The sequence below is a fragment of the Camelus bactrianus genome, chromosome 22 (assembly GCF_048773025.1).
Source record: "Camelus bactrianus isolate YW-2024 breed Bactrian camel chromosome 22, ASM4877302v1, whole genome shotgun sequence".
NCBI classification, from domain to species: Eukaryota; Metazoa; Chordata; class Mammalia; order Artiodactyla; family Camelidae; genus Camelus; species Camelus bactrianus.
In genome coordinates this window covers 20215513-20351270 of record NC_133560.1, presented here as the reverse complement: position 1 = coordinate 20351270, position 135758 = coordinate 20215513, and the positions used below count along the sequence as shown (strand labels likewise).

General features: G+C 52.9%; 7 protein-coding genes and 1 long non-coding RNA gene across 14 annotated transcripts; 3 read left to right on the top strand and 5 right to left on the bottom strand.

Moving 5' to 3' along the window:
* Positions 1–1350: 1350 nt before the first annotated feature.
* Positions 1351–8860, bottom strand: COMP (cartilage oligomeric matrix protein). The gene is made up of 19 exons (XM_010972174.3): positions 8745–8860; positions 8410–8495; positions 7937–7988; positions 7316–7485; positions 6503–6640; positions 6179–6253; positions 5925–6083; positions 5733–5837; positions 5536–5643; positions 5173–5332; positions 4528–4646; positions 4269–4321; positions 3994–4175; positions 3606–3784; positions 3438–3486; positions 3023–3219; positions 2217–2389; positions 1618–1757; positions 1351–1524 (listed from the first exon to the last, which is right to left on the bottom strand). The coding sequence occupies exons 1-19, from the start codon at positions 8821–8823 to the stop codon at positions 1478–1480; spliced, it is 2271 nt and encodes a 756-aa protein (XP_010970476.1). The 5' UTR covers positions 8824–8860; the 3' UTR covers positions 1351–1477.
* A 35418-nt stretch (positions 8861–44278) lies between these two features.
* Positions 44279–76418, top strand: UPF1 (UPF1 RNA helicase and ATPase). 2 transcript variants are annotated; one of them, XM_074350369.1, is made up of 24 exons: positions 44279–44790; positions 56199–56341; positions 57959–58048; positions 60371–60538; positions 60965–61145; positions 62282–62443; positions 63072–63156; positions 63339–63437; positions 63997–64105; positions 64254–64413; positions 64517–64635; positions 65104–65268; positions 65351–65465; positions 66032–66175; positions 66597–66810; positions 69672–69789; positions 70176–70332; positions 70555–70697; positions 70960–71134; positions 71604–71685; positions 72849–73010; positions 73145–73362; positions 73716–73838; positions 74570–76418. In XM_074350369.1, the coding sequence occupies exons 1-23, from the start codon at positions 44569–44571 to the stop codon at positions 73833–73835; spliced, it is 3351 nt and encodes a 1116-aa protein (XP_074206470.1). In that variant the 5' UTR covers positions 44279–44568; the 3' UTR covers positions 73836–73838; positions 74570–76418. The 2 variants fall into 2 exon arrangements, with proteins under 2 accessions (XP_074206470.1, XP_074206469.1); XM_074350368.1 differs by having other exon boundaries at positions 63072–63189.
* A 357-nt stretch (positions 76419–76775) lies between these two features.
* On the bottom strand, positions 76776–78499 carry GDF1 (growth differentiation factor 1). Its single transcript, XM_074350370.1, has 2 exons — positions 78178–78499; positions 76776–77602 (listed from the first exon to the last, which is right to left on the bottom strand). Exons 1-2 carry the CDS (start codon positions 78497–78499, stop codon positions 76827–76829), a joined length of 1098 nt encoding a protein of 365 aa, XP_074206471.1. The 3' UTR covers positions 76776–76826.
* Positions 78500–78720: 221 nt separating this feature from the next.
* On the bottom strand, positions 78721–95645 carry CERS1 (ceramide synthase 1). Its single transcript, XM_074350375.1, has 7 exons — positions 95309–95645; positions 92815–92974; positions 88923–89103; positions 87002–87163; positions 86543–86690; positions 86220–86329; positions 78721–78860 (listed from the first exon to the last, which is right to left on the bottom strand). Exons 1-7 carry the CDS (start codon positions 95555–95557, stop codon positions 78818–78820), a joined length of 1053 nt encoding a protein of 350 aa, XP_074206476.1. The 5' UTR covers positions 95558–95645; the 3' UTR covers positions 78721–78817.
* Positions 95646–98609: 2964 nt separating this feature from the next.
* Positions 98610–115988, bottom strand: COPE (COPI coat complex subunit epsilon). Of its 2 annotated transcripts, XM_074350376.1 has the most exons (10): positions 115803–115985; positions 108893–108955; positions 107463–107563; positions 104539–104691; positions 103263–103316; positions 102674–102755; positions 101409–101564; positions 100040–100108; positions 98951–99025; positions 98610–98813 (listed from the first exon to the last, which is right to left on the bottom strand). In XM_074350376.1, the coding sequence occupies exons 1-10, from the start codon at positions 115926–115928 to the stop codon at positions 98766–98768; spliced, it is 927 nt and encodes a 308-aa protein (XP_074206477.1). In that variant the 5' UTR covers positions 115929–115985; the 3' UTR covers positions 98610–98765. The 2 variants fall into 2 exon arrangements, with proteins under 2 accessions (XP_074206477.1, XP_074206478.1); XM_074350377.1 differs by lacking the exon at positions 103263–103316 and having other exon boundaries at positions 115803–115988.
* Positions 115989–116266: 278 nt separating this feature from the next.
* On the top strand, positions 116267–123626 carry DDX49 (DEAD-box helicase 49). 2 transcript variants are annotated; one of them, XM_010972178.3, is made up of 13 exons: positions 116267–116424; positions 117282–117405; positions 118407–118492; positions 118581–118702; positions 119054–119241; positions 119385–119525; positions 120276–120351; positions 120590–120666; positions 120841–120938; positions 122029–122103; positions 122737–122825; positions 122931–123002; positions 123089–123626. In XM_010972178.3, exons 1-13 carry the CDS (start codon positions 116292–116294, stop codon positions 123275–123277), a joined length of 1470 nt encoding a protein of 489 aa, XP_010970480.1. In that variant the 5' UTR covers positions 116267–116291; the 3' UTR covers positions 123278–123626. The 2 variants fall into 2 exon arrangements, with proteins under 2 accessions (XP_010970480.1, XP_010970481.1); XM_010972179.3 differs by lacking the exon at positions 122029–122103.
* Positions 123627–124213: 587 nt separating this feature from the next.
* Positions 124214–133285, bottom strand: HOMER3 (homer scaffold protein 3). Of its 4 annotated transcripts, none has more exons than XM_074350373.1 (10): positions 133215–133285; positions 130214–130295; positions 129973–130129; positions 129593–129724; positions 127753–127860; positions 126798–126919; positions 126163–126319; positions 125715–125825; positions 125521–125607; positions 124214–124675 (listed from the first exon to the last, which is right to left on the bottom strand). In XM_074350373.1, the coding sequence occupies exons 2-10, from the start codon at positions 130225–130227 to the stop codon at positions 124484–124486; spliced, it is 1080 nt and encodes a 359-aa protein (XP_074206474.1). In that variant the 5' UTR covers positions 130228–130295; positions 133215–133285; the 3' UTR covers positions 124214–124483. The 4 variants fall into 4 exon arrangements, with proteins under 4 accessions (XP_074206474.1, XP_074206473.1, XP_074206472.1 ...); XM_074350372.1 differs by lacking the exon at positions 133215–133285 and adding an exon at positions 131899–132112; XM_074350371.1 differs by lacking the exon at positions 133215–133285 and adding an exon at positions 131904–132111.
* On the top strand, positions 131381–134888 carry LOC141574651 (uncharacterized). Its single transcript, XR_012501604.1, has 2 exons — positions 131381–131515; positions 133361–134888. It is a non-coding gene; the product is annotated as an uncharacterized LOC141574651 (long non-coding RNA).
* The last annotated feature ends 870 nt before the right edge of the window (positions 134889–135758 follow it).

Genomic DNA, 135758 nt, shown 5'->3' with positions numbered 1-135758 from the left:
CTGGGCCCCCATCCTCTGGGGGGTTTCACAGCGTGTGATGGGGGTCCCTGGGGCATTCCTTTGTCAGGCCTTGCCTGGCCAGGTTGGCCTGAGCCAACTCTGTTTCTGGTTTCCCTCAGTCTTTGGAGGTCCTGGCTGCATGGGGCTCAGGCACCTCTCATAACCTTTAATGTGCCACAGGTGACTGGGCACAGATGAGTTCTCCCCCAGCAGAGATGGGGTGACCTGCACCACCAGGCCTGGGCAATGGGGTACTTCTGAAGGCACCGGGGAGCAGACAAGAGGCTTGTGACCCAGGCCTCTGTTCCTGCTTGTCACTAGCTAAGGCCCACAGATCTTCGGGCCCCAGGCTTATCCCAGGCAGGATGGGGAGCAGGGGCTGGACATCAGGGTGATGCTGGTTCCAGACAGCTCCCTCCATCTTCCTCCCTCCTTGCCAGCACCCAAAACCCCATCCCAAGGAGCTAGTGACACGTGGGTTGCCCCTATCTCGCAGGGTTGTGGAATTTAGGGGCAGTTGATGCCTGATCTGTCACTTCTGACCTCCTGCCCACTGGGGACAAGGGGACACAGCTGTAGCACTTGCCACCAGACCCCAGGAGGGAGGGCTTTGGCAGCCAAGGCCCACTGGCTCTGCCATGCCCCTCTGTAGGAAACTGCCCCCTCCCAGGGGCTGGGTGGTACCACTGATATATGCAAACTTGCCAGTCCAAGCCCTGCCCCACCTGTGTCCCTCTTCCCCAGGCTGGCTCTGCCCCCCACACCCCCCAGCATGTACATTGTGCTATAGATGTCCCGTGGGCCGCACGCGTGGGTGCCCATGGTGGGCAGGGGCGGGCGCTCAGGGCGCACTTGGCCAGCCCCTGCCCATCCTCTCTGGCGTGGACGCTATCGTCTTTGTACCTTTGCATCCTTTGTAATGAAACGTAATAAAAATCCAATGTTTTCGTCTCTGCTTCCTCCCCTTTTTTCCTGCCCTCTTCTCTCCCTTCAAGGATGAACTGTGGGTGTTGCAGGTGCACCAGGCAGGAACCACACAGAGGCCACATACACACACATACAGGTACACTTGACCTTGGACAGGCAGATGTGAGCCCCTCACACACACACCCCAGGATCCTGGGGCAGACGTTCCAGGGGAGTGGGTGGGATGCAGCAGCAGGCCTGGGGCTTCCCAGTCACAGCTGGACATTCCTTGTCATTGCTGCTAGGGCCCCAGCCAGTCAGGGGGTAGTCAGCAGCAGGCCCCCAGTGTCCCAAGGCCTGGGTCTGGGGTCCCTGGCCCAGCCTTCCCTCAGAGCTCGACCCCACTATCTCCCTGCAGTAGAGACCACAGCTGGCCGCTCCGCCACACACATGCTTTATTTTGTCCTCTCTGAGCTCCTCTCCCTCCACCCCCGGCCGGTGCTGATGGCCTGCCACAGTGAGGGCAGCTGTGAGGGTGGCTGTCATCCAGGGGCGGGTTCCCACCCCTTCCCTAGGCCTGCAGCAGCCGCTGGACCTCGTAGTCCTCGGGGATGGTGTCTGCGGAGAGAGGGTGAGCAAGTGAGGTGGGGCGGGGCAGGGCTGGGCGGTGCAGACTCCCCACCTGCCCCTACAGGGCCCCCTCCCCCTTACCGTTGCAGCGGTAGCGCAGGTTGGCCCAGATGATGTTCTCCTGGGAGAAGCAGAAGACTCCCAAGCGGCCGCCACGCATGGTCGTGTCCAAAACCACATTACTGTCTGCCACCAGCTCTGGGCCCTCATAGAAACGCACTCTGCGGGGTAGGAGGGGACTGTGATTCGGGCCCTCCCCTCTCAGAGCTTCAGTACTACTGTCCCAGAAGCTAGGCCCCCTCCTCTGTAGGAGTAGGGGCCATGTGTCCCCCTGCTGGGGCCACACTCAGGGTAGAGGGGGTTCCTGACCTGAGCCTCAGTTTCCTTGTATGAGAGGATGGACATCTAGGATCCTGCAGACAGTAGGTGCTTAGCATAGCACCTGGACTTCCTGGCAGCACAGAGTGGGGATTGACAAAACGGGAATGGATAAGAAAGACCCCAACTTCCACTGTGTGCCGGGTCCTGGGAGGGGTGTCATGCCGCAGTGCCAAACAGTTCATTCAAACTGCATCATTTCCATTTTACAGATAAGGGGGCCAGGGTCCCCTGAAGCACTTCCCTCAAGAACCAGGATAGAGCAGGGACACCTGGCCCCCTGGCAGAGGGCGGGCTCTCACCTGATGTAGCCCACTTGGGGCCGGTGCTGCAGGAACCAGCGGTAGGATGTCTTGTCCTTCCAGCCCACGTTGCGGGGGTCCTTCCACAGCAGCCGCACTTGTGATGCTGTGTCCCCTGTGTGCCACAGTGCATTCCGAAGCTGCTCCCCAGGGCCTGTGGAGGACTTCACAGCCTGCCGTGCCCGGGAACAGAGGAAGGGGGTCAGAGACCACACAGGCCATCAGATCCCCGAAACAGGCAAGGAGCTGCAGGTCATAGAGGAGTGGGAGGGCAGGTATGCCTGGATGGGAGACCCACAAAGAAGCCTTCTTGGAGGCTACATGGAGGTTTCCAGGTAGGTGTGTGTGGGGTGTGTCCAGCAATGGTCTGGAGGCTCATGGAGAGAATTTGGGAGTCTGGGGACAGGTCTCAGGTCTGGGAGTATATGGGGGATCTGCAGGAGGGTTTAGTGAATTGTGGAAAGTTTGAGGTGTCCATGGGATAAACTGGGGTCTAGAGGACTTGGGGGAATTTTAGGGTTTCAGTAAAATACTGGAGTCTAGGGGGTCTGCAGGAGGATTTGAAAAGGGAGGGGAATTTAGGGGTCTGTGAGAAGGTTTTGGGGCCCAAAGGAAGATTGGGGGACCCCAGGGAGTATTTGAGGGCCTGTGAGAGGAACCGGGAGGATTTGGATGGAAGGATTTTGAAGTCCATAGAATGATCAGGGCTGGGCGGGTGTGGGTATTGTAAGACTTTGGGGATGTATGGAAGGATTTGGGGCCTCCACGATGTCATTGAGACCAGGAGTTCACATAGGGCCCAGCACCTTGAGCTGGATGCCAGGCTCTGCCACCGCACGGAAAGGGTTTGCCTGCCAATAAGTCTGCTCCATCTGCTTCCACATGACCACGTAGAAGCTGGAGCTGTCCTGGTAGCCAAAGATGAAACCGGCGTAGTCATCATCCGTGACCGTGTTCACGTGGAATGTGCCTTCAAAATCCACGCCATTGAAGGCGGTATAACCTGGGGAGAGGAAGGGACGCTAGCCTCTGCCCCATTGGGGCCCAGATCCGTCCCAGACCCCGCCGCGCCTCCAGAGTCCAGAACCACCTACCAGGAGCCTAAACCACCCAACCTGGCCCCGCCTTTCCTGAGTCCAGGCCGGCCCCTACCCCGCCTCTCCTCTGGCCCTGCCCCCCAGAACAGCTCTCTGCAGGGCCTAGCTCCTCCCCGAGTCTCACCCACAGCCAGGCCAGGGTCGCTGTTCATCGTCTGCACGATCTCCATCCCCTGGTGGGTTCAAAGGAGGAGGGGCCTCAGGCCAACCGTTTGGGCCCTTGGCTCCCCGCACACAGCTTGGGACCTGCTGTAGAGGTCCTGGGCTCCTTCCGCCTGAGCCCTGCCCCTACCTGGTTGAGCACCACCCAGTTGGGGTCTATCTGCGCGTCGCCCTCGGGGTCCAGCACGACCGTCTGGAAGGCCCGGAAGTCGGTGAGAGTGACCTCAGCGTTCTCCGGACACACATCGATCTTGTCCACCACCTTGTCTGCATCGAAGTCTCCCTGGCACGCATCGCCCACGCCGTCCCCTGAAAGGAAGTGGAAGACCCCCCCACACGGTAGTCGAATCAGCACCAGGCCCTGTTCTAGGCCTGGTCACGCCCATGCAAGTTACTGGCCCTGCCCTCACCATGCCTCCTGCTGCGCTCACACATGCCCCTGGCCCCACCAAGCCCACCCCAAACCTCATCCTAGTGGCTCCACACTGTCCCACCGCAGGCCCTGCCCGCTGCCTTACGGTCCACGTCTTCCTGGCCTGGGTTGGGCACCAGGCGGCAGTTGTCCCGACTGTCGGGGACCCCGTCGTTGTCATCATCATCATCACAGGCATCACCCTGGCCATCGTGGTCTGAGTCCTGCTGGGCACTGTTGGGCACTGTGGGGCAGTTGTCCCGAGAGTCCTGGTGCCCATCCCCATCCCTAAGTAGGGCAGAGAGACAATGAGACCCCAGAAAGCCGGGTCAGGAGCTGCCCACCCTGAACCCCCATCTCAGCCCCAGATTGCCTCCTTACTGGTCTTGGTCGCTGTCACAAGCGTCTCCCACAAAGTCGTGGTCCACATCCCTCTGGAGGGGGAAGGATGTAGGCGCCCACGATCAGAGCAGAGGAATTCAGAAGCCTCCCACTCACCCCCAGTTCCAGAGCCAAAGTATTCTTGACCCCAGTGAACACTGCCCCACCCCCAAGGCTGATTAGACTGGGCTGGAGGCTTGTTAACCAGCCTGGGGATCATCCCAGGGGTCTGACCCAGCTGGGGTCTGGACGACGTCACCTGGTCTGCGTTGCTCTTCTGAGGACAGTTGTCACAGGCATCCCCTATACCATCGCCATCACTGTCCTTCTGGTCTGAGTTGGGCACCCTGGGGCAGTTGTCCACTGTGTTGCGGATCCCTGAAGGAAGCAGGGGGACAGAACAGGACCCCAAGATGGGGACAGGGCCAGGCTGACTTCAGCAGGGCAGGTCCAGGCCTGGGGCTAGTCTAAGACTACCCCATCTTTGGCTCCCAGTAGCTGCAAAGTTAAATAAAGTATTCGTGCCCAGTCCCCAGACTACATGAAAGGATAGCGGTGAGGGGACTGGTTCTGTGAATGCACCACCTTGAGTCTCTGCCCAGGTGTAAAAATGGTACCTCCCTGGCCTTAAACCCCAGGCTCATGTCTTTGTCCTCTTACTTCCTTCCTGCAGCATCTAACACAGGTATCACCTTCCCATCCGCCAAAAGTTCCTTCCTGTTTACCAAGGCCTCGTATCCCAGCTTGCATTTTCCTGCCTGCCTGAAAATGGTCCGTGGTCCTTGGAGCCCTAGGCGAGCTCACCCTCTCGGGCTTTCAAAACCGGCCAAGCCCCGCCCCCAGCCAAACCCCGCCCCTCGGTGCTCGCCCTTCCCTCTCCTCTCCGCCCTGCTGCAAAACTCACGGTCGCCGTCGATGTCGTCGTCGCAGACGTCGCCTTTGCCATCCTGATCTGTGTCCTTCTGGTCGTCGTTCTTCTGGGACCGGCAGTTGTCGCAAGCATCTCCCCACTTGTCGCCATCCGTATTGCGCTGGTCTGGGTTCCTTACCAGCGGGCAGTTGTCCTAGAGATCAGGGCCAACTGAGGGGGTGATCAGGCCTGGAGAGGCAAAGGTCACTGCCCAGACCAGTCCATCTCCGAGGCCCCGCCTCTTCGGCTAGGACCCCCTCAGCCCTCTGGTACTCGCAAGATCAGCCTCTGAGGCCACGCCCCTCACCCAAGCAGAGCCCCCATCCAGTCTCCCCTGGGCCCCCGCTTTTGCCTCACCTCCTCGTTAAGGACGCCGTCCCCGTCGGCATCCGAATCGCAGGCGTCTCCGATGCCATCGCGATCCACGTCCTCCTGCCCTGAGTTGGGCACCGTCAAGCAGTTGTCCTAAGGGTGAGCATGGCAGGCATGAGGGGCGTGGCCTGGGAGCCCCGCCTACCCTCCTACCAAGCCACGCCCCTCCAGACCCCGCCCACCTTGCGGCATTGGCGCTCGGAGCAGCGGAGCTTCTCGTCAGGGAAACCATCCAAGTCTGTGTCGCGGCCGCAGAGAAGCCCGTTGCCCGCCCAGCCGACGGCGCACTGCGGGTGGGGAAGTGAGTGGGTGCTCCGGCGTGGTCTCACCCCCGATCCCCCATCCCACGCCCCACCCAGCCTGCTCGCACTCACTACGCACGATCGCGACCCATCACGCTCCAGGACGCAGTCAGCCTTCTCGTGGCAGGGGCTGGGCGTGCCGTCTGGGCAGAAGCGCTGTGGGCGCCGACGGCAGCCTGATGCCTGGTCGCCCACGAAGCCGGGCTGGCACGGGCCGCACTGGAAGGAGCCCTGTGCCCAGGCCACAGGAGGTCAGCCCCAGCCTCCTGGAACTTCGTGCCTCACCCTCCATCTCTCAGTCCTTCCCTACTCCTCCCAGGCCTTACCGGAGTATTGACGCACACAGAGTTGGGGACGCAGTTATGCTGCCCGGTCTCACACTCGTTAATGTCCGTGCAAACCTGGGTGGGAGGGAGGCAGAGGTCACCACTCCCACGCAGATACCCCCAGACCTCCCACCCAGATCACGCCTCCTCTGAATCCTACCTCTCCCCTACATCTTGCCCCTGACCCCGACCCAAGTCCCTATTCCCTCCCGCTGGGGCGAGGCAGGAAAAAGGCCGTGAGGCTGGAGATCGAGTTGACTCAAAGAAATTGCCCCCAACTCTGGCTCTTCCTGGCTACCCGCTCCAACCCCCCACGGCTCTCACCTGCTTGTTGGCCTTGGCGAAGGCCAGTCCTACGCCCTCGTGGGTGGGGCCGCTGTACCCTGGCGGGCAAGCCTCGCAGCGGAAGCCGGGACTGGTATTGATGCAGCGGACGCGGGGGAAACAAGGATGGGCGCTGCACTGGGAGAGGAAGAGCCCCGGAGGGGCAGAGGACGTGGAGCTAGGCGTCCCCGAGAGCGGTGCCTCAGGGCATATTGGGCTTGTACTTGGAAAGTTCAAGGGCCATCAGCTAGCACTTGGAGAGGGGTACCATTGTCCAAGGGGTCACACACGGCTTTGCCTTGATAGGGGAAGGGACAAGACCAGGAAGGGACAGGGGACCGCCTGGAGGGGGCTGTTCCTGGGACCCGGAGGGCTGGGTGCTCATGGGCGGGGGAAGAAATTTTGAGGGCGGGCGTCCCCAGAGGAGGGGGGAAGTGGTCGTCGGGGCGTGCGTGCCCGGCGGCAAGGAGGTCGTCGGGGCGGGAGCCTCCCAGTGGTGGAAGGGTCGCCGGGGCTGGTGAACCCTGGCGGTGAGGGGGGTCGTTGAGACGGACCACTCTCCGCGGTAGGGGAGTCGTCGGGGTGGACGTCACTGATTATGGAGGAAGTTGTCGGGACTGGTGTCCCAGGTGGAGGGGGGGGTGGTAGGGGTGGGTGTCCCCCGGCTGTAGGGAGGTCGTCTGGATGTGCGCCCCTGGAGGTGAGGGGATCCTCCGAGAGAGCACCCCCAGCGGAGGAGGAAGTCATCGGGGCGGTGGGGAGTTGTAGGAGCAGGCGTTGGAGGATCGTCGGGGCGGTAGGGGGCGGACGCACCTCGTTGACGTCGGCGCAATGTGAGCCGTTGCCGGTGAAGCCTGCGGGGCAGGGTCCGCAGCGCGCGCCGCTTGCCGTCTCGGTACAAGCCACGCCGGGGAAGCAGAAGCCAGGCGAGCACTGGCTTAGGGGCCTCACGGTTAGTCTAGGGGTGCGAGCGGGTTGCATCCCTGCGGGGGTCGGGGCGGGGTTGGTCAGGGCCACGCCCAGGGGCGGAGCCCATCGGGACCAAGTTCCAATCCTGGGGATGGCCTCTGGGGGCGTGGCGAGATCCAGTGGCTCTGCGACCCTGCCTCGTACTGCGAACTTTGCCCGCCAAGGTCTCTCCAGTCTCTGGATTTCTGCGCCATTCCGTTTTTTTGCTTCTCCCTCTGTAACTCTCCACCTCTCAACATCTCTCGGACGGTTTCTGGCTCTTTTTGGGTCTCCCCCTCCAGTAATCTCTGTCTCCCCTTCCTGTTCCTCTCGTTCCATCCCTCATCCAATCTCTCCATCTCTGTCAGCCTCCGTCTTTTCCTCTGTCTCTTTTCCTCTAGGTCTGTCCTCTCTCTGTCCGTCTTTCTCTTCCCATCTCTTCTCGCTCTCCCGCCGCCCCATCTCTATAGCCCCAGCTGCGCTCACCGCACGCGTCACACTCCATCACAGTGTTTTTCAGGAACGTGATCTCCTTGACCTTTGGTACAAGGGGGATGGGGTGTGGTCAGCGGGGCTCCATTCCTCTCCTCCTGGCTCAGGTCTCCCTTCTCCCTCTCTCAGGCTCCCTTCCCACAGACCCACCCACTCCGCCGGAACCCTCTCCCCAGGGACTCCCTACCCTCAGATCCTTACTCTCCCAGCCCCTCTCCTCCTTCCCTGGAATTTCCCTCCCCCCTCACGGATTCCTACCCTCTCCCGCGGAACCCCCTATCCTTGGGACCCCCTTTGCCCCTTTTCTTTTTCCATAACCCCGGACCCTCTCTACCTCCACCGGAACACCCTTTTCCCGTCCTCCTCCCCTTCACCTACACTCCTCTTCTTCCGAGACCCCCTTCCCCTCCTCTGAGCATCTCCCCCCACACCTCCCCACCCCCTGTCTTCCCAACTCTGGCCAGCACCTGCTGCCGCAACAGCTCCCGCACATCCTGCAGCGCCGCGTTGGTCTCCTGCAGTTCGCGCAGCATCTGCGGACCCACGTCTGCACCTGTGCTGACAGGGGGCGCTGGTGGGGCGTCGGGGCCCGGGGACCCCATCACCAATCCTCACCCCGTCACCGCAGGGACCCCTAACGCCCACCCCATTTCTTGAGCCTCTGCCCCGCTGCGTGATTTCTATGCCCCGCACGACCCGGCGAAAAGTCCCCGAGCCCTAAGAAGCCGCGACCCCGGGCCTCCTGCGAGTCCCCCTGCCCGTTTGGGGGTTAGGGGCACGGCATGGGGGAGGGGCAGCTTACCCAGCGGGATCTGGCCCTGTCCAGAAGCGCCGAGGGCGGCCAGGGTGAGCAAGAGAACGCAGGCAGCGGTGAAAACCATGACGGCAGCGGGGAGCTGGATGGCGGCTCACTCTGTCGCCCACGAGGCCCGCTCGGTCTATTTATCCCCGCGGCGTGGCCGGCCCCGGGGACGGCCCACCACGGCCCTGCCCAGCGTCCAGCCGCAAGGTAAACAGCCGGCGCTGGCCTTCGGGTTCAAGGCCCCGCCCAGCAAGGCTGAATCCAGAAGAGGGGGAAACTGAGTCACAAGGGGCCTGTGCAGGGGTCCATGGAGCGGAGAATCAGGTGGGACCAACCTCCAGCCCTCTCATTCCTGTATTTGAGTGCCTGTTGCATGCCAAGACTGGGGCATAGCTGGGAACGAAGCGATCCCCTCAGCTCATACTTGGGGAAACTGAGTCAAGAGTGGCTAAAGGTTAGGACTCATCTCCTCCTGACACCTCTTTCTAGTCTTCTCTCTCTATGGTTCTCTGGCTGGTGGGTAGGTGGCAGAGGCAGCCTGGTCGCCCAGGGGCCAGAAGCCCACCCAGTCTCCCAATCTGTGCGCTGGGCAGCACATGTCCCTCCCCAACAGGAGGGTGAGCAAATTAAAAAGCTCCAGTTGGAGGAGGTCTGAGAGGGGCCCAGTGCTTCTGTTTGTCAAGATTTTGCCATACCTTCCGAGCTCCACTCCAGCTTCTGTGGGAACAGCCTGTAATAAAAATAGAAATTACTGCTAATCAGGAAAATCCTCCCAGCCCAGCCATGCTCTTAAGCTACAAAACACCTCTGTTTTCTGGAGTTAACCCTCTCCACCCCTACCCTCTAGGGTTTGTAGCCTCTATTCTAACGACAGGGAAACTGAGACTCAGAGAGGGGAAGTGACTAGCCTAAGGCCACTGCAAAGGTCAGGGATGAAGCCAAGTAGACTCACTGCCAGATCTGTTCTCCTGGGAGGCTGCAGAGAAGTCACTGAGGGCTTCCTGGAGGAGATGGCAAGGAAGCTTAAAGGAAAGGAGAACTCAGATCAGCAGAAGAAGAAAAGATGAGGATGGCTCTGGCAGAGGGAAGCATGTGGAGCTTGGAAGTAGAGAAATTTCAGGCACATTCATTTATTCTGCAAACATGCATTGAGCACTTACTGTGTGTCATGTCTTGTGCAGGGCACTGGGAACAGAGTGATCAAGCCAGATTGGGCCCCTCCTTCAAAGGTAGCCCAGGTTGGTGGGGAGGAATCTACATAATCATCCCAAGGGGCCACGACTGTGGTGGGGGATGCACAGGCAGTAGTGGGAGCTCCAAGAAGATCCCTGACTCAGCTTGGGGTTGCAGGGGGAGTCCAGGCAGTCTTCTTAGAGGAGGAGGGAACATCGAACTAGGACCAGGAAAGTGAGGAAGCCATGGCCAGATAAAGGGACTATGGTGGGGGGTGTAGTTCAGTGGTAGAGTGCATGCCTAACATGCAAGAGGTCCTAGGTTCAATCCGCAGTACCTCCATTAAAAAACAGAGAGAAATGGTAGAAAGGCATTCCAAGTAGAGGAACAGCGTATGCAAAGATCCTGAGGCAAAAATGAACTTGGTCTGCTGGACAGACTGATCTCAGGGTAGAGAGATCTTGGGGCTCAGGAGAAGTAGTACCATTGGTGCGAGGCTTGTGCTGTCTTCTGAGGGCAACGGGGAGCCACAGAGGGTGAGTGAGGAGGGGTGGGTCTGTGGGGGAGACTGGGTGAGAACAGCCAATCACAGCCTGATGTTTCCAGTGAAGCCTGTGCCCTGATGCCTGTGGTGGGGCCATGAGCTCACCTCCTGTTTTCCTTGGCGTCCAGCACATCTGGGGGCCACTCCCGGCTGGTGCTGGCATTCTTGGGAAAACCACGGCTCCAGTGGGGCCTGTGTGCTTGTGTGTACCTCATGCAACTGGGACAAGGGCACATGGAAGCCAGGCCCCTGCCACAGGCTGGGGCTTGGACACATGTGGCCTTGTTCATGGTTGGGCCACAAGGAGATGTGGGGAAGAACATTCTAGGCAGAGGGAATGGCAAAGGCAGAGGCTCTGAGGATGCCCCAGTCTCTGATCAGACAACAGAGGTCTGGAAATGAGCAGTGTTGTTTCAAGCTCCTGCCTCCTGGATCCCATTGGCCCTGAAATCCCCCTTTCAGGCAGCAGCCCCCTCCTCCCATGCACACCTCAGCAGCCTCACATTACACAGTAACTCACTCTGGGTGTCTTTATGGCCTTTGTACTGGCTGTTCCCAACATCCCAAATACCTTCCTCCATCCTCCAAGGTCTCCCTCTCACGCCCCCTCTCCTTCAGGAAGCCCGCCTTGTTTTCCTGGCTGGGGCTTAGGGGCTGGTGCCTGTGTAACATTCTCCTAGGAACCCTGACAGAGTATTTCTGGCAGAGAAGGTTGGGATGGCCTCACCCAGGGGACTGGGAGTGTCTGTGTTTTGTTCTGCTCCTCACAGCCTGGGGACCCCCTGAGGCCCACAGAGAGCACCTGCTTCAAATAGTATAACATTTTTGTTATTCCTTATAATTAACGTAACATAATTACTGTTAATAGTAACCCCTACTACCACTGTACTTTAGCACAGATTCAGGAGCCACATGCCCTACATTCAAATGTCAGTCGGGCATAGTCTTGCTGTGTGACCTAGGGCAAGTTGCTTGACCTCTCTGTGCCTGTTTCCTCACCTGGAATGTCTGGGTGATCATTGCTGAGAGAATTGAATGAGCTAACCCATGCCCAGTGTCTGGCTCCAGTGTTAGCCTCGTTATACAATGTGGGACTTAAACACTGTGTCAATTATGTCTCAGATCATTCTTATTCACATTTTCCTCAGAGAGGGCACGAGGCAGCCCAAGGTCACACAGTTGGAATTAGAACTGGGAAGGCAGGACCCCGAAGGCCTTCACACCACCCCCGTCTCTCCCCTTGGCCACAGATTCCAGATGAGGAAAGCTAGCACAGGCCCCTTATTAGCTGTGACGACTCTGCTGCCTCGGACCTCCTGGCCTGAGCCGTTGGCTGGCACCCCAGCCAGCCCCCCTTTCCCACCACGCTAGACCCAGCAGTTCCGGGAGCCTGGCCAGCCCGGGGCAGAGGGGCTGATGCCTGTGTGATGGGGCCCCTGAGCCCTTCCTGGCAGACTCCTGCTGGGCCAGGAGACATGTGGGCGCCCCTAGCTTGCCCAGCCGCCTCTCCTGTGAATCCAGAAGGAAAGTATGTCGGGAAGGCAGCTGCCCTGCCTTGGGCGGGCCCGGCCACAGGCCCAGGGTCTGGGGAATTCATTAGAGCAGCGAGGGAGGCCACTTAGCCACTGCTGCATCCGTAGCTGAGGAGCCTGACCCAGTCTGCCTTGGATGGCCCCACTGGACCCGTCTCCAGAAGCACCAAGTGGTGAGCTGAGGGGCAGGGGGACAGACAGGGTGTCATCTGGGCATTGGAGTCCGGCAGACCCACTTAGAATTGCTCTGTGAAATTCATCAAGCTCTGCCGCCCCTCCCACCCTCCTTCCCTCCTCCCCAAGACCCTATGGACATTCTGCCCCAGGCTCTCTGAAAGGTATGATAAAGAAAGAAGAAAATAACAATAAATATAGTGGCTACAATTTTTTTTGAGTAAGTTCCAAATGCTCGACACCTTGCTACATCATTTTTGTGGGTTTTCTATCTCCTTTCCCTGCAGTCTCAGAAGGCAGGAACCCATCATCATGGGAGGCAGCAGATGCGGCCATGAAGGTCTTGGTCTCTGGCACCAGGGCCCTGAGCTTCATAACCCAGCTCTGCTGTGCAACATGAGACAAGTTGCTTAACATCTCTGTGCCTCAGCATTTTTTCTTTCTTTCTTCTTTTTTTTTTTTTTTTTCCTGGTGGGGGTTGAGGCACCTTCCATAGTTTATTTTAATGTAGATACTTACTTCTCAAGTTTATAGAATGGACTGCAGAGTTGCCTCAGGGGAGAAAGGACTTCACCAGGAACCAACTGGAACTTAATGATGCGCCATTTGATGGGCACTGATTTCTGGGAATGAATTTACACAGCTGTTATCTTCATAATTTTCCAGGAGTAGCTATAGCAGGACAAATGACCACCCTGATCTTTTATTCCCTTTTCTCTCACATTTAGTGAGAGTTTTGTAGGTAACAGCAGAACAAATCTGTATCTGTGTTATTAGGAGAGAGACTGCCTGTGGGGCTCGCTATAGAAGTTTCCTTTTCTTTCAGTCTGTCTGTCTGTCTCACTGTCTAATGAAGTGAAAATGGAAATGCCTCAAGTTTTTTGCACCATAATAGCAGCACGAGAAACCAAGGTGAAATGGGGGCAAGGAGCCCCAACCTCTTAGAGTCATCACAAGACCTGAATAAGTTAGTCTGTGAAAAATGCTCTCAACACTTTCCCACGTTGGTCGTTGTTAACGTCCCCACGCTACAGATGTGCAAACTGAGGCTCAGCATGGCAGGCTCGTCATGTCTCCCTGATTTTGGCACTGGATGCTGAGTGAGGGAAAGCACACAGCCTTGCTGCAGGGAGAGGGTCCCCCACCCAGGTTTCTGTGGGTGGTTGGGCAGCAGAGAGCCCAGGAACCAGAGCCCTGCCTCCAGTTTCTCCTCCCCTACTCTGACCCCCACTCCAGCTCATTAACAGGAGGCCCTTGTTCAGGCCAGTGAAAGTCCTGGCGGGTGGGAGGCCGAGGGCGGGGCGTGTTTACCTGGTGGCCTCCTGGCAAGCAGAGATCCAGGCCATGCACGGGCCAGTCTGGGAAGGAGGCTACCAGGAAAGGAGGAGCCCCAATCCCTAAGTGGGAAGACTGAACACAGTAGGTGCCAAATAAATGATTAACAATCAATAGGATGAAATTAAATAACTTCATCTGCTGCATAAACATTAACCCCTTGCTGCACAGCCAGTGGGTCAGAGGTGGTCTCGGCCTCTCAGCCCTCCCTGCCTTGAAGGTGGCCAAGGGCACACAAACTGCATGGAACACTTGCTGCATAGAGCTAGGGGCTGGCTGGGCTGTAGGAAACAGAGCCCAAGTGTCAAGGAGGCCACTCTGTTGGGGGGTGTTGTTATCCAGACCCAAACAGGCACGTTCCAGGTGATGAGGGATGTCCCAGGCAGAGGTCACAGCCAGGCTGAGGGCCTGAGGGTGGGTTGTGCCTGATACCTTGGAGGTTCAGCAAGGAGGCAGATGTGGCTGGAGCAGAGGGGTGGGGGGCAATGGAGAGGGAGAGGGCTGGAGCACAGGTGATGTGGTAATGGAAGCCCTGCTCAGGGTCAGAGCCCTGAGCCATGTCTGGGCTCCAAGGGCCTCTCTAGCCCCATCTATTTCTGTCCCCTGGGTCTTTACTTGGACTGTGACTGCTTTCTGGTGCACCGTCCCCTTTAACATTGCTCACTCCTCCTCATCCCAGCTGGGTTAGTAGCCTCCTCTGACCTCCAAAGTGCCCTGAGTGTCCTCAGCCACAGCTCTGACCACACTGCATGGGCATAGATGGATAACATGGCTATGTGGCTGCATCTTCCATCACATTGAGCCCCACTATGTCTCCAGCATCATGCACATGTTAAAATAAATGAATGATGGATGGATGGATGGTGGATGGATAGATAACGGGTGGGTAGATGGACAGGTAGATGAGTGAGTGGACAGGTGGGTGGGTGGATGGATGAATGGGTGGGGGATGGATGGACACACAGATAGGTAGGCAGATGGATGGATGGTTGGATAGATGATGGCTGGCTGGTTGGATCAGGATGTGGATGGATGGTTGGAAGGGTGAACAGGTGGATGGACAAGCAGGTGGATAGCTGGGTGGTTAGATGGATAGATGCTGGATGGATGGATAGATGGGATGGCTGGGTGGGTAAACAGATAAACAGGCAGATGAGTGGGCAGATGGATGGATGGGTGGGTGGGTGGATGAATGGATGGATGCCCCCTAGGAGCATCTCTAGCTATGTGTCAACCCCATTCAGAGGTCACTGGTCACTATGAGGAGTCAATAAGAGTCTGAGGGGGAGGATATAGCTCAGTGGTAGAGTGCTGTGCTTAGCATGCACAGGTCCTGGGTTCAATCCCCAGTACCTCCATTAAAACTGAATAAATAAACCTAATTACCCCCAAAAAATTTTGAAAAGAGAATAAAGGTGAAGCACATAGCAGGTGATTTTGTCCATTCTGTCTCCTTTGCCCTACATGAGACAGAGAAGGTGAACTGGCCTGGCTCACTCCAGCCACGCTGGCTGCCTCTCTCTGTGCCTCCTACTCTCAGGCTTCTCCCCCCTCTCAGGACCTTTGCACATGCTGTGCCCTTCCACCTGAAGCACTCTTTTTCCTGCTCTTTACCTGGTTGACCCCTACTTACCCTAACTTAAAGGTTCCTCCTTCGGGTTGAACCAGGCTTGCTGGCCCATGTGTCCCTATTCCCACCCCACAGAGGGAGACTGAGGTGTTTAATCAAACCCTCCCAGGTATGGCCAAACCACAGCAGCTAATGGGGCAGTCTGTGAGAGAGCTATGGGACAATGACAGGCACGTGGAGCTCTCTGGAAAAGGGGTGATAACACTATTGTTGTTGGCCCACATGGTCCTGGGGGGAGTTCACTGGAACACCCACCCCATGAGTTTTCCTGACTCTGTTTCCCACTGGGTTGAATGATTTACCCTTTTTTAGAGCCAGGAAGTTCCAAAACACCTAAGAATTAAGGAATTACAGAGTCATAACATCATCTGTTAATAGAGCCATGGGACCATAGCATGCTAAAGCCATGGACCTGCGGGGTCCTAGGATCACAGGACCACAGAGTGCTAAAAGCCACAGCCCCAGAGTGATGTGGCCACCAGTCAACAGAAGCACAGGACCGTGGGTTGGTGGAAACCACAGGAGTCCAGGGGGCCTGAGACCCAGCACTGGGCAATCCCACATATGAGATGCCACAGGATGAAGTGTCAGAGATGACCCCATCAGAGTCACCCTCTTGGCCTCAGCCTCAACCTGTCGGCTGTCGGAAGAGGCTCCCAGAGGCCACAGGAGCTATGAGGTGCTCTCCCCCAGTCTCTGGGGGGCAGCCACAGGAGAGAAGGACCACGCATCGCCAACGCCTGGAGCCAACCAGCCTCCAAACACTCAGTGAGTCCCTTTAGTCAGGGCCAAGTCAGGCTGTCCAGGTGCCGGGAAGCAGTGCCAGCCTCTGGCCAGGCGCGCCGGGACGCCGAGTGCTCAGCGGCAAGTGGAAAAAGAATCAACGAGGTCCTTCTACATCCATAACTTCATAAAAGCCAACAGCAACACGGCATGGGGGGGGAGGCTGTACACTGGCTGCGTCGCCTCCGGGTGGCGGTAAACTGGGAAGCTCCCCCTCCTCCCCCGAGCCCCAGCGCCAGCCTCTGCCCACGCGGGGAGTCACAGCCCAGCTCGGATTCCACCAGACATCCATGTAGTAATGAGTTCTCCGGGACCGCAACTGTTCATCCAGCAAACCCGGCCCAGAATAACCAGTCTGCTTTGGAGAGGGGACACTGAGGCCCAAGGGTCACAAAGGGCCAGAGCTGAGACTCAAACCCAGACCTGCTGGATGCTAAGTGCGAGCTCGTCACCACCCAGCCGGGCTTCCTCTCTGGGGCCCCAGTTGTTTGCTTCCAGATGTGACCCAGCGTGGAAGGCAGGAGCCTGGGCCTTGTCAGCATCTTCCCCTTGTTGACCTCAAAACATCTTGCTCACAGGGCTGCCGTGGGGATGAAACATGAAAATAGTGAGTGTACACTGGGACCTGGTATTGCTGGCGAGGAAAGACTTTGCCCTCCTCCCATCTTATGGATGGGAAAGCAGAGACCCAGAGGGGACAGGGGGTTCCACCCCTCCTGAGGACTCTGGCACCTTCAGTGAAGGTTTTTCTCAACATGATGAGGCCATGGGCATGAAACAACACAGCTGATTTTATGAAACACCAAGTTACAGGGAGAGAAAGCCCATTCCTCGCTGCCTTACCATAGCATCAGGGTTGCCTTCAGGCATGGCTGGATCCAGAGCCCAAACGAGGCCTTCAGGATCTGTCTCTCTGTCATCTGTCTTCTTCCTTAAAAAAAAAAAAAAAGCTGTGATAGAGAAAGATAAATATCATATGATGTTGCTTATATGTGGAATCTAAAAAAAATACAAATTGTATTTACAAACTAGAAATAGATTCATGGACATAGAAAACAAACTGTGGTTACCAGGGGGGAAAGGGTGGAGGAGGAATAGATTAGGAGTTTGGGATTAATAGATACATATACCGTATATAAAATAGGTAAACAACAAGGACCTACTATGTAGTACAGGCAATTATATTCAATTTCTTGTAATGAGCTACAGTGGGAAAGAATCTGAAAAAAAACATATGTATATGTATAACTGAATCACTTTGCTGTATACATTAAACTAATGTAAATCAACTACACTTCAATAAAAAATAAGAATTAACAAAAACTGGGATAAAATACACACGACATAAAATTGATCATTTCAACAATTTTAAAGTGTACAATTCAGTAGTTTGGGGTACATTTGTGATGTCATGCAACCATCACCTCTGTCTAGTTCCATTTTTATCACCCAGAAGAAACCCTGTCCCCAGTATCAGTCACTCCCATCCCCCCCAGCAACCACTGATCTGCTTTCTTTCTCTATGGATTTTCCTGTTCTAGACATTTCATAGAAATGGAATCTTGCATGTGACCTTTTGTGTCTGCCTTCTCTCACTATGCATGTCTTCAAGGTTCATCCACGTTTTAGCGGGTATCAGAGCTTCCTTTCTTTTGATGTCTGAATAGCATTCCATTGTACACATGGACCACATTTTGTTTATCTGTTCACCAGTTGATGGACATTTGGGTTGTTTCCACCTTTTAGCTATTGTGAATAACAAATGCTATGAACACATGTGTGCAAGTTTTAGTTTGAACACCTGTTTTCAATGCTCTTGGGTATATACCTGCAAATGAAACCCCTGGATCATATGATCATATGATGAATTACGTTTTACTTTCTGAGGAACCACCACACTGTTTCCCACAGCGGCTGCAACATTTGACACTCCCACAAGCAATGCACAAGGGTTTCAGTTTCTCCACAACCTTGCCAACACTTGGTTTTTCGATCTTTTTTGATTATAGCCATCCTAGTGGGTGTCAGAGGATGTCTCTTTGTGGTTATGCTTTGCATCTCCCTGATCAGCTCTCTTCCTGCTCCTTGAAGTGGCAAAGACTGGCCAGGCTTAAATTTCTCCAGCCCCATGGTCCAGAGGAAACAGAACACCTTTCCCCTGCAAGGCTCAGCAGCAATCTCAGAGCTGAAGATCATTGGCCCAGCTCAAGTTCCATGCCCTTCCTGAACCAATCACTGTGATCTGTAGATGGAGGGCTTTGATTGGTCAGACCAGGGGCTTAAGTCATTCTCTTGAGGTGGGGAAGGGGATTGGCCCCTCCTGGATGCCACAATATGCAAACAATGGAAACTGCCTCCTGTCTTAGTGGATTTTCTGGATTACAGGCTGTTGGACACAACCTGATTTAATGGGGGTGACCCTGGCCGTGTGCCAAGTCTCCATCCTCTGCCTCCATCTCCAAATGTTATGTTCAAGGCTCCTCTTGTCCCCCTCTGCCTGCAGGAAGGGTGGCTGTCTCAGCTCTGGCCCAGACTTCCAGGGAAAGCTGCCACCGGGGGCAGCTCCAGGCCCTTCTTAACTCTGCTGGCCTCTTGACCTCCCCCTGGGTACCAGGCAACCTTGAACATCACAAGGAAACAGGCTTCACCCAGAACGGCTGCCACCGCCAGCCTGTTATTTCCAAATAGCTGGCTGGTGGCCAAGGAGACCACACTCACTAGTTCCTCGCCCCATCACTCATTGCAAGACTGCTCAGCTGATGTTCGTCTCCCTCGACCCCAGCCCCACATCAAGCCCCCAAAGATTGAAACTGGGGAAATGTAGAATCACAGGGAATCATCAAGATCAGGGTTGAGACTCTGACCCAAAACTGAAAGGGAGGGAGGCAGGGGACAAACAGAAGCCCAGAGAGGGCAAGACATTTGCTCAAGGCCACATAGCAAATGAGAGGCAGATCTGATTTCAATCGTCACCTTTTTTAAAACGTATGTTTTATGGTAGTAAAAACATACAACATACAACTTACCGACTTCATCAGTGTACAGTTTGGTGTGCAGCCAGTCCCATCCATCTCCAGGACACTTTCAGTTTGAAAAACTGAAACCCTGTCCCCGTCCCTCCCCCTGCCCCTGCCACCAATTCCCAGTCCTTAAGCCACACTGGAACCACTTCCTCCTAGTGACTGGGATCGGAAGCCCTGAAAACGATTCAACCCGGTTCCGACCTCCACCTGATTTTAAGCCGCTGACTTGCGCCCCTGGCCTGGAAGACTGGGGGCCACCAGGGTCTTGCCCATGGTGCCCCAGGCTGGGTCATGGATGGTTCGACAAAGACAAGTTGTCATGGGGATAATGCAGACTCCCTGAGGTGGGGGCTGTTTTTCTCCCCATTGTAGAGATGGAAAACTGAGGCCCAGGGATGTGGCAGCATCCAGGGAATCCTGCACCCTGTCCTGTCGGCCTGGGAGGCTTGTCTGAGGAGTTGGTCACTAGAGCATGGCCCTCTGGTGGGCGCGCGGCTGGTGCTTTGGGAGACCTTGAATGTGGATGCGATCCCAGAGCGATGCCCCCTGTTCCAAATAGGAAACTGAGTCACCTTTCATAAACCAGAGAAATGTTGGGACCCAGCTTCTTGCCCTCCTGACCCCCACCCCTGCTCCTAAACAGGCCCCTGGGCGGGTCTCAGACCTGTGGGTTGGCGGGGGTCCCAGGACCTGTTTTTCCACCCGGCGCTAGGGTTGACACCAGGAGGGGTGAGGCCTCGGTGCTGGTGGTTATTTTTTTAACCTTTGCAGTTGCCTCCTGAGACTCAAAGTTGAAACCATCCTGCCCCCCCACACCCGGCCGTGCCGTGGCCAGTGAGGCCACATGGAGGCCTGACCCTCTGGACGCCTGGATGCCAGACCTCCCCAAACCGCACGGTCATGGGGCTGCAGCCAACTCCACATCTGGACTTCTCGACTTGGTCCTGATTTCCAGCTGGGACAAAAGGACCCAGATGGGGAATATAGGGGCCCTGCCCGCTTGCACAAAGGCTGGGGGTTAAGGGCTTGGCCCAGACCCCTGCTTGCCTCTCCCCAGTGGACCCCATCCAGGCCTGGACGTCAAAGGCCACTCTTGGCCCACAAGGTCCACGGTTTCATCTGGAGCCTGGCCGGCCTGGCCCAGACGTGTGGTTCCAACCAGACACCTTGACCACACAGCCAAGGCATGGCTGTTGGTCCCCTGATGTCATCTCTCTAAGGCTTCCTGTCTCAGGCAATGCCCCACCATCCACTCCGTGCTGGCCCTGAGACCTGGGCAGCGTCTGAGGCTCCTCCCTCCACCCCCCACCATGTTCAGTTTGTCAGCAGCCCTTGTCCCCTCAGCCTCCAAAACATACAAATCCAAACACTTTACCCCTCCCTGCAGCCTTGCTGTAGTCTCCACCCTGCTGATTCCTGCCTGGACACTGCCCTTCCTCTTCCCCTCAGCAGCCACAGAGGATGTCTCAAAATCATAAATCAGATCATGTTTCTCTCTGGCTCACACAGCCTCCATGGCTCCCCATTACTCTCAGAATAAATTCCACCTCTTCTCTGTGTCTGCAATGCCCCACATGATCTGACTTTGGCCTATCCCTCTGGCCCATCTCCTCACTCTGCTCCAGTGACACTGGCCTCCTCACTATTCTGCCAACAGCCACGCCCTTTCCCACCCCAGGGCCTTTGCACGAGCCATCCTTTCTGTCTGAAATTCTCATTCTCCATATTTACACAGTACTTTCCTATCTTTGAGGTCTCAGCTTAAATATCACCAAACTTAGGAGGCCTTCTACCCTGAGCAAAGATACTTTCACCCAATTTTCTTCCAAATACTCTCACACTCTGAAATTATCTTCTTTGTGTGTATGTTCATACAAATCCAAACCATGCTTTACCCTCAGCATGTACCACTGTGTGCAGGGGGTAAAGTATAGTTAGTACAGTTAGTACCTACATAGTAGGTGGGGTTCTGTCTTCTTGTGGACAAAACGACATACCAGCCTCAGTGACGAGGTTTGAGTAACTTCTACCCGCCTGAGGCTCCGTGACCTCCCCCAGCAATGCCCCAGGATTTATAACCAAGAATTTCAACCTCAATACATGCCAAGGTGGCTGGTGATGTGATGGAAGGTGCACAGGCAGCAATGGGGGGCAAGGAGGAGGGACCTCTAAGCTCCAACTGAAGGAGGGACGAGAATAAGCCAGGTCAGAGTCCACAAAGAGTGCTCAGGGTGTGGGGGACCAGTGTGGGCAAAGACCTGGAGGTGATGGAGAACAAGACAGCATTACTAGACCTGGGTGTGGTGGGGCCTAGCTCATATGGGGTGAGGGGAGAGAGGGCAATAAAGCTAGACAGGCCAGACGATGAGGTCTAGACTCCATCCTTGGGTAATAGGGACCCATGGGAGGTGGACCCCATTGCCCTGGGCACTGGGAGGCTCCTTCCTCAGACGTCAGCACTCTGTGGGCTCAACACGCTCCTGCTTGCTGGGAACATCTCAAAGCAGCTTTATATGAATTCCTGTGGAGAACTGTCTCCAACTGGTGGGGCCACCCGCTGTCCCCCGCCACCACAGGACTCAAGGAGATCTGTTGGTCAGCAGAAGCCTCCCAAACCCAAAAAACATGCTGACAGTCACCTGGCCCTGCTGGGGCCCCTTGGTCTCCCCCCAGCAAAGCTGGGTACCCCCAAGGCCCTAGGTCTAGCTACCCCCTCTAGGCCCTCAGTGGATGCCAAAGACCTCTCTCCCTATTCGCCTGGAATTTTCCTCGCAGGTCTTGCCAACGCCTCCAGGAATATATTAAAAGAAAATGTTTCCAGTCCGAGCAGAGCTGTTTTATGGCTCTCGGGGCTGGGAGTCTGACCACAGAGTGGAAAGGCCTCGTCACGCCGCTGTTCCTTCTGCAGGGCGGCTCGGACCCAGCTTGCCCTAGAGGCCTGGGTTCTGCAGGGGTTTCCTAGCCAAGTAAAATCCCCCATGGCCCCCATCTTCCTGGAGTGGGGAGAAATATCCCAGAAAGAGAGAGGCTCCGGATAAAGCCTGGAACTCATGCATTTTCCCAACATTTATTCATTCAAAAAACGCTTGCTGCACTCCTACTGTGTGCTGGTCTCTGTCGGATGCTAGAGACCCAGCGGGAAAAAGTGAGACCTGTCTTGCCCTCTGGTAGGGATTGAGATCAGATGGGAAAGGGCGCTAGAGTACCCCAGGTCACAGGACTATAAAGGAGACCAGGGAAGGTGGCAGCTTGCCCAAGAGGATTCAGGGAGTAAGCGAAGGGGCAGAGCCCAACACAGGCAGAGCAGTTCCAAAGCCGCCTTTCTTTTGTCTAATTGAGGTGAAATTGCCATAACGTAGAAATCACCATTTTAAAGTGAACAATTCGGTGGCATTTAGGACATTCACAGTGTTGTGCAACCATCACCCCTGCCTCATTCCAGAACTTTTTAATCATCCTAAAAAGAAATCTTGTACCCATTAACTATCACTTTCCATCCCCTACCTCCTTCACCCCTGGGAACCACTAATCCGCTTTCCCATTGCTATGGATTTGCCTGTTTGGACATTTCACGTAAATGGAGTCATACAATACGTGGCCTTTTGTGTCTGGCTTCTTTCACTAGGGGTGATGGTTTCGAGATTCATCCATGATGATGTAGAGTTTCAGCGCTTCGCTCGCTCTTATAGCTGTGTAATGTTCCACTGGATGATTGGACACATTTTGTTCATGGACATTTGGGTCACTTCCACTTTTGGTAACTGACTCGTGCTGCACACACGTGTAAGTTTTGGTTTGAACACCTGTTTTCATTTCTCTTGGGAGTGAAATTGCTGGGTCGTGGGGGAATTCCACATCGAACTGTTTGAGAAACCTCAAACCTGTTTTCCGCAGCAAAGCTGGCTTCCTTGTGCCGAGTTTGGTAAACCAGGAATACACCAACCCTTCTTTGGACAGTCTAGACCGAAAAAGGCACCTTGCCCCAAGCAGAACCGGTTGGGGCAAGGAAATTGGCTGGGGCAGGATGTGCCCAGGATGTGTCCGCAGTAATTCCCTCTGCACCTCAGCAAACGTTCCTGGGAAACCCCACTGGCACAGGGAGGTCTCAGGCCTGGGTGATCGCTGACCCAGATCCTACTGATTGTGGAGTCTGGGTCCCGGCCCGGAAAGGCTGTGGGGAAAGTCAGATCCGTGCTCAGCCAGGGGCCTGCAGTCAACCAAACCTGAGGTCTAGAGTGAGCCCTGGGTTCACCTCCCACCTGGACACCTCGCTGAGGGGGCTGGCCACTGAGGTCTTGCTCCAGAAGGACAGGTGTGAACCTCTGGTTCAATAAATCCCATCCCCTCCATGAAATACTCCCTTCATTCATTATAAAAATTTTCAAACATACCGTCAAATGGAGAGAATCACACATTACCCTCACCATGGACCCATTTAACAGACTCTAAATTATCAAACGTTGGTCTCACTTTACTATCATCATTATTTTTTAATTGGGGTATAGTTGATTTATAATGTTGTGTTCATTTATGGTGTACAGCATAGTGACTCAGTTATACACATATCTGTATTCCTTTTCATATTCTTTTTCATTATAGCCTATTATAAGGAATTGAATATAATTCCCTGTGCTATTCAGTAGGACCGTGTTTATCTATTTTATATGTAGTAGTCAGTATCTGCAAATCCCAAACTCCCAATTTATCCCTCCCCATCCCCTTCCCCCCTTGGTAATCACAAGTTTGTTTTCTATGTCTGTGAGTCCATTTCTGTTTTGTAAATAAGTTCATTTATCTCATTGTTTTAGATTCCACATATAAGTGAAAGCATATAGTATCTCTCTTTCTCTTTCTGGCTTACTTCACTTAGCATGACAATCTCTAGGTCCATCCATGTTTATTGGCATTGTTTTATTCTTGTTAATGGCTGAGTAGTATTCCATCATATATATACATATGTGATATATATATATATATACATACACACACACACATACACCACAAATTCTTTATCCAGTCATCTGTCAATGGACATTTAGGTTGCTTCCATGTCTTAGCAATTGTAAACAGTGCTGCTATGAAATTGGGGTTTTCAAACTAGAGGTTTCATCTTTTCTGGATATATGCCCAGGGATCGCTGGATCATATGGTAAGTCTATTTTTAGTTTTTTAAGGAACCTCCGTGCTGTTTTCCATAATAGTTGCACCAAACTACATTCCCACCAGCAGTTTAGGAGCGTTCCCTTTTCCCCACACCCTCTCCACCATTTATCATTTGTGGACTTTTTAATCATGGCCATTCTGACTGGTGTGAGGTGATACCCCATTGTAGTTTTGATTTGCATTTCTCTGATAGTTAGTGATACTTAGTATGTTTTCATGTGCCTGTTGGCCATTTGTATATTTCCATTGAAGAAATGTCTGTTTAGGTTTTCTGCCCACTATCATCATTATTTTTAAACAGTTTTCTTGAGATGGAGCTCACACACTCTACAATGCATGATTTTAGAGTGTACGATTCAGTGGTTTTTAGCATATTCACAGCGTTATGCAGCCACCACCCCTATCTAATCCCAGAGCCTTCCCATCACCCCAAAGGAAACCCCGTCCCCATTTGCAGACCCTCTCCACCCCCCTCCCCCAGCCCCTGACACTACCGATCTGCTTTCTGTCTCTGTGGATTTGCCTGTTCTGGGCATTTCACATAAATGGGATCATACATTATGTGGGGTTTGTGATTTCTTCCACTCAGCATGTTGTTTTCAGGGTTACTCCCCCTTTTTTTTCAATTTATTTTTACTTTACTTTGCTGAACTATTTTAAAGTATTTCTGAGCCTCCAGTCATTTTCTGTTTCTCTGCCGCTTAGCGCCCCTAAAACCACAGGGATTTTCATGAGCATCCACGATGCATCACCCATCTACCAATTTCCCCAGCTGTCTCCAAAGATGACTTTTTACAGTTCATGTGTTACAGTCAGGTTCCAAATGAAATCTGTCTCTGGTGGTCATCTCCTTGAAGTTTCTCTTTATTCCCTCTCTTTTCAAAAAATTGTGATAAAATAACATAAAATTTACCAACTTCACTATTTTTAAGTGTCCATTTCTGGTGGGGTAAGTCCATTCATATTGTGGTGCCCATGGAACCATCCACTCATGGAACTTTTTTCACCTTGCAAAACAGAAACTGTCCCCATTAAAGGCTAACTCCCCATTCCCCCTTCCCCCCACCCCCTGACAACCACAATTCTGTTTTCTCTCTCTATGGATCTGACTACTCTAGGGACCTCATATAAATAGAATCATACAGTATTGCCTTTCTGTGACCAGCTTATTTCACTCAGTATCATGTCCTCAAGGTTCAACCATGTTGTAGCATGTGTCAGAATTTCCTTCCTTTTTAAGGCTGAATAATATTCCATTGCATGTATGAACCATTTTGCTTATCCATTCATCCATTGATGGATGTTTGGGTTGTTTCTACTTTTGGCTGCTATGAATAATGCTGCTATGAACATGGATGTGCAAACATCTGTTCAAGTCACTGCTTTCACTTCTTTTTTTAGCCCCATAACAGAGGCACTGGGGATTGAACCCAGGACCTCATGCACACCAAGCACACACTGTACCACTCAGCTATATCCTCCCCACTTCGTTTTGAAGGTGTTTGATCTGGGCACCAGAATGTAAGACCAGAGGAGCTGGAGCGCATTGACTCAGGGGGCACATTCTTGGGACACGGGATTTAACCTCCTGGCAGGGACCCAGGGCATGATGGGGCAGGTAGTTGCTGAACTGACACTTAGAAGCCTGGAGAAAGTGCTGGCTCAGGCTGAGAGGAGTGGAAATATCTGGGTGAGCTGTGCAGACAAAGGCCAAGGGCAGCGGACATACTGGGGTACATGGAGAAGCATCCTGTTGGATGATGTCCTGTGGGGGAGGTGGAGCCCAGAGGACACGCTATCTCCCAAGGCTGTCATAGACAAGGGCAACCCTGTGGGGGAGCTGGGTGGTGGCCTCCTCTGCAGGTGGTCACAGAGCCATGGGTGTGATGCCCCCAAGTACATGGCTAGGTGGGCACTTTACCACCAGGAGCCAGAACCCTCAATTATCCTGAGACAGTACGATGGTTAGTTCCACATGTCAGCCTGGCTAGGCATTAGTGCCTAGTCATCCTTTAAGCCCCAGTCCAGGTGTTGCTTTGGAGTATTTCGTGGATGTGGTTAACATCCGGAACCAACTGACCAACTGCCCAGGTGGGGTGGGCCTCATCCAATCAGCTGAGAGGATTCAGGAACAAAACTGAGGTTTCCCCAAGGAGGGAGAAACTCCACTTTGTCAAAGATAAATGAAGCTGGTGGGGAGGGTAATTGCTCAGTGGTAGAGCACATGTTTAGCCTGCACGAGGTCCTGGGTTCAATCTCCAGTACCTCCATTAAAAAAACTTCAAAAAACGAACAAGTAAATAAATAAACCTAGTTACACCCCCTCCCCCCCAAAAGCTTAACTTTTAAAAATAAATAAATAAAAATTATTTTTAAAAAAAGATAAATGAAGCTGGACACCAGTTGAAGCAATTAGGACAAACTTATGGTTACCAAAGGGGAGAGGGAAGGGGGGAGGAACAAATTAGTGCTATGGGATTGACAGATACAGACTACTATACATAAAATAGATAAGCAAGAAGGATTTATTTTATAGCACAAGGAATTATACCCAATATCTTTCAATAAACTGTAATGGAATATACTCTGCAAAAAAAACCAAAAGCAAAAAACCTGAATCACTCTGCTGTGGGGGCTCTGTAGGATCAGAGACGTGAAAAGTACAAAAAGCAGGAAGGAGGAGTTGGTTCAGGTGAAACCCATCTGGGTTTGCCAACTAATGCTTCTCGAAGTTTGGCTCCTACCCTCCCGCCAAGGCCGGGAGACAAGGGACCTCAGCCTCAGGAGTTGGCTGGAACAAGTGGTCAATTCTTTCAGAAGCCCTGAGTTTTCTCGGACAGGCACTATAAGAGGGGCTGGGGTCATCCTAGGGATGTGGCCTTGAGCTGTCGAATACCGTGTTAGTGTTACTATGGATACCATGTTAGTGTTACTATGGATATCATGTTAGTGTTACTATGGATATCATGTTAGTGTTACCATGTTAGTTTTGTGCAAGTATTTATAGGCCAAGGTTGGGGCCTAGTTGAGAAGACAGCTTACAGGAGTTTGCTTTGAGTTTGGTCAAGGAGAGAATCTCTTTTTTGGAGGGGGGTGTGGAGGTAATTAGGTTTATTTATTTATGTTAATGGAGGTCCTGGGGATTGAACCCAGGACCTCATGCATGCTAGACATGCACTCTACCACTGAGCTATACCTTCCCCCTTACTGAGCTATACCTTCCCCTCTAATGAGCTATACCCTCCCCCTCAGACTCTTCTGATTAAGTATGCTCTGCGCGCGTAGCTCCTGGTGTTTTCCATATGACAGTAAAAATCCTAGTACCTTGTCCTGTGGGTACCCATGTGAGTTCATCTGAGTAAATTCCTGGATGTGCAAACCCTCAGCCAAACAGTTTGTACATTTTTGAGTCCTTTTTCCCAAACTGCCCATGCCCCCCACCATTCACATCCGCAGGGTCCTGCATCCTCACCCACCCAGCGCTGTCCCCCACCCTTGGGCCTGGGCTGATGTGAGGGTCAGTCGTGGCCTCTTACTGTCCTTTCAATCTGTGTGCTTTTTTATTTTGCTTGAGAGCTCAGCCTTTTTTCATTATTGTTGTCCTAAGTTTTCCGATGAGATGCTGAGTCATAGTCTTTCCTGGTTTAGGGGGTAGTTTTGGCCTTCTAGGAATACTTTAGATGTTCCTGAAACTCACTCAGGCTGGGAAGCGAGCAGACTTCAAGTTTTACACATGAACTAATCTCCCAGGCTGTGTCCTGAGGTCTAGTGGAAACTTGGAATTGAGTCTCAATATAATATCATTTACTTGTCCAACCAACATTCAATGAGCATAACTACGTGGTAGACATTGTTATGGGTTGAATTTGGCCCCCAAGGTGATAAGCTGAAGTTCTAACTCCTGGTACCTGTGAATGTGACTTATTTGGAAATAGGGTCTTTGCAGATGTCATCAAGATGAGGTCATACTAGGGGAAGGTATAACTTAAGTGGTAGAGTGCATGCTTAGCATGTACGAGGTCCTGGGTTCAATCCCCAGTACCTCCATTAAAAGAAGTGAGTAAGAAACCTAATTACCTCCCCGCCACACAGACACACAAAATAATTTAAAAAAAAAAAGATGAGGTCATACTAGAGCAGAGGGGACCTTAATCCAATAACTGCTGTTCTTCTAAGAGGAGGAGAGGGCACAGATACAGGGAAGAAGTTTGTGAGAAGATGGAGACAGAGACTGCAGTGATGTGGCCACAAGCCAAGGGATGCGGGTACCCCCAGAAGCTGGAAGAGGCAAAAAAAGTATCCTCCTCTAGAACCTTCAAAGGGAACCACCGCCCTGCTGATACATTGATTTTAGACTTCTGGCCTCCAAAACTGTGAGAGAACAAATTCCTTTTCTTGTAAGCTGCCATGTGTGGCCATTTATGTGGCAACCTCAAGAAATTCATATAGACCTCATGTCAGATCTTCACAAGGCTTCACAGGGGGAGGGAGAGAAATACAGATAAACACATCAAGTGAAGTTACATCTGGGAGAAGAGGGAATAAGGCCATGACAGGCACAGTGGTTTGATCATCTTGGGAAAGCTAGAGAAGGCTTCCCTAAAACCTGACATCTGAGCCAAGATCTGAAGGTGTTAGCAGCTCAGGGGTGTGGGAAACACCATTCCAAGCAGAGGGAACAGCCTATGCAATGGCCCTGAGGCCAGAATGGGCTGTGTGCTTTTGAAGAACAGAAAGAAGGTCTTCTGGGGAAAGGAAAAGAGAGCTGGTGACCAAACTTTCCATGAGGCATTTGACAAGCATGAAATTTCTGGAAGCTAAAAACATCCTTCAATCCAACAGATCTGCACTGATTTCCCAGCTCAGCCCCTCCCTGGCTGTGCAGCCTCAGGTAAGTGACTTTGCCTCTCTGTACAATGGTGATCATGCCAGTCCCTGCCTGGTCAAGAAGAGTGAATGAAATGGTCCATGTGACATGCTTAGGACAGAAGAATAATAACCTCTCAATTGACAGTCACTGTAATTAACGAAAGAACTTGTATGTGTGATATCAGGAGCTCGCAGTATCTCTTCTAGCTCTTGATGGTTAATTACGAGTGTCAACCTGGCTGGGCTAAGGAGTCCCCAGAGAGCTGGTAAAACATTATTTCTAGCTGCATCTGCGAGGGTGTTTCCAAAGGGCTTAGCATCTGAATCAGAGGACTGAGTAAGGAAGTTCACCCTCATCAATATGAGTGGGCATCTAACACTCCACTGAGGACCAGAATAAAACAAAAAAGTGGAGCAAGGGTGAATGTGCTCTTTCTTGCCAAGCTGGGCTCTCCACCTTCTCCTGCCCTCAGACATAGGTGCTTTGGTCTTTGATCTTTGGGACTCAGCTGGGACTTCCACTGTCATCTCCCTGGGTGTCTGGGTTTGGACTGAACTACACCATTGACTCTCCTGGGCTCCAGGTTGCTGATGGCAGATTGTGGGACTTCTCAGCTTCCAGAATCATGTAAGACAATCCCTCACAATGGATCTCTTTTTGTATGTCTATATATAACTGATTGGTTCTGTTTCCCTGGGGAATCTTGACTTATACAGGAAGGATTTGATTTTGCTCCATTTGATGGGTGAGGCTTGGGTCCTGACTAAGTCAGGAGGAGACTGGGACAGGTTCCTTTCTTTTCTTTTTTCCTTTTTTGTGGTAAAATACATACAACACGGAACTTACCATTTTGACCACTTTAAAGTGACAATTCAGTGCCCTTAAGTACATTCACTTCATGTGTAACCATCACCTCTGTCTAGTTCCAGAATACTTTCAAAAGGAAACCCTGTCCCCACTAAGCAGTCACTTCCCATCCTCTCTCCCCCAGCCTCTATAATCACTAATCTGCTTTCTGTCTCTGTGTACTTGCCTTTTTGGACATTTCATAGAAATGGGACCATATGCTGTGTGGCCTTCCCTGTCTGGATTCTTTCCCTGGACGTGATGTTTTCAAGGTTCATCATGTTGTAGCATGTGTCAGAGCTTCATTCTTCTTCATGGCCGAGTAACATTCCACCACAAGGAGGCACTTCCTTCTGTTTATTCGTTCATCATCTGATGGACACTTGGGTTGTTTCCACCTCTTGGCGATGGTGACTAGTGCTGCTGTGGACACGGATACACACACCTCTTTGAGACACTGCTTTCCGTTCTGGATGGTGGCCCTACTGGTGTGTGTGATGTGGTCCGTTCTCCTTTTTATCGTTTTGTCACCTTTGAACCCACCACCCCAGTTACTAATTTCTGATGACTTTTGCTTATTGGCCATCTCCCTGCTGCAAGAGGCCACATAGCTCTCTGTGAAGTGGGGAGAGTGACTTGGGTCGGGGCTCACCGGGAGGTATTATTCAGTTTCCCATCCCAACACCTTCTGAAACAGCTGCAGTGAAATTCCACCCGAAATATAGCCCAGCGTGCAGCCTGGTATGGGAATAGAAGGGGGTCCCTTGGGATTGACTTCTTCCCCGGAGCCTTGCCTCTCACAATAGCGGCCTTGAGTCTCTTTGGGAACCGGAGCTTTGAGGCCAGACCAAAACCCACCTCTCCAGACACCCCACAGCATATCCCCCAAAAAAGCAACCTGTGGTTGAATTAGAATCAAGGTAGCTGCCCGCTGTCCCCCCAACCCAAGGCCTGCTGTGACCCATCATCACCTTCAAAGAGGCCGTTCAGAGAGTGGAGGAAGGCTATAAAACATACACACACGCCTATTTTTCTTTCCCCACCAGCATCGCTGGGGCTTTGGCCACACATCCATGTCCCACAAGGGGCCCCTTTGAAGCAAGAATCAGACCACGAGGGGGGCCCCTAGAAACCCACAAGCACCCACTGTTCCTGGAGGGAGCCCCAAATGGGGTCCACAGTCAGCCTGGGCTGGCCACATCTCAGCAAGGGCATGGCTGGCGAGGGCCACTTCTGTGGGAGCCGGGAGCCCGACAGATGGGATTTCAAAGCGACTGGGCTGGGGAAAAGCTAAGATTCTAAATATCCTTTTTTCCAAAGTCATGGAATTTCCCTACAGCAGCCATGGCTGCTGCTTACCCTCGAGGGACCTCTCTTGGTACGAGAGAAGAATTCCGTTTTCCTGGACTTGGAGGCTGGCATGGAACTCAAGGAAGGACTGGACTAGGATGTGGGGGCAGAGTTGTGGATTCAGGACTGGTGGGTGAATTCAGGGGTGCAAGCCAGGCTGAGTTAAGTCACTGAGGGGGACAGGACTGGGATTGGCAGAGATCTGCCTGGGACCCAGACTAGGCTGAGAGAGAGACATGTGCCTGTGGTGGAGGCCCCGAGGGGACTTTGGCATGGTCTGAAATAATTTTTTGTTTTGTTTTTTTAAATGCCAATAGTGAATTGTTAAAATGTAGACAAAGTAAAGAACATTGAGCATCTATAAAGAGCTGACTTGATAATTGCTGGCTGGCTACTGCCCTATGCCTGCCAAGTAAGACACTATGGGGTGTTGGGGCCACTAGAATTCCATTTCACAGATGAGGCACAGAGAGGCCAAGACATTTGAGAGAGGTCACACAGCAATCAGATAGCAGGGTGGGAATGTAAATCCAGACCTGCTTTCATTACCACAAACCCATCAACAGTCTATCCTTCATGGTTAGAACACAGCCATGCGTTGTATTTTTCTTTTTAATTGAATTTTATCCTTTTAGATATTTTTTGGTGGAAAAATATATGTAACATAAAATCTGCCATTTTATCTGTACCATTCAGTGGCATTAAGGACATTAATGAAATGTTGTGTAACCATCATCACCGTTATTACTTTTAATATTTTTTTTGAAATATAGTCAGTTTACAGTGTGTCAGTTTCTGGTGTACAGCACAATGTTTCAGTCCTATAGGAACATACATATATTCATTTTCATATTCTTTTCACCATAAGTTAATACAACATATTGAATATAGTTCCCTGTACCATACAGTATAAACTTCTTGTTTCTCTATTTTTATATATAGTAGTTGGTATCTGAAAATCTCAGACTCCTAATTTATCCATTCCCACCCCCTCCCCCACCACCTCTGGTAACCATAAGTTTATTTTCTATGTCTATGAGTCTGTTTTTGTTTTGTAAATAATTTTGTTTGGTTTTTTATAATTCCACATATAAGTGATATCATATGGTATTTTTCTTTCTCTTTCTGGCTTACTTCACTGGGTCCATCCATGTTGCTGCAAATGGCATTATTTTGTTCTTTTTTATGGCTGAGTAGTATTCCATTGTATATATATACCACAACTTCTTTATCCAGTCATCTGTTGGTGGACATTTAGGTTGCTTCCATGTCTTGGCTAATGTAAATAGTGCTGCTACGAGCATTGCAGTACATGTCCATGTATCTCTTTTCTTGGGAAAACAACAGGAATTTATTCTCTCACAGTTCTGGGGGCCAGAAGTCCAGGATCAAGTTCTTGGCAGAGCTGTGCTCCCTCTGGAGGTTCTAGGGAAGGATCTTTCTTTCCCTCTTTCAGCTTCTGGGGGCTCCAGACATTTCTTGGCTTGTGGTTGCATCATTCTGATCTCTGCCTCCATCATTACACGGTCTCCTCTATGTTTCTCATCTTCTGTGTCCTATAGGACACCTGTCATTGGATTTAGCACTCACCCTAAATCCATAATGATGTCATCTTGAGATCTTTTATTTAATTACATCGGCAAGGATCCTTTTTCCAAATGAGATCACATTCATAGGTTCTGGAGGTTGGGACTTGGACATATCTTTTGGAGGAACACCATTCAACCCACTAGAGAGGGTGAATGTTAATGACTGCTTGGTAGGTTTTAAAAAATGACTAACAACCAAGTAAACAAAAGTGACTCCGGACCCTCCAGTGATGAGACTGTGGCCAGACCAAGCATTGTTTTATTTCTCATCCTCTCCACGTGACATCCTAAAGAAGCCCCTGGAGTAGTGTTAAGGTGCAAATGCCTTAACATTTTCTCAGACTAAGTTTTTGGCAGGGGTGGAGGGTGGGATCCGTGGAGATTGATCTGAGATGCCTACATCCATAGTGGGTAGCCCAGGTCCCTTTCACAAGCCCCTTTCTCTCTTCTGGGACAAATTCTCCTGGATGATTTTTAAAAAGAATCTAAGTGAATTCCACTCCCACTGCCCCCCGAGTTTGCCTTACCTGCTCTGAGCTTCAGTTTCCACTCCTGGAAAATGGGCTGATGTCACCTACTCTCAGAGTTGCTGGGGTGCTGGTTGTCAAGTGATGCTATCCTTGTGTTTATTTCACACCAGGATTTCTCAGCCTCAGTACGATTGACATTTTGGGTAAAACTTCGTTTTCAGGAGGGCTGTCCTGAGCGTCATACGAAGTTTAGTAGCATCCCTAGTCTCTACCCACTAGATGCCAGTATAGAGTTGCCAGATTCAGCAAATACAAATGCGGGACACCCAGGTAAACTCGAATTTCAGATAAACATATGAAAATGTTTTACCCTAAGTTTGTCCCAAATATTGCACGGCACATACACATACTAAAAAAAGCATTTACAAGGGTGTCAAGACAATTCAGTGGGAAAGAACAGTCTTTTCAACAAATGGTGCTGGGACAACTGGATATCTACATGTGAAAGAATGAAGTTGGACCCCTACCATATACAGGAATCAATCTGCGACCTTAGAATAGACAACGGTTACTTAGCAATGACGGCAAAAGCACAGGCAACTAAAGGAAAAACAGATGATTTAGACTTCATCATAATGAAAAACTTCTGTGCCCCAAATGATAACATCAAGAAAGTGAAAAAGACAACCTGCAGAATGGGAGAAAACACGTGCAAATCATCTATCTGATAAGGGACTTGTATCCAGAATATAAAAAGAACTCTTACAACTTAACAGTAAAAATATATAAATAACTCAATTTAAAAAGAGCAAAGAACTTGAACAGACATTTCTCCCCCAAAACAAGCTTGAAAAAGAAGAACAGAGTTGGAAGACCACCCTTTCTGATTTTGAAAATTAATCCAAAGCCACAGTAATCAAGACAGCATGGTACTAGCATAAGGATAGACAAATATATCTACGGAATAGAATTGGGAATCCAGAAATAAAGCCTTACATTCATAATCAATTGATTTTTAACGAGGGCGCTCTCTTAGTCTGCTTGGGTGGCTGTAACAAAATTCCACACATTGAGTGGTTCATACAACAGACATTTATTTTTCACAGTTCTGGAAGTCCAAGATCAAGATGCCAGCCAATTCGGTTCCTGGTGAGAGCTCTCTTCCTGGCCTGTAAAGGGCTGCCTTCTTGCTGTGTCCTCACATGGCAGAAAGACCGAGAGAGACAAAGAAAGAGAGAGAATTATAAGGGTACTAATCTCATTATTAGGACCCCATCCTCATGAGCTCATTAAACTCTAATCGCCTCCCAAAGGTCCCACTTCCTAATACCATCACATTGTGGGTTAGGACTTCAACATATGAATCTAGTGGGGACATAAACATTCAGTTCACCATAGGTGCCATGACCATTCAATGGGGAAGGAATAGTCTCTTTAGCAAAAGGTACTAGAATAATTGGATATCCACATGCAAACAAATGAAGTTGGACCCTTACCTCATACCATACACAAAAATTAACTCAAAATGGATCAAACACCTAAGCATAAGAGCTAAAATCATACTACTTTTAGAAGAAAACTTGGGGGTTAATCTCCATGACCTTGTATTAACAATGGTTTCTTGGGAATAACACCAAAAACACAAGCAACAAAGGAAGCAAATAGATCAACGTGCCTTCTTTTCTGACAAGTCCTTGGCCTCCATATGCTCAAAGCACATGAAAGTGTTGATGGATCTTGAGTTTGCAGGAGGAATGTAGTAAAGATGACTGGGGATGGAAGATTTTGACAAAATGTGGTGATACTTTTTGGTCAGCCTCTCTTATGAACATGGGTAATAGAACTCCTCCACATTCTCCCCAGATAGTAATGTGGGCTTATGACTTGGCCACAGAAACATTTATTGAGCAACTACTGTGTGCCCAGCATTGCACCAGATCCAGTTCCGACCTTCAGAGAGCTGACTTCTACCCTGGCTTGGTTGGGTTCTCTAGAAGCCTGAGATGGGGGTAAAAGTTGTGTGAGTCTGGGGGAAACTTGTGAGGGAGTGAGGGATGCAGGACCAGTTAGGGAAGGAGCAGGCAAGGAAGTGGGCTCACCTGGAATCAAGCCTCCATTGCTCTGGGTAGGGGGACCCAGCATCAGAGTTGGTCCCATTTTGATGCCAGGGGTTCAGCCTCTGGTTTCCCATGCCAATCCATTTTTGGTATGGACCTCTCTAAGGTCTGTTTGTGCTGGGGGGCATAACCACCCTGGTGAGGCAGTTTGGATGAGGGAAATTCACCAGGGGTGGCTGTGAGCCATTAGCAGACAATAGTTGCAGCAGCTGGGGGTACAAGTGCACCAGGCAGTAAAGGAGATCCGGGAAGGGTGCCCACAGCATCCTCTACACAAAATGATGTACATTAGACAAAGAATCACATGGGCGATAATTTAATCACAGTTATGAGCAATGCTGGCCATGAAGAAGACTCTATCAGAGGAAGGGAAAGGAAGTTCTTGGGGTGACAGGGAAAAGAAAGATAAGGCATGTGTGTGGAATTCTGGCTCCTGTGTCTTTAGCAAAGCTGGAGAACTGACGTGCACTAGGAGGGCCTGGGGCTCAGCTGCTCCAGACCACGTTCTGAGGCTGGGCTTCCTCCTGAGGCATCTCAACCAGAATATCTCCCAGCCCATGATAGTTGAGGTTGCCCTGCCGTTAGGGGTGTGACAACCCAATCTGAGGTTGGGACAAGTCATTTCCTACTAATGCAGGGCACCTAAGTTGTTTTGAATCTTTTGTTCTTAGCAACTACCCTGCAATTAAACATCTTGTATGTTTGTATCAGTTATCCATTGATGTGTAACAAATTATACCCACAATTAGTTTAAGAAGCTGTAGTGTATTTATACAATGGAATACTACTCAGCCATAAAAAAGAATAAAATAGTGCCACTTGCAACAACTTGGATAGGCCTGGAGATTGTCATTTTACGTGAAGTAAGCCAGAAAAAGAAAGAAAAATACCATATGATATCACTCACATGTGGAATCTAAAAAAAAGAAAAAAAGAAGACACTAATGACCTCACCTACAAAACAGAAACAGACTCACAGATGTCATAAACAATCTTATGATTACAGGGAGGTTGGGGAAGGGAGTGGGAAAGTGTAAACTGGGAGTTTGAGATTTGCAAGTATCAACTACTATATATAAAATAGATTTAAAGCCCCCAGATTTCTTCTGTATAGCACAGGGAACTATATTCAATATCTTGTAGTAACCTGTAATGAAAAAGAATATGAAAACAAATATATGTAGGTATATGTATAACTGAAACATTATGCTGTACAACAAAAATTGGCACATTGTAAACTGACTATGCTTCAATTACAAAAAAGTCAGTAGTTTAAAACAATAAACCCTTGTTATCTCATAGTTTCTGTAGGTCAGGAATTAGGGAGTGGCTTGGCCATGTGGATCTGACTCAGGGTCTCTCAGGAGGTTGTGGTCAAGATGTTGGCTAGAGCTGGAGGTAGTGGAAATTCTTCTAGAGCTGCAGGGTCCACAGTCAAGGTGGCTCACACGTGAGTGGCAGCAGGTGCTGGCTGATGGTGAGAGGTCTTAGTTCCTTTCTCTGGAGGCTTCCCCGTAACAATGTTTGAGTGTCCTCCTGACATGGTAGCTTGTGTCCCCTTGAGTGAGTGACCAGGAGAGGGCAAGGCAGAAGCCCGCATTCCTCTAGTGTCGTGCAGTTACTTCTATCACCTTCTGTTTCACCTTCTGTTCATTAGCTGCAGGTCACAAAGTCCAGTTACACTCAAGGGGAGGGCAATCAGAAAAAAGTGTCAAAGGATTTGAGGATGTATTTTAAACTTCCAAAATATTGATTTGGAGGGGCAACTTTTAAATCGAGATGAAACCCCATGACATAAAATTCATCCTTTTATTTTATGTTTTGTTTTTGATTTTGGTGAGGGAAGGTAATTAGGTTTGTTTGTTTATTTATTCTTAGAGGAGGTCCTGGGGATTGAACCCAGAACCATATGCATGCTAAGCACATGCTCTACCACTTGACCTATACTCTACCCCCAAAATTCATCTTTTTAAAATAGACAATGCACTGATTTTTAGTACATTCACAATGTTGTGCAACCATCACCACTATCTCATTCCAGAACATTTCCATTATCCCCGAAAGAAACCCCATACCTGTCACAATTCCTCTCCTCCATACCCTGGCCACTACCATTCTATTTCCTGTCTTTCTGAATTTGCCCACTTGGTACCTCATATGAGTGGAATCATGTAGTATTTGTCCTTCTTGGCCTGACTTATTTAAATGTTAATCTCATCTTAAAAACACCTTCATAGAAACATCTAGAAAAATGTTTGGCCAAATATTGGGTACCATGGCCTAGTGAAGTTGATACCCCAAATTAACAATCACAAGTCCACCCCAGGTCAACTTGGCAATCATACACATCTCCTTCAACCACACTTAATTTCCCAATAAAGACACTAAGCAGGTGATAACCGTGCCTCAGATGATACAACTTTCCTGTGTACAATGAACATGTACTAACCCTTTCTCCAGAGGAGAATGCAAAGTCTTTGGGTGATGTTTGCTTTTGTCCTTGATTTATCCTGTAAGTTAAATACTTGAATGATGCTAATGATACTAAAATACTGCGCTGTAAAGTCAATACATCTGACATTACATGATACGAGAAGGAAGAAAACAAAGATATCGGCTATTTAGGTCTTACATACAAATTCATAGTGAAAAAAAGAGAAAGAAATACTCATGAGTGTTTCAGTCCTCACTTCTGTATCTGGTCATGAGGTCATAGCTGGTATTAACTGCCTTCTTCTACCACTGGTTCCATATTCTCTTTGCTCTCAGCAAGCACCCAAGTGGTCATAGTTCTTTACTTGATAGGATGATGCAAAACTTCATTCCTTTTTTTAGGGGGGAGAGAGGTAATTAGATTTATTTAGTTATTTACTTACTTATTATTTTGATGGAGGTCTTGGGGATTGAACCCATGACCGGATGCATGCTAAGCACATGCTCTACCACTGAGCTCTACCCTCTCCCACCAAACCTTCATTCCTGAAGGGTCTGGGCCATTAGTAAGTCCTGACTGAACAGTTTCCCATGGACCTTAATCACAGGTCCATTGTAATACTAAGAGATGCCTTCAGGGATCTCCTGTGGTTCAGACATGCTCTTTCTTACCTCCATTGTGGAATAGCAGTCCAACTTCCCCCTTGATCATCAGGATCCATCACCTCAGCCAGCACAGTAACTCCCTTCTTTGCCTGTTGATTCAGAGGCACGAAGAACCCAAAGAGGCCAGGTGGCTGTCTTAACGGCCAGTTCAAGGGAATCACTGTTGTCTTTCCTCGTCTAAGCAGTCCTCCCTTTGTGATGAAGACCTCTAGGTCAGTAGAACATAAGGTCATGGGGGCAGGGAGCAAAAATTTTGCTAGGGGTTGCTAATGGTAACAGTGAAAGGTGCCACTCCCATATCACCTTGATTCCTAGATTCATAAATCCTGGCTATTGGAGAAACAGCACCATGTATCAGATTCAGAGCATATGCAGTCTCCTGGAGAGCCATGCCTCAGCCATGCAAGGTACTGCCACCTTGCCTGCACTGTAACTGAGTCTTCAAATGGCCATTCGTTGCTTTTTCAAAGCAGCTGCTTTAGGATGATGGAGAACGTGGTAAGACCAGCGAATTCATTGCCATATTTCATTTGCAGTGAAAGGAGTTCCTTGATCATAAGAATGCTGTGTGGAGTACCATGATGGTGACTAGGGCATTCTGTAAGTCCACATGGCAGTTTAGGTAGAAGTGTTACGGGCAGAGAAGGCAATTCCACATCCAGAGTAAGTGTCTATTCCAGTGAGAACAAAATGCTGCTTCTTCCATGATGTAGGTGGTCCAAAGTAATCAACCTGCCATCAGGTAGCTGGCTGATCACCCCAGGGAATGGTGCCATATTGGGGCTCAGTGTTGATCTCTGTTGTCAGTAGATTGGCCAGCAGTGGTCATAGCCAGGCTGGCCTTAGTGAATGGAAGTCCATGTTGCTGAACCCATCATAATCTCCATTTCTGCCACCATGGCCACTTGTTCGTGCGTGGTCTGTTGGGTGGTGACAGGAGTGTCTGGGGAAAGAGGTTGACTGGTGTTCACAGAATGTGTCATCTTGTCCACTTGAGTATTAAAATCCTCCTCTGTTGAGTTCACCCTTTGGTGAATATTCACCTGGGACACAAATATCTTCACATTTCCCCCCCATTCACAGAGGTCTATCCACATACCTCTTCCCCAGACTTCCTTGTCCCTAATTTTCCAATCATGTTCCTTCCAAGTCCCTGACCATCCAACCAAACTATTGGCCACAGCCCAGGAATCGGTGTATAATCACATATTTGGCCATTTCTCCTTCCAAGCAAAATGAACAACTAAGTGTGCCAGTTGAAGTTCTGTCCTTGGGGAGGACTTCTCTTCACTGCTGCCCTTCAGGGCTGTCACAGAGAGCAGCTGTAGCTTTGCAGCCATCTACTCTTTGTGGTGCCTGCATATCATGCAGAACCACCTGTAATCCAGGCCCAAGATTACTTTTCCTCTGGAAACTGATCATAGGAAATGCCACATGAGGCCATAGGCACAGGCTGGGAGAGAGAAGACAGTGTAACAGAAGTGGGGTCTGTGGGCATTTGGAGCACTTTTTCAGGTAACTTACTTGTGCCTTCAGGGTCTGCTTGGACTTGATCATCATCCCCCCCTCCCCCTCCCCTTCCTTCTTCTCCTTCTTCTCCCCCTCCTCTTCCTCCTTCTCCTCCTCCTCCTTCTTCTTCTCCTTTTCCTCCTTCTCTTCCTCCTCCTCCTCCCTCTCCCTCTCCTTCTTCTCCTTCTCCTTCTTCTCTTAGTTGGGCCTGATCTTGTAGATATACCCCTTCCATTTGATGATGGAGTACTGCTGTCACATCCACTTTTATGGGTTGATGGGTCAGACAATACCCAGTTCATGATGGGCAGCTCAGATCCCATGGTAACTTGGTGACTCATGGTGAAGCGTTCAGTTTCTACTAAAGCCCGGGAGCAGGATGTGCTGAAGCTGTTTCTCAAAAGGAGAGGATTTGCCTGCAGAGAATGGCAGGGCTTTGCTCCAAAATCCTAAGGGCTTGTGCTGCAGATTCACCTATCTGGGCTGCTAAAGACTCCAGACAGCATCTCTATCTGTCACTGACACTCCGAGCACCATTGGATCTGCTGGATCATATGGCCCAAGTGGCAGAACAGCTTGCATGGCAGCCTGGATCTGTTATAGAGCCTTCTCTTGTTCTGGGTCCCACTCAAACAGAGCAATTTTTCAGGTCACTGGGTAAACACCCAGATAAGGACTGTGTTGCCTCCAAAATCCAAAGAGGCCCACGAGGCATTGTGCCTCTTTCTTTGTTGCAGATGGGGCCAGATGCAACAATTTAGCCACCTCAGAAGGGATACCTCGGCATGCCCCACATCTCTGGACCCCTAGAAATTTCACTGAGCTAGAAGGCCCTCGAATTTTTGTTGGATTCATTTTCTACTCTCTGACATGCAAATACCTTAGCATTTAGTCCATACTGGTTACTACTCCTTATTCACTAGGCCCCATCAGCATAATGTCACCAATATAATGGACCAATGTGACATCTTGGGAAAGGGAAAGGTGATCAAGATTCCTTCCAACTAAATTATGACAAAGAAATGGGGAGTTGATGGAGCCCTGAGGTAGGGCATTGAGGGTATATTGCTGGCCTTGTCAGCTGAAAGCAAACTACTTCTGATGCGTCTTGGCCAAGAATGGAGAAAAAGGCCTTCACCAATCTGCCAACTACATACCAGGTACTGAGAATGTGTTTGTTTGCTCAAGAAATAAAACCACAGCTGGTAGGGTAGCTGCAAATGGAGTTACCACCTGGTTAAACTTGTGATAATCCATTGTCATTCTCCAAGCTCCATCTGTCCTCTGCACAGGCCAAATGGCAGAGATAAATAAAGATACACATTCAACTGCATCTTTCGGGTCCTTGATGGTGGCACCAATCTCTGCAGTCCCTCCTTTATGGTGGTACTCATGTCTGCAGTCCCTCCAGGAATCCAGTCTTGGTTTTGGTTTACCATTTTCTTAGGTAGAGATAGTTCTAGTGGCTTTCACTTGACCTCTCCCACCATAAGAGCCCTCACTCCACAGTTCAGGGAATAAATATGAGGATTCTGCCAGCTGCTAAGTGCATCTATTCCAAGTATGCATTCCAGAACTGGGGAAATAACCACAGGATGGGTTCAGGGACCCACTGGACCCATTGTGAGATGGACCAAATAAAACTCCATTGACAACTTGAGCTCCATAAGCCTCTATTCTGACTGATGGACCAAAGTGATGTTTTGGGTCTCTTGGAATTAGTGTTGCTACAAAGCCAGTGTCCAGTAATCCCTGAAAGGCCTAATTATTTCTTTTTCCCCAGTACACAGTCACCTTGGTAAAGGACAAAGATTCCATTGGGGAAGATTGGGGAAATATTAACATATAAAGTTTTGGTAGTGTAGCGGGGTCCTTCTTCATGGGGACCCAGCTTCCTCTTCATTAGAATTTCCGGGTTTGTGACCTGGATCAAGTCTGAGAATTGACTGAGGGGCCATGACTCTATTTTTATGGTTCAAGTTAGACTTTCCTTCACTTGACCTAGAACTTTTCTGCTTAAACAGATCACATAAGAATTTAGTAGGCTTCCCATCTATTTCACTTCTAGGAACACCACAATCAACTAGCCAATGCCATAGGTCTCTGTGGGTCTATTCTGATTGCTGCTTTGACTCTGCTGTCCACTACAATAACCACACTCACCTTGCCTTTGATGGTTGAGGGCTACCACTTGGCCTGGGCCACCCCATGATTCAATTACTCTCATTGCATTTAGGTTTCACAATTCAGTGGCAGTAGTTACTGCTCTAAGTTCTGGTCTACAGAGAAGAGAGATCATAGAGCTTTTCCAGGATGCTGGGGTTCCCTTCACAAATTTATTTCTCACAGTTATGATGAAAGTTGTGTCCTTTGGACCCTCCCAGGGTAGGTGTGTAGGCCTTAAATGACAAATCCACTCTTACATTTCAATCTCCCTAAGCCTTTGACTCCTTTCCTCTCTAGTAAACCATAATTGCTGTTGAATTGTTTATTTCTCCTTTTAATTTCTCACATTTTCCTTCATGTATTTTGGGGCTTTGTTGTTAGGTGATTTCATGTTTATAATTATTTCTTCCTGCTAGATTGAAAATTTTATCATTATATAATATTCTTTGTCCTGAGTAACAATTTTAGTCTTAACATCTATTTTATATGTTAGTAAAGTCAATCTAGTTCTCTTTCAGATATATTTGCATGGAATATCTTTTTCTATCCATTTACTTTCAACCTATTTGTCTTTGAATCTAAAGTGAGTCTCTTGTAGACAGAGAATTTTGTTGGATCAAGATTTTTAAAGAAAAATCAATTCTGGCAATCTCTGCCTTTCAAGTGTAGAGTTTAATCCTTTTACTTTAAATGTACTTACTGATAAGGATTTATTTCTGCCATTTTACTGTTTGTTTTTTATATGTCTTGACTTTTTTTTTCAATTCCTCCATTACCGACTTCTTTTGTGTTAAATAGATATGTTTTAGTGTATCGTCCACAATGTCATTTTGCAAATATGAGCATATGTAGGAAATAAGAGGAGATCCTTAAAAGTAGAATCACCAGGTCAAAAGGGGGGTGGCAAGGCAATTTAAAACTCTGGTAAGTTTTACCAGATCAGTCTTAAATGTTTCTACCAATTCAATTGGATGTTTTCCATAGAGGGCTTTGCATTTTATTGAAACCATCTGTTGCCTTATTGGGATTCTCCATTAAACTGTGTCTTCCTGGAGAAGGGGACCTAATTATTCATTTTTTATATTCCCACATTTTAGTTCACAAGAGGCCAAAAAGGATGTGAAGGAAAAAGGAACCTCCTACCATGTTGTGACAGGAATACTAGAAAATGAAGAACCATGCAGCATCAGGAGCTTTCAGCACAATCCTGCAAACCAGGAGCCCTATGAGCTGACTTCAAGTACTTAAAATCCCCAGATCTTGGGGCAGAAAGGGAAGTGGGGGGTTCTCCAAGACACTTTACAAAAGAGGAAGCTGAGGCTTAGAGTTAAGAGATTAAGGCTCATAAACTAGTAGCTGAATTTTTACTGAGCACCTCCTATGTGGGCATTATTCTCTCCATGAGGATGATCATGTGATAAACAAAGCCAACCTATGAGGAACTTTTTTTTTATAAACACTTAAAGCAGTAAACAGTATTTCATTTATTCCTCATCCCATCATAATGGTTATTATTTCCCTTTCCCAGCTGAGGAAACCCTAGGCTCAGAGATATCATTTGTACAAAGTCACACAGCCACTAGGTGGCCAGGGGTGGATTTCAGAAACCCAGAGCAAGTGCTCCCAATAGCTTTGTTACACGCCTCTGAATGTTGTCCGGAGCAGCATAAACCACCATTTCCGCGTGCTAAGCTCTGTGCTAAGAACTGTCCCCATTCGTTTACTTAACCAATGCACACTGAGCAGCTACTATGTGCCAGGCACCCCCATATTAGAGATGGGGAAACAGGCCCAAGGAGCTTCTTCGAGAGATGGGGACCCATAGTCCTCGCCAAGTCTCCCGAGTGTTCGTTCCACCTATGTAAGGCATTCAGTTGGCGCTCAATTAACCCAAGACACTGTCGCCGACCCTAAGGGCACAGATGACCACTGCCGCACCACTCATTACATGGGCGCCACACAGTAGCGGTTGGGGCGGGACCACGTCCTCGAGTTGCCCCCGCGACGGCTGTTGGAAGCCCCGCCTGCCCACGCGTGCGCGCTGCGCGTCCCGTCGGCCCGCTCATCTCCCGGAGTCCGGGCGCGGTTGGAGGCGTCCTCGAGGAGCGCGCGCGCCTGCGCCGGCGTCGGGCTCGCGCACGCGCACCTGCGCCGGCGTCGGGCTCGCGCACGCGCACGTCGGCGGCAGCGGCAGCGGCGGCGGTTCCTGCCGGGGGCTGTGAGGGCGGGCGGCTCCGAAGGAAGCGGCGACGCTGAGGGGCTCAGCGGTAGCAGCGGCGGCTCGACGCGCGTGGCTCTCGACCCGGCTCGCTCTACGGCGGGCATTTTGATCCGGTTTAGGGGTACGGGCGCGGCGGCGGCGGCGGCCCGAGGCCTGCGGCCTAGGCCTTAGTGCGGCGGCGGACTCGAGTGCGGCGCGGGGCCGGCCCGAGGGTCCTATACGGCGGCACCATGAGCGTGGAGGCGTACGGGCCCAGCTCGCAGACGCTCACCTTCCTGGACACCGAGGAGGCCGAGCTGCTCGGCGCCGACACACAGGGCTCCGAGTTCGAGTTTACCGACTTCACCCTCCCCAGCCAGACCCAGACCCCCCCCGGCGGCCCCGGAGGTGGCGGCGCGGGGGCCCCGGTCGGCGCGGGCCCGGGCGCTGTGGCCGGACAGCTCGATGCGCAGGTGAGCGGCACATGGCGGCGCCGGAAGCCGGGGCCGGGCCTCGGCGGTCGGGGACCTGCCCCGGCTTCCCCTCCGGCTGGGCCTGGGCTGATCTGCTCGGGTCCCGCACTCCGACCCAGTCCGGAGTAACCTGGCCCGGGATCTCCCACTTAGGACGTGCCCGGAGTAATCTGCCCCGGTTCCCGCTCTCCAGTTGAACTCGGGCAGACCTGCTTCAAGTCCCACTCAGGTTGCGTCCGGGTGATCTCAGGATCTAGCTCAGGCTGGGTCTTAGGTTGTCTGTCCCAAGTCCCCTTCCGGGCCTGTCCGAGGTGAGCCGCTCTAGGTCCGTATCTCGCCGGGTCGTGGGGTGATCTCTTCCCGAGTTCTTCTCGAGCTGGGTTAGTGCCCCGCTCAAGCCAGCTCCAGGGTGATCTGTTCTGTTCGGGCTTCCCCTCTGGCTGATCCGACAGCCCAGCCCCACCCTTCCACCTGTAGTCCTACCCGCCTCCTCCTCCCATTCATGCCCACTGAGTGGCGAGTTCAAATTTCCCCGGGCCCAGGGACGCTGGCGAGAGGAGGGTCGAGGCTCCCCGAACAGGAACGGAATGTATGCCTCTAATGGAGAACCCTACACTCGCTGGCTGTCAAGATTATTTAAGAGGTAGTTTGTGTTTTGTTTTTCCTTCTTGCATTGCCTGTTGCTGAGACTGACCTGTTACGTAACTCCGCAGCCTTGCCTTGGAAAAGTTGGTTTTGAGTTTGTTCCTCCAATGGGGCAGTGGTAGTGGATTTTACATAAATGAGTCTGCCACTTCAGAAACGTTTGTTCTTGATGTGAACATTTAGCAAAGGTTACTTAGGTATTTTAAGATTGGGTTTGTGTTATGAGTATCAGACAGATAACTTCCTGGACCTGGGTCCCCCAGGTAGGAGAGGGGGCTGGCTGTGGTCTTGGGCTGGGCTCTCCAAGAATGTAGCCATCATCCTCTGGCTCTTAGATTCCATTCCTATCCCTGGCACTTCCCTCAGGTTTATTTTCTTGAATTCTCAGACAGGGAGGAGTTATAGGATAGGGCTCAACCTGTCACAGGTGTCCCTCGGCATGAAGACCCACTGCCAGGGCTGGGGGAGCCAACCCATCCTCAGCCAGAGTGAGTTCAGGCACTGTCCTGGGGGATGGGGCTTACACTTTTGTTGATTGAGTCACTCCTGTGGGTAGACCACCCACTTGGGCTTTCTTTTTTGCCCCTAATAGAAGCAGAAAACATTGACTCATTCTAACTTCAGATTCCTTAAAAATAGAAACTTGATGGGTGGGGCATTAGGGAGAACAGGTATGCAAGTATGTGTTTTTTGAGTTTTGTTTACATGTGGTGGAGGAAGGTAGGAGAGAGGGGAGAGTTTGCATGGAGAAATGAATGAGCCACTGGAGGCTCGTGATAACACCTGTGGTTTCTACTCTGTAGAACTCTCTGTTGGCACAGCTGTAAAATGGGAGTAACAGCTATGTTTTTGTTAACTTTTAAACATCCGCAAAATCTGGATTTGCTTATGAATGGATGGACCAGATAGTGCTATCTGTAATTAGGATTTGTGTCCAGCATGTCCAGAAGGCTGAGGATAAAGAGCTCTTGGTTGAGAAGTGTGCCATGACCCGTGGCAGCTCAGGGTTGTGGAAGGTAGTCTTTTCATTGCAAATCCTTTTTAAACCATAGCCTATAGAACGGCAAACTTGAGTTCTAGTTTTGATCATTGCAATCTGTTTGCAATTGATTGTGGAGGCACGTCCTTCTCCTTCAGTTGAAATATTGATTTCTTTTCCTGCACCTGAACACTGAACTGTACTGAAAAAAAGCATGAAAACACTCCACCGAAGGTAAACATTACAGTTGAGCTCACTTAAGTTTTGATGACATCAAAAGGGCTTGTCCTTCTTTCTTTTAACTAGCTCCGATGACCCACCCACCTGTAGCCTAACTTTAGATCTGTGTTTGGGATAGGGGAGTGATATCCTTCGTGTCACAAGAGAAGGCCCTGAATTTGGGGGCAGGAGAGTCTGAATAGAACCAGAAAGTGGGAAAAAGTTGATTATTTCCTATGCCAGTTAGCAGCATTGGCTGCCTATAGCATTTGGAAAATTTTCCTTATTTGTCCTCAAGGGTTGTCTGTGTAACCAACTGTACGATGGGGCTTCCATTCTGAATGCCTTTTGATTTTATCTTTTTTATCTTTTGATTTTATTGGATGAGTGTCTGTGAAGTGTCAAGTGCTGTGTAACCACTTTTTTTCTTGCAGTTTTATTGAGATAGAATTCACATACCATAGACTTCAGCCATTCAAAGTGTGCAGTTCAGTGGCTTTGGTACGTTCAGAGTTGTGCAGCCACCACCACAGTTGATTTTAGGACATTTTCATCACCCTAAAAAGAAACCATACACCCCTTAGCTTGTCAGTCCTCCCATCTCCAACCCCAGGCAACCATTAGTCTTTATGTCTCTGAATTTGCCTACTCTGGACATTTCATATGAATAGAATCATATAGTATGTGGCTTTTTTGTTCTTTCACTGAGCATTTTCAAGTTTCATCCACATTGTAGCATGTATCTGCTCCATTCCTTTTTATGCCTGAGTAATATTCCACAGTATGGCCAGACCGTATTTTGTTTTTCCACATATTTGTTGGTGGACATTTGGGTTGTTTCCGCTTTTAGTTGTTACGGAAAATAGCTGCTGTGAACATCTGTTTACAAGTTTCTGTGTGGGTGTAAGTCTTAGGTGAAATTGCTGTGTCGTGTGGTAACAACTGCATATACCTTTTCAGGGGCTTCTAGACTGTTTTCCAGTGTGTGGCCACTTTTTTTTTTTTTTTTTTTTTTGTCACTACTTTTGATATCAGTCTTGACTGTCAGTTTTGCACAGTTGGTTTTACCTGAAAGTTTGTTTAGGGTAACACGAGTGTCTTAGTCAGGGCCAGAGAATGACAGGCAGTGACTCCTGCTGAGCTCTGAGTTGGTTCAAATAACACTTGTTTTCTTGTTTATGAAATGAAACTGATATTTATCAAAATTTTTAAGTTCCTGGGGTGAAAAGCACTGACATGGCCCTGCCAGGTGTCCTTAAGATAAGCGAACAATTTTGAGTATTTGACCCTTTCCTGGGCCCTCTCCCCTCTCCTGAAAGGGTGGGGAAAGGTAATTTCAGAAGTCCTTTGCATAATAGCTGATGTTACAAACCTTCTGGTCTGCCTAGTTGGAATATTTCCTCTTGATTGTTGCTACTACCGTGTTTCCTCCAAACATTGAAATTATGGTAAAAATCTTAAGAGTTGGGAACACTAACAAACAAAAAAGGAACAAACCATTGAAAACACAACATGGATGCATCTCATAATAATTACACTGAGTGAATAAGCAGTCAAGAAAAAAAGCATATACTGTGTGATTCTGTTCATACAAAACTCTAGATAGAAAGTGCTAGGTAACCTGTAGTGATGGAAAGCAGATCAATGGTTGCGTGGAGGGGAGGGAAGAAGGGAGGGGTGACAAAAGCACGAGGAGACTGGGGGTGGTGGATGTGTTCGTTATCTTGATTGATGATTCACAGGTGTTTACATACTTTGATGTGTGTCAATTTATAGAATTACAAAGAGTTGTTACCTAATCTTCAAAACCTTTCTGCCTTAAGAATTTACAGAAGGCTGTCCTGACATATCTTTTGACTATCCAGGTAAATAGGTCATCTGCTTCCTGGCCCTTAGCTTATGATGAGGTGAGGTCCATATAGTACCAGGGTTCCTAAAAGTGGTGAGTTTAAAATTTGAATGGGCCTTTGTCCCTTTGCTTTTGTGGACACTCGGTTGGTACAGCTGTGATACTATGCCTGGAAAAAATCGGAGATAAGATGCTGCTAACCTCGCAGGAGCTCTGGCAGGTGTTCAGCTAGCACTTTTCTTATTGGCTTTCTGGGGTTTGGTTCCAAATGGTTAAGACTCTACTAGTGATTAGGAGAAAGGGAGGGCTTACATGTCAGTTAGTGCTGGATAAGCGAAGTAACTTCTATTTACCCAATTAATTTTTCTATCCAGGCTTGACATGATTGGGGAGAAAGGTTAACACTAATACAATACCATTATTAATGGAAAAACAAACTTCTTTTATCAATCCAGTGCCCACAACTAAAAAAAAAGACATCTTTCTAAGAACTTTGCTAAGGTGCACTCATACACCACAGAGTCCTTTTGTTTTTAAGTGTTCAGTTCAGTGTAAAATTTACCAGGCTTTGCAACCATCACTATAGTCACACACTGGGGAGATGTGCAACCCGATGTGCTGGGTTCTGTGTTGAGGTTCAGAGGCAGGAACTGAGGCCGGGCCACACGGTTCTTGGGGTGAGCCTGGGAGCCCTCATGTGTCTGTTCATGTTTACTTTTGTCTCCTCCCTGCAGGCTCTCAGGCCGATCTCTTTGGCCCAGTCCTCCACTCCTGCCTTCGGTACTTCTGTCTTGCTCTGCTTGGGAAGGTCTGTGGGCAGCAACTCCGACTGAGAGTCAAACTGTGTCCTTTGCCAACTGCAGCTGCTTTGTTAGAAATGGTTGGTGCTGCCCAGTCTGCAGTTGACCTAGGGACAGTGAGGGCCCAGAAGAGGGAGCAATCTGCCTTGCAGAGGGAAAGCCTTTGTGAGTGGTGGTCCTTGAGTTGTTCAGTTTCAGAAAGGTGCACCTGTGGGGTGGAGGGGTAGGCACAGAGCTTGGCATGGAGGGCGAGTGCAGGCAAGGGCTGGTGTCCATGCCGAGGGGCTAGGGCTGGATCCTGGAGCCTCGTATCACTGCTGAGGGGTGTGATCTTACTTGAGAGGAAGGGCCCTTAGATCATAGGGAGACCTGGCAGAGTGTGGCTGAGGCTAGAAGGGGAGCTTGAGCAGAGTGTGCTGGGTGTGTGTGTGAGAGAGAGAGAGACAGACAGACAGACAGACGGAGAGACAGAGAGCGCATGCGAGAGCTACCACAGTACTAGGTGGCCAGAGTGGCCACTCCCTGGGCACATGCTCGTCAGTGCTCTGGATGCCCCATTGCCCCTGAGTCCATATAACTTGCCTAAAACAAACATGAGTTCCCGTCAGCTGGTGCTGGTCAGCAGACCATTTGGAAGTGCTGTCCTGAGAGTGGGGCAAGAGGCCTTGCAGGAGGGAGAGGCCCCACCAGAGTGCCATGCACAGGGCCCAGAGGGACAGATTGTGGGCACTGGCTCTCAACTGAGGGGCAGTTGTGGTGGTTAGCATGGCAGGGATGGTCTTTCAGTGGTATAGGACAGTACAGCTCACAGAGAAGGGCCAAGGGGCCAAGATGCCCACTGTACTCTGGACACAGAGCAGAGTGTGGCCTGGAAGGTGCAGGGGTAGGGGGAGGTGGGCAGTGAGTGGGGCTGGGTCTCCAGTGTTCCCTTTTCCAAGTCTTTCCTCTTGTGGGGGGGTGCTTTCAACACTTCTTACAGAAAGAGCTCTTCCTGAGGGCAGACTCCTGCTTCCTCTGATAAACAGCAGGGGTGCCAGGTCCTGGGATCTCATGGCTGGCAAAGGGTCCTTGTGCCTTTCTATGTGTGTTGGTCCAGTAGCAGCTTTTGAACTAGACAACCAAGCTCAGCTTCTCAGGATTCCCGCAGACTGTTGCCAGGGTGGCTTCTAGACATACAGTTGATTTAGGCTGTCTATGGGTAACCATTTGTCATGACTGAGGATATACCTTCCTGTCTTCTTCAACTCCTTGCATAGCTCAGCTGCCAGGGATGACAGGGAACCTGGATAGGTGGTTCTTGTCATCCTGAGGTGGGAGGAGGCATTAGATCAGAGCTGTGCTTGTCTTCCATCACTTCTTTCAGTGCGTGGCTCTGCAAAGCTAATATGGATTCCAGGCAGTCACTTTGTCCACCTGTATTATGTAAAGATGTTTTTTATGAATTCTCTCATGTATAAGTAGATAAAGCAAACCCTGCTATCCGTCTGCTTGATTTAATGGTTGTGGAGATTTTCCTCTCCCTCTTTTTTCGTTTTCTTCGCTGAAGTCTTTTAAAGCAAATCCAGCTCATCATTTTGCTCTTCTGAGGTTGAGCCATATGAATTACTGATACTCAACCATTTTGACCTACAGCATTTAGCACATATTTCCAAAAACATGGAAGAAGCATCTTTCCTTTAGAGCCGTACTGTTGGCAGATGAACAGCACCAACAATAGTTTTCCAGAATCACCTAATAAGTGGAGCTTCCCTTTTTCCACAATCAGATTATTTACTTGGTCTGGACCCCTTTGAGGTCTAGTGTTAATTTGATTATTATGTTTCTGGCCCCACTCTCCTGGGTAGCCCCTCTTTCTCCTCCTTTTCATCCAGTCCAAGATCCAGTCCAGGTCATTGTCCTGTGATGTGTCCTGGCTTCTCCTTGCAGGTGTTGGTGGATTTTGTCTCAACCCTTGGCTCCTTTGAGGGTGGCTGATCCCAAAGATAGGCAGGCAGGGGCAGCGCAAGGTGAGCTGGAGACACCCCAGACAGATCGAGGTTATTCTTGAGCATTGAGGTGAACTGCAGGGGTGGACTCAGCACGTGACCAGAACAAGAATCCACTGAAAAGGGCAAAGAGAGTGGGGCTCCTTTAATCCAGAACCCAAGGGCTGCTATGTTGGGTGGGACAATGTGAAGCCCCCTTCATTGTAGGTCAAAAATTGTCAGATCTCAACCGTTTGTTGCGGTTAAAACTAGTAGATTAAAGAATGCTGAGAGGCATCACGAATAATGTGTGATCCTTAACTGGATCTTGGATTTTAAAAACTATAAAGGACACTGGGGAAATGTGCCTGTGTGTATTAGACAGCAATATTATATCAGTACTGTTCCTGGGTGTGATGCTTGTATTGTGGTTATGCGGAAAAAGCCCTTGTCCTGGGGCCTGTGATCCTGAAATGGATCGGAAACATAAAAGTATGTGAGCATGTGATGCTTGTGTGCATGTGTGTGCAGAGCGGGAGAGGGAAAGAGTAAGTGTGACGGAATGTGAATGGTGGCCGATCCAAGTGATGGGGGTGTGGATCATTCATTCTCTGTAGTTTTGAAACTTTTTCAAAAGTTGAGGGAGACCAGATCTTCTGTTAGCCTTTTCCTGAGGCAGGGCTCAGAGGTCCTGTAGCTCTTCCTCTCTGCTTTAGGCCACCAAGGGAAAGGCAGTTTCCCACTTTCACTTTTTCATTTAAACCTTGGAATGAAAGAATAAGTGATGAATCATTTTACATCTCAACCTTTATGTTTTAGATGAGAAGATGTATTCATTTAGCCAACACCTTGAGAGCCTCCTGGAATATGGGCTCACTTTTAGGTGCTGAGGTCATAGCAGGGGCAGGACAGGCACGGTTGGCCCCACTGGGGCCCCTCAGATGGCGTCAGGGGAGGCATCCCTAGGAGGCACCCCGTGGACTGAGACTGAAGCCAAGGGGACAGTGAATGCAAATGTCTTGGGCCATTGGCAGAGTCAGGGATTGAGGAACAGAAATGTCCATTTCGTGCTAAGTGGTACAACGCTTAGAAGGTTTGGGGTAAAAATTTGTGGTCTAAAATTACCAGCACATTTAGTGGTAGTTTTTGAATTGACGTGAACTTTTCCTCTTTGGGAATGAAGTGACCTCTTCTGCTCCAGTGTCATAGTCTTGAGTTCTGCAGTGGATCGTAATACACTCTCTGGTTAGAAAACCCCTGCAAGGCCTTGATCAGCTCAGCAGCTCATAGATGGACTTCAATAATGAGTGTCTAGAGCAGAGGTGGAGAGACTACTGTTTCCTTGGCTTTCTAGACCCAGTGACATAGTGCCTGAGGGTGGGCTTGGGGAGCCCAGGGGTGCAGGGAGGCCTTTCCCCTCTTGAGCCAAACAGGACCCAGGGCTCTTGGCTGGAGGTGATGGATTGACAACCTCAGTCCTATGTCAGCCAAGGACCCTCCCTTCCCTTCTTCCGTCTTGTCGCCTGGTTTGGATTGTGGGCCTTTTCTGTGCTGGGTACTCTTTAGTGCTTTAACTCATTTAATTATAGTTTTCTAAGGTCAAGTGTATTTTTGAAGTGAATGTTTATCTTGAAACTTTCCAGAGAGTAGGAGAAACTAACAACCCAGCTATAGAGGTCTGTTGTGGTCAGGTCACAGCTGGGAAGGAGCAGGCCCTGATGAGGGTTGGACATGTGCGTGTGTATGTATCTATGCACACACACTTGTGAGGAGGGACACACCCACGCTTCCTAGCCACACAGCTGGAGGGCCTCTGGGAATCTGGACTCCTCTCTCTGGCCTCCCTGGCTTCAGTGGGGGTGAGGGAGAGTCCATCTGACCTTGTGTCGATGTTTATTGTCTCTCAAGAGTTCCTAGAGCAGACTTAAATTTCCTGCTCCTTATTAAGCCTGAAGGGCTAAGTGTGGTGCAGAGAAAGGGTTGCCACGGCTGGTCAGGCTCTGTTAAGAGCCTCACACATTCCCGATGTGCCCTCTGCTGATTCACTCCTGCCTCTGTGGGGGGAGGTGAAGTGTGGGATCTGAGGCCCGGGTGAAGCAGGAGTGGGTAGAGTGAGAGCGGCTGGTGGCACGCAGGTTTCTGTATTACTCCACATACTAATTTTGATGTTTCAGGAAAGTAAAGATTTACATATCACTAAGGATATTTCTTTATACGTAAAAGCTTATGCAACCTGATGAGACATTTTAGGAGTTCTTCTAGATTCGGAGTTGGCAAGCATTTTCTTAAAGTGTTAGTAAATGTTCTAGACTTTGTGGGACAAGAAGCAAATACCTATTATTAGGTATTTAATCTAACCATTTAAAAATGTAAATACCCTTCTGAGCCCGAGATTGTGGCTTATACCCTCTCAGCCCTCTCCTATAGCGAGAATATGTGGCTCCTTCACTGCCATGAAGTAAAATTCAGGTACCATAATCTGCCCACATACTTGCAGAAAACCAACACTTGTGTGCCTAGGCTGTCACACTGAGAGATGTGCTAGCCCTTGTTAGTAGCCTCATCCCAGCACTGCCGATGTGTGTGTCAGAAGTGTTTGTTGCCAAATGGAGAGGTGACTTTTTGAAATGGTAATCTGCTATCAAAATTTCAAACAAAGCACAGCAAAAAATTTCAACAACCTGATTAAAAATGGGCAAAGCACTTGAATAGACCTTTCTCCAAAAAAGATATATGAGTGGCCAGCAAGTACAGGAAAAAATACTCAGCATCATTATAATCCAGAAAATAGAAATTAAAATCACAGTAAGATACCACTTCTCCCTCATTAGGATGACTGCTGTCAGAAACAAGCAAGCAGAAAAATAACAAGTGTTGGCAAGGATGTGGAGAAATTAGGACCCTGTGCCCTACTGCTGACAATGTAGAATGGTGTAGCTGCTGTGGAAAACAGTGTGGCAATTCCTTCAAAAGTTAAACATAGCCTGCATGATCCAGCAACTCCACTACTAGGTATACGTACCCCCAAAGAATTGGAAACTGGGGCTTGAAGAGATATTTGTACTCCGTGTTCATAGCAACATCATTCACAGCAGCCAAAAAAGGTGGAAGCAACCCAGGTGTCCATTGACAGATGAATGAATAAACAAATTGTTGTGTGTTCATACAATGAAATATTATTTAGCCTTGAAAAGGAAGGAAATTCTACACTTACGACATGGATGAACCTTGAGCACGTTATGCTAAGTGAAATAAGTCAGTCACAAAAGGACAAATCAACTGTATGATTCCACTTATATGAAGTCCCTGGAGTAGTCAAATTCAGAGAGACAGAAAGTAGAACGCAGGTTGCCAGGGGCTAAGGGAGGGGGAATGGACAGTTTCAGTTTGGGAAGATGAGGCAATTCTGGAGAAGGATGGTGGTTGTGGTCCACAACCATGTGAATGTACTTAATGCCAAAGAACTACTTCATTTGTAAGTGGTTAAGATGGTACATTTTATGTTATGTGTATTTTTGTACAATTTTTTAAAAAGATCAGGGAATCACAAAAAGGTGCTTGTGTAATGTTAATAACACTACCTTCATTATGTTAAATTCCAAAAGTTGATTTTGCCTTTTCCTTTTTGAAAAAGAAAGCCCTCCCCCCCCCTCCAAACAAAGCGTACACTCTTCTTGAGTTTACTCTGGTTGTTGCTTTCTGAAAAAAAGAAAGTACGTTAAAGTGGTGGCAGACACTGTGAAATGGGTCTCTGATCTGGCTGAGACCATTACAGAGACAGATTTTCTGTCATGAGTTCTTGGCTTCCTTAACAACCTAAATGCACCTTCGAAGTTTCCGAAATGCCCCCCCTCAGGAGACCCATTGTCCTTAAGCTCATGTTAGTGACTGGAGAGGTGGACGGGGACTGGCCTGAGCTGGCCCCGCGGGATGCGGGTGTGGGTGTGGGTTTTGGTGCCCTGGGTCTGCGTGGCAGGGGCTCTGCAAGGGAGCCAGACCAGTGTCTGCTCCCATCTTATAGCTCAGAGAAACCTGGCGCCTGCCCTGGGGCTCCTGTCACTCCTTCCTGTCCTTTCCTCCATCGCGGATGCTTCTAATGCTTGACCCTACCTCGTGTGGGTTGTGGCCTGTGAGTGGGGGCGATGATGGGAACTGTTGGCTGCCATCTGAGGTGGCAGTTCCTGGGGGAGGCGGGGGGAGCATTAGGAGTGCCTATTCCACTCAGATGAGCGGAGTCTGTGCGCCTGTGAATGGATGTGTGAGCTCAGCAGAAGTGCCAGTGAAATTCACCACTTAGTTATTTAAACTTCCCTATTTGTATGTTTTTGCTGTTAAAAAGTATAAAAGATAGTATGTTTAGTAAGATTATATCCTGGGTTTGGAAAGTGATCCCAACATTCAGTTTCTAATTGATAATTTAGAAGGGCTGCCTTCCGGAGAGGGGAACTGACAGTGAAGGGAGCCTGTGGGATAATGAGAACTGCATTCCCACATCTGCAGGGGTCCAACTTTTACTTCCGGTGCTTAGGCTTTGGGGGGACCCTTCACTGTGGTGGGATTCCAGGCCCTCTGGTCTGATGTTGTGCAGCTGTCCCCCAGGGAGAGATGGGGACCGTAACTAGTTTGTAAGAAGTCATCTTGTGGCCCTCTGTTCGGAGCATTTTCCTCAGCGTCCTGGTTGTGGTCGTGTCTCCATGGCCAGACAACGTTGGGCCTGGATGTGGAGGCAGGGTGGATGACCTCCGCCATCCATGCCGATTTTGGCCAGGTAGGTTTGATAGGGAAGAGAGGAGTGAAAAGTCAAATTAGAAGAAGCTGAATTGACTCAGAGTGGAGAGTGGTGGTATTTCACTAGAGAGTGGTCGTGGCTGCTCCTGTGGGGAGAAGCCATGTGCCCCAGCTGAGGCCCAGAGGTTGCAGCCTTTCTTGGTGATGCTACCATTCTGCCCTAGGTCGGTGGGCCTGAGGGCATCCTGCAGAACGGGGCTGTGGATGACAGCGTGGCCAAGACCAGCCAGTTGTTGGCTGAGTTGAACTTCGAAGAAGATGAGGAAGATACCTATTACACGAAGGACCTCCCCGTACATGCCTGCAGGTGAGCGCCTTTGGCGGAGGGGAGGACTCGCCTCCCAGAGCATCCACAGTCCATGTGCATTCGCTGACTTTGCAGAGGCCTGTCTAAGACCATGGACTGTGACACTTGGGCAGTGTCCTTGGGAGTAAGGAGGTTGCTCAGGCCCTTGTATACACAGAAGTCCCTGTTACTGGGCAGGAGAGTAAGATCAGCACCCTCTGTCACCTCCGATTCTCCCAGCAGGAGGGGAAAAGATTCCCCTTCTCGGCCTTCTTCGGGCCGTGGGGTTGTTCCCCAGTACCTGCCCCACTCGCTCATCAGAAAGAATTCATCACATCGGATGATCATTTGGGTCTAGAGGGTAAATAGAGCAGCTAAGATTTCTCTTACAAAGAGATTACTGTAGGATTCTTTAAAATATCTGCCTCCCTGATGCGTTTGAGATTCCTGAAAAATTGGAAGCGAATGGTCAGTGGATAGACCTGCATATTGACCAAATTTGGAATTCTCATCTAGAGGAGGACCTATCCCTTATGTTTTGGACGTATTCTTGCTTTTTTGTTACACGTACACAAGGAAATTGAGACCAAAAGAGGTGAAATGATCTTGCTCAGGGCACCCCGCCAGGCAGGGCAGTAGGCCTGGGCCTCTGCTCAGCTTTGCCCGCCCCTCAGGCACACTGCCCCCTCTGAAGTCTGCACCCAGCATGGGACTGGGTGCCGCTCGCTCTTTATTTGGTAGGCTGACTTTTTAACTTTATGTTGGCTCTTTATTTATTCTCATTTACAAACATTTTTATGTATCACTAGTGTTCCCATTATATGTGAAGGTGCCCATGAAGTGGTCCTAGTGACACTGCAGGTGATTAAAGTCTGCACACCCCCTTGCCCTCCTGCTGTCCCTGTGTACTGGAGTGGGGAGAGTCCCCCTGGTGTGAGGTGTTGCGGGGAAGGTTCTTGGCCAAAGCACATTCTAGTTTGAAACTGAGTCTTGGCTTCATCCACGTACAGAACTGTGGAGAGCCAATGTTTTTGTTTTTGGTGTGTCGATGTTCAGAAAAGGGAGGCCAGGGGGGGCTCTCCTGAGGTGCTCCTTGCGAGAAGAGCTCAGTTGCACCCCCGGACCCTCCACTGCTGCGATGGCTGAGTGTTCCCAGGAGCACGGCGCCCTCTGCTGGAGCGTGGGAGGTGCTGTGAACACAGCATAGTCTCAGCTCTGTTTATCTTCCGTGTGCCAAGAGCTAGAGATGCTGATTTCCTGCTTATAAGTCACAGTTCCTGAAACTTGAGGCCAAGGGGAGTGACTAGGTCACCTTGGGGGTGTTAGGCCTCCATTGTTGGGCTCACCTGCCCCCTTGCACAGCTCTCACCCTGCCCCCCACCACCTGGAATGGGCTTTGCTGCCATCTGGGATGTCTTGAGAAGTCTCCACAGCACCCCTACCCCTTCCCTGTGTTCACAGAGGTCAAGAAGCCTCTGCAGTTAACTGATTGGATTTTGTTAGTGGGATCGTTGGGTTTGAGTATGTGTTTAATGAAAAACTTAAAAATGTTGTAAGAGGAAAGAATTTTACATCCTGCCAAATTAAAACCAGAGAGCGATCTTCCAGCCTTAACTGTTGATGTTTTGACTTTTTTAGTTACTGCGGAATACACGATCCTGCCTGCGTGGTTTACTGTAATACCAGCAAGAAGTGGTTCTGTAATGGACGTGGAAATACTTCTGGCAGGTAGATAATCAAACCGCGCATGTGTCTTTAATCAGTGCTGTGCTCAGATTTGTGTGTAAATTATGGAAATGTTGAAGCAAAGCACAATATAAAATCATGCTAACAAACCTGGTTTTTTCCTTCCTCTGTGACTGGTTTAACTTGAAACAGATGGTGGTGTGTGAATGCCTTAATGTATTTACCCTTGATTTATTCTCTGTGGTTCTTTTTATTATGCAAGTAGGGTTGGCTTAATTCTCGTTCCCAGTTTTTATTTATATTTTTCTGCAAGATGAGCTCCTGGCACGCCCGTTCATCTTCATTACTGGGTGCCTGGGGAGGATGTTCCCAGGACAGTAATGGGCATCCATGGGACCTGCTTCCTGAGGAGGCTCCCTCTGGCCTTAGCTCATCGGAGCAGTCCTGGGGCTAATATGGGCCAGATCCTGAATCATCAGATTAAATTAAGTTCACTTGACCATCGGCTCTGGGTTTCCCTTCCTGCTGTTGATCAGCAGCATCTGTGACGAGGTCCCTTGTTTTGTGTTTGGGGTGAGACCAGCATTGTGCGGGTGCTTGGATTCCAGGGGAGAGTCCGTTTGTCTGAGCTAGAGTGGTGGGACTCCTCAGCCCCCACTGCTGGCGCAGGTCTGGTCCTGGCGGCTCTTGCGGGGTTGCTGGGATATGCAGCAACTCCATTGCCATGAGAAACAGAGCAATCTCCGTAGGACAGGGCTCCAGGTCGTCAGCAGGAAAGCAGCATCTTCCTCTGAGGTTCATGTTTTGGAGAAATAAAGCAACAAAATTCTGTAGGCAAGTTTATTTGTACAGAGCCCACGCCCTTCCTGAGCCTTCAGCAGCCATGGACCAGGGCTTACCATCTTGTGCAGCCTAAGGACACAGAGTGGTCAGATCTCGTGTCAGCTTGGAGTTAGTGATGTGAATTATGGGGTTCTGAGTGAGGCAAGAAAGGGGTCTGGTGTTTTTTAGAGATTTGAAAGGAAAAGCATTTCAGGGTAAGCAGAAGAGACCAGTATCCCATTTTCTGAATGTTCTGGGTAATTTAAGTGTTACTGTGTGCATTAGTTCCTCTGCTGCAGGAAAGGCAGTTAAATAAAACTTGTCTTAGCTGGCACCCCCAGCTTCCGGTCAGCAGAGCCAAGATCAGGGAAGTGAGCAGAGGGCCTCTAAGGGAAAACAGACTCAACCAGCATTGTGTGTTCTGTGCAAGGTCAGATTGGGAAGGTGATGGGACAGCCACTCGCCTTCAGGAAGCTTTCAGTGTCATGGGGTGAGGTGGGCGTAGAAAAGACAAGAGGAAATCACTGCTTCCGGTAAAATGCCCAGTGGTGGCAGCTCCACAGGGGGTTACCAAGAGTGCTGATGATTGGTTAGATAATCTGACAGTCTTTGTGGGGCCAGAGAGGGTTAGGATGTTGTCATCTGAGCCCAAACTTGTAACATGAGGGGTTTCCCAAGGTGATGCGAGGCCGGTAGCAGGGAAGGCTGGAGGCCCAGCAGGCATGCTCAGTGTCTGACAAACCCACAGCAAAGCTGCGGATAGCGGGGGTGGCGGGGAGAGCCCGAGGCAGAGCTGCACACCACCTATGGTCCCTGAGCAAGGCTGGTGTAGCAGAGTGGGGAATTCAGCAGCTGGGGGATTCAGTAAGACCCTGGAGTAGGTGAATTGTGTCCTGAAAATGAGAAGGATGATAGAGCCCTGGCCATGCGCATTAACGAAAGAGCTGAGACAGTGGGGCTTTCAGATGGTTCAGAGCTGGCCCTGTGCTTCCAGAGAGTAGCCCTGAGCCCCCTTACTCAGTATTTTTGACTGTCCTCAGGTTTCTAATACGTTTAGTTATCAAGTTTCCTGGCCTGCAGCAAATGAGGAGGGTCATTGCTCCTGGAGGCAGGTGCAGGGGCCACGAGAAGTGACTTTGAAAGGAGCAGCAGAGAAACTACAGCGAGCAAAGAGGAGCAGTGAACAGGGGAGCCTCTCGCCTCTCCAGGACAGCAATCTTGGCCCCAGTAATAGATTCAGTTAGGCCCGATAAGTTGGATTTAAGAGAGCAGTAACTGGGCGGGGGGTGGGGGGAGGCAGGAACTATGTGAAACGTGTTAGGAAAGTTTTCCTTAAAAATAGTTCAAGTCAGATTGATTTTTGCACACAATGGGGAGCCAGTACAGGGGCGGGCTGGTCCCCTGGGATGCCAGATGGATGAGGTGTGACTGCTCTTGCTAATGGACCGTGACCGGTACCGGAACTTTTAACAGGGCTCAAAAATTGAAAGTGGTGAAAAGCCAAACTTTGAGTGTTAACTATTTATCATTTCCTGGTTTCAGCCACATTGTAAATCACCTCGTGAGGGCAAAATGCAAAGAGGTGACTCTACACAAGGATGGGCCCCTGGGGGAGACGGTTCTGGAGTGTTACAATTGCGGCTGCCGCAACGTCTTCCTCCTTGGCTTCATCCCTGCCAAGGCTGACTCGGTGGTGGTGCTGCTGTGCAGGTGAGGGTGGGGCCTCGATTTCCTAGGGGACTGCCTTTCCGAAAAGACAGCCACTCTATGGCTCTGACTCCCTGGAGCTCTAAGATACTTTAAAATAGTGTCTGCCGGCTGGCGAGGTGTAAGGAGGTTCGGTAAGGTGGGGTAGGGGTGGGATTGAGGCTTGTTAGATAGCTAGGAATGTCGAACTCTTTTGGGATGTGTTCTGGTTAAATCATAAAAATCATTCTGTGAAAGCAAAGTCTGTTCTGAGTTTTAAGAATTCACAGCTCAGGCACATGGGGAGATGCAATTTATTGCTAACAATTTAAAGGTAATGTGATCGTATAATAAATTGTAGGGAATGCCACTCTGAGGTGAAAGGGAATCAGTCTTTAAGGGCAGAGGTCATCCTCACCTGGGTGCTCCCCGCCCTTGGGCCTTTTGTAGGCAGCCCTGTGCCAGTCAGAGCAGCCTCAAGGACATCAACTGGGACAGCTCACAGTGGCAGCCCCTGATCCAGGACCGTTGCTTCCTGTCCTGGCTGGTCAAGATTCCTTCTGAGCAGGAGCAGCTGCGGGCCCGGCAGATCACCGCGCAGCAGATCAACAAGCTGGAGGAGCTCTGGAAGGTGAGGCCCGCTGGGAATGCAGATCCATCTCAGCACCAAGTTTCCAGGAGGGAGAGTGGAACTGGGGTAGCGTCTTCAGAAACAGGAGATTCTGGAAGGAGCTAGAGTGAGACTCTGTAGCCTCCACCTGGAGTGACCCCTTGCTAGGAGTGTGGGCACCACAGTCACCTCCGCTAGGTGCCATCTTAGAGAGTAAAGCTCTGGCTGTTGGAATTTTTCTCTTCTTGCTAAAGGCAAAAGGTGGGTGGTGGGAAGGAGGAGGATGGGACCCAGCTATGGGTGGACATGTCAAGGGGAGCCAGGCCTGAGTAGGCAGACAGGACTGCAAGTGCACAGGCCTCATCAGGGCTGTAACATGTCAGAGCCAAGGAGGCACCAGGCTGGGGGCGAGCGTTCAGTGGGAATGAGGTCAGGATCTCAAAGGTTAGATGTGGGACCCAGAGAAGCCAGACAAGTGAAAGGAAGAGGGGCTGTCAGGTCAGGTAGTGGGATTCCTGCCCTGCCCGCAGATCATTTCTTTAGAGAAGCCCTTCTCTGGTTCTGACAGTTTAGATTTTTTGATAAAGTTTTAATAACTAGACTAGAAATTTTAATTAGGCACCCATGTAATTAGAAATCTGAAATGTGAATTTATTTTCACTTCAAGTGCAAGTCAAAATATTTTTCAAGTATTGTCTAGCAAAGAACCTTTCTGCCTCGATTTTCAGGTTGCCACGATTATTTTACCATTTCAGTTTGTATCCAAACAGCCCACATACTGTTTTGTTCCTGCCAAGGAAGAGTGTCACTCTTGTTGGTGCAGCATAGGGCCAGGAGGACCCTGTGCTGGGGGGTCTGTTCACCTGCCGGAGAAACTCGTGGTCTTTCTGGCAGCCAGGAAGAGGTGTTCTTTCTCCCAGTTCGGGGGCTAGGTCTTCGTTGGAGGATGCAGCCATCTGATGGTATAGGCATGTCAGGCTATGTGGCTGCCACGGTGTCCACCTCTGTGTGCCATGTTGACTTCCTGATATGGGTGCCACCGACCACTGGGTGCCCTTCTCTCCATGAGCCCAACATCAGCTCATCCTGAGAAGTGATGGGTGTGCCCAATAGAGGTGAAAAGAGGAAAGAACATGGTGCTGATTCTTGTCCTCTAGGAAAATCCGTCTGCCACCTTGGAGGACCTGGAGAAGCCAGGAGTGGATGAGGAGCCACAGCATGTCCTCCTGCGGTATGAGGATGCTTACCAGTACCAGAACATATTCGGCCCTCTGGTCAAGCTGGAGGCCGACTACGATAAGAAACTAAAGGAGTCCCAGGTGATGTGGTGTGTGCAGGAGGGTCTGGTCATTTTAACCAAGCATCTCTTCTGAGCCTTGGGGCGGGCAGTTTTCTCTGCAGATGCTGATGTGGGCTGAGGCACAGCCCCCGAGAGACGGAACCGTGGATGGAGGACAGGCGAGGGAGCACTCTGTGGGCAGATGCCCCATCACTCAGAGCCAGACACCCGCCTAGGTGTTTTCTGATTTTAAATTCAACAAAAATTCCTCACAGTCGGGTTCGTAGGCTTTACCCGCAGCCACAAGAGTCAGACCCTAGGAGCCCACAGCTGCCGAGGACACTGCTTGTGTCTGTCCCGCAGAGACCATGCACAGGAAGCAAGAGCGCCGAGGCTCACGGGCTGCATCCTCAGCCATCAGCTTCCTTTTCTCCGTCCGCAGCCCACAGAGAAGCTGCCTCCAAGAACAGACATCATGTGGGGGTCTCCTGGTCGTCTTGTGCAGGTTTAGGGGTCCTGATGACTTCTCTCCCGGATATGCCCTTGGTATTTCAGGCTATCGGGTGCCGCTCACTGTAGGGCACACGCTTGTGGAAACCCAGACACGAGGAGTCCAGGCCCGTGTCTGTGTTGCAGGCTAACAGGGCTCTTATTTTTTATGTGCTCAGACTCAAGATAACATCACGGTCAGGTGGGACCTGGGCCTTAACAAGAAGAGAATCGCCTACTTCACTTTGCCCAAGACTGACTCTGGTAATGAGGATTTAGTCATAATTTGGTTAAGAGGTGATTTTAAGTTTTAAAATATTTGTGACCATAAGTAGCATAAAATTCCTAGTTCCACCCTTGTAAAGTATCCCTTAATTTAAACTCTTTATGGTGGCGTCTGTGGCGCATGTTGAAAACACTAAGTTTCTTACTCTTTTCCCTGTAAGACATGCGGCTCATGCAGGGGGACGAGATATGCCTGCGGTACAAAGGGGACCTGGCGCCCTTGTGGAAAGGGATCGGCCACGTTATCAAGGTCCCTGATAGTATCCTTTGTGTAAAGAAGGGCTGGCACAGGCACCCTCTGCCCACGTCTCTGATGAGCTTGTCCTGAGCATAGGAGACCTGTGTGGGGGTCGGCACAGGGAGCCTTCTTGAAGCCTCAGGTGCAGGGAAGGGTGTTGGGTACGGCCACGGCTGCAAGAGCCTTTTTTTGAGTCATGTTTGTTTCCAATCATTGAGCCCTTTCTTCAGTTGTACTCTGAGGTCGCACTGTTTGTATAAAACTGATGAAAGAGCTGGCTAGGCAGAAGCCAGGGCGCTTCGAGTTCTGTGCCTGCGGGCTCTGCAGTTGCTCACGGTTGGGACCTGGCACCTGGGCCCTGGGCTTGGCTGCTCCATGCTGGCACTGGGTGCTGCCCCAGGCTCACAGGGAGGACACTGCTGGCTGCAGTGGTCCCGGACAGTGGGCTGAATCTGTCAGTGAGATTGGGCCTCACTGGCTGCGTTTTCTGTTTGGTGCAGAGGAGGGTCTGCCTCCTCAGTATCCGAATGCGGGCTCCTCAGAAAGGCTTCTGACAAGGGTGAAACTTAACTCAGTGGCAGATTATGGTGATGAGATTGCCATTGAGCTTCGGAGCAGTGTGGGCGCGCCCGTGGAGGTGACTCATAACTTCCAAGTGGATTTTGTGTGGAAGTCAACCTCATTCGACAGGTATGTCGCCTCCTTCCCCGCCTCTACTTCCCTGCAACTGCTTCTCAGTCACCTGCTTTGGTGTGGCTCCTGCCTCCAGCATCCCCGGGCTTCTCCCCGTAACAGAGGAGCAGGTCTGCACGCCACTGACCTGGCCCTTTCCTGACAGGATGCAGAGTGCATTGAAAACCTTTGCTGTGGATGAGACCTCCGTGTCGGGCTACATCTACCATAAGCTGCTCGGCCACGAGGTGGAGGATGTGATCATCAAGTGCCAGCTGCCCAAGCGCTTCACGGCACAGGGGCTCCCTGACCTCAACCACTCTCAGGTTCTCACCTGTCCCGGGGGCAGGGGGGTCCTGGACTGCAGAGCCTGCCGGGTGAGCGGCCCTCCGCCATGCCTGCACCCCTAATGGCCACTTGTGTCTGAAGGTTTATGCCGTCAAGACTGTGCTACAGAGACCACTGAGCCTGATCCAGGGACCACCGGGCACAGGAAAGACAGTGACCTCAGCCACCATCGTCTACCACCTGGCTCGGCAAGGCAATGGGTAGGGCTCTGCACGGCTCAAGGCAGTGAGGGGGAGGCCAGTCTTCCAGGAGGGCTCAGGGCCCCGGGTGCCTGGCATGCTGCATTTCACCGTTTGCGTAAGATCTGGCCCTTGTGGTTGCTTTGAACAAGCAAGCCTGCCATTCTTGTAAAGGCCGCGCTGGGTAGGTTCATCCTGGGTTGTATTGTCCTATGTGCATCTCGGAGCTTTGAAAGTCTTCATGGTGTGGGCAGGAGGTGAGGATGTCGGTCTCAGTTGTTAACGGGGTGTTGCACAAGTAGAGTAAAGATGAGGTGGGGATAGGAAGCTCCAGACCGTCTGGGTTTTAGCTCCTTCAGTATCGTGTCATTCCTGGCTTTAGTCTTAGATCTCGAACTGGCTCCACTTCCTGTGATTCAGAGCAACAGTCTTAGCTAATTAGGATTTTCTCGGGCGAGCACTGAGACCTTGGCTCACCTTGTGTTGAAGGCCTGTGCTCGTCTGTGCTCCAAGCAACATAGCTGTGGATCAGCTGACTGAGAAGATCCACCAGACCGGGCTGAAAGTTGTGCGGCTCTGTGCAAAGAGCCGTGAGGCTATTGACTCCCCGGTGTCCTTCCTGGCCCTGCACAACCAGATCAGAAACATGGACAGGTGGGTGTTGGGTAACTGACCTCAGGTGAGGTGCATCTCCTCCGCCTAGGCCCTGGCGGCTCACACGCCCCTGTTTTTCCAGCATGCCAGAGCTCCAGAAGCTGCAGCAGCTGAAGGATGAGACTGGGGAGCTGTCGTCCGCAGATGAGAAGCGGTACCGGGCCCTGAAGCGCACTGCTGAGAGGGAGCTGCTCATGGTGAGCTCTGCCCCCGACCCTGCTGCCCTGGAACTGGCCTGGGCCTCAGGGCTTCGTTAGGACTGAAGGACCTGTTTGGATACTCTTTTGCATTTGAGGAGAAAACTTTGATAACCTCCTTCTAATGCTCTTCCTGAGATCACACAGAGACATCTTGCCTGAAACACATGATTTTTAGGCTTCCACTCCCCGCCAGCCTCCCTTCTGCTGGGATCTTGGGAACCTGGTCTGCACACCCTGGGGGTGGGGGGGAGCTGGATTGCTGTCTCCTGCTTTTTTGTAAGAAACCAACCAAAAACGATCTCAGCCTGATAGTCGGTTTCCCTTGCTCAGCACTGCCCCTCAGAGGCTGTCTCGAGGCACAGAGCCCTTTCTTAGGCGTGAAGCCCAACCACTTAGGACCACAAAAGTTAGTGTCATCACAGCCTGGATAGTAGATGTTGTCAGGGAAGGACCACTTGTTTTCATAGTTGTTGCAGAGGGCCTGGACCAGAATGGTGTCTGTGTCCTGTCTGCCTGCCCTTTGGGGTCTAGTGCCCTGATGCCTGGCACACTTTCTTTTCCAGAACGCTGATGTCATCTGTTGCACGTGCGTGGGCGCGGGGGACCCGAGGCTTGCCAAGATGCAGTTCCGCTCCATTTTAATCGATGAAAGCACCCAGGCCACCGAGCCAGAGTGCATGGTCCCCGTGGTCCTTGGAGCCAAGCAGGTGGGCTGCAGCACATCCATTGTAGTCTTGTTTGAAAATTGGTGTGCATTCTTTTTTGTTCCAATTCTGCATAATTCTTAGTGCTGAAGTTTTGTTTTTGTTGTTTGTTTTGTTTTCATGTCCTGCGGTGCTGATGCCCTGACAGAGCACAGAGGGATGCACAGCAGGCCCTTTGGTTGGGGGGGTGGGGTGGTCTCTGAAGGGTGGACTAGGCACAGAGCTTCTGTGTGGGCTCTGAGTGCAAGTTTGTGTGTTTCATGTATGTGGTGGGTGGTTTTCCCATCCCAAGTCAGTATCTTGCCACCTGAACTCTCATAGCCAGGTGTTTATATGGACCCTGGGCCTCTTGGTCCCCTTTGAGTGGACCTCTAGGTTGTTTCATGCTTGAGCTTCTTACTTGTGTGTGGGCCTCTCACCACAGCTGATCCTTGTGGGTGACCACTGCCAGCTGGGCCCCGTGGTGATGTGCAAGAAGGCGGCCAAGGCCGGGCTGTCCCAGTCACTCTTCGAGCGCCTGGTGGTGCTGGGCATCCGTCCCATCCGCCTCCAGGTCCAGTATCGGATGCACCCTGCGCTCAGTGCCTTCCCATCCAACATCTTCTACGAGGGCTCTCTTCAGAACGGTGTCACTGCAGGTAATGCTCGGCTCAGAGCGAGGGGCGTAAGTGACAGCTTGTATGCAAGGGGTGCCTCAGAGGCACAGTGGTCCATGGGACAGAACGTACACTCTAGAGTGTGGGACATTCTCAGGGTTGTGGGCAAGGGGGAGTCCATGTCCTCGTGAAATTCAGAGTCACTACATGAGAATCCCCACCATTGGCTCACAATATACAGCATATAGACGAGGGGGTGGCAGAGCTGACCGCCCCTCCCACTCCTTCCTCAGAGGTTCTCAAAGTTTGGGCTCTGGGGGTCTCAGAGACCTCTGCACAACTGAGGCCAAACTGCTTTCATAGAAACACCAGGGCATTGTGTGCCCTTTGGCTGTGCTGACACTTGCTAATGGCTCAGAAGCCTCAGCACAAGTCAGTGGTACAAGCAGACTGCTGTGTGTCGTCGTTACCACCACACGCCTGTGGCGGGCAGTGTCCTGGATCCAGAAGCAAAGACAACTCAGTTTACTAATCCTTGAGTGCATGTTGCTGTGATTCTGTGTGTGATGGGAGAGGAAGTTCTCCTAAGACACTTGTCAGGTGTGAGGTTCTTGAAGGAAGGACTCACAGACACACTGTAGTTATGCAGCCTGGGATATTCAGCAGGAATTTTCCTAAAAATGATCAAAATAAGCCTGTGGCTTCAAGGAGAACAACTGACAGGATCCATCACCAGTGCTAAAATCTGAGCATTAAAATAAATACTAGAATTTTGGAAAACCCATGTTCCCTAGTATGAGCTGACCAAGTCTTCCTGATGCTGAGTGGCTTTTCTGTTGGGATCTTGGTGGTGACAGATGTCAGGTGCGTCAGCCTTTGGAAGGTCCTCCTGACTGGATGAGCAGGCACTTCCTATTCCAAGGGCCAGCAGGAGTGCTGCCAAGTCACTCAGGGTCAGAATTCATGTGAGCACAGGGCAGAGTAGAGAGGCCATCATCACTGACTGCAGGGTGACCTCCTGTCCATCTTTCCTGTAGAATCAGGGGCAGAATTCCGCAGTAGTGAAAAAGCTCACAAAACAGGCTTCCCTTTTCCAACCACATGCATCTGTGAGGCCTGACCATCCTTACATACTGCAAGGGCTCATGGGAGCCTGGGAACAGTATAGTGAAATGAGTTGCAAAAATTCACTAAATATATTTTAGTGAAAAATATAGTTACTTTTTATAAAAAGTGTTTTTAAGTTAATATGTTTACTTTTAAATGAACTTTAAAAAAATATTTTAAATTTAAAATACAATAAATACCAGATGTCATCCACAGAGACTAACTGTTTGGGCTCCTCAACTTTTCAGAGTGTAAAGGGGTTCTAAGAGCAGTGTTTGAGAACCACAGACTTAGTGTCTCGTTGATGCCAGCAGCCTGCCCTATTGGCCTTGTTTCGCCCACTTTATAGATGAGGAGACTGAGGCTGACAGCATACGTGCCTGTCCAGGGCCACTCAGCTGCTGTGTTGTGCAGTCTTGACACTTAGAATGCTGCCAGTCCATTGGGTGATGAGGGTAGAAAAGGCCAGGCCAAGAGGAGCTTGTTTGTGATTCTCTGACACAGTTGACACTTGGGAAAGCCGCCACTTAACACTGATTCAGTCCCTCGCCAGCCTTGTTCCACCTACCTCCACGGTGGCGTCTCTGTACAGCAGGGGTTGGTGGTGGTGGTTCGTTCACTGCTGTACCATTAGTGCCCAGGACATAGCACCCAATAAGTGTATTTTTAAAACTCTCTATTGAAGTGTAAAGAAATGCGTGGATTTAAAGTGTTCAGCTTAATGAGTTTTCACTCGGTGAATACGCCTATGTAACAGCACCTGACTCTAAAAGCTCAGCGTGACCAGCTCCCTGAAGTGACCCCTGTCCAGGGCAGTGCCGGCGCTTGCCCAGACCCTCTGACTCAGGGTAGCCGGACATCAGCTGTGGTGGGAGTGTTTACATCACAGGGATTGGCAAGCACTGTAGGTTAGCCCTTGTCCCACCCCCAGCAGGTGGTTAAATGTTTGCCAACAGCCTCTGGGCTAACTGGCTACTGAACTGGCCAGCTGCTGCCCTCACCTGAACGATAGAGGTGGGCTTTGCCTCATTTCCAGCTTGACATAAAAGGATCATACTTCCCTCAGATGTCAGACTTCCTTCATCAATGTTAGGCTATTTTGATGCAAAAATACGAGTTTTCTTAAACTAATCTGTTAATTAGGTACAACTCCAGTCAAGATGTCTCAAAGAGGTGGTGGGATGTATGATTTGACAAGCTGATTTTTTAAATTATAAGGACACGCATAGGATCAAGCACCCAAGATGAACACGAAGAGCCTGATGAAGTACTAGATGTCAGGACTTACTGTAAAGCTGCAGTTGACGACTCACTGGGCATAGCACCCAGGATAGAGTCTAGAGGCAGACCCACCTGTCTACGAGCCCTGGTTTGTGGGACCGATGGGACAGATTTCAACAGTGTCATCCATAAAAGCCAGTTGTAAGGGCTTATGGGTCCCTTAAAGTACAACATAAAGCTTCTGGAAGCAAACCTTCATTACACTGGCATAGGCAAAGTTTTCTTAAACAGACTGCAGAAAGTGCTACCGGTGAGATCTGTAGCAAGTAAGCCGGCTTTGTTCTAGGCACAGTGCCAAGTGTTCCTAGGAGTTTTGGTCAGAGGACCCACTCGGTGGCCTCCCCAGGGCCCTGCAGTCCTGAGTCTCTTGCCTGGAGCCTGCTGTTTCCCCCTCCACTGTGTGCCTGTGCCCAAGGTGGCATGGCCTCCACTCAGCTCTCCATCAGCTCAGCCGAGACCGGCTACTCTTTTTTTTCTCTGATGGAATGCTTTCTTTTTTCTGTCCATAATGACAGCGGATCGTGTGAAGAAGGGCTTTGACTTCCAGTGGCCCCAACCAGATAAACCGATGTTCTTCTACGTGACCCAGGGCCAAGAGGAGATTGCCAGCTCAGGCACCTCCTACCTGAACAGGTAAGCAAGGACTCTTCTGCAGCGTCTGCTGGCCTCAGTGATGGCTTGTCCAGTGACCGCCAACCTGTTGGTTTTGTGGTGGTGAAACTTCCTTGCCTTCCTTATCCTCATTCTGTTCAGATGCTTAAACCAACAGCATATTTCCACCTCATCTTTTCAGTATCTATTTTTATGATGAGCAGATCCTTTATAAGCCCATGTATGAACCTTTTGTGTCCTTCACGACTCTCTTGACGAAGGATGGGGCAGCCCAACTGTGGGCGCACCAAGTGGGGCCTTCACGGGGCTGCGCTGGAGGTGGGCTGCCCCGAGCCTCCACAGCCTCCAGACTCAGGTCTCAGGAGCCCGTGAGTGGAACCTGCGAAGTGAAAGCCCAATTTTCTTAGGACGGAGGCTGCAAATGTGGAGAAGATCACCACGAAGCTGTTGAAGGCAGGTGCCAAGCCAGACCAGATCGGCATCATCACGCCCTACGAGGGCCAGCGCTCCTACCTAGTGCAGTATATGCAGTTCAGCGGCTCCCTGCACACCAAGCTCTACCAGGTGCGCACGCCCAGTCTGGCTGCCGGGTCCTACCAAGGGCGCTGACCTTTGACCACCTTGCAGTGGAGATGCAGCAGGCAGGTGGCTGGCACCTGGGGGCTCTGCAGACTTCAGGTCCCAGACTTGACGGTGGGATTTAATGGTGCATCTCGACACATTTTGTGCAGGCTGGGAGTCCTTGAAGGAAGCCAGCTGGCTGACCATGACCATTGCCCTTTCCAGGAGGTGGAAATCGCCAGTGTGGATGCGTTCCAGGGGCGTGAGAAGGACTTCATCATCCTCTCGTGTGTGCGGGCGAATGAGCACCAAGGCATTGGATTTTTAAACGACCCCAGGCGGCTTAATGTGGCCCTGACCAGAGCGCGGTATGGAGGGCTGAGTCCTGTCGTGAGCAGTTACTCACTTGTCCCCAGCACTCCTGGTGGGTGCTGGCACAGACAGGCCAGGCATCTGGGCAGGAACGTGGAGGGTGGCCCTCGCGGCTCCTGTGTGGTGAAAGGGGTTCCTAGGCACCCTTACATTGGATTTGGGTTTTGGGTTTGTTTGGTCTTGTCTCAGACCATTTTGTGTCATGTTCTGCTCACCACGTGACGCTAAGCTCAGTGTCTTTTTGCCCATGTTTTGCAGATACGGGGTCATTATTGTGGGCAACCCAAAGGCCCTGTCCAAGCAGCCTCTCTGGAACCACTTGCTGAACTACTACAAGGAGCAGAAGGTGCTGGTGGAGGGGCCCCTGAATAACCTGCGGGAGAGCCTCATGCAGTTCAGCAAGCCCAGGAAGCTGGTCAACACCATCAACCCAGTGAGCACCAGCTGCGGGCAGGGGGACGGGGACTGCTGGGAGCCCCTTTCTCCCCAAGCCATGACACATGTCAGTGTGTGAACAGGAGCGATGCCTGCTGGCCTGACCCCACAGAGCCCCCCGTGCCAGGTTTCCCAAGAGTTCTGAGGCCTTTCTGGTCTTGAGCCTTTTGGGATGCTACGTCACAGGTGGCACCTCAGAGTCAGATACAAGCAGGAGATTTTGTAAACCTGAGGTGCCCTGGGGGCTTAGGGAGTGGATGCTGCTCAGCCTGAAGCCCAGAGATAGAAACATTCAGCATCAAAGGCCAGGTCAGGAGGAGCGAGCAAGGCCAAAGCAGATAAGCCAGCAAGGCTCGGGGGTGTCCTTGGTGCAGCCTGGCCATCTCCCAGGCCACCAGTTCTTTGAAAAGTTCTTCCTTGTGTTGACATGATAAATTCCTCACTTAATTCCTCTAAACTCTTTCCAGGGAGCCCGATTCATGACAACAGCCATGTATGATGCCCGGGAGGCGATTATCCCAGGATCAGTCTATGACCGGAGCAGCCAGGGTGAGTCTCTGTGGGGGACCAAGCTGGCCCCTCGGTTGTTGACTATTCCCATGCCCACAGCTTCCAGCTTGGTTACTCCTAGAGTGGCCTCCCAAGCCTCAGTCCACAGAAACCTGTCTGACAGTGAGAGTTCTTTCTCCGCTTCTTTTGTCTGAAATCAGAGAATTGGTCTTTGGCAGTTTCTGAAAACCAGATTTTTTTTAAGTAATACAGCTCTATGTATAGCAGTTTCTCAGCAAGTACTTACTGCAGCTCTGCCTGTTTGCCCCTGTGCTTCCACCCAACCCTGCCTGCCCTTTGCTCGCCTTCTCAGTGGAAAGGTCACACCTGCAGCCTCGTTTCAGGTTTCACTGCTTTCCTGAAGCTTTAGCTCGGTCTGTCAGACCTCAGGGTCAGGCGCACGCCCTTTTTTCCTGTGTGAGGTTTGTGTGTGTACTAAGGCTAGTTCCTGTTGCCCGGAACTCTTCCTCTTCCCTGAGCCAATCTATGGATGGTTGCCATTCATCCCCCCAGATCCCTACCTCCTGGGACCCTGAGCCTGTGGGCTCTGTGCCACCTGCCTGAGTTATACATTGGCCTTCAACCTCTCATGTGTTTGTCATCCACTCCTGAGGGCAGGTGCACTCGGCTGCTCCTCTTACATGTTAAATTGGCAGGACCCCTTTCCCTGCTCCAGTGTTCTCCTGACTGCTGGGCTCAGACTGGGTGTTGTGTTCTTTAATAACAACAGAGCTCTCATCACACATCCAACGAGTCGCCAAGTAGCTGAGGGTTTCCTGGGTCCATCCTTCATCCCTGAGTCCAGTGTGGGTCTGGTTAGACCCAGGGCTGCCCTGGGTCTTTTGCCTTCAGTGAGATCTGCTGGTCTGTCAAGCTTAGACGTTTCCTTGCTTGATGGGGGAGGGGTGGTGGTGGCAGCGGTGGCATGTAATATGAATATAACATTTGCCATAAAAGGGGCTTTTTAAAAAAGATTAGAAATGTAGGGGTTTTCAGTTTTTCAGATCCCCGTGGAACAGTGATTCTCAATTCCCTGGGGGAAGAGGTTCAGTGACAGGAAAAGACAGACATTTCAACTGTGGGCAGACCAGCTGATTTGAAGGGCAGGCAACAGAATCATTTGGATGCTGTGTGACCCCTGCCATTCACCTTGTGTCTTGTAGGCCGGCCCTCAAACATGTACTTCCAGACCCATGACCAGATTGGCATGATCAGTGCTGGCCCCAGCCACGTGGCCGCCATGAACATTCCCATCCCCTTTAATCTAGTCATGCCACCCATGCCACCGCCGGGGTATTTTGGACAAGCTAATGGGCCAGCTGCAGGTGAGTACTGAGCAGCATTCTGTGGGGAAGATCAGTTTGGCCTTGGAGTTTATTCACATCCAGGCTCTGAGCAGGTGTGCTTGTCTGTGAGGCTCAGAACCTCCTTCAAGGAACCCTGGACTGCTGTCTTTCAGGCCGGGGCACCCCGAAAGGCAAGACTGGTCGTGGGGGGCGCCAGAAGAACCGCTTTGGGCTTCCTGGGCCCAGTCAGACGAATCTCCCTAACAGCCAGGCTAGCCAAGACGTGGCGTCACAGCCCTTCTCACAGGGTGCCCTGACCCAGGGCTACATCTCCATGAGCCAGCCCTCCCAGATGAGCCAGCCCGGCCTCTCCCAGCCTGAGCTGTCCCAGGTGAGCCCTCTGGCACTTTAACTGGAGACACCTCACACCCACAGGGAAGTCAGATCAGCCCAGGGAGCCCGCCCCACACACAGACACCCTGACACTCACCCCTAAAGACCATAGCAGTGGGACTATAGGTCTAGAACATTCCATGCACAATACTGTCCTGGGTAGCTGGCCTGGGTTACCTCTCTCCAATGGCAGGGTAACCAATGTGGATTTCCTGCCACTTAGGCTTGAGGGTAAGTTTCCAGACTGTTCTCTGGGGTTGGTGAGGGGCTGGACACAGCAGATTCCAGAGGCTGGGGGGATGAGTACACGTCCTCCAACGGGGTGCTCATCTCTCCAACCTTGTCTTCCAGGACAGTTACCTTGGAGATGAGTTTAAGTCACAGATTGATGTGGCGCTGTCACAAGACTCCACATACCAGGGAGAGCGGGCGTACCAGCACGGCGGAGTGACGGGGCTGTCCCAGTACTAGAAGGCAAGCCAGCCTCTGGAGGAGGTCTTCTCTGGGATCTGGACTTCTAGGGAAATTCGGGAAACGTGGTGGGAGCCTCAAGTCCCCGAGGGGCCAGCTCATCCTGGCACCTGTCACTTTGGGTTTCTGCACCTCTGCTCACATTGTCAGAGGGACGTGAGCTTCGTGCACACCTCCTGTACATTATCCTCTCTGGAGAGGGTCCTAGAGCTTAGTGAGAAAGGGGTGGATGTCGGGGCTTCCCAGCCACCCGAGTAGGCAGGGAGGAGGCGGACACACTTCTTGCCCCAACAAGGGAGCTCATGAGGGTGGCAAGGGTCTCAGCTCCCTGGTACACGGGCACCTCTGGAGGTGCTTCTAGGTGCCTTTGAGGGCCTTGCTGCATGGTTCCCCGTCCGTGATGTGTGTGGCTGGAGCAGGGCAAGTGTAGGCCTGAGGTCTGCCCCTCACCTGTCTCTGTGCAGGAAAGTGGGCTGCTGTGCTGCTGGGAGAAGGATTAGCACTCTTCATACTGTGCTAAGGCTCAGTACCCTTAGCTCTCAGCCTTCTTCTCTCTGGGTGGAAAGTTGCTGGTCGGGGCACCTGGTTGGCATCTGAGGCCCCATTTCACACATGAGGACACAGGTGCAGAGTGGAGTCGGGGAAAAAACCCCATGCCTTCCGGGCCAGGCCTGGGAGCTCCCTGAGGCTCCCACCTTCTCTGAAGCCTCTCGCCCTCCCTCCCTCCCCGACAGGTGGCGGCGGAAGAGCTAAGCTACGTGGCTTAGTCCATCAGCATCTTATTCTGGGTAATAAAAAATAAAAATAAATGGATACCTGTTTTCCACTGCTAAAACTGAAGCACCACTGTGAGCAACAGGAGAGGGAGAGGAGCACCCGAGGGAGAGAGGAGCCCGAGACAGAGCGAGCGCCCACTGCTGGCACGTGGCGGAGAGGAGAAGGAGAAGGGAGAGCGGGAGGTGGGGCGGCCGAGGACCGCCCGCCAGCGAGCCCGCCAGCCCCGCTCGCTGAGGAGCCCCGCGCTCGCCGCGTCCACACCTGGGTCTGCGACCAGGGCGGAGGGAGGAAGACCCTCATCTCAGAGTAGCCCTTTCCTCTATTCTTTTCTTTCTTTTTCTCTTTTATTGAAAGGGGACTACGTTTTAGCTGGAAAAAACTTCGCATTTCTGTGCCGAGCAGGCTCCTTGCAGGTGGCGGCCATGCCGGTAGAGCCCCTCCAAGTGCGGGTTCCGTCCACACCGGCTCTGATACCGCCGCAGTCACACTGCCTGTGTTGTCAGGTTTTCATTTAAAGAAAATACTTGTTTGGGGGTTTTGTTTGTTTTTTAAAGATTCTTTAAAAGGCGAATTGAAAAATATACTTTTCTGAGTTTGTCTCTCAAATCTTAGTGGTGGACCTGGGAGATGTGAGAAGCTTCCAGAAATGAAGTTTAAACGAGCCAACCCAACTCAAGATTAGGATGAACACCTGTGACCGGAGGAAAATTTTTTTTTTTTTTCAGTTTTAGCTTCCAGCGGCTTCTCCCTGTGCATCAGGGCGGTAAGGGAGCACAGTCCTGGGCCAGGCAGGCGGCTCCATGTCTCTGCTGGACTCCAAGAAGCAGAGCGCGTCCCGTGCACCGTGGACTCGGCCCCCTGGGAGGGGCCTCAGGCAGGACTGGCCGTGAGGTCAGAGGACCGGAAGGTGGCTGTTCCCTGGCCAGTGGCTTCTTACCCGGGGTCCTTCCTAAGGATTTGGTGGAAAGCGGCAGCCAGGGGGATCTGTCCCTGTCCCCAGGGAAGCGCCCATGGTTCCTGTGGCCGATTAGACTCACCAAGCGCCTAATCGCTCCTTGTTCCCCACCCTACCCCCTTAGTTTGGAGTCCTCCTACTTGTGGGCATAGCTTCAGTGAGGTGGGGTTGTTTCTGCCTTGGGCAGGGGTGAGGGCAGGAATAAGTTTCAGAAATAAGTTGTGTGCTGAAGGGCTTGGAGTTTGTCACATCAGGTGGTACAGGGAAGCATCTACCTGTGTCTGGGTTGCAGCTTGGGAGTAGTAATTAGCTGGTGGAGCCATCTCAGCTGTTTGCACACCATGGTGGAGAATTAGCCTCCCTGGTGGGACCTAGTTGGGGACCGTCTAACCTTAACTCTGCCTACCCAGGCCCTGATGACCCTGAACCCCAGTATCCCCCCATGTGCCCTACACTGGCCCTCATCCCAAAGTCTCCAGATTCCAGCTGGTACATGGGAGAAATGGAGACACACAGGCCACCTTTCTGGCAAGGTCTCTTATTTATTACCATTGCTGTAGGGCTTTCGGTTCCCACTTCTTTTGGTAGCTGCATAGAGTTGGATAGGTTTTCGCTATGACCCCTTGTGCGCCGTCCCCATGGGTGACACACCCACCCACCCTGTTCTGTTCCTTGGAATGCTTTGCTTCCACTTTGTGCTGTTTGCTTTTTTTCCTCCACCTTAGCAGCAGTTACTATGAGTTTTCCAAATCAAGGAGCATCTGTACCAAGGCAATGTAACTTGATTTTTGGTCTTTTGTTTTAAGCTCTTTTGTCACCTGTAAAATCTTAATAAACCGCTCTTGCTTTCACACCGGGTCTGGATAACTACAGGGGAACTGCAGAGCACTTGGTCTGGGGGTCTGGCTGGTTGGGGGCAGGGGATTTGGGGCCACCTTGGTGGCAAAGTTGAGACGCCAAACCTGCGCAGCAGGGACTGGAAAAAGGGACCCTGGGCCCCTCTTGTGAGCAGTGTCTGGGTCTGTGCAGGGGCATTTCTCAGCGTCCAGCTGCATTAGACTGTTGGGCCGAATAGGAAGCTTGGGAGGGCTGGGCCGGTGGTGGCGCTATAGGACCCCCCCCCCCACCCGCCAGCCTGGTGGTGGATGGCGGTGGACAGAGCCGCTTCCCTCCCCACCCCCAGGTGACAAGGTCCCAGGAGACAGCAAAGAGGACCACGCATGTTTATTGTTGCCTCATCCCGCCCGCCCGCCCCCAGGTCAGCGGCAACCGCACTCATCCACCACCATGTCTTCGTAGTGCCGCAGTACCACGTTGTCGCTGTTGTCGAAGAAGAGCACGGAGATGGGCGACAGGCGGGCGGGCACACAGCAGGGCAGGCCGGCGGCGCCGGGGGCTGCCGCGTGCATGAGCGCGCGCAGCACCGCGTGGTTGAGCGCGGGCGCCCCGCCGGGTTCTGACATAGCGGCGGGCAGCGCGCACTTGCCCTGACAGTAGTTGGCCAGGAAGCCGCGCGGCGCGATGACCCAGCGGTGCCAGCCCACCTCGCGGAAGCTCACGTAGAGCCGCCGCGCGCGACACGCGCCCCCGGAGCTGCCGCCCACTGCGGGCTCGGCCTCGCGCCGCGGCCGGGTCAGAGGGTGGCACAGGCGCGGGTCGAGGGTCACCAGCAGCAGCGAGGCCTCGGATAGGCGCGCGCAGTAGGCGGGGGCCCGGGGACGCAGCGCCAGCGTCAGGCGGAGGCTGCGCGGCGTCGAGGCGTTGCGGGCCCAAGCGGCGCCCAGCAGCTCGGCGCGCACCGGCGTTCCCAGAGTGGGCACCGCCTGGCGGAGCAGCACCGGCCCGGGGCTCGCGCCTGCCGGCGCCACGCTCAGTTCCCAGCCTCCCGCCGTCGCCTCCGCGGCCGCGAAGCGCAGTTCCAGGCGCGCCTGGCTCGGGCGCTCGGCTGGTTCCACGGCCGATAGATCGAAGACGACGGTCCATTCGGGGCACTGCCCAGCAGCCGAAGAGGGCTCTGGGGGCCGGGCGGCTGCGCCTGGGGAAACAGGGAGAGGGCTCGGCTGGCGCTGCTTCTCCATCCGTTGCCCGGCCCGCCCGCGAGGGGGTCTCGGTTGGGAGGCGAGGAGCGCACCATCTGTTAGAAGGCGTCAGATGGTGTGAAGCGGCGGGGGGGGGGAGGGGGATGGAGTTGGGGGGGCATCACTTGCAAGTAAGAGGCCCTGCCCGGTGCAGGGCAGCCAGAGCCAGTCCGCGTTTGGGGACATGGTGGGGAGGAGGATAGGATAAGCGAAGGCCTGGGGCCCCGTGGGGAAGCGATGCTTGGGCGGTGTGTCATCTGCAGGAAGGCATCAAAGTAGAGGGGACGGGACTGAGTAGAGATAGGGCTTCAGCTGTAAGCACAGAAACCTGGCCTTCGGACCACTCCCTCAGGTTCCCGCAGATATCCACACGGAGGAGCGGATGGAGTGCAGAGGCCCAGACGGAGCAAGTGGGGACCCTCAGGGCTCTCCGGTTTCCCTCACGCAGGGCTAGTGGTTTGTGTCGGCCCCGGGGGCGCCCAGCGGGGTCTCCGCTCCCCAGACCCACACTTCGGGCGCAAGTTCCACTCACCGCGGTCCGGGACGTGGCGCACGATGTTTCCAGGGACCCCAAGCCCCTCCACGTGGCATGGTCGCAGGTTGGCCCCCGGAGGCGTCCTCCGCGGGCCCGCTCTGGCCTCCTGGTGGTCCCGGCGGCGGAACAGACGCCACATGACTGGAGGTACGGGCCGGGATGTGGGGGCGTCTCGGGGAGCGTCGGGCAGCCCGAGAGCCTGGAGCAGGGCGGCGGCGGCGGGGCCTGGGGGCACGGGGGCATAGGTCGGGGACAGCGAGGGCAGCAGCAGGGCCAGTAGAAGGACGCGGCGGTCGAGATGGTAGCGCGGCGGTGGCATCTTCCTCGCTGGCGGCGGGCGGACGAGTGCTCAGGGGCTGCCGGACTCCCCGACCTGCGGGCTGGGGGCGGGGCCGGGGTCCGGGTGCCGGGGGGCGTGGCCGCGATCCCGAAGCCTAACTGGGACCAATCCCGGGGGTGGAGTCTCGAGGGTGAGGGGCAGGGGTCCCGGGAGTGGCCAGGGCGGGGGTTGGGGCAGGGGGCGGAGCTTGAGAGGGCCAGGGTCCCGAGGCGCGAGGAGAGGGGAGCAGCGTGGCAGTCCCCGGGGGTGCAGTTGGATGGGGCTGGGTCCTGGGCGGCGGGGCCGGGGTCGAGGGGTTCAGAAGCGCTTGTCCTTAACCAGGCCGTTCCTCAGAGGCTTCCTGCGAGCCAGAACCGGCCCAGATTAGCCTGGGGACCCCACGGATCCGCATTGCGCCTCCCTATCCCCGTCCCGCCCTCCTTGTCCGCCACATCCCTTTTCCCAGCCCCGCCTCTATCCTTCCTCCCAGCCCTCAAGGCCCGGCTGTCTGCCTGCTGGGCAAGTGGTCCCTGCTCCTCCCCGCAATTAAACTCTCCTCTCCCCTCCTCCCCCCCAGGCCACTGGAGAGCAAAAGCCACCTACCAGTTTCTGCCTGACTTAACCCCACCACCTGGACCTGGACCAGCACTTTATCCTCTCCTCCCACGGAGGCTGACTGACCAGAGGCCCCTGCAACCTTACTTGGCAGTCTCCTCCCCAACTCCAGTGGCCCTACCAGGAAAGGCTTCCCAGCCCCTGGGATTCTCCATCACTGCTGTTTAATCTGCTGCAGCCCATACTTTGCTTCCATATCCTAAAACAAGTTACGTGATGTTTTAAAACGCTCATCAATACAATAAGCGTCCAGCTTAAGATCACAGAGAAAGACCCCTAACTTCTAAACAATAAGCATGGTTTGCATATTTCAAACTGACTATAAGGATGTCTTCTCCTGCATCTCAGTTTTCCAAAAATGTGACAGATCACTCCCATGTGCACCGCTGCTCTCCTTAATTCCATCTGCTCTGCGTGTGTTAGTGGCAGGTTTGTGGGGTTCTGACTGAGAAGGGACCTGCACCCTGGGGTTTCTGCCCAGGCCCACCTCACCAGACAGGACAGGCCTGCCCCTGCTCCTCACCAGTATTGCCAACGCTTGCTCGGAGTTGCTCCCATTTAACTAGCCAGCCTGCTGGTACCAAGAAGGCATCTCACTGTAGCCTAGTGGGCCTGGCCATTGGCCATTCCTGTTCCCACTCCCGGGAAGTCTTCATGCCTTTGCACATGGTCGGTCAGTCTCTTTGCTGAAGTGAGTTCTACGGTCTAGTTTACATATAAATGTGTTAAGCTTTTTGAGCCAGTAATACAGTCTCAGGATCTAGACATCAGAAAGCACAGAAAACTCACAGTTTGCCCGAGCTGCTCCTGGGGATCTACCATGGTATCACAGACCCTATCACATGTGCTTTTCTGTCCCCTGCATCCCTTTGGTTTGCAGAGCACTCTAGCTCAGAGTCCCTTGCATATAAGAACGTAACGACTCTCCTAGGGAAGATGATGTCAGTCGCTTTAATTTGCTCTTCCCTTGGGCTGGAGCCGACAGATGCCCCTTCCTGGGAGATGGCGTCTCCCCCTCGGCCCACTTCTCCGTGGGCTGCTGCTATCTCTTGCTGCCATCGCAGCCGACCTTTATCTGTGAAGTCAGAGATAAGCCCTCCATGGACCGCCCATCTATCTCTGGCTCTGCCTGTTGGTCCTTTAGACAGAGCAGAGGTGGGGCTCCTGGCCTCTCTATTCTTCTCATAGTTTGATCGCTGGATGACAGTCTCTTGTTTCAGCTCTTGTTCCATTTCATAGCTTCCACAAAGGATTAAAGATGTCGAAGTTTGAGATGGGGGCTGATACGAGATAAAGACATGAATTTGCTCTTTTCTCCAGGTTACCCAGCGAGCGTCCCACTGACAGTTCTTCCTTCCCTCCTGGGGATGCTTATTTGCTCAAGTTTGATGGCCCAGCTCAGTTCCGGCCTTGTTTGAATTCCTATACTTTTACATAAGTTTAATACCTTCAAGGATCCATACGCCCGCCCAGTGCCTTTTTATCAGAGCTTTCCATGTGATTCTGGTTTGTTTTTCTGAACAAGCTTCGAAGTGCCCCTTCCCCTATCCAAAACTGTTAGTATTTGGAGGAGGGAGGAGTCCCCAGCTCAGGCAAGATGGCCTTTCTGCAGCATCAGATTTGCACTTTTCAGTCTCAGGGCACCACTGCAGGGAAGGAGAATCAGGACAAGAGTGGAAAGTGGAGGGAGATGAGGGCAGGAGATGAGGGCGGATTCTGGATGTTTCCTTGAGGATGAGGAGGCAAGGGAGAGAAGGTGGGGGTGAGGGGACTCCTTCAGGTTTTACAAAGTTTTACCCTGAGTTGCCATCCACTGCACAGACATTCGTGAAAGGTAGTCTGGGATGGGGAAAGGGGCAGCTTTTGGATATTTTAGAAGGGGCTGTGTTTGTCAAGCAGACACTGAGACAGAGACGGCACTCGGGAGCACTGTGAGCTGGGAGAGAAACTTGGAAGTCGAAGTGGATTAAGCGAAAGGGCCCTGGGAGGTGGCGAGGACCAGAGACGAAGCAGGAAGGCACCAGCAAGTGAGGTGGCAAGAAATGGGGAGCAAAGGCAGACTGGTGACTGCATAAGAAGGGGTTGGGGTGGGTATGGCGTTTCTTTTGGGGGAATGACAAAAATGTTCTCAAACTGTGGTGATAGTTGCACAAGTCTATGAATGGTCTAAAAACACTGGAATATACACGGGAAATGGGCAAATTGCATGGTGTGTGAATTCTATCTCAGACTTATATAAAAAAAAAAAAAGAGGAAGTGACCCTCAGCGTTAGCACCAAGAAGGCCTCACTCAGTGGAGCAGACAGGAGTGGTCTCAGGTGTGTGTAGGTGGAGAGAACTCAGAGCCGGCTCGATTCTAGAAGGGAGAGAAAGGGGCACTGAGCTGTAAGGGAGAGATAGAACCTGGCCAGGCCGGCACTGAAGGGCAAAGAGAGGATTTCACTCCTTAATCAGAATGTCTTTGAACAGGTAAGAGGGTGGAGTTCCCTGGTCCAGGATGGCAGCCCCAGAGAGAGACCAAAGCCGCCGGCCAGCTGAAGAATTTTGATGTCCTCATCAAGCTACTCTTGCTTTCTTGAGGCCAGGTCATCAGGTGAGTGGACGATGGTGAGGACAGTTGGTGTCCGAGGAGAAGGGAGAGCCCCAGGAGAGCAGGTGCGCCGGCACTGCGCAGGCATCACCGAGGACCCCTGGTCCACGTTGGTGCTGCAGCGAGACCCAGACCACAGCTGCGGACCAGAGCTCTTTAGATACGGGATGGGGGTGGGGGGTGCTGAAAGCATAGCGGAGGCGTAAGTGGATGTACGGTGCCGTGGGGTGTGCTGTGCAGGTCAGCAAACCCACGGCGGGCTGAGGGCCCCTGATGGACTGCGGTCCCAGCAGCCTGCGAAGACAATGGGGCTTCAGACCGAGGTCGCGAGCAGGGCGCTGGGGCCACTACAGAGGCCCAGTAGGGACCCAGTAGAGGAGGGATCGGGAGAGAGAACCAGCACCGGGGACGCCGGGGCGAGGGAGGCACCGGTGCTGCCGTATGATTTGTTTCTCCACTCCGAACTCCTTCAAAGTGGTTCTCAGTCATCACTTCCGTACTGTTTTCAAACCTAATGAATTTTCATCTCTATGGTCTTCGTGATCCCAGGTCTGAGCAACTGAAGTTTCCCTTGTGGCTTTTTTTTTTTTCCCCCCAATTCTGACAAAGTTCCTGTGCTTAAAAAAGAACATCTGTTCCTGCTTCTGAGCTGCCCTATGAGGAGCACGGAGCATGGACTTTACCTCCCGTGGTCTCGTCCCGCCAGGGCTTAGGGCTGCATAGTGTGGATCCTTCCAGATCAAAAACTGCACCTGAATTTCTCTTCCTGTCCTTTTACTTGCAACTTTTATGCACCCTGGAGTTGAAGTCTTTTAACCAGGATAGAGATGGATTAAAAAAAAAAAGTCTCATAACTGTCATGATTATTCCACGTGTGTTTATTTGGATGCCTAATATTTGAGATTCTACCCTCTTATTTTGCGTTACTTCTGCTTTTTCTAACTTTCCTTTTCTGAACTTACTTTGTTGCATCTATTTTTTGTTCCATTCTCCCCTCTACACTCTAATATTGTTAATGGGAGTACTTAATATAGCCCAAAGGTAATCCCTACCCTTTTGCAAGATGCAAAGCCACCAATCCTGTTAATATTATTAATATTATTAATTAATAACACTTAATACTTCAGCTCTAATTTTTTAAAATCTCATAAAGTAGGCATTTAAAATTTACCCAAACAAACAAAAACACCAAAAATTTAAAAATAAACCAAAAAAATTTTACCCAGATATGTGCCCATTTCTTTGCTGATCTATTTCTTGGAATAGCTTTCCTGTTTTCTGAAATATACCCCTGGAGGAGCTCTGTGGGTGGTAATAAACATTCTTAGTTTTTGTTCTTGTGGGTATCCTTTCTTTTTCTTTCCTTCTTTCCTTCCTTTTCTTTTCTGTTGCTGGGGCTCAAACCCCAGGATCTCATGTAAGTCAGTGGAGATGCTTTCCCTCAAGTAACTGTTTTTAAAGTTGTGTACAGAATTCCCGGTTGCTTGTTACTTCCTTTCAGCCCTTGAGGTGACGTTTGACTCCAGTATTCCAGCTCCCCGTGCTGCTGTAAGCCTCCCATTGTTTCGTAGGTCATGTCTTTTCTTTGGCCGTTTTACATTTTCACTGTGATGTGTTTGGGGCTCAGAAGCCTTTTTATTCATCCTTCTTATAATTTGTGTCTTGTCACTTTCTGGAAAAATCTCTCAGCATTATGTCTCCTCATATTGCCTCTCCTTGCCTGTCTCCTATTAGAACTCAGCCAGATAATTCTTACCGTCCTAGCTGTCATATTTTCCATCTACTGAGGCTGCGTTCTGGGTCATTTCTTCACAGCTTTCAATTTACCAATTCTCTTTTCAGCTGTATCTAATCATTAGTGACGACATCTATAGGTTAAACGGTGGTCCCTAACAGGATATATCCAACATCCTAATCTCTGGAACTGTGATTGTGACTTTATCTGGAAAAAGCATCTTTGTAGATGTGATTAAGTGAAGGAATTTGGGATGAGATCATATTGAACTTAGGATGTGTCTAAATCCAATGACAAGTGTCCTTATAAGACAGAAGAGCCAGAGAGAAGACAAGACCATGTGAAGACAGGAAATGAAGATTGGGGTGATGCAGCCACAGGCCAAAGACCATCTGGAGTCCCCTCCAAAACTGGAAGAGGCCAAGGAAGGATCCTCCCCGTGAGCTGTCAGAGCAAGTGTGGTCGTGCTAGCGCCTTCATTTCAGACTTCTGGTCTCCAGAACCGTGAGAGCGTAAACTTCTGTTGTTTTAAGCACACCAGTTTGTGGTACTTTGTTATGGCACCCCAGGAAAGTAACAACATCCAACATGGTTTTTGACAGTTTCTCGTGCCTTTTATATTTTTTAAGAAGCTTTTTATTTGAGAATAATTTTAGATTTGCAGAACCATCGCAAAGATTGTCTAGAGAGCTCCAGGGGAGGCCCTCGCCCAAACTTCCTCAAATCTTAACATCGCCACTGTGCATTTGTCACAACTAAGAAACCAATGCTGGGACACTGCCAGGAGCTGAACTGGAGACTTTATTTGGAATTTCATTGGTTGGTTTGTCCACAGATGGCCCTCTTCTGGTCCAGGATCCCTCGCTGCCTTCAGTCAGTCTGATCTGGGACAGCTCCTCAGTCTCCTTGTTTTCCATGACCTGACGGCTCTGTGGTGTCCTGACCAGCTCCTCTGTGGCACACTCCACACTCTCAGTACCTTTTATCCTATCTCGTTTTATACCCAACTGCGCTAACTCCAGCCATCCCCAGGGATCAAGTCCTGTGGATGGGGCCCATGGGGCAGCGTGTCCCCTGGTCCCGACATTTCTGTATGTTGTTAGTTCTTTGCCATCCTAATGGAAATGCTGTCACTGGGGACTGGGGATGCTAGCCCCCCAACCCACATTCTGGCTGGACATTCTTGGGGGTGACAGCAGGGGGCACTGTGGGGACCAGAGGACCTGACCTCCTCTTTGCCTGGGGCTCTGCATTTACAAGGATACCTCCAGAAGTTCAGTTTCATAGCAGGGAGATCTTTCAGAGTTTTAGATTTGGCCAAGCAGGACCTTGAGGCCAGAGAGCATCAGCATGAACAGAGCAAGGGCTCTCTGGGTTGCACACGGCACCCCCTCACCCCCACCTCCACTGCCATTGCTTCTGGAAGCCTCTGAGGGTTGGTCAGTCTGTTCAGTGAGTTCTCACTGATCTCTACATGCAATTCCCGACTCATGTTCAAGGACATTGACAATCCCACACCCCCAAACTAGACTCTCAACCCCCTGCCCCACCAGTTCACACGGCCCTGCCCCGAGTCCCATCTCAGTCAACGGCAGCTCGAGCCAAAAGTCTTGGGTTGTCTTTGACTCTTTTATTTCTGTTTCACCTACATCCAAAGCAAGTCTGGTTGGTTCTACAACAGAGTTGAGATCTGACCGCCGGGGTGACCTCGTCTGCTGCCTGGCCCTCTTGGGTCCCCTCCCTGCTTTCCTGCCTGACCCCTCTCTACCCTGGGTGCTGGCCTTCGGGCCTCAGCACACTCCAACTGTGGTTCCATCGTTGCAGGTGCAAAATGCTTCCACTAATTTCAGCCAGGCCTCCGAGCCCTCCCTTGATGCCACTTGCCGCTCTGGCTATCCCCCCAGTTCTCCACTTGCCTTCTCATGTCTTTCAAGGAGATTTTTTAAATCTCTGGTTCTCTCATCCTCCTTGCCGCCCAGTTAGACCCTCCTCGTTGTGCTCTGAACCCACTGCTTCCCGGAAACCACCTTTCCCAGGTTGGTCACTGATGACCTCCCAGAGGCCAAAACATAGGGTCTGCTGGATAGCACCCCCACCTCACGACTGCTCAGCCACCCCTCACACCCTGCCGGTCATCCAAACCCGCCTCCATTCACTCCTGGGGCTTTGGACGCCATCTGGCTCTCCTGGGGCTGGCAGTCCCAAGGGCGCTACCTCCAAGATGCTCGAGGCCCCCTTTCCTCTCCACCCCTAGGACTCCTACCTGGGTTGGACTGGGTCTCAGCCCCTTCCTCTGCTTAGGCTGAGCAGCGGTTGCCCTGCTGGACCTTGAGGCCAGAGAGCATCAGCATGAACAGAGCGAGGGCTCTCTGGGTTGCACACGGCACCCCCTCACCCCCACCTCCACTGCCACCTGCTAGCCACCTGCTAGGAGGCTGCCATTCCTAGCTTGGAATGCTGGCTGCTCCTCGTCATGGGGCTTGGCCCTCAGGGCTCCCTCTACGGAGACCCTGATCCTCCCCTTTCACCCCTCCGCCCTGACCCCCAGACCTCTCTACCCCACCTTCCTTGCTGTCTGCCCTGACAGTGTCTACTCTGTCGCTACAGCATCGTCCACACCTTTTTGCAGTCTCTCTTTTGGATGTAGGCTGGCAGGGAGGTGGGCAGCGTCCGCATCGGCCTCACTCGCTGCCAGCTCTCTAGGGCTGCCCACAGACATGCTTGGCCAGACAGACGTGGCTAAAGGAATGAAGCAGGGGCGGCGGCCCCTCCACACTCACTCAGCTTTGCCGGCCTTGGGGCTCAGGGCCTCTGCTGTATCGTATTCCCGCACATCCTTCACCTCGCGCACCTGGCCTGTCAGCACCTTGGCAGCAAAAGCCATGATGTACTGTGGAGGAAGGGGGAGGGCACAGGTGAGAAGAGAGCCCCTTCCCCGACCGCGCTGCCCTCCTGCCAGCCGTGCGCTCCTGCCCTGCCCAATATGCCCCACCCCGGGTGCACCTGAGAAGGGCCTGCCCCTGGACGGCTCCTGGGGATCAGGGACCAGGACGGGACTGCAGTCCAAGGGGGCGGGGGTGGCGAGGGGTTGGCATCAACTCACCAGGAACCAATAGAGGTTCATGAGGGTGAGCAAGAGCAGGAGTGCGTTGAAGAAGAAGTAGAAAGGGATGTCAGGCACGGCACGCAGGCTGCAGTGGCTCGTGGCATACAGGACCTTGAGCGGGAACCAGTAGAGGCGGAACCAGAACCTGCAGGAGGGAGGGGGCGGGTCGGGGAGGCTGTGGGGGAGAGGGGGAAGGTGGCCCCACCCAGGCCTTGTCCTGTCCCACATGGACTCATCCATCGGTTCCTGCACGTCACCACCCGACCGTTGTTCATTCCTGCCCATGTGCCTCCAAGCTGGCTCTGTCCTTTCCTGTCCAACCTATTTCTTCCCAACTCTGCTGCCCTCCCAGGCCCGCCCACCTCACCAAGCTCCACCCACTCCCCTGCTTGGCCCCGCCCACCTCCACCTGGTGGCTGCCCCTTCCACTAGGCCCCCTCCTGCCCTGACGCTCACCAGCTGAGGCTGAAGCTGAGGCAGCCCAGGTCTGCGGCCAGTGCGTGCAGCCGGTGGTGAGATCCTCCGCGGGACTTGAAGTAGATATTGAGCTTGGTGAACTCCAGCTGCACATCACTGATGTCATGCAGGAAGAGCACAAGGATGCCCACCTTGTGGTACCTGGGGAGAGAAGCAGGAGAGGAGAGCAGTCTGGTTATACTGGGTCTCCTATCTGCACCGAGGCTCCCAGGCACAGGCCTCTCTGGCTGCCCCTCTAGGCTTCCCACGGGCCCGTTCAGAGCCGTCCTCCTCGGCCCACCTGCCCTGCCCACGCCCTCATGGGGCTATGTCAGCAGCAGCACCCAGGCTGTGCCTGCCCTGTGGCAGCCCCATCCAGGCCATCACCCTTCCCGTCTCACTGACCTCAAAGTGACTCAGGAATCTCCCTGGAAGTGCCTTCCCTGATCCTTCCTCATCTCTGTAGCCTGTGACCTTCCATGACCCCTGACCCTCACAGGCCTGGGCCATTCTGTGTCCAGATCCCCCACACTTTAAACCTGCCTGCCATGCTGACACTCCCAGGTTTATACATTTAGCCTAAACACTGCTGCCAATTGCAGACTTGCCTGGAAAAGGCCGCATCCCCACCAGGATCTAAGAGCCCTGCCCTCGCCAGCCTCCTCACAGCTGCTTGGGCCAAGGGGCCTGAGTTCAGCCTGGGCGGGGCTGTGCACCTGTCACAGTCTCCATCCCTACTCTGCCCTCCTGACAGCTCAGGCTCCTGACTGCGGAGCCTTCACCTTTGACCACCCTACCTAACCTCACCACCCCCGCAGCCCTTACCTTCTGACTTTATTCTTCCATAGTTATCACCTCCAAACAAATTGTTAGTGCTTTTATTTCACGGGCTTTTTTGGGGGGGGAGGATGTTATCTGGTTCTACCCTCTAGAGCAGGGCTGTCTAATAGAATTTTCAAGATTGATAGGAATGTTCTAAGTCTGCATTGTCCAATACAGGAGCCACAGAGTAGGGCTGAAGAACAGAATGTTGGATTTGATTTAAGTTTAATTAGGGGGGAGGGTACAGCTCAGTGGTAGAGCGTACTTAGCACACACGAGGTCCTGGGTTCAATTCCCAGTACCTCCACTTAAAAAATAAACAAATAAACTTAATTACCTCCCCCTTCCCTTTTCCCTCCCCAACAAAAAACAAAAACAAAACATATAAGTTTAATTAAAATGGACACAGCCGCCTGTGGTCAGCGGCTGTTGCGCTAGAGGGTGCAGCTAGAGCAGCTAGTCCAATAGGAACTGAATATGTCGTTTTAATTTTCTATCAGCCACATTTTAAAAAAAGTAAAGAGAAAGAGGTAAAATTAACTTCGATAATATATTCTAGTTAGCTCAGTATATCCAAACTATTATCATTTCATAATATAAGAAAGAGACTACATCACAACATTGTAAAATGACTGTAACTCAATAAAAAAAAAAAGAGAGAGAGAGAGACTGCAAAATATTTTCACTCTCCTTGGCCCTTGGGATCAGGATGGATTTTACACATCCAGCAGGTCGTGGTTTGGACAGGCTCTGCCTGGAGCTCTGTGACCATGTGTCGTGGCCACAGTGGGTTCTAGAATGCCAGGGTTTGTCTACTGTGTTCACGGCTGCGCCCCCAGCAGCACCTGCTGCATGGCAGGTGCTCAGTAAACACTTGCTATGTGACCCGGCCAAGGGTGCCATCCAGGCGGGGTGGGAGGGGGACGGATGGTGTGGGAGCAGGGTGATGCCTCTCCACACCTGTTTCACCCATCACTCCAGAGTCACTCTCCAGAACCACCCCCCAACTCCTTGCCAAGCATTAGCCTCTGCCCTGTGCCAGCCTCCTGTCACTGCTCACGCCAGTGCCCTCCACCTTCCTGTTCCCTCCTGGACTCACCGGAAAGCATAGGAGGAGACAATGAGGACCAAGGTGACCACGTGGTGGATGAGCATGACCACAGAGTCCTTGCGCCAGGCATCCATGTACAGCGTGGCGTAGATGGAATGGCCATAGAAGCTTCCCTGTAGTAGGTAGGCAGCTGCGATATCCCGTGGGACTGCCATCGCTGTCTTCCAGTCTGGGGAGAGCCAGACAGCAGGTGCTGTCAGGGACCTGCAAAGCCTCTGGCATCCCCAAGCGATCCCACATGCCACCCCATCGAGCCGGGCGTGCTGCGCATCTCCGCAGGTGCATTAGTCGCTGGTTTCCTGCTGCCAGTTCTCTACCCATTGTTGTTTATGAATAGACATTTTTTTAGAACAGTTCTAGATCTCTAGAAAAAGGAGCTCCTACTCCTGAAATTGGTCCTTTGCAGAATTTCCAACTCCGCCCCAGCCCCCTTCCCGTCTTCTCTTACCAGGCTTTCTCGAGACACCCTGTCCTGGGTGCCAGACCCCCTGAAGCCTGGCTGTTACCTAGATGCCTCCTATGCTGCCACCTCAGTGACAGCCCTTCATCCCTTCATCCTTCATCTCTGCCCTGGCCCCTCCTGCAACGGTGATCCACCTGGACCCCCATTCAGGAGTCCATCTCTGTTCCACGCCTCCACTCACTTGCTCCCCCCGACCCCCCCACCCTGGTCCAGGCACCGCCATCTCCTGCCCAGCACAGCCCCAGCTTCTCCTGGCCTCCAGAGCCTGTTCTCGGCTGTCCACTCTCCCCACAGCAGCCTTGATGGCTGTGAATACACAGACCCCATGACCCGGCAAGTAGACTCCTGGCCTGTGCCCAGCGGAACTGAGAACAGATACTCAACAGCTCCTTGTACTCCCATGTCCACAGCAGCACTAGTCACAATCATAAAAAGGGGAACAGCCCAAATGTCCCTCAGCGGGTGAATGGGTACACAAAATGTGGCACACCCACACAATGGAACACTATGCAGCCACAAAAAGGAAGCACTGACAAGCTACAAGGGGGATGAACCTCAAAAACATTCTGCTGAGTGAAAGAAGTCAGTTACAAATGGTCACATGTAATCACGTACCAATGATTCCACATACACGAAATGTCCAGAACAGGCAAATCCACAGAGACAGAAAGCAGATTAGTGGTTGCCAGGAGCTGGGGGAGGACAGATGGGGAGTGACTGCTCATGGGGACAGGTCTCCTTTTGGAGTGATGGAAAAGTTCTGGAACTAGATAGAGGTGGTGCTTGCACAACACTGTGAATGTACAAAATGCCACTGAACTGCTCACTTTAAAATGGTGAATTTTTCAAAATTGTGGTAAAATATACTTATGACAGAAAATTCACCATCTTGACCATTTTTAAGTTCAGTAGCACTAGTATATTCACATTGTCGTGCAACCCATCTCCAAAATTCTTTTCATGTTGTAAAATTGGAACTCTGTCCCCATTAAACACTCCCTCTCTGTCCCCGTTCTGCCAGCCCCTGGCACCCACCAGGCTACTTCCTGTCTCTAGGGATCTGAAGACTCTAGGTGCCTAATATAAGTGAAATTATACAGTATTTGTCTTTTTGTGAATGGGGAAAATGGTTACTTCAATGTTACATAAATTTTACCTAATTAAAAAAGTATAAAACACCATACAGATCACTCACCCCCAACTTTAACAGGTCCGGGGCTCCCCAAGGGTCAGCAGCAAAACCCACCCTCCCGGCCAGACCTACCCCGAGTTCTGTGCACAGGTACATGCCAGCACTGCTGTCAGCGGAGGTCCCTCAACCTGCCAGATGCCTCTGTCCCTCTTTAGAGGGAAGGGATGCAGAGGCACCTTTCTGTGGAAACTAGATACCGACTTTTCCATCTATTGTGCTGGCAAGACTGTTACAGTGGGGAGTGCCCCCGCCTCCAGCCTTGGGCCCCAGATCTGGGCCAGAGGAAGGAGGGGAATAGATAATTCCCCGCCAGATGGTGGCATCTGCACCTCCCTGCACATTAAGGGGCCGGGCTCTGTCTGTGGACCTCCAACCTCCTCTCTACACACACCCCACCTGCTGCTCTGGACCCTCCATGTCACCCCTGCCTCATCGCCTTCCTGGACCTCTGGAGTCAGCCCCCTGGGTGTCCCAAAACCAGCTCCTAGTCTCCCTCCAATCTGCCCTACCCCCAGTCCCCTAGACCCCAGCGTCAGCCCTACCCCCTCCCCTTCTCTCTCACAGCCATCTCTGGTTTGGCAGCAAATCCTATCAATTCTGTCTTCAGAACATTTCTCAATCAGCCACTTCTCTCCCCACTTTGGCCCTGACATGGTCAGAGCCCCCTGGCTCTGGTCCTCAGCCCTCTCCTTTAATCACCCTGTCAGCATCCCCCCTCCCCCGCTCATGGCCCTCTGGGAAAGAGCTCCATTGTCCCCACCACGGCCAACTGGACTCCTGGTTGCTTCTGAACAGCCAGTAGTCTGTCTGTCCGACAGTGACCTTTGCATTTCCTATCTGCTCCTGGCTCCTCCAAGTCCCCACTCAAAAGTCACCTATGGTGGGACCATCCCCACCCCTGTAGCATATGCCTTCCTCCCCACCTCCCAGACACCCCTCTCCTCTCCTCACTCAAGTTGTCTCATCCACACTTATCACCATGAACAGACTGTATTTCACTATCTGTCCCCCCAAAACACAGGGGTGTGGGGGAGGGTACAGCTCAGTGGTAGTGTGTCTGCTTAGCATGCATGAGGTCCTGGGTTCAATCCTCAGTAACTCCACTGAAAAATAAATAAACCTAATTACCTCTCCCTTTTAAAAATTAAAAAAATATATAAAAATAAAAGAACACAGGGGTGGGGGGGCTTTCTCTGAGCTGCTCACAGCTGTGTCAGCACAGTGCCTGGTACACAGTCAGTGCTCAATATATGCGCATGCAAAGAAGCAGTTAATGTGCAATTGTGTTATCATAGCATCATTTATAAAAAGGAGCCAGAGGCTCCATCCCCTAAACTTTGAGAGAATTCAACTATGTACGATTCATTCTCATAAAGGAAAATTGAATGACAGCTGAAACCTCCCCTCCAGGGATTTACGACACCAGAAATGTGTATGTGTTACATGGCAAACGTGGCCATGTGGGCAGTGTGGTCCCACAAAGACAGACAGGTGCAGCTCGGGGGTTCCTTGCCTAGCCCTCCAATGGTGCCACCGGAGACCTCTTGGGATGCTTACATCACATAGCAGGAACCATGTGCGTCCCTGATACATGGCCTGGGTGGTCAGCACTGGGGTAGAGAAGCCTGACCCCCTCTTCACAGACCAAGTTTTCTACACCCACCTGCTGGCTGGTGACAGAGGACACTGCAGACCCCTTCATGTCCATCCCACCCAGAGTTCAGGCCTCAACGATCCCCACACCCAAACCAACCAATGGATGCAGCCACTTCTCACCATCTTTATCTCCTCACCAAGCTGGTCCAAGCCACATTGGTCTCTCACCTACCCCCTGGGCCCTGCTTCCCTCCTTTACCAAGACTCATCTGTCTCCACTTGGCTGCCAGAGGATGCTTTTTATAATTCACAAACCCATCCCATTATGATGAAACTCAAACTCCTGCCCCTCCTCTCATCCTCACACATCAAGCTTATGCAAGCCCCAGGGCTTTGGCATGTCCTATTCCTGACTCCTGGACCACCTCAGGAATGTCCTCCTCTAGGATGTCTCCCTGAGCCCTGACAGGGTGCCCTCTGACCTGGCCCCAGGGCCCTGGGATCGCGCTTGTCTCAAAGCAGACATCCAGCGTGGGATGTCTGATGAGTGTCTGGTTCCCCCATGTACTCTTCTCTGAGTTTAGAACCGAGCCCTCCCCTAACCTGCCCCATCCCGGCAGGTCCCCTACCATAGAAGACGGAGGGCGGGTCGTGAAAGAAGGGGTAGTCAGTGCCGAAGAGCAGGTAGGCGCTGTAGCTCCAGGCGCCCAGGTAGAAGAGAAATTTCCAGGCGCTCTCAGGCATCTTGGCAGCATCTCTAGGCTGGAGGCGGCACCGCTTGGCTAGGGGCTATGGGTGAGAAGGCGGGTGGCCATCAGCCCTAGGGGCCAAGGGCCGCCCCTGCAGGGTAGGGAAATCAAGGTCTGGGGACTCCCCAGGCCAGGAAGTGTTGGGGAGGACCAGGCCCGGTACCCACAGCCACCTGGAACGTAACCAGAGCCCACGTGTGCCTGCCAAGGGCTAAACTTAGTGCCCAGCTGTCCAGCCACAGCGGCGTGTGGAGGGGAGTGATGGGGGAGACCTGAGAGGAAATGTGAGGGAGGAGGGGGACACGTGAGTGTAAAGCAAGGGGGACCAGTGGGGTCGGCCCAGTGGAGTAGGGGGCTTGGGAGGTCACAGGGGGAGCTAGAAGTATGACAGGGAGGAGGGAGGATTAAACAGAAGACTTGGAAGGGGCTGTAGGGGTGAATCTGTGAAGCGAACATGGAGGGGAATATGGAGGCATCTGGGGGAACACGGCGGGGTAGGGGGCTGGAACTCCACGTGACCCCCATGGAGGAGAAACTTGAGGTGCCTAAGAGGAGGAATTTGGGGAGACCAGAGAAGAACAGAGGGTTGGGGAAGACGGGGTGGGTAGGTGGGGAAGACATGGGAACGCAGGGGGACAAAGGAAGAGAGAATGGGGCGGAGGGAGAAAGGGAATAGGTCCGGTAAAGGACATCACAATGAGATGGGGGACCTGAGGGACATCAGAGAGGACACAAGGGAAGTAGAGGCATGCAAATTGTGAGGCACGGAGGAATTTGAGGGCCTCAGCGCCCCTGGGGGCGGAGCCTCAATTTCCCTGGGGTCGAGGCTCCAGAGCTGCGGGGCAAGCCCCGCCCCCTTCCCCTAGGCGAGGCTGAGGGGGCCGGAGCACCAGCAGTCGCCATGGAGACAGCCAGAGCCAGCTTCGGTAACCCCTGACAACCAGGCGGCTACCAAGAAGATGAGCTCTGGAGACTACGCAGCCCCTCCGCCCGTTTCTTGGGAAGGGCGAGCCTCGAACTGGAGCGAGTGCCTGACCTCCGAGGGCTCCAAAAGTGAGGGTCTTGTAACCTTGCTGTCCTCCACCCGGCTCCCTCAGGAACATGGGGAGGAAGCCTGCTCCACCCTGGTAGTTCCAGAGCGACCACATCCCCCTCCTGGGCTCTAGTCCTCGTTCTCCTGGGCCTCCCACTTCCCAACTGGTGGGGGCAGCAACAAAGCCAGATTGGGACCAGGGCTGACCTACGGAGAGGCCCTTAACATGCCTGCTTCCCCCTCCCTGGAGCAGGGTGGTGGCTGGGGTCTTTCTACCCAATGTGGGTGATATGGGGGTGGGGTGGGGACAATGGCAGCCAGACAACACCCCAACCCCTACTTAACAAGGGCCGGCCTCTTCCCAGCCAGCAGAGAAAGGCCCCTTTGTTGGCTCCCGGCGCTCTGTCCCTGCACCCCCTGCCACCTCCAGTCAGACTGGCGGAGTGACCGCAGCCGGTCCACAGGGGAGTCACAGCCAAGCCAGGAGCCCAAACGCTTTGCCACAAGCTCCCATAGCAGCGACCACTCCCCATGGATGGGAGGGAAGCTAGGCGCAAATGTCACCCCCACAGTCCCTCTCCGACCGGGACGGTGGCCTCCCTAGGCTCGCTGGAAACTGAACAATTTGGTCGCGACCGCTTGCAGGCCCCACTTAGAAGACCCAGGCCGTGCCACCTTCCCAAAGGCGGCGACCACGGCGTGGCCGGCGAGCCCAGGCCTTTGCATCCCTTGGTCAGAGGGTGGCGCTGACTCCAGACAGGCCCGCGGCAGCGACCGGGCAGCTCCTGCTTCTTCCCGGTAGCAGCAGACAAGCCAGTCCAGCCTCCACACGGACCCGGGACACCGCTTGGATTCTGAGCCCTCCCCGCATGGCCCAGGGGAGCAAGGCGCAGGCGGGCCCTTTGAGCCGAGCCCTCCCCGCCCGCGTCCTCCGCTTCTCGGTTCACTGCTCCGCCGGGCCCAAACGAGTGCGCGGCAGCTCAGGCCCTCCCACTGCCCGGGGCCCCCTTGTCCCGCACTGACCGGAATGGGTGGTGTCCCGCTTCCCCACATCTTGAATATCCCTCCCGTGTCGGGGTCTCCACGTCCCAGGCTTCCCCCAGCTCGGCCACACCCCCGCATCCACCCCCACCCCCACCCTGCACCGACCGAAAGGGGGACGCAGCGGCCCAGGATTCTGCGTACCGCGCTCCTCCAGCGCAAGGCCCCTCATGTTCCAGTGATCCTGGCCCGCGGAAACAGAAAGGGGCGCGCGGGGTCCTGGGATCCCCGTCCCGCGAACCCCTAACATCCCAGCCTCCCAGCCTGGGGCCCCCATGTCCGACCCCCAGCAGCACTGACCCGAAAGAGGCGCGAAGTGGCCGCCGAGCGCAGCGCGGTCCAGCCGAGCGCGCAGAGCGCCAGCAGCAGCAGCTCGGGCGGCGCCAGGTGCGCGTGCTCCGCCAGGCCGCGGCGCGCCAGCCCCCAGCCGCAGTCCGCGCAGCCCCGCGCCGCCGCCAGCGCGCTGCCCCAGCCGCGCTGCACCAGCTGTGCGTAGCTCGGCATGGGCTCGGGCCCCGTCGGCCCCGCCGCAGTCCCGGCCGCCGCCATGCCGCCAGCTCCCGGCCGTCCCGGCCGTCTGCGCCCGCCCGCGGTGGCCGCCGGAGCCGCGCGCCCCGCGTCACGCGCCGCAGTTGGGCAGGGGGCGCGCTGGCCGGAGCGCGGGGGACGGAGGGGTGGGGCCAGAGCTAGCTCCGCCCCGCAGGGACGCGAGGGGCTGAGACGCCGTGTCCGCGATTTCAGGGCGCGCGGGAGCTGGGTCCTCCAGTGGCAGCGGCGGCGACCTCGGGCGTATAAGTTCCTGCGTTGTCGTGCCGTATCCTGGAGGCAGGCCCGCTCTAGGGCTCATTTTCCAACAGAGGAACCCGGGAGCGGAGTGGAGGTGGAGGGGCATTGGTGTCTTCCCAGCATCCGCCAGGTCTGAACCTGAGTAGGGTCGGAGCAGTCCTGTGTCCCCACCCTCGTTCTCCGCCTGGACCCCCTTGCCCACGCTGGGCTCCTCTACCCTACCAGGCTGTGTTCCCGACATGGGGCACAAAGCAGGGTGGGAGCCGAGTGGGGGCACCAACAGGCCGTGCCCTCGACCGGCGACTCCCTCTAGCATGCCTCTCCTGCCCTGTCCCACAATGGGAACTCACCACTCCTGGTCTGAGGGCCACCTGCTTCTTTCTGTGACCCTGAGAACCTGGCAGGCCTCCCTGCAGGAGGTTAACACAGGGCTTCAGGGAGGCCAAGGAAATGGGCACCCATATAGGGGCACTCAGAGGCTGGATCAAGACCACACCTTCATGAGAAGCCCCCTCCCTCCCGCTGTGATCTTCCACTATCCATGACCAAGCCCTGAGTCCAAAGCCCCCAGTGGCCATCAGGGAGGGCAATGGTCACCTCTTGGGGACACCACCTCACCTGCCACTGATAGCCCTCATCCCAGCCCTCAGGACTCTGGCACACCTGTGCCCCTCCCTTCCCTTATCTAGGAGTCCTCCTACAGCCTTTCAAGGTGCAGGGTGCAGGAATCAGTGTGAGCCCTGCAGGAGCTGGGCTGGGTCCCCTAAGGTCAGCAGCCTGACCTGACCTTCAGGTGAAAATGGAAGGGAGGTCGAGGGGACCCTCATCCCTCCTCCTTCCCCTCACTCCTCATTGAGTCCTGCATACACATGCAGTTCATGCCGCCATCAAATGTTCACAAATCCAGCCACTTCTCTGCACCTGTACAGCCTTATGCAACCCTGGGCCACCATTATGCCTCCTGCCTAGTATCTGGCCTCCCCCTTACCCCACACAGAAGCCAGAGGGAGCCTACTTGTCCATCCTCTGCTCACAGCCTTCCATGGCTCCCATCACTCAGAGTAAAAGCCCATCTCCTCACTGTTGACTCACAATCCACCCTCATACCCTCCTCTCTCCACCTTGCTCCCTCTGTTCCTAGCCATACTGTCCTCTAATCTGGAGGTGGCTCTCTAACACCACAGGCACAGTCCTGCCTCAGGCCATTTGCACTAGCTGTTCCCTCTGCCTAAAATGCTGTTCCCTCAGGTACTGGCAGGGCTCCTCCACCAACTTCCGGCATTACCAACAAATGTTACCTGCTCATTGCACATCCCTGACCCCCCTATCAGTCTTGTCCTTGGCACTTGTCACCATCTGTCCCGCTGTGCCTTCTCCTCTCAGTATTTTTGAATGTGCACTCCATGTGGGTAGGGGTTCATCTGTCCCATTAGATGACTAATGCCACAGCCAACCTGGCAAGCAGAGGTGGGGCTAAGGGGTCCCAGGCTGCTGGACATGCCCCCGTAGGTCCAGCCGAGCCTGTGGGGCAGCCCTGTACCATCCCAACCACCCATCTCTGCCCTCCCTTGAAAGGCACTATCTGGTCACCATGGAACCCATCAGTAATGAGAGACGTGCCCCAACCCACCAGCCCCAGCCCAGCCTCCAGTTTCATTTTGGCAGGGCCCAAGTATGAGGCTGCCAACAGGTGGCTGCCAAGCAGAATCAGAAAGTGGTTCCTGGTGCTGGCAGCTGAAGACCAGGGCTCCCAGGAACCAGGGGCTCAGTGAAGGGTTGCTGAGGTCTCAAGGATGGGACCCCTACTGCCTCTTCCCTAAGGAGATCATCTCAGTCTCCCTCCACCACACCACTGCCCTTGATTGATATCCCTGCCCCGCGAAGCCTTCTCAGCCACCTCTCTTCCCTGCTGAGCTCCCCACCAGGCAGGGAGGGGCTGGGGGCAGGCCCTGCTGCTGGGAGGTCCCTTGCTCTATGTCCTGTCTTGGCAACCAAGGACTGGATTTCCCGAGGCCACCTCTGAGGCAGATGAGATCAGGCTCTGAAAGCCCAAATATCTTCTTTCTTTCCCTACTCAGATGCTGGCCCAGAGACAAAGACCTGTCCAGCTCACTGAGTCCAGTGCAGCCTCAGGGCCTTTGCATGGGCTGTTCCTACAGCCCAGGATGCTCTTCTCCCCCAGAACCTGGCCTTGCAGATCCTTGTTCTGGTGGACACAGCTCAGTGGTGACCTCATCTCAGAGGCCACAGCTAACTCCCCCGACCGCTCTCTATTGTCTAGCTTCTTACTGCAGGGTGCACACTACGCGTTTCTCTCTCAGGGCAGGGGGCTTGCTGTTTTGGCACAGCGGTGCTCAAGCACCCAAGGCCCAACCACAGCAGGTCTGTCTTGGCTCATGACTAACCACAGGATGGAGAGGAGTAGGGACCTGGGGAGTTGATTTTAACTTCTGTGAGGACCCAGCACACCCCACTCCCTGCTGAGGCCTGAGTGCTTCCAGTATCCTCACCACCTCCAGACCACCCAGGGGTCCTCTGTTTGAATCCTGATGCCCCTTGCAATGGCTGTGATCTGTGGCTCAGTTTCTCTGGATGCCAGCTGGGCCTGGGGTGGCATGGCTGTGGCACCCGCAGCTTGGCAGCACAGGGTGGCTGTCTGAAGGGGCAGGAAGAGTCTGCAGCTGTTGTTCACAGACCCTGGTCACCAGGGCCCTCTCCCAGGAATAGCCCTGGGCAGTGGTGCCTGGGCCCCTCCCAACCAGGCCTTGGTTCCCACATGCCCCCATCAAAGTGACTAGAGCAAACACAGATCGGGTGAGGATAACTGGGGTGGAGACGTTTATTGACAAAAGCGAGGCTGGGCTGGGCTTCCAGCCTCTGCTTCTGGCCAAACAGCAAGTGCCTGGTGGAGAGGACAGCACGGCCCTGGCCCTGTATTCCCACGGCTCAGGAAGAGCTTCTGGGGCCGGCCTCAGGCACTGGGGGCGTACTGCAGCACCAGCCGGTCAAAGTCGTTCTCCTTCAGCATGAATCGGGGGTGGCAAGGGGCAGAAAGAGAAAAGGGAGAAATTGTGAGCCAGGTCCCGAGTTCCAGGCCTTGCCTGACAGGGCCTGGGGGGTCTGGGGCTCAGAGACGGGCCACCTACAAGGGCTCACCTTTGCTTGGTACTCCTTGATGAAGGGGTGGGACCTGTGGGCATCTTTCAACTGGGACAGGTAACGATTTGTCACCTGTGGAGGAGACAAGGTTAGGTAAATATGGGGACCCCATGTGCCTTTCCCCTGCAGGGCAGGGTGCGGGGTGAAATGAGGGCCACCCAGCCAGACCTAGGCAGGAGCCCTAATCTCCCCACATTCTCCAACACCCCATCATGGAATCAGCCTGAATTAGAGAAGACCTGCAGGGTGGGTGAGCACCACCTGGCAAGGAGCCTGCACTTGGCACATGGTTGAAGGATACACCATGGGGTTCAGGGAAGTGGGCTGGGCAGGGACCCAGGCCCTGGGAGAGGCAGGGGGCCAGAAGAGGTGGAGGGCAGGTCAGAGAGGCCAGGGTTGAGAAGGGAGATAGGTTTGTTCTGGGGACTGGAACGGGGCTCAGGCAGAGCCCTCGCTCCCAGCCTTGCCTTCCCCGCCAGGCCCGGGCCTGACTGTGTGGGGCTGGGGGCGTCTGGTTCTGTTTCTCCGAGACTGGTGCATGGTTATTTCTGGGGTGAGTGGGAGGGTCGTCCTGTTTGTCCTGCACCACCCCAGCCCTGAGGCTGCCTGGGGGTCCTTCTACAAGGAACTAGTGACAGATCATCACGAAGCCCTGGGGCAGGTCCCTGGCCAGCTGGGTCAGTCACCTAAATGGTGCCCACTGTCCTCCGTCCCTGCCCTCAGATAAAGTAGACTTGCCAGGATTGCTCCCGAGCTCCCTTTCTGTGTCCCAGCCCCAGAGCCCTGAGCCTCAGCTCACTTGCCCACAGGACCCACAGAGCAGCTGACCTGCACTGCAGCCCTGGCCAGGGTAGAGGCCCTGGGGAACCACCTGCAATGCCAACTTCCCAGGGCTGACGGCAACTGCACCCACTCATGGTGAGCTGGTTTCTGCCCCTACCCAGGCCAACGCTAAAGTCCAGACCCCGAGGCCTCAAGTTTCCTCTGAAGCTGGGGCCACACCAGAGACCACCCACCCACCCCAGGCAGGCATCGTGAGGGCTGGAAAACCCTCCTGCACCTGGCTGGGGGTGGAGAAGGCCCTACCTCAGGAGGCTTGCCCAGGTGCTGGGACAGGACGATGAGGTTGATCAGAGTCTCCGGGTGGCCACTGTCCTGGAAACACAGGGGTTCGTTGAACGGACAAGGTCAGCTCCTCCAGGCCCCTGGACTTGGCCCACTCACTTCCATCTCAGGAAGGGCTGGGGCTGCAAGACCCAGCGTGCCCCCTACACTGGCCTTTCTGTACGGCGGTGACCTCAGGGCCCTCCCTTCTGCCTCCTCATGCCAGCTGCTTTCCCTGAGTTTGTTGCTTCACTTGCAGACCAGACTTGAAACATGGGACCCCTTCCTTATTGTGATTTGGGAGGGGTGTATTTACCACAAATCTGAAAGTAACAGAGCCCAACCCGAGGCAGACTCAATCTGTCACAGCCCAGCGAGCTACTCCTGCTGCGATGACGAGGCCTGGGACCGTGGGGCAGACCCCGCCTGGTCCGCCTGGTCCCCAGGGGCCTTGGCAGGAAGCTGTGGGAAATTACCAGAACCTCCAAGTGGGTGACCTCACCCAACCCGCCCATACTGGGCTGAGGCACAGGGAACCCTGGGAATCGGGCCGGCTGCTGCCCTGGCCAGGAGCACCAGCCAGAGCCCCCGGTGGAGACGCGGCAGGGTCGCACTGCCCAGGACGCGTGGCGCCACCGGCCCTAGGGGCTGCTTGGCCCTGGCTCCACACAGACCTGGCTCTACTCGCGCTGCCTTCTTTGCAGAGACTCAAATCTCCACCCCCCCCCCCACCCCAGCACTGGGCACCCTGGTCAAGGAGGCGGCTCCCCATGTGCAGCCTGATGACAGCAGCCCGCAGGGGCACCTGTGTCCCCACTTGGCAAACAACCTTCTGATGATAGCTCGGCCCCTCGCCGAGATGAGCAGGGAGAAACTTCCCACTGGTGTCAGTTTCTCTTAACAGCAAAAAATGTTTCAGATGTCGGTCGGGAGAAGACAACTGTGGCGGCCCTGAGAAGGCAGCACTCTCAGTCCCTCTGTTCAAGGTGGGGGCACAGATGACAAATCCCATCTGCAGCCTGCTCTCCCCTAGGAACTGAATGGTGGGTGTCTCTCCCAAGCACAGACCCACGTGAAGGACCACCTCGAGAGGCAGCCAAGGTGACTGTGAAGAGGAGGCGGGGCATGTGTGTCCACTGAGCTCAGGCCAACCGAGGCCCAGGCTGATGGGATCCTCCTATCCCCAAGAGAAGCTAGAATCAGGATTTTCATTTGCAATCCCGATTTTTAGGCATTAAAACTCCTAGGGGCCACAAGGCAGGCCCGTGGGGGTCTCTGCCGCACCTGTTTCCGTCATGCCCATGGGCCTCTGCAGCAAGCCCACGCAGTACTCCCTGTCACCTGCCCGTACCTTGTCCAGCGCCTCCTGCAGCACGCCCTCGGCGGCCTCCCACCGGCCCTGGGCCATGTGGCAGGCTGCCTGCCCGTTGAGCAGCAGCAGGGTAGACGAGCACTTGTCAGCCATCTCCTGGAAAATGTAGTAGGCATCCTGCAGCTTCTCACCACCCTGCACAGACAGTTTCGCCATCACTGCTTTGCCGCCCTGATGCCCGGTGCTACCCTTGCCTGCTCCCTCCTGGCGTGAGCCCAGCACCTGGTGGAGATGATCCCAGCATGGCTGGCCCACGGCAGGCACTCCGTGGGCACTGCCCTCTTCCCTGCAGAGAGCTCTGTGCTGCTTGTGCTGTGCCAAAGGGCCCAAGCAACCCTCTCACAGCTGGCTCCCTAAGCCCTCCATTTACAGACGTGGAAGCCTCGGCTCCAGGGGCAAAATCAGTGCCAGGCGGCTGGACCAGGTCTGAGCTGAGACCACTGGGTCACGTGGCCGTCAGGGCCGGCCTCGGCTCCATGACCACCAGCCCTGACCCTGACTACTCGGACTCTGAATAGAAGGTTTTGTCCACCCGCTAAAGATACAGCGTCACACTTGCAGGGCAGCCTGAGACCAAGAGTGCTTGTGAAAAAATGCAAGGCTACTGGAGAGAGCTGTTGGGGTTTGTCCCACTAAACTGAAGAGGGACTGGAAACCAGCCGGGGTGAGGCCTCAGCCCCCGAAAGGGAAGTGCAGATGCACACAGACAGGGAGCACATTTTAAGAGGCCTGCACAAAAGAGCGACTCAGAGAAAGGAAGCCAAAGGCCAAAATCCAGAAAAGGGGCTGCTGCCAGGAGAGGGGGTGCCCAGGCATGCGGGGGAAGGGGGACTGGGCTCAGGGGAAAGCATGACAGGGACACTGGCACCGACCCTGTGCCAGGAGCTGGGAGAGCAGGTTGAGCAGCAGCCAAGCCTGGGGCAGATCGGTTCCATGCATCCTGGAAGGCATGCAGGGAGAGGCATAGAGTCTGCTTCTAGAGCCCCCTAGTCTGTTCACTCCAGCCCTGGCCAAGCCACAGGAAGCCTGAGTGAGGGGGAAAAAGTGCCAGAGCACCCTGGGCTGGGGCTCCTCCAGGGGACAGGGGACTGGCCCCAAAGGAAGTGGGAGGCCCAGCGCATCCGTGGAATCCCAAACCTGCACCCTCCCAAGAGAAGCAGCCAGTGCAGGACACAGGCAGAAGCCTCCACCTCCTGGCTCCCTGACATTCCTGTCCCTCACCCCTGCACAACCTAGGTGCTCACCACAGCCAGGTTGACCCAGGCGGTGGCCAGCTGGGTGAGGGTGGCGTCCTCATCCTGGTCCTGCATTTTCTTCAGCTCCTTCCTGGGGGGCAGAGGAGAGAGGCCAGAGAGTGCCCAGTGACTAAGTAGCCCAGACAGTGCCCTCCAAGTTCCCTGTTGGTGAGGCCCCAGAACCTTGGGCCCTAGCCCAGCCACCCCCAACCCATGGCTACACACTCCCCTGCATACTTGTGAAGGCCACCCCAACCCTGCAAAATAGGCCCCGCTGCCTGCCTCACAGAAGGAAACTGAGGCACAGTGAGTGACTCCCCTTGTCCCCAGCAACACCCTGCAGGGACGAGTAGGTAAGCGATGGTGTGTCACCCCAACAGACTGGAATGAAATAAATGGAGAAACATGCATCACTGATGCTCTGGGCCAGGGGAGGGCTTGGGATGGTCTCCATGCTAAGTGCGCCCTTGCAGAGGCCCAATTTCTGGAGAACACAGGGTCCCAACACGGTCTGGCTGTTGCTCAGATATCCCCGACACACAGGCCACAGCCCAGGGGCCCCAGGTGGTCCAGGTGGTCCAGGTGGGGAGAGGCTTACCGCGCGAGGTCCAGGCGGTCTAGCTTCAGCAGTATCTGCACCGTCATGGCCATGCTGGGGGGTAGGGTGGGCAGTCAGCGAACCCCCACCCACTTTATGTTCCCACCAGGAGCTTGCTCCATGTGGGTGCCGCTTCCCAGAAACTTCCTATAAGTGCTTGGGCTACCAGCCCTGCCTTGTAGAGGGGAACACTGAGGCTGACTGGCACCCAGCAGAACCAAATTCAGACCCAGGTGCTGCTCGCTGCCCTGGGCGGCCCATCACTTCCCAGGACCTGCGCTCCTGCCTGTCACTGCTGAGCATGCTCGGGGCTGGGAGCTCTCATGGGGTCCCCAGGGCAGGGGCTCCATCCAGGCCTGTAGCCCACTCCCTTCCCACCCCGCAGTGGCTGGCGCCCCCATCTGTACCCCTCTCCCCTTTCCAAATGCAGTTCCAGATGGACCTCTGCGTAGGGAGCAGCTGTTCCCTGCCTTGGGGGCCCACACCCAGGGCTCCCCTCTCCGGCTGAGACAGCTGTGGTTGTGATCATTGATGTGGCCGCTTGTTCCCCAGTTTTCCCACCAGAATGTGATCTAGCACCCAGACCAGGCCAAGGAGGAGCATGAGAAACCCTCGTGGCATCCACCACATCAGCCACGTACAAGCCTGTTTCTAAGGTGCTGCAAGTGCAAGTTCTCCTCTGGATTGAGGTGGGACATAAACAGGCATAGAAGGAACAGGCGGTGACCAACTAGCCGAGGGAAGGCAGAAACCAGAGCTCACAGGGAGAGTGGCTGTGCCCTCCGGGGCTGGAGCCCTGGCTGCAGCACCCTGGACACAGCACCAGCCCAGAGCCACCTCCTGGTGGGGGTGGAGCTGACGGCATGCTGTCTGGAGCTCTAGTGCCCAGGCCTGGAGCGCCCAGAGGGCCAGCCTCAGGGGGTCCAGGGAGAACACAGAAAGGCCAGGGCCCAGGGCAGAGGAACACAAGGCTTTGTGGGGGAAGGGAGGGTACAGAAAGACAAAAGTGCTTTCTGCTCTGCTGCTGGGAACAGAGAGTTTTCAGCCCTGGGTGCCATGTCCTTGGAGCAGCGGCCCAGACGTGCAGAAAAGAGTGTCTCTGGACTAAGAACAAGAGCTGCAGCCTAAATGGAGGACTGCGCTCCCCCCCGGCCCCAGTCTTTCAGAGCAGCCCCCCTCGCTGTTCCTATGACGATGGCTGATGAGGCCCTGAGCTGCCTGGACACCAGAAGGGCCACTCACACTGGCCGGTCCCCTGGTGCGGGTGTCCACTCACCACTCCAGGCTGTCCCCTTGGTGCAGAGTGCGCAGGGCTGCGTCCGGGTTCTGGTCGTGAAAGTAGATGGAGGCAGCCATCAGCAAGAAGGTGGTGTTGGTCACGTCCACGCTCCTGCTCATCTCCCGGTCCAGCTCAGCCACGATCGCATCCCTACCAGACATGGCATCTCAGGGCCCAAGGCAGGGGCGGAAGGCCTCACCATTGTGGGAACAGACAGGCCCAGAGAGGGCGAGTCACGTGCCCAGGGGCACAAAGCAGCAGGGGGCAGAATGGGCCCAGCTGTCTCTGCCGAGCCCCACTGGGTGCCTTCCCACCAGGCACTTCTGACCCCTCATCCAGGAGGGAGAAGGCCAGGAGAAGTGGGGTCAGGATGCTCCAGGCCCTGTGGGGAGATGTGGTGCAGGAGGGGCTCTGCCCACGAAGCAGCACAAATGACTGCCCAGGCTTTGAGTTCCCCCGGCCCTCAGTGCCTGGGGGCTAAGGTGTCAACACCACCCCTGGATGCAGAAGGACCAGCTGGCTGACCAGGGGCACCCCCAAGGGGACATGAGGCTACTAGACAGGTGGATCTCACAATGGTGATATCACCACCTTCCCCAGGAGGTGAGTGATCTCAGCAGGGGGTCCTGAGGGTGGCTGTGCAGGATGCCCCACTGCCAGCGTGGCTGCCCTTGGTTCCTGGGCCTGGCATGCTAGCTGCTCCCAGCAAGTGGGCAGTGTGCTAGGCTAGGGGCCAGCAGCAGGCTGGAGTCCAGGGCTTGGCTGAGGACCCACCTGTGGCACCACGTGTCACAGGACACCTGAGCCATGGTCTTCTTAACTGAAACAAAGAGCCGGGACCCCTTGCTTCAAAGGGTTGCTGAACAGTTAATGAGAAAAGGGAGGCAAGGGCCCGGCTCCATGTCACTGCTGGACAAAAGCTATGGTTTGGGATCCTCACAGTCTCGACAAACGTGTATGTTTCACATGGATTGCTGGGGGCTGTTGGCCAAGTGCCTGTACCTGCGGGCCGCTGGAGGGCAGGGACACACCTGTCACTCTCTGTGCACCCTCCAGAGGTGCCTGATGGACAAATAACTTCAAATGAGTCTGTTCCCCACTCTGCACAGCAGAAGTGTACAGGGGTCACACAGGGTTGGTGTGAGGAGTTCCCAAGCCTCCTCACTAAGCTTCCTGCCTGGTTCCTGACACACAGGGTGTGAACACGCTGCCTGCTCACTACTGTGACATACAAGGTGTCGCACGTTGTAACTGGAACAGGTTGCAGTCATCCGTCCGGGCTCCTGCACCTTCACCACCTGCTTGCCCAGCAGTCTGCGTGGGGCAGCAGTTCGTGCTGTCAGGATGGACATGCTCTGCTTTCCTGAGCACTGGCTCCACGCCACGTGCTTCCTGCAGATTCTTTTCTGTAACGCTCACATCAGCCACCACCCCCGGAAGGAGAATGGGGTTTGTTACCCTGGTGAGCGAAGTGCGGAGCAGATGACATGATGGCCTTATGAGGCCATCTGTCTTAGTTTCCCAGGGCTGCTGTCACAAAGCACCACAAGCTAGGGTGAAGAGGGCAGAATTAAACAACAGGAATGTATCCTCTCCCAGTTCTGGAGGCCAGCAGTGTGAAATCAAGGTGTGGGCAGGGTCGGATTCTCCTGGAGGCTCTGAGGGAGAATCTGTCCCAGGCTTCTCCCTCAGCTGCTGGGACAACTCTTGGCTTGTGTCTGTTCCACCCAGATTTTTCTGCCTCCATCTTCACACAGCCTTCCACTGTGTCTTCTTCTCTCCTGTCTCTCATGAAGACGCCAGTCACTGGATTTAGAAGATGCTCTCAAGATCCTTAACTACCTACATCTGCAAAGACCCCACTTCCAGTGAGGTCACATTCACAGATTCCAGGGGTCAGGACATGGAAGTGTCTTTTGGGGACCCCTAATCAGCTGCCACTGCTCACAGATAACTCCTCAAGCCTCTTTGTAGACGAAGGAGCCTGATTACGGGCCATGGCGCCCAGGGCGCTGCCCTCCACGAGGAGCGGAGGCAGGGGTCGGCCCACAGAGCAAGGCATCTCTGTCACAGGCTGTGCCGTGGTCCTTCTATGCCAGCCACCCCCTGCGGAGTGTTTTACCTTCACAATCCCAGGCAGCCTCATGACCAGCCCATTCCGAAGCTGAGGGAAACCGAGGTACAGAGGGGCTGTGGGGCCTGCTGGGTCAGGCTGGTGCTTCATGCACAGGGGAGGCAGGGCCACATGGCTCCCACCTGTGGAGGTGTGTGCACACAAGCCCCTGGGCGAGCATCCTGGGCAGGAGAGCAGCCCAGGAACCCGCCTGAGCAGGAACTGCCTGAGGCCAGCAGGGCTGGACTGCAAGCTGTCTCAGACCACACACTGAGCAGCAGAGCACAGGGGGCCTGCTCCAGGGATGCTCAGTTCTTCCAGGTCCCCATGCCCTGACCCCTGCCTCTCCTGGCCACCACTTGAGGGAGCTTGATGACTGGTGGTCCGCAGCACAGGGTGGACACCCAGCTCAGGAGAGGATTTGGTGTGTCCCCTCCCACCCGTCACCTGGGCCCCCATCCTGGGAAGATGCTGGACGGGTGGTGCAGCCGCTACTCCCTCACCTGCACAGTGCACGAGTAGCAATGGTTGAAGACTGGCTACAGGGTCCCCAAACTTTTGTCTCCAGGGAGGCCCTCCTGGCAACAAGGAGGCCCTCACAGTTGTTAGCTATCTGCACACAAGTCCTCACCTCCGATTCCCCCCAAGACCCCTCTGAAGCAGGGTCCAGCCCTGCCCTGCCCCGGGCAGGTAAGGGAAAACGAGGCTCAGAGGTGAGAGAGCAGAGGGATGCCAACCAGACACCGCGTCCTCTTCCCACCCAGGCCCATCCACCAAGCCCCTGGCCCACCCTCCCGCCCATCCTCACCGGCGGCTGTCGCTGGCCAGGTACTCTGCGAACATGCGCACGGCCTGGAGCTCAGGGGCCGAGGAGGGCTTGATCTCATCCAGCACCACGCCGAACTTCCTCTGTGGTCAAGACAGGCACACTGTCAGTTCTGCCTGACCTCCTCATGGGGTTTATCTATTTTCAGAGCCAACTTCTTGGCTCCAGTATCACACTGGTGGAGCCCCAACACCCAGGGCTGGCACCCATCTCCCCCAGGGACCCCTCAGTCCATGGTGCCACCTCCGCTGGAGCCCACTGTGGAAGCCAGCACAGCATCACCTGTTGCCTGTCAGGCCACACTGCCCACTGTTCTATCTGGAGACCCTGGTGGGTCACCGCCCAGCCAACGGTGGTGAGGTGACAGGGTGAGGGCCCCGCCAGCTGTGGGGCAGGGGGGTCTGGGTATGTTTCCTTTACTGAGTAGAACACGTATCCCCCCGACAGACACCCAGCAGGGAGGTCACTGCTGGGAGGGGAATAGGAATCAGGGACCCATTTCTCATTGTATTTCTTTCTAAACAGTTTTGACGTTTTCACTGCCATGTATCTACAAATGATCATCTTTAAAGTGTACGTACACACGTGTGCACATACATACATATATATGAACATATCCAAGGAGATTCTGGGGCACACCGGGCACTCTACTCTGCTGGGGCCACGCAGTCTGGGACTGTGACCTTGGAGGTCAGGGGGTGAAAAGCACCTGGTCCCTAAGAGGGGAGTCTCATCAGGCTCCAGAACACTTTGTAGAGAGAAAGATGCAAACAGATCCAGGAAGCTATCAGAGGCCTGATGTGAGGTGGGGGTATCTGTGGAGCTAGTGCCCAAGACAGAGCATCTAGGGCTGTGGCTGGGGGACAAGGTCGGCCAGAGGCTGGTGGCCACATCCGCACCGTGGGCCTGGGGTGGGAATGGGGCAGAGCAGAGTTCAGTCCTGTCTGCACCATCTGGATTGTTTTTAGAACAGGGGAATGCACTCTGATCGTATTACCAGGGTAATGCTGCATTTTAAAAACCCTAGTGTCTAAACTGTGGACTCAAGTACAATGCCAGTGTTGGTGCATCAATTGTTAACAAAAGCACTCCACCAACCTAAAACATTAATAAGAGAAAATGCCTGGAGGGTGGGGGTGGGGGTGGGGATTTGAATTTCTCTTTACCATCTGCTCAGTTATTCTGTAAACCTAAAATTGTCCTGGACAAGTAAAATCTACCAGTTAAGTAAAAAAAGAAAAGCAAGAAATCCCAACACTGGCCCTCTGGCCTGACAGTCCAGAACCTCAGTGACATGGCCACCTACTTGTGGTGGCCACACCAGCTGCTCGTGGTCCCTGCCCCCGCCAGCACTCTGTTCCTTACTCTTGTTCCCGGGGCATTGGCAGTCACGGTCAAGCGCCCACACTCACCTGTGCGAGGTACGCTCTGTACAGGAAGACATCCCTTTCCACATCTCTCTCTGGGTTTGATGGCTGTGGATACAGAGGCAGGTCAGGACTCTTGGGGCCACATGCCCACTCATGCCAATGGGGAAGGACCGCAGGGTGCAGCAGATCAAATAACAAGCTGCTCAATATTACAGGTGGTCCAAGGATGTTGGCGGCAGTAGGGGTGGGTTGTAGAGGGGATGTTCTGGTGTCTGGGTTTATAAAAGCAGAGAAAAAATGCCTATCGGGAGATGGAGGGTCGATGCTGGAGAAGTGACAGGACCTGGGCGGAGATGTGTGAAGGGCAGTTGACTTTCTATAACAAATATTTCCACGCAGTTTGTTCGTGTCCTGCTTTCGTTTCAAAACATTCTTTAAACATGACAAACAGAAGAAATGGAGGTTTGCCTCACTCAGAGGACCTCTCTGAGTGAACTCAGCTTAGCTGCCCCAGAGCAGTGATGTCCGGGTCTAGCCAGACTGGGTGAGACCTTGGGGACCGCCCTGTACTCAAGGACAAGGTCCATGGACCACACCCCCTCAGCCCAGCCACCGCAGAGCCAAGAAGTAGGACGGAGGTGACCTTATACAGGGTTCACTGCAGGACCCTGAGGAAGGCCCCCACGAGGTTGTGGGCAGGAGAGGGACCCTTCCTCAGGATGACAGCTTTGGACCATGTCCTGGGATGCTGGATGACTTCCTGTAGGCCCCACAGTCCCTGGGGCAGGTGGGCACACAGCAGCTCGGCCCAGAGGGTGCAAGGACAGGCCACTCGGGGTCTAGGAGAGGAAAGTGACGTGGGAAGGGGGCCTGACCACCTTGGAGCTGCCACCTCAATGGCCTCCAAAGCACAGGGCCTGGGAAAAAGCAGACAGACTGGCCTGTCCAGCTGCCACAGCACAGGGACAAAGGGTCTGGAGCCCCACTGGTGGGAGCACACGAGGACTGCCCTCCCTCGAGGCCAAGAACCAGACTCCTAGTCACCACGCTTTCTTCTTCCCAGCCTGAGGGTGTGAGGGCGGTGAACACGTTCTCCTCCCAGGCAAAGGGAGACTGCGAACAAGAAACCTGGCTCCTGGCCCCAGCCTGACTCAGGCCAACTTCGCCGCAGGGTCCCAGCAGCTTGCTCTGGCCTTGGTGGCCAGGCTGAAGATCTAGCCATGATTTGGAACATGGTGTTTTCTAAATAAATGACTCTCAAATGACCCTGAGAGGTGGACATTCTTGAGGATGACCCACCTGGGGTTCCCACACTGCCTTCAGTTAAAAAAAAAGGGCCAAATGCTGGCTCTGTGTCTTTGATGTGAGGACACAGTGGGACGCCCTGGGGGACCAGGGTCCCAGAGAAAACCCTGAGCCTCGGCTGCCCAATCTGTAAAACAGGCACCACCACTGACCCTGCAGGACTACCAAGGTGTCACTGAGACCCACATGCAGACACTCACGACCCTCTCCATCAGCCAGAGAAGAGCTTCTCGGAGGCATAAGAATAAGAACAGGGACGGAGGAGAGGGTACAGCTCAGCGGTAGAGTGTGTACTTAGCATGTATGAGGTCCTGGGTTCAATCCCCTGTACCTCCATTTAGAGAAAAAGAAATATTAAGAAAAATAATAAACCTAGAAGGGGAGGGTGTAGCTCAAGTGGTAGTGCACTTGCTTAGCAGGCACAAGGTCCTAGGTTTGATCCACGGTACCGCCTCTAAAACTAAATAAACAAGTAAATTACCTCCCCCCAAAAAAGAAAAAAAATAAGAACAGAGAAAGTAGACATTAAAAATAATAATACGCAATAATACGCAATAATATTTCTAGGTATTTCGTTGTTTTTGATGCAATGGAAATGTTTATGCCAGTCATAAAATTCTGGTTTTTGAAGTGAAAAAAAAGTGAATGAAGGGCTGCGAATGGCAAAATATCCTTCCTTTTTATGGGTGAGTTGTAGCCCATTGCATGTATGTGCTACATCTCCTTTGTCCATTCGTCTGTTGATGCGCACTTGGGATGCTTCCACGTCTTGGCGATTGTAAATGGTGTGCTGTTAACATTAGGGTCTATGTGTCTTTTTGAATTAATATTTTTGTTTTCTCAGGTGTAAGCCCAGGAGTGGAATTGCTGGGCCATGCGGTGGTTGTTTTTGGGTTTTTGAGAAAATCTCCATATTGTTTTCCATAGTGGCTGCACCAATTTACATTCCCACCAACAGCGTACAAGGGTTCCCTTTCCTCCATGTCCTTGCCAACATTTTGTTATTTGGGTTCTTTCTGACGATGGCCACGTTGACAGGTGTGAGATGGCGTCTCATTGTGATTCTGATTTGCATTTCCCTAATATTGGTGATATTGAGCAGTTTTTCATGTTCCTGTTGGCCATCGGCATTTCTGCTTTTGGAAAAGTGTTTGATAAGTTCTTCTGTCCATATTTTAAATGGGTTGTTTGCTTGCTTTTTAATTGAAATACAGTTGATTTTAAATGTTTTATCAGTTTCTGGTGTACAGCACGGATGGACTTGGAGGGCATTATGTTAAGTGAGGTAAGTCAGACAGAGACAGACAGATACTATAAGATACCACTTACATGTGGCATCTAAAAAAATACAGCAAGCTAGTGAATATAACAGAAAAGAAAAAGACTCACAGATGTAGAGAAGGAACTGGTGGTTACCAGTGGGGAGAGGGAAGGGGGAGGGACAAGATAGAGATAGAGGATTAAGAGGAACAACCTATCAGGTATAAAATAAGCTACAAGGATGTATTGTACACCATGGGAATATAGCCAATATTTTATAACTATAAATGGAGTATAATTTAATATTGTATACCTGTAACATATAATATTGTATATCAACTATGCTTCAATTTAAAAAATATGATATTGGGGGGAGGGTATAGCTCAGTGGCAGAGAGCGTGCCTACCAAGTACAAGGTCCTGGGTTTGATCCCAAGTATCTCCATTAAACGTAAGTAAATAAATAAAAACCCAATTACCTCCCCCCCCAAATAAAATAATAATAAACAAATTTTAAAAAATATGATACTGTAAAATACATAGTTAAAAAAAATTTTAATTCACGCCCCCGCCCCGCCCCAGCAAAAACAAAAAAGAACAAGGACAGGCGTGTAGACCAGGGAACCCTAGGGACTCTAATGCATGCTGCCAGGTGAGGCTATGGTGCCCAGTCCTGACTGCTCATCAGAATCACCTGGGAGCTCAAAAGCCAGAAATTTCAGAAGGCCACATTCCACCCACAATACCCAGTCCCAGGGTGGCCCCAAAAGGCTTTCACCCAGGCCTGAGGGCAAGGGGTACTGTACAGGGAGGCCAGTGATGGGGGGCTCACGCCCCTTCCCCTTACTGTCCAGTGTGGCCATCAGTCACCTGACCATACTAGCCAGTCAGCTCCTAAAGACTTTCTTCACTGTTTCACCCTCAATACCTGTGCGGTGCCTGCCACCTTGTGGGCACTTAAGTAATGTCTGACAAGAGGAAAAACATCGTGCCAGTGCCAGTGTAACAATACACCAGATATTCTACCTGGGGCTGCCTCGGGTGGTGCCCGTCTAAAGTTGCTGGGGCCACTATGACTAACCACAAACTAGGTGGCTTAAAGCAACAGAAACTTATTCTCTCGTGGTTCTGGAGGCCAGAAGTCCAAGATCAAGGTGTCAGCAGGGCCATGCTCCCTCCTTGGGCTCTATGGGAGGACTGTCTCTGCCTCATCCAGCTTCTGGTGGCTCCAGGTAGTGCTTGGCTTGTGGCTACATCACCTCAACCTCTGCCTCCATCTTTTCCAATCTGCCTCAAACCTCTCTCTGCGTTTCTCTTAGAAGGACACCAGTCAATGGATTTCGGGCCTAACCTAAATCCCAGCTGATCTCATCAGGAGATCCTTCACTGAATTACATCTGCAAAGACCTTTTTTCCAACTAAGGCACATTCACAGGCTCCAGGTGGACATATCTTTTTGGGGACACCATTCAACCCAGAAGGTTCAGGTGGCCCGTGGAATAGAACTAAATCACATCAAATGGCTCAGCAGGGATAGTACTCCCACTCTTCTGGATGCATCAGGGAGAACGCCTTGGTTGGTGCCAGGTCCCCCAGCTCAGAGACTGGGCTGCAGTGTGCCTCCAGCAAGGGCGACTGCTGATCTAGTTTCCTTTTGTTCTTGTTTTTTTTTAAAAACAGAGATACTGGGGATTGAACCCAGGACCTCGTGCATGCTAAGCACGTGCTCTACCACTAGCTATTATGTGCCTCCCACCCTGTATCCTTTGTTTTCCATCACTCTCTATGTACAACAGGGTATGCTGGTTCTTTCAGCAGCGTGGTAAAGTTTGATTATGACACAATAAGACTCAAAGAATGTACTGCTGTGACGTATGCAGGACAGACACAGCCGAAGATGAAAGGCAGAACATGACTATGATGCTGAATCTCACAGGGACCCTGAGATGAGTGTCATCATTCCCAGGAAGGGAAACTGAGGCTCAGAGAGGTGCAATGACTCTGCCCTGGTTGCAGACAGAACATAGAAGAGACAGAATTTCAGCCCAGGTCTGTCTCAATCTTGTCGTGGTCGACAGTACCCCAGCAGAGAGGCACATAACAACTGGGGTGCTAAATGGAATAAGGTCCCCCAGAGAAGTCCACGCCAGTACCTATGAACAGCTGACATTACATCACAAGAGAGACTTAACAGGTGTGATTAGGTTATGGACCCTAAAATGGGGAGACTAACCTGGGTTATCCAGGAGGGTCCAGTCTAATCACAGAAGCCCTTAAAAACCAAGGGCTTTTAGATAAATGGAATGAAGAAGGTGAAATTCGAGAGACTCCAAACTTGAGAACCCTGTGCCTGGGTCTGAGTTGGAAGGGAGATGTGTGAGGTTGAGGACTGGAGAGAAACCTCTACAAGTCTCTAGGAGCTAAGAGTGGCCCCTGGCTAAGAGGCAGCACTCTGAATAAGTTTGGAAGCTGGTTCTTCCCTAGAACCTCCAGAAAGGACACAGCCGGGCCAACACCTTGATTTTAGCCTGGTGAGAGCCACGCTGGACTTCTGACCTACAGAAGCTGTGATATAAATGTGTTGCCTTAAGCTGTTACTTGTGGTAATTTGTCACCGTGGCCATGGAAACTAATACAATCATGCAAATGTTATTACAGCAAATTCTGACCTCTTCCTGAAGTCAGTTTGGGGTTTTGTCCCTATTTATATAGATGATGCTCAGGGACATCCAGTTCACTGCCAAAGACCAGGAGGGAAAGCAAGCCTCTCCTTCAGAATCCAAATTCCACCCAACCCTCTGGCTGCCTCTGAGAAGACATCTGCCACTTCCTTGATCAGTACTCAGACAGCCTCCCACCATGGCCTCCCACACCTTTGATAAAATCCAAACCCCTGCTGTGGTCCCCAGGGCCCTGCCCAAGCCTCTGCCCACCTCATTATTCATCTCCCCTGTCGTCCTCGCCCCACTTTTGCTACACCAGCCTCTTCTGCCTTCACTACCTGGAGCTCACCCATGCCCCAGCACCTCTGCAACAACTTATGGGATGAGATCCTTCTCAAGGTTCAGTCTCAGGTTCAAATGACAGTCAGAGAGGCCTGGCCTGATCTAATCACTCCCCTGTGAAGCAGCCCCCACCATTTCTGACTTAGCACTTTCTAGCTCCCCTTACCCGTATAGGGTTCAAGTTGTAATTCTCTCTTCAGAACACTAGACCCTGAGGGCCGACAAAGACCCTGTCAGGTTCACTGCTCTTAAAAATTCTTCAAACTCAGACACAGAAAACACACTTATGGTTACCAAAGGGGAAGAGGAGGGAGAGGGATAAATTAGGAGTTTGGGATTAGCAGATACAAACTACTGTATACAAAACAGGTAAGCAACAGGTCCTAGTGTATAGCTCAGGGAACAATAATCAGTATCTTGTAGTAATCTATAGTGAAAACGTGTATGTGTATAACTAAATTACTATGCTATACACCAGAAACTAACATTGTAAATAAACCATGTTTCAACTAACAAAAAAAAAATTCCAGTGGTTCACTCTCAAAATATGAGTAATATCCACGTCCCTCCCTAAAAGATGCTGCTAACGGCCCCTGTTGCCCCCTCTCCTGTCACCCACTCACTACTGCCTGACTGGCTGGGCCCTACCTTGCAGGGCTCTATTTTCTAGCTCTCAAACAGCCACACTCACTCCCACCAGTCTCCATCACACCACCTCCGGGCATCTTGTTTATTTACTTGTTTACTGTCTGCCTCCCTTGGGAGCTGAAGTTTCCAAGAGAGCTGGGAGTTGTGTAGATATTGTCACTGCTTGGAGCCCAGCACTAATACACTGCCTGGCTCATACAGATGCTCAATGAGGAATAAATAAATGAATGAGCAAGTTTTGGGAGAAATAATCTGACTAGTGGGGCAGGGTAATGTGCAGAAAGCCATTTCTCTCTTGAGCTTTCTCACCTGTAAAATGAGGATAAACAACAGTCCCTACTTCACGGGTACTGAGAGTATGGCGGCACAGTGTGGGCTCTCAACAAACAAGAACTATTACTGTTGTTGTTGCTATTAATGCTACTCTACCGTAGCATCATGACCACTTATTACTACAAGAATACGAACTCCTCTCTTACTCAAATGCCTCCCAGGGCGCAGTGAGCGCTCTGAATGAGAAGTATCCAAGTGTTGTTACAGCTTTGAGTTTTGTCATGGGACACGGATAATTCCTCACCACGGTCAGAAGAGATGGGGACGCGGGGGTGTGGTGGTGTAGTGGGACAGCGAGAGGAGAAGAAGGAGGTTTTTTAAAACAGAGAGCGACCCCGCGGCCACCAGGAAGTGTCTTCCACCTCCGCCCCCAGCGTCCCACAGCCCCGGAACTGCCGCACCTTCACCCGCTGCGCCTCGTTGATGCACTGCTGATAGCTGCCAATGTAGAAGGCATTCTTCACGTCGAACAGCTCGTCCACCTCTCCAGAGCCGCCGGAGGTTGGGCCGGGGGCCGGAGGCGCCATGTCTCCGTCTTCTCACCCACTCCTCTTCCTGACGGACACGTTGGCCGGAAGCAGGGAGGCACCGCAGGGCACGCCGGGAAATGTAGTTTACTCGGTCCTCCTTGGACATGAGCCAATGAGAGACTCTTAAACGGGAGTAAAGGGGCGGGAGACGCAAGTGCATCACGGCATCTCGGGAACTGTAGTTTGACTCGATACTGAGAGACAACGGGATTCAGGGAAACATGATAAGGATATCGTCAAGGCTAGGAATGGCAGGGACCTGGAGAGGGTGGGACCACGTAGGAGTCGGATCCAGTAAGCGGGAAGGCTTTCCTGACGTCATCGACACGCGCCGGAAGTGCGGCTCACTCCGGTATTCACATGGAGCTGACTGTGAGGATGGTCGGCTTTGCAGAGCTCGGGCTGTCATCGTGGCTTGTGGAACAATGTCGGCAGCTGGGTTTGAAGCAGCCCACACCCGTGCAGCTCGGCTGTATCCCCGCCATCCTGGAGGGTGAGTATGGCTAGGCCTCTTCTTCAGGAGGCGTCCCCGCTCCTGTTTCCTCCCTCTGCCTTCTCGCAGCGTTTGCCCACGGTCCTGTGAGGCGAGGGGCAGCCTTGGGCGTTACGAGCGAGCCTCGGTCCTTGAGGCAGACTAGGCAGTGCTGGCGTTTGGGCCGTACGACTAACTCTGTGTGTCCTCACACAAGTGATGTTATGTCTGAAACTTTCATAGTTTCTGAGAAGTGGGAGGGTTTGGTGATAGTACTGGGAAAAATTTGATACAGTTTGCATTACTATCTTCATTTTACAAATGGAAACCGAGGCTGTCAAGATTGCTGGTAGATCCAGGACTCTGGTTCTAAGACTGCTCTTCTGACTCCTAAGGCCCAACCCAGTCTTGCGTTTAAAGAAACGCCTTCAGGAAGCCTAAGATGTGACAAGTTGAGGGATTAAATAAATAAAGATGAAGTCTTCAACAGGAAGGATAGGGTGCAGATCTGGAGAGGGCAGTCTAGATTTCTCAAGCTCAGATGCCCTGGGAGGGGATCAAAATGAGGTCGTGGTTAGTAGCAGGCATCTTGGGTCAGATAGATGTGGGTTCTAGTCCTTCCTGTTACTCACTAGCTTTGTGTCCTGGGCAAATCTCTGAGACTATGTTTCCCTTTCTGTTAAATGGGGAGGATAACAGCCTCTCCCTCCTAAAGTTTGTCAGTTGCTCAAAATGGGTAGTTGTCCAAAAGCCTAGGACAGAAAAGGCATGGGCCAGTACTGTACATACAGTAACTGCTTATCATACATTAACTGTTGTAAACTGTGGCTGATGGGACACCTGTCTACACCTGTGACACTGTTTTGCCCTCTGTCCAGGTCGGGACTGCCTGGGCTGTGCCAAGACGGGAAGCGGCAAAACAGCAGCGTTTGTCTTGCCCATCTTGCAGAAGCTGTCTGAGGATCCCTATGGCATCTTCTGCCTCGTCCTGACCCCCACCAGGTGAGCCCCCCGTAGGCCTCCTGGGTGAGTTAACGAGCTGTATTCTGTTGGGAAAGTGCCTTTACCTCTCTCAGCGCACTTTGCATGTGTGCAAAATGGAGACAGAAATTATGCCCACCTCTTAGGAGTGCTGAGGAATTAAACAAGATAGTGTGTGAAAAGTGCTGAGTATGGGGCTTGACTCAGGGCAAGCGCTGGCTGGATAGGAGCTGGCAGTAGTCTTGTATACAAAGAAATAGACACATCTCCTGTTCTTGGGCAAACAAACATGACGGTGGACATGATGGGTCCTGTAACAGCAGTAGGAGAGATAGGCGCTGCGTGCTGTGAGGGCCTGGCCTGGGGAGGGAGCAGTCAAAGAAGGCATCATTCAAAGGGTGCCTTAAAGGATAAAAAGGATCTCTCGAAGGGACAAATTTGGGGACAGGTATTCTAGGCACAGGGAACTGCCAATGCATTCATGCAAGGGTGAGAGAGGCAGGGAACAGAAAGGGTACTGGGGGCTGGGCATATAAAAGCCAGCTTGAAAAGGGCCTTAAATGCTAAGTAGAGGGTTAGAATTGATTCTGCAGGTGTGTGAGCAGAAGAGGGCAAAATGGGAGGCCAGGGAGCAGGGACATGGGTGGAGGCAAGGTCTGGGTGGAGCTGGGGCTGGAGACAGAGTGGAGGGGACTTGGACACTGTCCAGCCCTGGGAGAAGGAGAACTGATGCTTAGGTCTCAAGCTCTTGACTGTGGTGTCAAAGCTGTTGCTGAGGACAGGAGAGGAGGAGAGGATAGTTTGTGTGGGACTAGCAAGGGATGAGCCCAGCCTGGTGAAGGGGCAGGGGCCACAGTGGGCCTCTAACTTTTAGTATTAGAGCCTTTGTCCACAGGGAACTGGGAGCCACAGAGAGAGTGTGAAGGGAGAAGACCAGTCAAGAGGCCCTAGGGGTGGAAGTAGGAATGGGAGGCAGGCACAAAACCCCTATCTGATCTAGCCTTGTCCCTTCACACCCACAGGGAGCTGGCCTACCAGATCGCAGAACAGTTCCGGGTCCTAGGGAAACCTCTTGGCTTGAAAGACTGCATCATCGTTGGCGGCATGGGTACAGGGGGCCCAGGGAGGCTCTGGGCAGGGGACTCCTGCAGCCTGGGACCATCCACCCAGCCCCATCTCTCACCCTCCACCCACAGACATGGTGGCCCAGGCCCTGGAGCTCTCCCGGAAACCACATGTGGTCATCGCCACGCCAGGGCGCCTCGCTGACCACCTCCGCAGCTCCAACACTTTCAGCATAAAGAAGATCCGCTTCCTGGTGAGTTGACTTGGATCCCTGATTCATCCATTTGGGAAACGTGTCCCATGGGCCATTGAGTACAGCATTAGGAATGGTGACAAGGACGGCTCAGGGACAAACAAGAGGGGGCCTATATAGTGAAGATAGTTGAAGACAGGGTCTCTCTGAGGAGGTGATGTTGGAGCTGAGACAGGTGAGGGAGCAGGCCTCCCGGACCTAGAGAGAGAGAGTGCCCCAAGTGCTTCCAAGACCAGGAAGGAGGCCCATGGGGGAGGTGGGCTGGGCCCAGGCGTGTGGTCAGATCTTGGACGTGTGGTCAGCACTCTCACCCCAGATCTCTACCTCCCGCCCCCTACCGCTGGTGTACAGGTGATGGATGAGGCAGACCGGCTATTGGAGCAGGGCTGCACTGACTTCACTGTGGACCTGGAGGCCATCCTTGCGGCCGTGCCAGCCCACAGGCAGACGCTGCTCTTCAGTGCCACACTGACCGACACGCTGAGGGAGTTGCAGGGACTGGCCACCAATCAGCCCTTCTTCTGGGAGGCTCAGGCCCCGTGAGTCCACAGCCACGTTCCTGGGGGAGTGAGGCAGGCAGGAAGCGGGGAGGGTCACACCCACCAGGTTATTGGCTGTGGGTGGGGCGGGGCATTGGCCTCATTCCACAGAAGGGGAAACAGGGACCAACAACTGTTCCCAGGGTGCGCACAGTAGAACAGCTGGACCAGCGCTACCTGCTAGTGCCTGAGAAGGTCAAGGATGCCTACCTGGTCCACCTGATCCAGAACTTCCAGGATGAGCACGAAGACTGGTCCATCATCATCTTCACAAACACATGCAAGTGAGCACGGGCAGGCTGTCTCTCCCATCCCCTAGGCGCCCCTCCCACAGCCCTTCCTGGAGGCCCAGGAGGTGACCCGAGGTTGCAGATGTGAGGCACACAGCTGGTCTTGGCACTCCGGGGCACTCAGACCAGCAGCTTCAGAGGAGTCACTCAGAGAGGCTCAGAGAAGTCAAACAGTTTTGCCGAGATCACCCCTCCCAAAGGCAGAGCCAGGATTTGGGGTTCCTCAGACCTGCTCTTAACTGGAAGGGCCTCAAGCTATCCTCAGGAGACCCCTGCAGCAGCTGGGAAGGCCCTGGAACCTCTGATTTGCTGTGATCTCAGGGTGTCACTGAGGCCCGGCGCATTAGCACCAACAACCTGGGGCTGTCCTCTCCACAGTCCCAGGGATTTCAAGTTCTTTGACGTATTTGGGGAGAGTGCCAACAAGCTATAGGCTAGTCTAGCATGAGCCAGCATAGAAGGGCCATCCACAGCATGTGAAGGAGACCTAACTGGCTGCGCCCTACCCTCCACCGAGAATTTATTGGCTACCAGGAGAGAAAAGTCTGGATATAAGGCTTTCTTTCGTTAGCTTAAGCCAGGGGAGGGGTGAGCAGACAGATGTTGCAGGCAGGACACTGCACCCCTGCTTCTCCTTTCCCAGCTGCGCACGGCCACCTGCTTGAGCTCTCAGGGGTGGGAGGGGCAGGAGCGCCTTCCCAGGCCCCAGTGCTGGGCGGGCTGACAGCATGTCCTTCCCGCCAGGACCTGCCAGATCCTGTGCATGATGCTGCGCAAGTTCAACTTCCCCACTGTGGCGCTGCACTCCATGATGAAACAGGTGAGGCGTCGGCGGCCCCACGGATCCCCTCGCCCACCAGCCTCACCCTGGGGACTTCCCCAGCCTCAGCACCTTTGCCTAGGCTCTCTCCTCTGCCTGCAACACTCCCCCACTGGACTGAGTCCTGTGAGGGCGGGGACTGTCCTGGCCTCTGCCCTGTCCACTCAAAGGTTTGTTGAGATGCCATCTGACACCACCACCACCACCCGCCCCCAATTCTCTCCTCAATCCGGCACAGAAAGAACGCTTTGCTGCCCTGGCTAAGTTCAAGTCCAGCATCTACCGGATCCTGATCGCGACAGATGTGGCCTCCCGGTGAGCAGCTCCAGAGTACCCCCTCCCTGTGACGCCCCCACAGAAGGGCCAGAGGGGGAGGCTGGCATCAGGCATGGGTCAGGCAGCCTCAGCTTTGCTGCTCAGCAACCTCGGGTGAGTCCCAACCTCATTTCCCCCATGGGGACAGTGGTGCTGACTGGCCTCTGCCTCCAGGGGCCTGGACATCCCTACGGTGCAGGTGGTTATCAACCACAACACCCCCGGGCTCCCGAAGATCTACATCCACCGGGTTGGCCGGACAGCCCGCGCAGGTAAGCAGACAGGGTGGGCAGCCTTGGGGCACCTGTCCCTCCAGCCTGCCCACACCATAAGGAGCCAGTCACGAGCTGGTGGGACATGGGAAGAATACAGCCCACAGGTGAGAGACACTAGAGGCAGCATTTGCAAGTTGGGGGAATCATTCTTTCAAAACCATAGGTAGAGCTGCTTTGTCTTCTCCACGTGACCCAGGCAGCACTAACTAACATGCACTGTCCCCTGGGGACACAGCACACACTTCCCCAGTCTCCACCACTCCCTGTTGCCTCAACCCAGCCCCCTTCACCCGTCAGGGCTGCCATTTGGCCTGGCAGCAAGTGGGTGTATGAGTCCTGGTGGGTATGATGCTGTTCTGTGGGATTTGGCATCCAAGTTCAACCCCTCACTGTGAGTCTGGCTAGGAGCCAAAGGGGCATCCTTCTGTCTGCTCCCCAGCCCCACCCAGGAGGGGAACAGAGTTCTTGATATTCTTTCATGCCTGGAGTGGGGAGAGACATGGTTTCTGGGGCTGGAGTGGGCCTGGCCTTTCTCTCCTGCCCCATGGCCTCAGACAGGTCACATCAGCTCTCTGGGTCCCACTGCCTTGTCAGACGTTGGGTAACAAGAATGTGACACCTGTTTGGGGCTGCTTCAAGGGTCACGGGCCTCATCAGCTGTCAGAGCTGTTCCAGCACTAGTCACTGTCACAGAAATGGGGAATGGAGAAAGTGGAGTGCAGAGATCTGGGCTGAAGCCTAGCCGGGCTTATTGCTGACATAACTCAGCCTGGGCTGCCTGGCAGCCACACTGAAAAGGGAAATTAGCCACATCACCAGCCCCTGTGTAAGGTCAAGTTGGCAGGAGAGCCGCCTCCCCCTGGAGTCCTGAAGTTCCCCAGGGACAGATCCACCTACTACACAGAGGTGGGGCAGGGGGTTGAGCCCTGATGCCCTGGGCTTCCTTCATCTCCATCCACCCACCTACTGAGCCTCTGTACTGCTCCCCTTGACTGAGAGGAGCCCTGAGCTGCCTAATGGTCAGGGCTTGCTTTTATTGGCCCATGGTCCTGACCTCCAGCACATAGCCTGGGTGTGTCCCCCACAGGGCGGCAGGGCCAGGCCATCACGCTGGTGACCCAGTATGACATCCACCTGGTACACGCCATTGAGGAGCAGATCAGTGAGTGGAGGGGCAGGAGGGAGGGAGGGGTGGACGGTCCTCTGGGTGAGATGCCCACTCACCCTATCAGATGCCCGCTAGCCTGCTCACATGAATGGGCTTAAACTGTGCCTTCCTTCCAAGCCCCCAAAAAGTTTCTTTTGCCCAGTTGTTCAAACAGAAGCTCTGTAAGGGCCTTTAGCAGCTGAAAGTCAAATCTGGTGGGAAGGGACTTGGGTTTCTGAGACCAGGGTGTATGGGTGGTCCCTGTGGATGAGTCAGAAGCCCCAGGGACAGGGCCTGGGCATGTTTAAAAACTCCCTTGGGTGGTTTAAAGTGTAGCCAAGACTGAGAACCTCTGGGGCATCTCCAATCATTGCACAGACTGTCCTAAAATTCAGAAATGTCTTGATTTTAAAGGACACTGTTTCAAGGAAAAAAACCTCCTAATCAAATTCATAATGTTGCTAACAACAAAAAAAGAGCGGTCTATATATTTCTTGGGTCTGAAATCCTAGATCTTATCCCCATGACCCTGATCTGATATGACCCCGGATGGCCTGGCATCCCCTACTGCATGGGGAACTCAGTGCATGGTTGAAACCCCTCTCCTTGTTGTGTCTGCCCTCTCCTGGGCTCCTGCTGTCCCCACAGAAAAAAAGCTGGAGGAGTTCTCGGTGGAGGAAGCCAAAGTGCTGCAAATTCTTACACAGGTCAACGTGGTGCGGAGGGAATGCGAGATTGTGAGTGTTGGGACAGGGGCCGGTGTGAGACGGAGCTGGTCTTCAGGGCCCTGGGTGCTTCTTTCAAGATGGTGACCCCATGATGGCCTCTCCCTCCCCCCTCAGAAACTGGAGGCGGCCAACTTTGATGAAAAGAAGGAGATTAACAAGCGGAAGCAGATGATCCTGGAGGGAAAGGTGAGGGTCGTGCCGGCAGGGATGGGGGCGGGGCGCAAGGCTCCCTTGGGAGAATGATCAACCACCTTCTGGTCCTCCTGTGCCAGGACCCTGACCTGGAGGCCAAGCGCAAGGCAGAGCTGGCCAAGATCAAGCAGAAGAACCGGCGCTTCAAGGAGAAAGTGGAGCAGACACTGCAGAGGCAGAAGGCTGGCAGGGCTGGCCGCAGGGGACGTCCACCCAGGGCCCAGCCTGAGGCCCGCTCGTCCACAGCACCCACTCAGGGCCTGGCCTGAGATCCAAATGGTCCCCACCTGCCCAGCCTGGGACACCTTCATCGAGCTGTCGGTGGGAGGATCCTCCCCCAAGGACAGTCCCCCCTCCCAGTCTGCCCAGTCCCCCTCAGCAGAGTCCACGGACACCCATGTTGTGTGGCGCACAGCCTCTCCACCCTGTGGCCCCTTCTCAGAGCCTTGGCCAGGAGCCAGGCAGCAGAGGAGGAAAGAATGCTGGCTGTGAGGTTTGGGCCCAAGTCCACAAACAGTGACCTTGGCCCAGGATCACCCTGTTGGGGGATGCCATGGGGCCCTGAAGTGAAGATGTGTTACTTGCAGGAGGTGCTCAATAAATGAGTCTTTCAACTTCCCCAGTCTGACTCGGGGAGTGGGGGCGGAGGGAGGAGGGTATGCCTGCCTGTCTTCTCGAGTTCCCCAGAACATCATGTTACCCCCACCCCACCCCTAGGTTCTCCCATTTGGGCCAGGCCCAAAGCTTTGAACTGCAGTGCTGGCCATTCCCACCCAGAGACCTTGGGTTGGTGAAGCCCCTAACATGGGCTTCAGTTTCTTCGTCTGGAAAATGGGCACGGCATCTGCACTATTCTCCAGATACAGACGTCATGCTCTGTTGAGATCATTCCCATGCCTGGTGAACACAGCCATGTTCTAGGAGCTTCACCTGCCCACCTGGTTGCATTTGGGGTTGTGGCCAGAGTGAACGGGGCAGGAGCTTAACCAGGGTCCACCTAAATCCAAACTGGTCCAGACAACATGGGCTGAGTCCAAGAAGATGGGGCAGCAGAGCCTTGTGGCCTGGACGTGCCCCTCAGGCTCTGTGAGCCTCACTGTCCAAGTGGCTTACCAAACCCTGCACAGACTAGGGCAGACAGACAGAGGGTCCAGTGACGGCAGTTAAGTCCCCAGATGCTCACACACCACTCATACACACACGGCCACGCTTAGAAATGTAATGTGGGCACCAGCATACGCCCTGGGAGGTCTAGAAACCTACACAATGAAAAGCTCAAAAACAGCCCCTGAGCTGTGAACAGCCAGGACTGGCTGCAGAACTGTGACCAGGCCCTCCCATGGCTGAGTCGGGCTCCAGTCCCTGCCAGGGTGAATGGCCCACTGTGCCGCCTGCGGCCTGGCCCGTGGTGGGAATCGTTTGTGTAAAACCAGCTCCTGCAGGCTCCTGCTCCCACGTGGACCCGGCAGCCAGGCTCAGGGTGTGCCCTCGGCCAGGCGGGCCAGGCCCTCCCGTAGCTCGCTCAGCTCAAACAGCCTGACATCCAGCAGCTGCGCCGCCCGGCCCACCTCGGCCCGGGCCCGCTCCCGCTCTACCCGTGCCTCCTCCAGGCTGCGCTCCGTTGCCCGCAGCTGGTGCTCCAGCTCTGCATTTCGGGTCTCCAGGTCCTGCAGGGAGAGGGCAAGCGGGGTTGGGGGCCCCAGCAAGTCTCAAGGATCCAGCATCTCAACACTAGCTCCACAGCCCCACCCTAGGCCAAGCCCTCTCCATCCCCTGGCCTCCTCCCTGCTGCCTCTGCCTAAGACACTCCCTGGTCCCCTAGCCAATTTGAACATCATAGAACTAATCCCGTCCCTCTTTGGCTCAAAATCCTCCTGTCACCCATCATGTTGGGAATGAAATTCATATCCCTCGCTCCTCGCTCATTCCAACTTAGCCTGCAGGCTTCCTGGTGGTTCCTTGAACATATTGACTTCCTCCCCACCTCAGGGCCTTTGGACCTGCTGTGCACTCTGCCCAGGAGACAATAGGGAGCATTTGCCCAACCTCTCTCTTTGGGGGCACCAGATCCTTTAACTTCTCCACCTGCTAGACTCACATAAGCTACCCATGGACGTTTCTCACATAAAGTCTTCAGTGAAAGCTAGGCCAGCCACACCTGGGTACAAATGTAAGCTCCTGACCTCAGGCTGGGGATGTGTGAGGATTTGCTGGGGTCAAGAATGGAAATTCAACAAAGATCAAATACTGCTTGTTGAACAAATGGAAGGATATGAAACATTGTACTAATAACCATCGTTTATAAGCCACCTAGTGTGACTCAATCACCTGGCCATCCAAATCCTTCACAACTTTAGATGTCATCCTGACTCCATTTAGAGGTGAAGAAACTGAGGCTCAGGGAGGCACATAACTGCCCAGAACCCACCAGGAAGGGGAGATCCCCGGTCTGTCCCACAACAGGGGCTGGCTGCCATGCGTGGTCACCCCACCTCACATTAACCACACACACCTGCACCTTCTGCTGCGTCTCCTCACGCTCAGAGTTGTCTGGGGCCTCACGGGGCCCACCCGTCTGGCTCTTCAGCGTCTGGATCTCCTAGTGGAGAAGTTCCCAGGATCTGTTCTGAGGGCAATGGCTCCCCCACAGAAGGTCAGGGAAGGCAAGGCCCAAGGAAACTCATGCATTCCGACATGCTCACACACCTGGTCCTTGGTTTGCACTAGTGCCTCCAGCTGCTCCAGCGACTGCCCTGGCCCCTCTTTCTCACTGACCACAGGTGGCTCGGCGGCAGCCTGGGCCTCCAGCTCAGCCACCTGTGCAGACAGGAAAGTCAGCCCCTGACGCCCCAGCCTATTCTCTTCAGACCCCTGGAGAATCTCCCTTGTGATCAGTAAAGCCTGTGATAGCCAAGTCAGTGCACTCACTCCTGGTTGGGGCCCCCACCCTGCCCCTGGCAGGTAGGACTTTAGGGTCTGACAACCCTCTTAGGCTCACGTTATTTCACTCATATTACAGAGCAAGACACTAAGGCTTGGGGAAGTGACCTGCCGAGATCACATAGCCAGCCAGTGAACCCAGGACAGATAGGACTCAGGGGCTTCATAGTTGCCCGGGCAGCTTGGAGTCTCTGGGTGAGTGTGGCTCCCTCACCCGCTGCCTCAGCCGCTCGGCCTCTGCACGCTGGGCCTCCAGCTGCTGCCTCCACTGGGCAGCGGCGGCGTTGGCTTCTCGCAAGGCGCCCGCCAACTTGTTGTTACTGTCCTGCAGCGCGAAGAACTCGGCCTCCCACTGCACTTCGCCCACGGAGCTGCGGGGATATAGGAGTCAGCAGAGGGCAGGGCGGGGCCTCAGCGGGGCAGGGGCGGGGTGAGGGCGGTGCTGTGCTCGGGGGTGTGGCAATGGGCACGTCTGTGAGACCTCCAGGCTAGTGGGGTGGGGACGTCCCGGGGAGGCGGGGTCTTGCCGGGGGCGGAGTCAAAGTAGGCGCGTGGTCAGTTCAGTGAGACGAAGTCGGAATGCTGAGCAGGATCAGCCCATGGGGACGTGGACAGAACGGGGTAGGGGTGGGGAGGCATCCGTGGGTTTAGAATTAGCCGAGGGAAGCCAGGTTTGGCCCCAGGAGTGGAAGAGGCAGGGGCGGGATCGGCTCTGAATGGGTCATAATCTGGGTGTATCCTCCCCTACCCTGGGCCTAGACGCCACAGTCAGATCCCAACAGTTTCTGAGAACTTTCTCTCCCCGCCCTTCGTCCTGTCATGCCCCTATGCCCCACCCTACCCCCTCACCCCTCGGACAGCATCTTCTTGAGCCGCTCACGCTCGGTGGGACCAGGGGCATCTGCACTCTGGCTGCGGAACAGCTTCTCATCGCCGGGGCCATTGGCGCTGACAAGGGGGCTCGGGGGCACCTAAGGGAGTGGGCAGAAGCGGGGTCACAGTGAGGGGTGGCTTCAGTCAAGGACTCGTTAGAAGGTCATGCGAGGGGTCAGATCTGATGTTACTTGGGTCGTGACTGAGGGCAGGGGGTCCTTCCCAGTGCTGGGATCTGAATGCTCCTCTCCCTCCTCATCCACCCCCCATAGCTTCCCATGGCTCCTGGGCCTTAGTTCTGGGCCCTGCACCTAACGCGGCCTGCTGGGCTCTCACCAACCCCCCAGAAGCAAACCTGATGCAGACTAGCCTAAACCCACCAAGATACTGCAGCAGGGGAGCAATCTGAAACCTTCCTGCCATTCCCTCATAGCAGTGACCTTCCCTAGGGCCAAATTTCAACATCCTTTTAAGATTCCTACAGGAAACCCACTCCACCAGGCTGAATTTGTCACGAATCCATCTCACCGCCTGGACTATGAGCTTGAGTGCAGAGGCCAGTCTACTTTTTCATCTCTGTAACACTTGTGCCTAGCCCTGGGCCTGGCACACAGTAGGTGGTCAATAACTTATGCTGAAGAAATCAGTGAGGGGGAAACACCCAGGGACAGGTCTGCCCCTCTACTTAGCCATGTCAACTGCCATGTTTCAGCTCTGTCATGTGAGCTGATTTTCTGGCCTTTCCTGGTTGAAGGCTAGGACAGACCCCTTAGGACATGCTCCCATGGCACCCACACCCCTCTTCCATGGTCCTTGTCACAGATCTAGTTTTACATCATCTATGAACATTTGGTCTTGGGCACCAGCATGGCACTAGGATCCCCCCAGTATCAGCTGAGCTTCTGGCAGGCAAGGGACAGGGAATGCTGACCTGGTGGGTGGTGAGCCCCAGGGCTGGACTGGTGAGCTCCCCACCATCCTGAGATTTCTCCCGAGCCAGCCTCGCTGCTTCCTTCACTTCCTGGAACTTCTCAGCAAACTGAAGAATAGGTGGGCAGGGACAGTCAACAGACTCCCAGTCCCCTCCCCTGGGGGCCCCACCACATCATCCCCACCCAGCACCAGCTCTCTCTCTTTAGAAGGGACTTCAGAACTGAGTGCATCCCCTCATCTCATGAACTGAAAGAATGGGAAGAAGGCTTGGAAAATGATGCCCAATGAACAGGGTGGGTATCGGGGGAGGGGTTGTTCATGGACATGTATCCCCCTGAGCCACCTTGAGAAAGGGATTCCCTTCTCCCTCTCAATCAGGCTTATTTAGCAAGGAAAGCCTCAGATGGGTGCTCATCTGTCATTCATGGCAGGTCTTGGGCTCGGAGCCTCTGAGGAGCACCCGTAACCAGTGAGAAAGTAATCACCTGGTTCTCATTTTTGTTATACTAATGTTTATATGTACCACCCATACTAGTTTTCCAGTTAGGGTATGATATGTGTATATATACACATATATATATTTCATTTTAAAATAAATGTCCTTAGCTTGAAAGTAATTTTTTTTTAAGAAAATACTTACAGACATACGGCCTTTGCAAGATTTGTGTAAAGGGGCCAGTGCAATTCATTGGGGGTCCAGGTCAGGGAGATGTTTTTTTAAGAAAATGGTCTAAGAGCTCCAGTGATCCCACTCTTGGGCAAATAACCAGGGGGAACTTTAATTTGGAAAGATACATGCACCACAATGTTCATAGCAGCACTATTTACGATAGCCAAGATATGGAAACAACCTAAATGTCCATCGACAGATGACTAGATAAAGAAGTTGTAGTATATTCATATGATGGACTACTACTCAGCCATAAAAATAAAATAATGCCACTTGCAGCAACATGGATGGACCTGGAGACTGTCATTCCAAGTGAAGTAAGCCAGAGAGAGAAAGAAAAATACCATATGATATCACTTATATGCAGAATCCAAAAAAAAAAAAGACAAATGAACTTATTTACAAAACAGAGACAGACTCACAGACATAGAAAACAGACTTGTGGTTACCAGCAGGGGAAGAGGGTGGAAAGGGATAAATTGGGATTTCAAGATTTGCAGATACTAACTACTATATATAAACTAGACAAACAACAAGTTTATACTGTAGAGCACAGAGAACTATATTCAATATCTTGTAGTAACCTATAATGAAAAAGAATATGAAAATGAACATATGTATATGTATGACTGAAACATTATGCTGTACACCAGAAATTGACACAACATTGTAAACTGACTATACTTCAATTAAAAAAAAATGGCCCAAGAGCAATTGAATACTCCTGTGGAAACAAAATACTCCTACTTTATACCTCCAGCAGAAATGTATTCAAGACCTAAATTTGCAAGGAAAACTAATGCTTCAAAAGAAAAGAGAAGAAAAGCACCATGAGCTCAGCAGGACTTAAAGAGCACTAAGTATACAGGGAGACAATGGACAAGACAGTATTGAACTCTAGGAACAGCAGAGGGTGGAGGGAAGTGATGATGAAGGTAGAGCTAGGGTGTGTGGGGAAGACTGGGCCCATCCCAGTCACCCAGAAGAGGGGCAAGGTGTGTCTAAAATCAGAGTAGGTGGTCAGCCAAGCTGGCATGTGAACCAGGAAAGTCGGAAGGGACTTCTGCATGCCCATTCTGCAGCTGGGAAGATGGAGACCCACCATCTGTCCAGGGTCCCCCAAGGCACCCAGCCCCGTTCCTCCCACCACATACCCTCGCAGGCCCACCTGGGTCAGATGCTGCTCAGAAGCAAAGCCAAGGCCATAGACAGTGTTGGCGCGACTGTCTGCCCATTGCCCGAACTTCTGGGAGGTTTTGGTAAAGGTCATGTTGGGGGTGACAGTGCTGTTGATGATGGCCTAGGGAGGGGAAAGCAAAGGTCACAGTTGACGGGACTAGTAATAATATGAAACTCCTCGATGTATTGCTTTGTATTAACACCTCAGAGGTCCTTGGTCTGAGCCATTTCAGGAGAAAAAATGAGACCCAGAAAGACTCAGGGCACCTCCCCCCCAGGCCCCCAAGGCACACAGCAAGCCAGCAACCAGACCCAGGCCTGTCCCAGGGATCCTCGGCACCTGCCCCACTACCCAGGCCCCACCAGGACCTTGGCACCCCCAAGGCTGATGATTCGATAGACGTTGCGAGTGGCATCGTAGAAGTAGGAGACAGTGAGTGCGTGTTTGCCCGCGGGGATCCAGTTCCTCTTGGTGGCCGGGTCAATCTGGAACACATGCGCCCGTGTGCTGAAGATGGGCTGCTCCCTGTATGGGGAGAGGGTGCTCAGTAGGGGCCAGGCACCCTCTCCCAGGGGACTCAGGGTCAACTTGGTAGAGGCAGGGGCTCACCTGGCTGTGGACATTAGTCAGGCTGGCCTGGGTGGGCTCCAAGGGGCAGCCAGAAGGATGGTAGGAGCTGCTGGTTTGACCTCTGTGGGGAGAGGGGGCCTGTGAATGTCCCTCCAGGACAGACAGAGGGAGGCCAAATGTGTCCAACCTCAGGACTCACCTACCAGGTGCACCAGTCATAGAACTTCAACCAAAAAAATTAGGGAATCACTCAGCAAAAACATCCTGACTCTCAAAGTCTGGAGGAAGCTCTTGCAACACCCTGGGCAGGAGACAGCCTCTGATAGGAATCAGGTGACACCTGACATCTCAGCATAAACCTCTCATCTTCCTGGTTACTGGACACCCCCCCAGTGAAATCCTCTCAATCTCTGGGCTGGGCTGAGGAGGCCAAGACCAACTCCTGCTCCATACTTTCTGATTACGTTCACCCATCATTCCTCAAAGCAGGGACTCCATCAGAAAGTGGGGCATTGCCAGGTGCCTACTGGGAGATCAGTCCCCAGTGGACCCACAAAGAGACGCCTCAGCTTCCACTGTGGGGCAGAGGCACAACTTGGAGTCAAAGTCCAAATCCCCAGGAAGCTTTCAGATTAGTTAAAAAGACAAGATGTGGCTGAACAGGTCGGCCCTGAAACCCACCTATCACCACTCAATCCCAATACCTTGGGGGGGGGGAGATCCAGGTCCAGGAGGGACCTGGGGGAGGGGAAGGCAAACTGAGGTAACGGAGGCCTGGGCCTAGCAGCCTCTGTGGTCAGAGGGGGGATGCCACCCCCCCACCCCCCCCCACCCCCCCCGTCCTGGGCAGCTGCAGTCCCGGTCACAGGGTCTGAAACCGGAGCCCCTGTGTGGGGGAGGGGCAGCGACTTTGGCCAGGATAGGGGGTGGGTCCTGGGTCGAGTCAGGGTTTCGGGGCGCAGGGGTCCCAGAAACTCAGGCCCCTCCCGCCCCGACGCGCCTGCAGCGACTTGCCGCGTTGGGGAAAGTTACTCACCAACTAGTCATGCGACTCGAACGCCGCCGGCCGCGGGGTTCCCAAAGAGGGGCCCGACCCCGCCCGGTGTCCGGGATCCACAATCGCGTCCAGGGGCGAAGCCCCACCCATGATCCCCAGTCCAGGGGACCTGATATTCAGTCAAGATCGAGTCCCCACCCGCGTCAGAAGCCGAGCGCCCCATGGGCGCCCCAACTTCGGGAAGTGCCATCCCCGACCCTGGAACTTCCAAGATCCCTGCGACGCCCCCCTCCAACTCCGGGTCCAGAACTTCGGGACACGTTATCTACCTCCTCCAACCGCAGGTCCAGAATTTAGGGGCTCCTTCGCGCCGTCCCTGATTCCTGAACTTCGGGGACCCCCTGCTACCCTTTCATCCCCAAGTCCGGAATTTCGAGGTCCCCTCGCGCCACCCCTCCACCCCAGGTCCGAAACTTCGGAGACACCTTTACAACCTCCTGCAGCTACGGCTCCTGAACTTCGGGAACCCCTCGCACTGTCCTCTCCCCGACCTCGACTCCGGAACTTCGGGGCCCCCGCGCCCTCTCAAGCCCTGGAGCTTCGGGGCTCCCCGAGCCGTCCCCAGCCTCCGTATCTGGAACTTCGGGAACCCCCGCGCCCTCTTCCAGACCCTGGAACTACGGGACCCCCGCCCCCCACCAGTGAAGGCTCGGCTGGCCAGGCTCACCCTACCGGCTCGGCGCCCCGCAAGTGTCCAGGCGGGAGACGGGTGCGGCCCCGCGGCGCCGACTCCCCGCAGTCGGGCGCCCCACTCGCTCGCTGGCTCCGGGGCCCGAGCCCTCCACGCCGCCCTCCGCACCGCCCGCGCCTTTGTCTGCGCCGCCGCCGCCGCCGCCCGCGCCGCCTCGGGTCCCATCGCGGCGGGTCCCGACGCGGCCGCCGCCCGCCCCGCCTCCCTGGGCCGCCGAGGCCGCCCGCAGCGCCCTCTGCTGGCCCTCCGCGGCAGGGGGGAAGGGGAGACCGAGAGGCGGGAGCGGGGAGGACTGGGGAGATGAGGGTTAAGAAGGGTGCAGAAGGGGACAGGGGGTGGGGTGGAGACAGACACCCAGATCCAGAGACAGAGATGGAGGAGAAAGGCAGAGACACAGGAGACAGACAGACAGACCTAGGTGGATAGAAGAGAATGTGGCCTCATCTTCTCTTCAAGAGTGGCCCTGACCCTCCAGGTCACTGCTTCCTTTGCCTGTGATGGGGAATCAAGTCCCTCTTCACCCGATGGGAGTCTAGGGGAAGGCCACATGTGCCGCCTTGGTGGGGCTAGCCGTTAGCACACAGTAGGTGCTCAGTGCATGTTTCCAGAAAATAAACAAGATCTGGGCAGAGAGGGGGCTGGAAGAAGATAAGAAGAAAGCAAACAGAAGGCACTTAAGGGGGCTTGATCCCAGGTGCCCTGCTCAGAATCCTTCCTGCTTGCCCTCCTGCCCTACCCTGATCCCTGGGGAGGGGCTTCTGTCCACCCCTGGCTCCCCTAAAACAACCATAACGATGCTGACGAGGTTGGATTAGGGTTATCATTGCTGTGTTTAGGGTCCCAAAATCCAGGGTGGAGGGGATGTTGGTGTCCAGTTCCCACCAAGTGAGTGAATTGCCTGGAGGTCCACAGGCCTGGGTTTGCCACCTCTGGTCAGAGGGAGTCCACCCCTTCACACACTTACTGGGAGAGGGTCCTTCTGGAGTTGAGCCAAGATCAGCCTCCCCTGGTCTGAGCCTGCCTGTAGGGCCCACTTGTCAATCTTGTATCTGCTCTTTTTCTGGAGACACCTCCAAAGTCACGCAGTGCCATCAGGTTCACAGGCAGAGGCACTGGGACTCTTCAGAACCAAGACCTGCCCTCCCCCCGAGGCTCTGAGCCTCACATGTGAGCCCTCTGACAACCTCAGAGGTGTTTGCTTTTCATCTCCGCTATCTTCTTTCCCTGGTCTTGTGTTTCTGTTTCCCCTGACAAGAATCGCACATCTGAGCTGGTGGCTCCCTTCAAATTACCTTTAGGTGAATCCCTGGTCATGTCATTTCTGGAGACTTCTTCCCAGGCCAAGATCTGAGTCTTCCTCTCTCCAGGCCTTTGCTCAAGCTGTTTCTTCCACTTGGAATGCCCTTCCTGAAAGCATATATTCTATTTGTCTTTCCAGGCTCAGCTCCACTGCCCCCTCGCCTCCTGAAAGCTTCTCTGACTATCCTGGGATTGGAAAGGATCTCTCCCGCCTCTGCTCCACCAGCCCATCCCTTTCTGTGGGGTCCCTCATCTGTGTGACTTGTTTACTAATTCAACTATGGCCAGGTCTGGGTGTTCCTGGAGGGCTGGCCCACCCTGCACAAGAGGGACTACTTACCCTAGCTACAGAAACCGAACCACAGACTCAGTTTCCCCAGCTGCCTCTAACTTCACACAGCATCTGCAAAAGCAATGGATTTGGCTTCGCTCTCAGGCCCGAAGCCACAAAACGCTTGAACACTGTAGGGAACAAAGAAAATACCGTCTGTTCTATGCAAAGAGTGACTTTTCCTTAATACCAAAAAAAATAATTAAAAAAAAAAAAGTAACTGGAAAGGTGCCGGCAGGGCCGAGGCTTCTGGAAGCGGCTCAGGGTGTGCTGAGTGCTGGCCAGCTGCAGAGCTGGGGCCACGTGACTATTCTGTGGGAGTGGCCAGGTGAGGAGCCTGGGCAGACTTCACTCCTTGTGTAGGCACGAGGCAACAGCATGAGGGAGAATGAGGTCCGCTCTCAGGCCTCCAGGAAGGACTGGGATGGGGCTGGCCTTGAGCAGCCCTGGCCTGAAGTTGTCTTAGTCATGTCAAACTGAGGAAGTGGTTTTGTCAGTGCAGACCTCAGTTTTCCTGCCTGGAAAATGGGCTGATGCTCACAGGCCTGGGTTCCAGGGAGGAGGCAGGAAGGATCCAGGCAACACCAACAGCTTCTCACTGTCTCCTGGGCATAGATGGGTAGGGGGCTGAGCAAGGGTAGCCCTGAGCTACTGCCCCCACCCCAGTCTGAGACCTCTTTTGCCTGGTCCTTGGGCCTCTCTTCCAAGGGACTGGAGATGTCATTGTGAGGCAAGCAGAGGCCACCGTCCCAAGGCAGCTGACTAGAAATGACAGCTTTCTCTTGGGACTGAGGAAGGACATGAGGGAATGAGCTTCCTGCCATGGGAGGAACCAAGCAGGAAATGGAACAGTTTGTTCAGCTTTAAAGGAGCTGCATTTACAGAGTGACTCTTATAGGTCAGGCTCTGGCCTCTGTCTTAGTTAAATCTGACCCAACCTTTGGACTGAAATCTACTGGAGTCTTTCTCTTCCCTGGAAGGTTCTTATCCCACCAGAGTGGGGGAGGTCTGTCACTCTTCCCCAAAGCCACATGCCCAACCTCATGGCATAGGTCACAGTAGCTATGATTTGGTTACTGTCCACTTCTTCAATGGCTCTGTCTTAGCACCTAGAGAAAGGCTGACTTGCAGCAGGAACTTTGTAATGCTTTGTAAATGCTTCCAGAAGGAAGGGGTCCCTAAGGCCCAGCCTTGGTCCTTGGTGCCCTCCAGAGTTGCATGAGCCAGACAGTAAATGAGCTAGCCCTGCTTCCTACCAGCAGGATGACCTTAAAGAAGTCACTTTCCTTCCCTGTACCTTTGTTTCCCTATCTATAAAATGTGTATAAGAATGGTGCCTAGGAGCTTAATAATTGCTTGCTGTTATCAACATATTTATTCTTGTCTATCTGGGCATGTGGTATTGATCCTGTGTCGAGTTCTTAAGATATTCTCTTTCCGGGTGTGGAGAGTCCCAACAAGGTGTGAGTTCTTGAAGACAGAAATGGGTCCAACCTGGCACGATATCCTCTAAATCTTTAGCTCTGGGTCCCTTATGTGCCTCTTTAACCACTCTCCTTCTTCTTATTTCCCCAGGCTTGCCAGCTGGGCCAGCCTCTAGACCTTATCCTCCTGGCACACTCCTATTCATTCCTCAAAACCCCACCTCCAATGCCCTCCTGTCTAAGAAGCCCTCTCTCCTCTGCCACTAAACCCTCCCTTCTTCTAGACCAACCCTGACCCCAGGGGCTGTGTCCAGCTCTGACTCCCCCAGCCTGAGGGCATCTCAAGTTCTAGGCTGAGACCTCTCTTGGGCTTGGCATCTCCCAGCATGGGGTGGACACACAGAGGTCATGACAGAGGAGAATTTGATGATTCAATATTGGTGATTTTCAATCACTTGAAAGTGACCCCACCTTAAATTTGGATCCAATTTAATTTCTGCCCAAGGCCAAAGTTAATTCATTAAACAAACAGCCCCCAGGAAGTAATGGGGCCAGAACCCCTCAGGCCCAGTCATGAAGAGGCTGTGGGGAAGGGTTCTGGCACTGGATTATGGACTTGACCTCCCAGGACCAGTGCAGGTTGGGGGTGGGGGAGGTGGCACTTGAGCCCCTTCCAAACTCCAAACCTGGATCTGCGGTTCGGTTCCCACAGACCTAATTACCCTCATTTGCCACATGCACTAATTACCTCTGTGGTACCAGGTGGCTGGGCGGGGCTGCCC

Bases quoted from the DNA above. Each gene is read 5' to 3' on its own strand.
- COMP (XM_010972174.3), bottom strand. From the start codon at position 8,823: ATGGTTTTCACCGCTGCCTGCGTTCTCTTGCTCACCCTGGCCGCCCTC. The intron at 6,084-6,178 runs GTAAGGCCTGGG...GCCTGGGCACAG, and splicing joins CTGTGTGCGTCAATACTCCG to GGCTCCTTCCAGTGCGGCCC. The intron at 4,647-5,172 runs GTGAGTTTTGCA...TGCTTCCTTCAG, and splicing joins CGACGACATCGACGGCGACC to GGATCCGCAACACAGTGGAC.
- UPF1 (XM_074350368.1), top strand. From the start codon at position 44,569: ATGAGCGTGGAGGCGTACGGGCCCAGCTCGCAGACGCTCACCTTCCTG. The intron at 58,049-60,370 runs GTAGATAATCAA...TCCTGGTTTCAG, and splicing joins CGTGGAAATACTTCTGGCAG to CCACATTGTAAATCACCTCG. The intron at 71,686-72,848 runs GTGAGTCTCTGT...TGTGTCTTGTAG, and splicing joins CTATGACCGGAGCAGCCAGG to GCCGGCCCTCAAACATGTAC.
- GDF1 (XM_074350370.1), bottom strand. From the start codon at position 78,499: ATGCCACCGCCGCGCTACCATCTCGACCGCCGCGTCCTTCTACTGGCC. The intron at 77,603-78,177 runs GTGAGTGGAACT...CTGTTTCCCCAG, and splicing joins GCGCCACGTCCCGGACCGCG to GCGCAGCCGCCCGGCCCCCA.
- CERS1 (XM_074350375.1), bottom strand. From the start codon at position 95,557: ATGGCGGCGGCCGGGACTGCGGCGGGGCCGACGGGGCCCGAGCCCATG. The intron at 89,104-92,814 runs GTAGGGGACCTG...GGCTCTCCCCAG, and splicing joins CCCGCCCTCCGTCTTCTATG to ACTGGAAGACAGCGATGGCA. The intron at 86,691-87,001 runs GTGAGCGTCAGG...TCCCTCCTGCAG, and splicing joins CTCAGCTTCAGCCTCAGCTG to GTTCTGGTTCCGCCTCTACT.
- COPE (XM_074350376.1), bottom strand. From the start codon at position 115,928: ATGGCGCCTCCGGCCCCCGGCCCAACCTCCGGCGGCTCTGGAGAGGTG. The intron at 108,956-115,802 runs GTGCGGCAGTTC...CTGTATCCACAG, and splicing joins ACGAGGCGCAGCGGGTGAAG to CCATCAAACCCAGAGAGAGA. The intron at 101,565-102,673 runs GTGAGCACCTAG...CTGTCTGTGCAG, and splicing joins CCTGGGTCAACCTGGCTGTG to GGTGGTGAGAAGCTGCAGGA.
- DDX49 (XM_010972178.3), top strand. From the start codon at position 116,292: ATGGAGCTGACTGTGAGGATGGTCGGCTTTGCAGAGCTCGGGCTGTCA. The intron at 120,667-120,840 runs GTGAGCAGCTCC...CTCTGCCTCCAG, and splicing joins GCGACAGATGTGGCCTCCCG to GGGCCTGGACATCCCTACGG. The intron at 122,104-122,736 runs GTGAGTGGAGGG...CTGTCCCCACAG, and splicing joins CGCCATTGAGGAGCAGATCA to AAAAAAAGCTGGAGGAGTTC.
- HOMER3 (XM_074350373.1), bottom strand. The intron at 129,725-129,972 runs GTCCTGGTGGGG...TCCCCTCCCTAG, and splicing joins TCAGCCTTGGGGGTGCCAAG to GCCATCATCAACAGCACTGT. The intron at 124,676-125,520 runs GTGTGTGTGGTT...CTCTCCCTGCAG, and splicing joins AGACGCAGCAGAAGGTGCAG to GACCTGGAGACCCGAAATGC.